Source organism: Salmo trutta, chromosome 33 (genome assembly GCF_901001165.1).
Source record: "Salmo trutta chromosome 33, fSalTru1.1, whole genome shotgun sequence".
Lineage (NCBI taxonomy): Eukaryota > Metazoa > Chordata > Actinopteri > Salmoniformes > Salmonidae > Salmo > Salmo trutta.
In genome coordinates, this window is record NC_042989.1 from 16,622,518 (window position 1) to 16,752,924 (window position 130,407).

Consider the following 130,407-nt stretch of genomic DNA (forward strand, 5'->3'; position numbering starts at 1 on the left):
TTTGAACTTGAGGTACTTTGCCAGGTTGGGTTTTTTTTTTCACCTTTATTTAACCAGGTAGGCAAGTTGAGAACAAGTTCTCATTTACAATTGCGACCTGGCCAAGATATGGCAAAGCAGGACGACAACATACAACAACACAGAGTTACACATGGAGTAAAACAAATATACAGTCAATAATACAGTAGAAAAATAAGTCTATGTACAATGTGAGCAAATGAGGTGAGATAAGGGAGGTAAAGGCAAAGTAAATACAATATAGCAAGTAAAACACTGGTATGGTAGATTTGTAGTAGAAGAAAGTGCAAAGTAGAAAAAGAGTTAATGGGGTGCAAAGGAGCAAAATAAAACAAATAAATACAGTAGGGGATAGATGGGCTATGTACAGGTGCAGTGATCTGTGAGCTGATCTGACAGCTGGTGCTTAAAGCTAGTGAGGGAGATAAGTGTTTCCAGTTTCAGAGATTTTTGTAGTTCGTTCCAGTCATTGGCAGCAGAGAACTGGAAAGAGAGACGGCCAAAGGAGGAATTGGCTTTGGGGGTGACCAGAGAGATATACCTGCTGGAGCGCGTGCTACAGTTGGGTGCTGCTATGGTGACCAGTGAGCGGAGATAAGGGGGGACTTTACCTAGCAGGGTCTTGTAGATGACCTGGAGCCAGTGGGTTTGGCGATGATTATGAAGCGAAGGCCAGCCAACAAGAGCGTACAGGTCGCAGTGGTGGGTAGTATATGGGGCTTTGGTGACAAAACGGATGGCACTGTGATAGACTGCATCCAGTTTGTTGAGTAGGGTATTGGAGGCTATTTTGTAAATGACATCGCCAAAGTCGAGGATTGGTAGGATGGTCAGTTTTACGAGGGTATGTTTGGCAGCATGAGTGAAGGATGCTTTGTTGCGAAATAGGAAGCTAATTCTTGATTTAACTTTGGATTGGAGATGTTTGATGTGAGTTTGGAAGGAGAGTTTACAGTCTAACCAGACACCTAGGTATTTGTAGTTGTCCACATATTCTAAGTCAGAACCGTCCAGAGTAGTGATGCAGGTGCAGGCAGCGATCGGTTGAAGAGCATGCATTTAGTTTTACTTGTATTTAGGAGCAGTTGAAGGCCACGGAAGGAGAGTTGTATGGCATTGAAGCTCGTCTGGAGGGTTGTTAACACAGTGTCCAAAGAAGGGCCAGAAGTATACAGAATGGTGTCGTCTGCGTAGAGGTGGATCAGAGACTCACCAGCAGCAAGAGCGACATCATTGATGTATACAGAGAAAAGAGTTGGCCCAAGAATTGAACCCTGTGGCACCCCCATAGAGACTGCCAGAGGTCCGGACAACAGGCCCTCCGATTTGACACACTGAACTCTATCAGAGAAGTAGTTGGTGAACCAGGCGATGCAATCATTAGAGAAACCAAGGCTAATGAGTCTGCCGATGAGGATGTGGTGATTGACAGAGTCGAAAGCTTTGGCCAGGTCAATGAAAACGGCAGCACAGTATTGTTTCTTATCGATGGCGGTTACGATATTGTTTAGGACCTTGAGCGTGGCTGAGGTGCACCCATGACCAGCTCTGAAACCAGATTGCATAGCGGAGAAGGTGCGGTGGGATTCGAAATGGTCAGTAATCTGTTTGTTGACTTGGCTTTCGAAGACCTTAGAAAGGCAGGGTAGGATGGATATAGGTCTATAGCAATTTGGGTCAAGAGTGTCCCCTCCTTTGAAGAGGGGGATAACAGCAGCTGCTTTCCAATCTATGGGAATCTCAGACAACACGAAAAAGAGGTTGAACAGGCTAGTAATAGGGGTTGCAATAATTTCGGCAGATAATTTTAGAAAGAAAGGGTCCAGATTGTCTAGCCCGGCTGATTTGTAGGGGTCCAGATTTTGCAGCTCTTTCAGAACATCAGCTGAATGGATTTGGGAGAAGGAGAAATGGGGAAGGCTTGGGCAAGTAGCTGTGAGGGGTGCAGTGCTGTTGACTGCAGTAGGGATAGCCAGGTGGAAAGCATGGCCAGCCGTAGAAAAATGCTTATTGAAATTCTCAATTATAGTGGGTTTATCGGTGGTGACAGAGTTTCCTATCCTCAGTGCAGTGGGCAGTTGGGAGGAGGTGTCCTTATTCTCCATGGACTTTACAATGTCCCAGAACTTTTTTGAATTTGTGTTGCAGGAAGCAAATTTCTGCTTGAAAAAGCTAGCCTTAGCTTATCTAACTGCCTGTGTATAATGGTTTCTAACTTCCCTGAAAAGTTGCATATCACGGGGGCTGTTTGATGCTAATGCAGAACGCCATAGGATGTTTTTGTGTTGGTTAAGGGCAGTCAGGTCTGGGGAGAACCAAGGGCTATATCTGTTCCTGGTTCTAAATTTCTTGAATGGTGCATGCTTATTTAAGATGGTGAGGAAGGCATTTAAAAAAAATAACCAGGCATCCTCTACTGACGGGATGAGGTCAATATCCTTCCAGGATACCAGGGCCAGGTTGATTAGAAAGGCTTGCTCGCTGAAATGTTTCAGGGAGCGTTTGACAGTGATGAGTGGAAGTCGTTTGACTGCGGACCCATTACGGATGCAGGCAATGAGGCAGTGATCGCTGAGATCTTGGTTGAAAACAGCAGAGGTGTATTTAGAGGGCAAATTGGTTAGGATGATATCTATGAGGATGCCAGTGTTTAAGGCTTTGGGGTGGTACCTGGTGGGTTCATTAATAATTTGTGTGAGATTGAGGGCGTCAAGCTTAGATTGTAGGACGGCTGGGGTGTTAAGCATGTCCCAGTTTAGGTCACCTAGTAGCACGAGCTCTGAAGATAGATGGGGGGCAATCAGTTCACATATGGTGTCCAGAGCACAGCTGGGGGCCGAGGGTGGTCTATAGCAGGCGGCAACGGTGAGAGACTTGTTTTTAGAGAGATGGATTTTTAAAAGTAGAAGTTCAAATTGTTTGGGTACAGACCTGGATAGTAGGACAGAACTCTGCAGGCTATCTCTGCAGTAGATTGCAACACCGCCCCCTTTGGCCGTTCTATCTTGTCTGAAAATGTTGTAGTTAGGGATGAAGATTTCAGAGTTTTTGGTGGACTTCCTAAGCCAGGATTCAGACACGGCTAGGACATCCGGGTTGGCAGAGTGTGCTAAAGCAGTGAATAAAACAAATTTAGGGAGGAGGCTTCTAATGTTAACATGCATGAAACCAAGGCTATTACGGTTACAGAAGTCATCAAAAGAGAGCGCCTGGGGAGTAGGAGTGGAGCTAGGCACTGCAGGGCCTGGATTCACCTCTACATCACCAGAGGAGCAGAGAAGTATGAGGATAAGGGTACGGCTAAAAGCTATAAGAATTGGTCGTCTGTGATGTCCGGAATAGAGAGAAAAAGGAGCAGGTTTCTGGGGGCGATAAAATAGCTTCATGGTATAATGTACAGACAAAGGTATGGTAGGATGTGAGTACAGTGGAGGTAAACCTAGGCATTTAGTGATGATGAGAGAGATATTGTCTCTAGAAACATCATTGAAACCAGAAGATGTCATAGCATGTGTGGGTGGAGGAACTGAGAGGCTGGATTAGGTATAATGAGCAGGGCTAGAGGCTCTACAGTGAAATAAGCCAATAAACACTAGCCAGAACAGCAATGGACAAGGCATATTGACATTAAGGAGAGACATGCTTAGCCGAGTGATCAAAGGGTCCTGGGAGAGTTAGATAGCTAGCCGAGCCATAGGTAGCAAGCTGGTAGAAGATGGAGGAGGTCTGTTTTTAGCCACCTCGTGCAATTCTGTCTGTAGATTAGTGGGGTTCCGTGTCGTAGGGGGGACCAGTCCAATTGGCAAAATAGTTAGTTATAGTGGCCCAAGAAAATTGTCCGATAGACCTATTCAGATAGCAGCCGATAAGACAGCAAACGATTAGCGGGCCGCAGATGGGCATTCAGGTTACGTCGCGACGGAGGGGCCAGTTGGATAACTCCCTCGGGCAGGCAACGCCGGTGGTCCAGTCGTGAAGGCCCGATGGGGCTCCGCATTGGCCGTAAAACGGGTCCGGATAGGTGATTGTAGCCCAGGAGAGGCTGATGGAACTCTTCAGCTGGCTAGCTCCGGAATAATTATGTTAACTCCGGGACCAACGTTGCCAATAGTCACTCAGGTAGCAGCTAGCTAGCTGCAAGATCCAGGTGTAAACGTCCAGAGCCTGCGGTAGAAATCCTGGGATATGGAGAGAGAATAGGTCCGGTAAGCTCTGGTCTGAGTCGTGCTGTACAAAAATTGCCGATAGCTTTTCGAGCTAATGGATAGCTGAGGACCGCTAACCGTGGCTAGCTGAACTCCAACGTTAGCCAGGCTAACCTTTGGCTAGCTTCTGTTGTGGTTTTCTGATTTGAGGTAAATAATACTTTTATTTTTTAAATTGGTGAGGTGGGTTGCAGGAGAGTGTTTTGAGGTTGAGTTTTTAGAAAAAAAAATATGTAAAAAGATATGCGAAGAAAATATGTAAATATATATATATATACACGACAAGAGGAAGACAAAGGACGTCTGAACTGCTACGCCATCTTGGGACGATGGGTTGATTACCATGATGGCACATCCTGTCTGTCACGTATACTCCCTCTCCGGCGCTTGTGGTCATCAGGCTGCTCATTATTACGCACACCTGTCACCATCGTTACGCGCATCAGCGCCTCGTCAGACTCACATGGACTCAATCACCTGCCTGATTACCTTCCCTATATACACTACCGTTCAAAAGTTTGGGGTCACTTAGAAATGTTCTTGTTTTTGAAAGAAAAGCAATTTTTTGTCCCTTTAAAATAACATAAAATTGATCAGAAATACAGTGTAGACATTGTTAATGTTGTAAATGACTATTGTAGCTGGAAACGGCTGATGGAAAGAGTGGGAGGCCCCGGTGCACAACTGAGCAAGAGGACAAGTACATTAGAGTGTCTAGTTTGAGAAACAGGCGCCTCACAAGGCCAGCATCCCGGAGTCACCTCTTCACTGTTGACGTTGAGACTGGTGTTTTGCGGATACTATTTAATGAAGCTGCCAGTTGAGGACTTGTGAGGCATCTGTCGTTAGGCTGCTCATTATTACGCAGACCTGTCACCATCATTACGCACATCAGCGCCTCATCAGACTCACCTGGACTCACTCACCTGCCTGATTATCTTCCCTATTCATGTCACTCCCTTTGGTTCTTTCCCAAGGTGTTATTGTTTCTGTTCCTGTGACTCTGTTTGTGTTCCATGTCTGTACGCTGCTCAGGTTTCTTGTTTTGTTCCATGTTCATTTATTTATTAAATTATTATCTCCCTGTACATGCTTCCCGACTCCCAGTGTACACGTTATACTGTCCCTGTCCCTCTTACCTTCAAGAGAAAATAGCATGTTGTCTGTAAACAGAAGTTGTTCCTGCTGACTGCTGAGACAGGCACCAAAAGCTACAGGCACTTTTAACAACACATTCCACAGACACTGCCTTACCTGACACAGATGTATTTTTTAGAGACATTTTTCATCTTTCCCCTACCATTTTATTTTAGTAACCAGGGACATTCGATGGCAAGCGGTGATCAGATGGCAGAGATTGGGGAACCTGGGGACATGGAGGAGGTGAATGAAGCTCAGGGTCTAGAGGACGGATCCTCCCTCATATCCACCATGGAGAGGAACGGGAAGACCCAACCCGACAGCCCGGTGAAGGAGAAGAAACTGGGGATGATGAAGCAATTCAGGGAGAGGATGAAGCAGGTTGGAGAGAGGAGTCCTCTGGCCTCAAACAGCAACGAGTCAAAGGACAGACCCTATTCAGACCAGGGGGGGGACAGTATTGACCCTGAAGTGACATCTCTGACCCATCCGCTGCCGCCCACTCACTCGCCAAGTAAGTTTTACTCGGGTTTGTCCCTCTGTCAAATTAAGTGAGTTATGAAATATCCTCTTTAGTCAAGAAAGGGCTTCCCAAGGTCATAGGAAGAGGAAGTCTCAGGAGACACAGAATGACAGTATAAATTACAGGAAGGACTCTCCTATGCACTGTATTGGGGACTTGTATTTATTTGTTTTCAGCCTGACATAGGCCAGACTGAGCAGGAGGTTTTCCTCATTACTCAAAAATGTACATTCCTATCTTAATCAGAAAACATCTCCCAACCAAGCAGGATATACACTAACATAACTAACCTTTGTACAATAACAAATCTGATAGAAGCTGCTTAACCAGTTGTACACACACACACACACACACACACACACACACACACACACACAAACAGTCAGCACACCCAGTATTACACTGAAAAGGTAGTTACATTTCTACCGGTATTCATTGTCAAAGAGATCAGCAACTCTCTCTCTCGCTCAGGTTTGAGTGCTGGGTCTCCTGTGGCCTCTCCCCTGAAGAGTCCAGGTGAGTTTTTCCAAAGGAAGGAGGGAGAAGAGAGTGCAGAAATTTCACCACCATCCCAGAAAAAACACTCCAGAACACACTCAGGTACACTGCTGTTAACCCAACCAACCAGAACTTGTTCTTGTCAATGGTTGTTTTTAAAGGCTGTTTGCAGTAGGTGTAGATGCTGTTCAAAGACAAACACAAATACATCTCTTTCACTGAGAGAATTCTAGAGAGCTTTGTTGGGATACCCTTCTGTAATACAGGCGTTCCTAAACTTTTACTGCACATGACCCCAAATTGACACTAGAAAATGCAGAGGACCCCATTTGGGAAAATGATATTCCCCTAGTTAACGCTGTGTGTTCATATTTACAACATTTTAGGTCCCGCAGGCTGTTCCAAGACATAATAATGACATGAAAGTGCGTTCCAATAGTGTAAGAGGTCCTTAGTTGACATTAAAAGGTCCTTAGTTGACATTAAAAGGTCGTATATCTATTTGAAGATAAATGTTATTAATTTGTTTGATGAGATTAAGTTTGGGAACCACTGTCGTAATCTGTTTTCTGTATTGGCCATCTATAGACTCATCAACCATTGGGGACTCTCTTCTGAAGAAGGGGGCTTCCATTCGACGGAGTTTGCGATTTGTGAGGAATAAAAAGGACAAGACCCTCAAACAGGAGCCGCTCCAGTCTGTCACTGAGATCACAGTGGAGGAGAAGAGAGAGAGGGAGCGAGAGAAGAAGAAAGAAGAGGTCAATGAGTCATACATACTCCCAGAGATACCCCTCATACCCCCCTCAGGTAAGGCTCTGTCTGTCTGTCTCTCTCTCTTTCAATATCAAAGTCAAAGAGGTCACCCAGCTAGAACATTTGGTTCCTTGGAAGTTGTGGGAATGTATGTTTTTTCAGCTTCCCATTGATTCTTCAAAAAAAGCCAGAAGTTTCCTAACCGGTAAAACTTAACTTTTTTTTTAACGTTCTGAGAACGGTAGTGAAAATTGACTGTTCTTGGAATGTACATTTTTAGGCTGCTGGAAGGTTATTAGAACATTTTACAATGGTTCCCTGAAAGTTTTCCTGGGAGGTTTTTATTAACGTTCCGAGAACATAAATTATAGGTTATTTGAAGGTAATTAAAACGACAATATGTAACTTTTTGGGCGACACAACCAAATTCACATAGAAACGTGAGTTATAGATCTGTCATTCTCATTGAAAGCAAGTCTAAGAAGCGGTAGATCTGTTCTATGTGCACTATTTCTATGCTTCCCTTTCTTAAATTTAGTTTTTGTCTTTTCCTTTTGGTTTTGTACACCAGCTGAAAATTTAAATGCAAGATTTTCTAGGGATTTAGATGGTATAATGATTCTCTACACTATACTTGCTTGTTTTGTCACATTAACTGAAAGTAGGCAAACTATTATAATTTTACCAGGAAATGGCAGTGAAATCTGCATAGTGCACCCTTTAAATGTTGTTCTGAGAACATGTTTCAGTAAGACTGTTAATAGTACTGCTAGCTTAGTTTGGGTTAACTGTTTTGAACTCCAAGCACAGATGGGACACACAGAAATTCATTTGCTTAGGCATTAATCATGCAAAAACATTTCTTATTTATTGTGGCATGGCGTCAGTGAGATTCTAACCTATGATCTTCTGTTTTCTATCCAAGGAATTAGTCCTCTGCGACACCAGGATGGAGATAGTGTGTCATTTTTTTAAACTCATACGAAGCTGTTCATTTTACTCTATTCAAACAGACCCCATTTCAAAGGAAACAAGCACTCATTAAGATCCGGTGTGGCCAATTAGCGGAACACTTAAACACACTTAACAAGATAGAGGATAGAGAGAGTTTTGTTGAAGCTGAGAGTGGAATGTATATGTTTTTAAATAGCATTCTTGGAACGTTACTAATGTTTTCTTGCAGTTTTATGGAAAGTTTTGTTAATGTTCTGAGAACATGATTTTAAATAGAACCATGTAGGAACCTGTAGGAAACGTTATGCTGAAATTCCCACCTAAGAAACATATGGTTCTCAGAACGTTATGTTTTTCCTGGCTATCCTGCACCCTTCCCAGAACATTGTGGGAAGGTTGTATGTAAAGTAACCATAGGACAACCACGCTTTCACCAAGCTCTAAGAAACATGGTTCTCCTGGCATTAGGTGCTAGCTGGGCAGCAACTCTCTCTCTCTCACTCAGGTTTGAGTGCTGGGTCTCCTGTGGGCTCTCCCCTGAAGAGTCCGGTTGGGTTCTTCCAAAGAAAGGAGGGAGGAGAGATTGCAGAAGATTCACCACCATCCCAGAAAAAACACTCCAGAACACACTCAGGTACACTGCTGTTAACCCAACCAACCAGAACTTGTTTTTGTCAATGGATGTTTTAAGAGGCTGTTTGCAGTAGGCATAAATACTGTTCAAAGATGAGCACAAATACATACACTGCTCAAAAAAATAAAGGGAACACTAAAATAACACATCCTAGATCTGAATGAATGAAATAATCTTATTAAATACTTTTTTCTTTACATAGTTGAATGTGCTGACAACAAAATCACACAAAAATAATCAATGTAAATCCAATTTATCAACCCATGGAGGTCTGGATTTGGAGTCACACTCAAAATTAAAGTGGAAAACCACACTACAGGCTGATCCAACTTTGATGTAATGTCCTTAAAACAAGTCAAAATGAGGCTCAGTAGTGTGTGTGTGGCCTCCACGTGCCTGTATGACCTCCCTACAACGCCTGGGCATGCTCCTGATGAGGTGGCGGAAGGTCTCCTGAGGGATCTCCTCCCAGACCTGGACTAAAGCATCCGCCAACTCCTGGACAGTCTGTGGTGCAACGTGGCGTTGGTGGATGGAGCGAGACATGATGTCCCAGATGTGCTCAATTGGATTCAGGTCTGGGGAACGGGCAGGCCAGTCCATAGCATCAATGCCTTCCTCTTGCAGGAACTGCTGACACACTCCAGCCACATGAGGTCTAGCATTGTCTTGCATTAGGAGGAACCCAGGGCCAACCGCACCAGCATATGGTCTCACAAGGGGTCTGAGGATCTCATCTCGGTACCTAATGGCAGTCAGGCTACCTCTGGCGAGCACATGGAGGGCTGTGCGGCCCCCCAAAGAAATGCCACCCCACCCCACACCATGACTGACCCACCGCCAAACTGGTCATGCTGGAGGATGTTGCAGGCAGCAGAACGTTCTCCACGGCGTCTCCAAACTCTGTCACATGTGCTCAGTGTGAACCTGCTTTCATCTGTGAAGAGCACAGGGCGCCAGTGGCGAATTTGCCAATCTTGGTGTTCTCTGGTAAATGCCAAACGTCCTGCACGGTGTTGGGCTGTAAGCACAACCCCCACCTGTGGACGTCGGGCCCTCATACCACCCTCATGGAGTCTGTTTCTGACCGTTTGAGCAGACACATGCACATTTGTGGCCTGCTGGAGGTCATTTTGCAGGGCTCTGGCAGTGCTTCTCCTGCTCCTCCTTGCACAAAGGCGGAGGTAGCGGTCCTGCTGCTGGGTTGTTGCCCTCCTACGGCCTCCTCCACGTCTCCTGATGTACTGGCCTGTCTCCTGGTAGCGCCTCCATGCTCTGGACACTACGCTGACAGACACAGCAAACCTTCTTGCCACAGCTCGCATTGATGTGCCATACTGGATGAGCTGCACTACCTGAGCCACTTGTGTGGGTTGTAGACTCCGTCTCATTCTACCACTAGAGTGAAAGCACCGCCAGCATTCAAAAGTGACAAAAACATCAGCCAGGAAGCATAGGAACTGAGAAGTGGTCTGTGGTTCCCACCTGTAGAACCACTCCTTTATTGGGGGTGTCTTGCTAATTGCCTATAATTTCCACCTGTTGTCTATTCCATTTGCACAACAGCATGTGAAATGTATTGTCAATCAGTGTTGCTTCCTAAGTGGACAGTTTGATTTCACAGAAGTGTGATTGACTTGGAGTTACATTGTGTTGTTTAAGTGCTCCCTTTATTTTTCACTGACAAGATTCTAGAGAGCTCCGTTGGGATATCCTGAGTCTTTTTAAGGTCTTCATAATCTGATCTCTGTATTGGCCATCTATAGACTCATCAACCATTGGGGACTCTCTTCTGAAGAAGGGGGCTTCCATTCGACGGAGTTTGCGACTTGTGGGGAATAAGAAGGACAAGACCCTCAAACAGGAGCCGCTCCAGTCTGTCACTGAGATCAGAGTGGAGGAGAAACGAGAGCGGGAGGAAAAGCGGGAGAGGGAGGAGAGTGTGGAGATCAAAGAGTCATACATACTCCCAGAGATACCCCTCACACCCCTCTCAGGTGAGGCTCACCGCCCCTCTCTCTCTCTCTCTCGCTCCCCCTCTTTCTCACTCACACTTTCTCTCTCACTTTGATTTGTCTCATCCATCTTTCTTTGTTTTAGCAACAGAGATCACAAGAGATCTTATCTGTGATGTAAATCACTACGCTTGTGTGTGCAGTATGTGTGTATTAGGTAAAACAGCCTGAACATCCACAGACGGATAACAAAGTTGTCTCTATATGCACTAAGGCCTTCACTCTGTCTGCTCTTGCTCTCCAGTGATGCAGATCAACGAGCTGATTAAGACTGAGGTGCTGGAGGAGGCCCACCTGAACCTCCTCTCTCTACGCCAGGAGTTCCAGCGGGAGAGGGAGGAGTGCATGGAGGAGGCCTCCCCCATGGAGCTGGCCAAGAAGGAGAAGGACCTGAGCATCCTTTATAGAGCCATGCAGGAAAAGGTGAAGGAGATAGTGCGCAACTCCAACAGCCTTCCCTCCTGCAACAAGGAGCTCCTGATGCATGTGGCCCGCGTCATCCAGGAGGAGGAGACGAGGGAGGCAGAGCCCGGGGGCGTCGTTGGGCTAGGGGACTGGCGGGGTGCCTGGAGGGAGGCTGTGAGCAAGGGGGTCGAGGCAACGTTGAAGAGAGTTCATCTGGACAGGCCCGAGCAGAATGCCTCCTGGCTGGCTATCCACCTGGGCCTGCTGGGCAAGGCCATCGTAGAAGACTTGGAGAAGGTGAAGGGAGAGCTGCAGGGCTCTTACCCACCCAGCTTCAACGTGTTCAGCACCTACATGAGCTGTTACCATGGTGCTGTCAGCCAGCACCTGAACACGCTTCAGCAGCAGGTGACAGATCTGAAGGACTACTACGCCCTGCTGGACTGGATCATCAATTGCTATGAGAGGTGAGGAAGACTAAAAGTCATTGTCTTGACTAAGAAGTACAGTGCATATAAACAAAATGTTTTCTATGACTCAAAATGGTGAGTATTATTGTATCTGAGAGACACCATCCCTGTTGGACAGTGAGAAGATAATGAGCAGTCCTTCATTGAGACCAGAGATGGAGGCTGAGAAAATAGGCCTCTCACTGGAGGAGGGCTTCCTGGACCAGCTCAAGGGGAAATACTGCATGCGGGCTAAGGTAAGGGATCGAACACTCCTAAGAGACAGATGGAAAGATGTTTAGGAGGAATTCAGATTGAAAGAAGGTACACTAGAAGAGTTTACAAACATTTTTGTTATATTTTGCTCGTCAGTCCTTTAGCCTTTATTATTCTTTTGCTTTCCCTGTCTTTTCCAGGAGGACATGAGAGCTTCGCTGGATAAAATATTAGAGCTTGAAAACGAGGACATTTGGATAAAGAAACAGGCACCAGAGACCGATGATGAACACTTCTTGAACTCTGACATACACATGGATATTTGGACGGTATTGTTTTGTCATGATTTCATATATTGCAATACTGTCATATCTCCATTAGAGGGCAACATTGCCTACTTAGATACATTTTCATTGTAGTGACAGGCTACTATTACTTTGTAAGAGTTGAAACTGATGTTGCTTTCTTTGTAGAAAGTTAAGAGCAATGCTGTTAACTCCAAGAGGATTGACGTGAACCTGGAGATGAGAGTAGTCTGTTCCTGCCTGGAAGAGTTACAGCAGTTTCCCAAACGGTATGCTCTGCAACTGTCCTGTAACAGCATTTCGCTACACTCACAATAACATCTGATAATCATGTGTATGTGACCAATAAAATGTTATTTGATTTGAGTCTGCTTTTTCTATCTCTATCCTAACCATTATTCACTGGAAAAACAAAACCGGGCCTTCTGCTTTGCGTGTTAATAACCCCATGGCTTATATATGTTTTATCTCTCCTTTCTCTCTCCATAGATTTGAGACTAAATTAACGTACTGCTGTAACAGTGTGGAAAACCCTTCACTTTGGGCTGACTATCAGATAACCTACATCAACACCTTTACAGCTCTTAAGTAAGTCTGAATCCTCTTCACTACATCCGGTAAACAACACTCCCCACGAATGCGGAAGACACATTTCAGTTGAATACATTCAGTTGGACAACTGACTAGGTATCCCCCTTTCCCTTTCCTCCCCCCACAATGTAGACTAGAATGTCCTGGACAACAGTTGCTAGGCAGTCAGTTCAGCTTGCCAGACACTTTGGGGTACATTCAGCAAAGGAAGGTGTGAATAAATGAAACATTTGACTGCTGCCTAAAAGATTGACCTAAGAACAGAAGTCTTGGATCAGAAGAACAGTGTCAGTAACAATTAGTTTAATTAATACTATCTCAGTGATTTGATGCACATTTTTTGTTTGCAACCATATTTTAGTGGTATAGTGTCATGCATTTAGGTACAAGTTTAACTTCACTATGTCTGATTTGAAGTTGCCACTTATGCAACAGAAGTGTGATGGAAAACTGGGACGATGAAACAACTATAAGAGAGTATTTATTTAATGTGCATTTTCTGTGGAACCCAAATAAGGTAATTTAGCCTGCCTGCAAGATGCTGTTCAAGATAAACATAAAAAATACACAAGTCATGTTGAATTATGGATAGATATGTACAGTATCTTACAAACCAACTCAAACATACTCAAACACACTACCATGCAGGCACAGTGGCACACTATATCATATTATTGTATAAGTGAAAGTGTATTGAAGAGCAACGCTGTTTCCAGCCAACAGGCATTTCTGGAGTATATCACTGCCAGTCTGAAGAGAGAAACACCACGTGGTTTCAGGGAAACGGAGCTGCGCAAAATAACTGCCTAGGGGTTTAAGCTGTAGAAAGACCTCTCTCCATGCTCAAAGAGCTGGTAATACCACTGAAACAATCCACAGCATGCCTATGTCAGTCAAAAAAGAGGAACATAGTGTTAGAGATGGGCAGAAAAAGTCAGAATTCTCTCCTGCAGATTTAGTTATTCATGTTCAAGGAGACAGGACACTCAGAGGGCCAGATATAACTTTATACTGTTTAGCCGTATTTCCTACTATTACCATAATGTTTGTTTGGATAATCTCATCACGCAGCTCTATCAAGACAACATAGCCCTTCTTCCCCAAATTACCAAATCCATCTGTCACAAATGTTTCCAAACAGAATCCGAAAACCCCAGTTTCACAAGAAACATCACATAGTTACACAAACAAAACATAATTCTGACGACCCTTGTTGAAACCCTCATGCCATTCCCCCTTCACCCCCCCCCCCTTCCCCAACGTAGTGTTCTGATGAATTGAACATAGGTGTGTATGAATGACAACCTGACCTGACCTCTTTCATTTCCCTCTTTCTCTTCCTCCAGGGAGCATATGGAGGGCTACAGGGAGAGCTGCCCAACACAGGTGGACCATCTCAGCAGAGAGGTGGATGGCCTGGTCCATAGACTGGCCCAGGGCCTGGAGGGCCAGTTTAAAAATGATGTCAGGGTAGGTTAGGAAGGGAAGTTTGATTGACCTTATCCTCGTTCTACAAATGCCCTGATAGCCTGAGTTGATCAGAGTGTGTTGAGGTGATTGAGATCTGTCTTTGCTACTTGTCTCGGGTGACCTGGAAGTTACTTAGTTTGGTAGCCTACTGATTTCATCCTTGCACATGTTTTTGTAAAGGCTTTTAAGCTAAGCTCTCAATTGCTCCTGCTGTCAATGTTATGGATGGGTGATCAAACAAAAAAGATTGTGAGGGAATGGGTGGGTTAATATGTGTGTTTCTTCCAGCCCTACCTCAGGAGAATGATGACGAGGAAGTGGCTCTCCACAGATGAGGACTTTCAACAGCTGTATAGCAGGACAGAGAAGCTGACCCATCGCTGTTCACAAATGAGACCTCCAAATGTACAGGTAAGGAATCAGGAAGTGCTGTTCATATTGTTTTAAATTAAGGATATAACACTCAATTAAGAAAATACTCAGAATTGTATTTGGTGATATGGTGCTGCTAGTGATAGACAACATTTAGAGACAGAATACAGACACCGGAGTTTAAACAAAGTTTACATACATTATATAATACAACTAGGTAGAGTGAGCATAGAGCTATAACATAATGAGCAGTTTTTTCAGCTGCCACAAGTAGTACATCCGCTGGTGTTCCTTCTTGGTGACCGTTGTGATGTCCTTCCACTTGAGCTTGTGGGAGTTGATGGTCCCCAGGAATTTGAATGATTCAGCAGTGCTAACAGCTGAGCCATCAATCACAAGGGGGAGAGATGGTGGAGGGAGGTTTCTGAAGTCAACCACCATTTCTCGCGGTTTTGCCTTTGTTGAGTTCCAGGTTATTACGACTGCACCAGGCCACTAGCCAATCGACCTCTCCACAGTACATGGACTCATCGCCATCGGTGATGAGACCGACCATAGTGGTGTTATCTGCAAACTTGAGTTTGACAGATGCGTTGTTGAAGGTGCAGTCATTGCTGTAGAGTGAGAAGAGGTGAGAGCATGCAGCCTTGCAGCGTTCCGGTGTTGAGAGATAAAGAGTTCCAAAAGGTGTTTTCCCAGTTTTTCCTGTTGGGCAGGAATTCAGTGATCCAATGACAGATGGAGCTGGACACATTCAGCTGGGAGAGTTTGTCTTGTAGCAGTTCTGGGATGATGGTATTGAACGCAGAGCTAAAGTTCACAAACAGTATCCTTGCATATGTCTTTGGGTTCTCCAGGTGTTTGAGGATGTAATGTAGGCCCATGTTGACAGCCTCATCCACAGACCAGTTAGCTCTGTAGGCAAACTGCAGTGCGTCAAGGAAAGCTTCATTGATGGTTGTGAGATGGAACAGTACCAGACGCTCAAAGGTTTTCATGATGACCAAGGTGAGTACAGGTCTGTAGTCATTCAGACAGGAACCGTGCATTGCTCTAGTGACTGGTTGAAGATGTCCGTGAAAACGGGAGAGCTGGTCAGCGCAGTGCTTAAGTATGGCTGGAGGGACCGTGTCCGGGCCAGCAGCCTCCCTGCTATTCTCTTTCCTAAAGAGTCTGTTGCTGGAAGGTGACCATGCATAGAATGGAAAATGGATTAAAGTAGCTTCTTGAGTTGATGTGGAAATGGGGGTGAACTGCCAGGAAAAGCAGTAAAAGGGAGAGGAGGATGGATGTCACTTAGTTGATTAGGATGATGTCAGTCATGTGAAAGAGAGAATGTAAACCGTGAAAACAGCAGACTTTCATTTCTCTTTTTAATTATTTTCTCTTGCCCCACTCTTCCCTGTGTTCCTCTGCATCAGACCTTTTTGAGCCGCTTGCACTACTACGTGGTGAAAGAGTATGTCTCCCAGCTGATGAAAAACAACTACTCCTGTAAGAACAGGAAGCATGACAAAGCCGCCACCAAGATGAGGGCGCAGTGGGATAAACTCAAGGATCTGTTTGTGGAAATGGTAGCTAACACTTCTTAACCGTGAACCACAATCTGACCGTTCTAAGATTGTTTTATCAATTTACATCCACACACATTCCACTTTTCATGTTCATTCAACATTGTTTAAAATGTAGAATACTACAGTACATTGATTTGTTTCATCGTTATGGCTTTGTGTTTTGAGGAATGTTACTTTGTATATTCAGAAAGGGCCCTCGGTGCTGTCATAAACAAATTACTTGTTATAACCATTCAAGACTACAAGACACACACATATTTTCCTCTTCTATAAGACAGCCCATGACTGGCTCCACCCAGTAGGAGACCACCTGAGTAACATCATTGGGGAAACAAACAAGAGGGACATAAAGAACCACCTGAAACTTTTCGTTGCTGACTACCCAGACATCAGGTAATACCATGCATCTTCCTGTGGTCACATCTTGTATCTGTTGATTTTGGTAATCAACAGAGTATACCGGTGTAATATGCACAGTATAAATTACAATGACAAAAAAACAAGTTAAAAAAACATCATATGAATTCTACTCTGACTCTGTTATGGCCCTGTTGCTGTGAAGAGAGAAGAACAGCAGTGGAAGACAAAGTAGGTCAGTGGTTAGCAGTGTTCATCAGACAGGGGAAGCATGCTGACAGTAGCAGATTGCGAGGGAGCAGAAAGCAATTGTTGATTCCTGAGAGAAGTAAATGCAGGATGTACATAGGAGGGGCCAGACCCACCTGAGCCTGGTGAGAGATACTTACCCTCAGGTTACACAGACCCACAAAGATTTTGAAAACAAATCACATTTTTAACAACTTCCATATCCATTGGGTGAAATACCAGTGTGCCATCACAGCAGCAAGATTTGTGACAAGTTGCCACAAGAAAAGGGCAACCAGTGAAGAACAAGCACCATTGTAAATGCAACCCATATTTATGTTTATTTTCCCTTTTGTAACACTGTCCATAATATGACATTTGAAATGTCTTTATTGCTTCGAAACATTTGTGAGTGTAATGTTTACTGTTTATTTCATTTTTGTTTATTATCTATTTCACTTACTTTGGCAATGTTTCCCATGTGAAAAAAGCCCATTGAATTGACTACAAAGCAGGGCTGACAGTGGGGGGTGTTCCCCCGATGAGGCATGAACACTTGTATGTTGTGCTGTACTTTCCCAGAACATTGTCCTGGTCTGGGTCTTTGTGAATCTCTCTGTGACATGTGATTTGTTGATTGAACTTTAGTAAACTACAAATCAAGATTCACTTAATTTTTGGTCTCTGTCTGCAGTAAGAAGCACCTGTCGGCTGTGCTGTACTTCAGGGGCTTGATGCGAGGCAGGGAGAGACAGGTGATCCTGCAGCGTCTCACTGAGCTGAAGAGGGAACTGGGAACCGCAGGGAACATTGGAGATAATAGAAGAGCCCTCTTTAGTGACATGCAGGTCACCGTCACCAATACAGACTGTCTGGCTGACATGCCGTTCTTCTGCCTCCTCCTCCCAGACAGCTAATAAACAGACCTAGATGCAGGAGCCCACCACAGAGATGGTAACCTAACCAAACTGTCTGAGAAAAATAACATACTGTATCACAAGTAGGATCACCTCGCACAAATGAAACTTAAAATAATGATTAATGTAATCAAAGGGATGCTTTAAGACACCACATTTGTTTCCTATCATCTATTGTTACTACAGCCCACTGTTGTGGGGGTGCAGCAAAGCACCCCCACAACATGATGCTGCCACCCCCGTGCTTCACGGTTGGGATGGTGTTCTTCGGCTTGCAAGCATCCCCCTTTTTCCTCCAAACATAACGATGGTCATTATGGCCAAACAGTTATATTTTTGTTTCATCAGACCAGAGGACATTGCTCCAAAAAACAAGGTCTTTGTCCCCATGTGAAGTAGCAAACTGTAGTCTGGCTTTTTTATGGCGGTTTTGGAGCAGTGGCTTCTACCTTGCTGAGCGGCCTTTCAGGTTATGTTGATATAAGACTAGTTTTACTGTGGATATAGATACTTTTGTACCCGTTTCCTCCAGCATCTTCACAAGGCCCTTTGCTGTTGTTCTGGGATCGATTTGCACTTTTCGCACCAAAGTACGTTCATCTCTAGGAGACAGACCACGGCTGCGTGGTCCCATAGTGTTTATACTTGCATACTATTATTTGTACAGATGAACGTGGTACCTTCAGGCATTTGGAAATTGCTCCCAAGGATGAACCAGACTTGTGGAGGTCTCTAAAAAAATGGCTGATTTTCTTTTGATTTTCCCATGATGTCAAGCAAAGAGGCACTGAGTTTGAAGATAGGCCTTGAAATACATCCACAGGTGCACCTCCAATTGACTCGAATGATGTCAATTAGCCTATCAGAAGCTTATAAAGCAATCACATAATTTTCTGGAATGTTCCAAGCTGTTTAAAGGCACAGTCAACTTAGTGTGTGAACTTCTGACCCACTGGAATTGTGATAGTGAATTATAAGTGAAATAATCTGTCTGTAAACAATTGTTGGAAAAATTACTTGTGTCATGCACAAAGTAGATGCCCTAACCGACTTGCCAAAACTATAGTTTGTTAACAAGAAATGTGTGGAGTGGTTGAAAAACGAGTTTTAATGACTCCAACCTAAGTGTATGTAAACTTCCGACTTCAACTGTACATGTACATAGAGTTAAAGTGACTATGCATAGATTATAAACGGAGTAGCAGGAGTGTAAAGCGTGGTCTGGGTAGCCCTTTGATTAGCTGTTCAGAAGACTTATGGCTTGGGGGTAGAAGCTGTTAAGAAGCCTTTTGGACTTCGACTTGGCGCTCCTGTTACCGCTTGCCGTGCGGTAGCAGAGACAACAGTCTATGACTAGGGTGGCTGGAGTCTTTGACAATTTTTAGGGCCTTCCTCTGACAGCGCCTGGTATAGAGGTCCTGGATGGCAGGAAGCTTGGCCCCAGTGATGTACTGGGCCGTACGCACTACCCTCTGTAGTGCCTTGCGGTCATAGGCCGAGCAGTTGCCATACTAGGCATTGATGCAACCAGTCAGGATGCTCTCGATGGTGCAGCTGTAGAATGTGTTGTTATCTACCCTTACCATCTGGGGGTGTTGCACAGTATACCCTTAATCTTAGTGATACTGTACATAACTTGACATTTCTTCCATACATTGTGGGAGGATAACCAACCTTCCAATGAATGGCAAAGCATTTATTAACCACTATAAATTCTAGGTTACACAGTTTCTTCTGATAAGTCTCCAGTATCAACATTTCCAAGCAAACAAAAACAGGGAAAAGGGAGAATCTGTACACATGCTGAGATTAAAGAACATACTCTTTGGCAGAATTCAGCCAGCCTTCACAAGACCACACCATATGCAAATATGTCCCCTTTTGTGCTTTACACCTCCAGCAGAATAATGCAATGTCTGAGTGCATGGCATTCAGTTTCACTGGCATATAGTATGTTCTATTGGATGGTCTTAAACTAAATGAATTTATGTCTGCGATTATATGGACATGACTGGCCATTCTAACATAACTGTATTCAGGGATGCGGGTCCCGACAGAGATAATTGCGGTGTGGTCTGCATTTTTTATGCTGCAGGCGGGAGCGGGCATTCAGACAGACGATTTTGGAATGAAAATATTTTTGTCGCACAGATTGTTTTTTAACTGTCCTCTTTCTGCTTTGTATGCGTTAGACTACCTATTATGTTAAAAGCAAATTTTTCACATTATTCACACCAGTGGCGACCTGTCATTAAGGGCAAGCGTGGCAGAGCCCCACCTGTTTAGCTAAAAAAAGAAATACTTAGATTTTTGGGGTTGCCTGTTTTGCATGTTATTTTGGCATTAATACATGTCACATAGTAACCGAAAGGTTGCAAGATCGAATCCCCGAGCTGATAAGGTAAAAATCGATCATTCTGCCCCTGAACAAGGCAGTTAACCCACTGTTCCTAGGCCATCATTGAAAATAAGAATTTGTTCTTAACTGACTTGCCTAGTTAAATAAAGGTAAAACATTTTTTTATCAGTTTGCAAACTATCAAATAGTAAGAATCATTGAGTTAATAAAGCCACATACAAACTTGGTTTCTTTTTTGCTTTCTTGAGTAAGGCAGCTCCAAAATGCAGGTGTGTCAGCCTAGCTCAGCGCTTTCTGTGGTGGTGGGGCAGCCAAAGGAAAATATGGAGCTTAAGGGTTGGTAATGTTCTCTAGTTGCGCCGTGATTGGCTCAGTGTTCTGTCACTCATGGGGACATATCATCATCGCAAAATCTACGGGTAGAGCTTGAAAATTTAAGCCCCTTGGGTGCTGCCATAGAGTTACATAGAAGTGCCCATCCAAGAAGGCTCAAGGTCATTGGCCACAGATATGACATCCAATCATGTTATATCTACCGTAGCTTTGATTGGACTGATTATGTCAACATCATACTTTCAAAATCTTAGCTAGCAGTTATCATCATGAATCAAGTAGACAATCTACTGGCAAATCCTTTTCAATTCTTGTCATGTGAAGAGAAATAATGAAGAGAAATTAAAGATAAAATGTATCGGTGATCATTGGACATAAACATTACACAAGTTGGAAATTGCAAATTCAACAATGAGTGGTTTTGAAGGAATCAGTGGCTAACTGCAAGCATTGCAAAGCAATCACTAGTCTGCTATTCAGTGGAGTGGGTGTGTGGTCCAAGTCTGGGTTTAAGGGTCTCTTTTCCAAGCTTGAAAGGATAAACATTCAACATTGGCCTTGCTGTCAATCCAGAATGACTTCTGCCGCTCTCAAAACAACTGGAAACTCGGAACTGGGACACCTCAGACTTCAGTGAGTTCAAGACAACTGGGAAGTCGGGAAAAAATCTAGCTCTGATTGGGAAAATAAGTTTTGAACGTTCATCCAACTCGGAATTGCAAGTCGGGAACTCAGGCCTCTTTCTAGAGCTCCGACCTGAAGTTTACTGAGTTCCCAGTTGTCTTGGAAGCACCATGAATCCAGAGAATGGCAAAATTTACCCACGAAGGACCGTCACGCCACCTTCCTGTTGAAGTGAGCACAGCACAACAAGGTGAGTCCAAAAATGTACTGTATGCTGCTGCATAAATTATGTAAAATGCCAGGAAGATATGTATTCTGTAGCTAAGAAAGTAATACTAAGTGTATGTTGTGTAGTAAGTTGTTAGTAGCCCACGTGCCTCATCCTAATCATTTGGTCCCTTTTCCCCTCATATATTAGCCTACTGTTCTGACTTGGTGGTGCACATGTAGCCTATAGCCTGTTTTAGAGAAATGTAATCATTGAATATTGAAAGAGCTTTCATTGTCTGCTTTTATGCTCCCTTTATTTATCCTACAGTTCTGACTTGGTGCACAGGGAGAATAGTGTATGAACGGCCCATGTTCTGAATTCTGATGCTGTACATTTCAAAAGTGCTGAACAATTAGTTATATTGACAACGACCGTCCTAGCTTGCTCATTAATGTCTTAATCTAAATTATGGATTGCCTCTTATCCGCTCGTCGTCACCTTATGCCATAATGTAGTTTGTACATCTCAATTGTCAGTAGAAACCACATTTGTTTAAGCAAGTCAGCCATATCAGCTATGTTTTTTAAAAAGGCAATAAATGAGGCTGAATGAACTGTTTCACTGCCAGAAAAGGCTCCGCTGATAGCCAGGTGTAGCAGTGATAAGGTGTTGGGACTGCTGTTGGGACTCTTCTGTTGGGACAGCTTTATGTAGGCCCTAACAGTTTGTGGGCACCGTTTGTCACCATTATAGTGCAATTAATTTATTGTTTAGTGTTGTGTAGTGGCTTTGCTGGTATGCATTTAAGAGAATGGGCGGAGAAGCACGGGACAGTTATCTTTCCAAGGAAATGTACTTTCAAAATAGGCCTATGATTAGGCTATAGTTCACTACATTGCCTAAATATTAATATTTTCCAAACTACATCTAGCACATTGGCTGATATAGCCCAGTAATACAATGTAAGGGCCATGTGAGAATCTCTGGTTATTTAACCTATTTCTTAAGTTATTTTTGCGCATTTGAAATTGCCTATAGGGCGCAAAATTGCTGGGACCATGGCTGGCAAGTGAACTGCATCACATATGCCTAAAATAACATTGCAGGACAGAGGTTGGGTTTGGGACCAGTTCTTGCGGTAGCGGGTGGGAGTCAGACAGAAAGCCAGCTGGTGCAGGCGAGAGCTGGAGGAAGAAATCGGTCTGGTGCAGACCTCTACTATGCACCATGATGGTAAAGCCTGTAACGTTAGAGCTGTTTATTACTGTGTTAGTGTGGAAATTAGGGGATCAGCTAGGGAAACTGACAGATCAATAACGTTACTGTCACGGGTGTCGTAGGGTTTAGACCAAGACGCAGCAGGAAAATGTATACTCATCTTTTATTAAAGGACAAAGAAGGAAAACCAAAATAAACACGTATACAAAAAACACGACGACAAAGAACAGGCCGGTAAGGCACAAAGCTATACACAGCAAAAATCTCCCACAAAATCCCATGACAAAACACATACCTATTTATAGGACCTTCAATCAGAGGCAACAATAGACAGCTGCCGCCAACTGAAGGCCCCAACACCAATTAACTAAACATAGAAATACAAACGACTAGACTGAACATAGAACTAAACTAACATAGAACAATAACCAAAACCCTGGACTAATAAATCAAATACCCCTCTACATAAACAACCACCCCGAACCATATAAACCAAATACCCCCTCTACATGAACACATACACAAACACACCCTGAACCACATAAAACAAATACCCCCTGCCACGTCCTGACCAAACTAAAATAACAAATAACCCCTATTACTGGTCAGGACATGACAGTTACATTGACATAGACTAATACAACCCACATTGCACTGAAAAAACATCAGAATATCAATCTTCAATCGTTTGGCCGATGGTTTCATTGTTTGAGTCGGGTCTAGTTTGATTGAGGCAAAATAATAGCTAATGTAAGCCAACTTTTGGCCAGCTATCTCTCTATCAACTGGCAAAAGCTTGCCAAGTTAATTTACTTCTGAAACGTGACAAAACAAAGGCTACAAAACATGTCCATACAAACAACTGCTGTTACTATAGTAATAATAGCCACCTCATATTACTATCTGACAGATAACTAAAGGCTAGAGCTGACCTGGCTGTGGTAGCTACTCACTAGCGTAGCTTATTTATTCACCTCAGTCGAGAGGGGATGAAACATTACCTAACGTTACATGTCAGTTACAATACTAGCTCAGCACTGTGAATAAACACAAGTTTCGTTTTTTTCCTGTTAAGTTAAACAGCAGTTACCTTGCCAGCTACATCAGTCAACTAAAAAGTAGCCAGTTTCTGTTCCTCTCACAACTCAGGGAAAGAGCGTAACACGTAAACTATGCTCAAATCTCCCGTGCTGGTCCAGCCAACCTTCCAGAAGCTTTGCCTTCACACAGCCTGTCAGCCCGCTCTGTGGTGTCCGAGTGGTCCTAAATCCAGTCGGATAAACACTCCAAACAGCCTACCAGACCGCTTGGAGGCATCCGTATGGTCCTAAAGCACACCGTTACCTCTTTCATGATAAAACGGGGGGGGGGGGGGGACAAACTTTACCATTGACGAAAGTGAAAGTACAGCTATTTCCGGGCTACTTAGATGCATTTCGTTGCAGGTATTAGCCTATTGGGTTTTTTTTTAGGGGGGGCCACACAGTCCACAGTTCTGTTTTTGTGTAGTGAGGTTTTGAAATATAACATTTAGAGAATTAAACCACAAAACAAATGCAGTCTTCTCCATTTGTTAGTTAAGTGAAAGCTTTAGTTGCTTCCTTTGTACTCATGTGTCTAGTATGACTATAGATGTCAAGTCCATCCCAAAGAAATCCATCCAACATCTACTGTATACTGTTCTCATAGTTCACTGATCATTTGTGTCAGCTCATTAATTATATTGTAGCTATAATGATAAGCAAATCTATAGCTGTGTAGCTATAAAGGTAATCATTATCTTGTACATTAAGTTTAAGTCAATACATATTTGCCTGTTTATCATGTGAGATGCATGCAGGCCAACCCAGCACATGATAGGATTGGGAAATATGTTTGAGACTGTTGAGACATGCTCTATGAAAATAAACTCCAAAGCATCAGATCACAGAAGCCAGCTACACCTACAGGAAACCCCATATTGTCATATGAGGAAGGAAGCAATGTTGCTACAGAGCAGCTCAACCGTCTTATAAAAGACTGTTCAGTATTCTCCTGAGGTGTCTATTTCTAAGCAACATTCAGTTCACCAGGACCACATGCAGGGGAGGTAGAACACTTGACCCATCATTAATATCAGCGCACACTGTGGAAGAATGAAGTTATTTCGAGGGTTGAGGAATGAAGCAGGTAAGGTATGATCATTTCTCAAGTCTAGAACTCAATGACATTGCATAACGGAAAATAAATCTAACAATTAAGCTTTCACTGCTTCAGTAGACTATTGCTTAGCTACTTCAATAATAACTATCTGTTTAAAACAGGTGATAAATTCCATAGCCTCAAAGTGTTTTATGGCCGATTCAATCAAATCCGCTTTAGCCAACATCCGCATAACTGATGTTTTGACGGTGTTGGAGGTGAAACTGCGTTAATGCAGTCAAATCCACAAGCTCTCCCTGCATTATCCCTAAAGTGGAAATTGCCTTGGCTTCACGGAATTGTATTAAAATAAATCCCATGCAGCCTTGTTTACAAGTTCGAACACTGAAATGTGAGATGTCATCTCACCTCGATTAGGCTGATAGAAATCCTCATTATTTAGTTTAATAATTTTTCATTTGAGCATAATTACTGTATTTCTATATAACCTACACTTTCTCGTTCTGAACTTCTACAAAAGTGGGATAGGTGTGGTTTTGTGAGAAATTTTTAGGTGGTTTGACACTTTATTCAGACAGTAATGAAATAAGGATACAGGCAAACGCTAGAAACAGTGGGAAGGTTGGAAGCAGGCAATGATCCCTGTTCTCAAGTGGAAAGTTGCATGCAACACGTGCCTGGGAGTGTTGCCACTACACCAAGGCTCTACACAGGAAATATTAATAATGGTTGATGGCAGTGGTTAACCAAATCATAGTTTGCAGATTGCAAATATTCTGTATTTGTAATTTGGGTGAACTCTTTAAAATAGGGCTGAAAGAAAATCCTGCTTGCTCTCCAGGAGGGTTGGGAAATGCTGATCTACGTTTCCCTTAGAGTTGAGTGTTTGAAAATGTTCTTGTTATAATAATACATTTCTCAAAATCACCAAACCTTCAAGAAGAATGTAATGAATATCAATATTCAGGTGGTTTAGGCCTACTAGTTGAAGATCCTTGCCATCCTTTTACTCTACATAGACAAAATATGTGTTTATGAGTTTATGAGTCCCCCTACCATCTCTGCCTAGCATGTGAACAATACTAAAATGTCAAAAAATTATATTTGATTCCTGGAGAAATGCTTATTTGTATGACTTATTCAAAACTGTCCATGAATGGCTGCAAAAATACATAGCCTCATATTATTCATTTTCAAAGACAAGTAGAAATATGAGATTTGAAATATGTGTTTACAGTGGCATAATTAGGAAGAAGTGGAATAACAAAGTAAGTGTGGGGAATAACCGTAGGGTTCTTTCTGACAAGCACAGTAATTACCCTATATTTTAGCCCATCGTTGAGAATGAGAATTGTTCCACTGATCAGACTAATTAAAGTAAATAGATAATAAAATCTCCTGAAAACAAGTTGTCATCTAAAACAGGCTATAGGCTAAATGTGCACCACCAAGTCAGAACAGTAGGCTAAATTAAGAGGGGAAAAAGGACTAAATTGATTAGGGTGAGGTGTAACAGTGTAGGTTCCGTCCCTCACTTCGCCCCTACCTGGGCTCGAACCAGGGACCCTTGCACACATCAACAACTGACACCCCACGAAGCATCGTTACCCATCGCGCCACAAAAGCCTCGGCCCTTGGAACAACCACTTCAGGTCTCAGAGCGAGTGACGTCACTGATTGAAACGCTATTAGCGCGCACCACCGCTAACTAACTAGCCATTTCACATCGGTTACAGAGGTATATGGACTGCTAACAGCTTACTACACAACATACGCTTAGTATTACTTTCTTAGCTACAGTATACACATCTCCCTGGCATGTTACATCATTTACGCAGCAGCATACAATACGTTTTTGGACTCACCTTGTTGTGCTGTGCTCACTTGAACAGAAAGGTGGCGCTACGGTCCTTCATAGGCAAATTTTGTCATAAAAAATTGTCATCAAATTCTGGCATTCTCTGGATTTATGGTGTTTTCAAGACAGCTGGGAACTCGGAAAAAAAAACAAAGTTGAATCATGGTAACGTCACATATCAATGCAAAAATAACATGCAAAACAGGTGGGGCTCAAAACCCCCACCTGCCCTGAATGACGGGTTGCTACAGCGTCTTTTTACAGTTTTATAAACTCAGCAGAGAACGTTCTCTGGCTACGTTTCGAACTCATAAAAGACACACTTACACCCTCGTTCCCTTGGGGGAATCCCCGCGGCCATATTTGTCGTCGGTTCAAATGATTACCCAAGCAAGGGAAGTTTGCAACGTAAGTCCCTCAGCCCTCGTTTTTAATTGTACATCCACTAAGAGTCAGCTAAAACTTAAAACCTCAACGTCAATATGGAGGAGTCAGTAAGTAAAAACGAATGTAAATAAGTTAGACATTGTGCTACTAATGCACGTAAAAGTCATTATGTTTTTGTTTGGTTAGCTTTTGAAAAATGTAGAAATTAAACATTTTCCTTCTTCAGAAGTTCCAGCTAGGCAGGCTAATGTTAGTTAGCTAACTTAATAATTTGTTAGCTATCGTACTGTAGGCGTATATTAATACTTATATAACGTTAGTTAATATAATATAAGTAGACATGCAATCATAATTGACAGTTTTTTGTTTAGTTTTTTCATATTTTTTTGTAAATTGTATATTTTTAAAATTAATATTATTGTTTTTTATTGCAAAAAAAACAGTATACATAAAATAAGTATACAAACAGACAATGATTACAGATTATAGAAAGACCTGAAAAGATACACATATTGTTTTAACAGCTTTCTTGTTAGAAGAATGTACATTTTGGTCATTTAGCAGACACTCTTATCCAGAGCGATTTACAGTAGCGAATGCATACATTTCATTCTCCGTACTGGTCCCCCGTGGGAATCGATCCCACAATCTTGATGTTGCAAACACCATGCTCTACCAACTGAGCCACACGGGACCGTAGATGTAGAATGGTCTTAATGTACTGCTCAAATTCCTTATAGACAACACGGAATAATGTTTTTTTATTCGTGATTTTACATTTGGGAATATGACATTTTACCATTAGCACAATTAGATTCATGAGGTAAAAATGTTTCTTTATCCTTATTATAGTTAAGGAAATCGAGCAGCACATTCTCCCATAAAAAACAAAAGTCATCAAGAATATTAACAATTATAAAACTATGAATATCTTTCCATCATTTCTTTACATGTAGACAATGCCAAAATGAATGCAAAACTGTTTCTGGATGCTCAACACAAAAAGTACAGTTAATGTTAATGTATTTTTTGTTTCTTCAGGTAATGATTCACAGGGTAATACTTATAGATCATTCTGAAAGAGACCTCTTTGACCTTGTTAACAAGCAGGTATTTGTGTGGTAATAACCAGACTTGTTTCCAACAGATATTATTGACAAATGTATTCCAGTAAGTTGTGACATAAGGAATGGATACAATATCCCTTTGAAATAAAGCACGTATAGATCTGTTGTTCTGAGGGAGCAAGGAGAAACACATTTTTCCTATTGGAGAGTCAACTGGATTAAGCAAGGGTAGGTCAAGAAGGTGAAGTCTGGTTACATCTCTAAACAACATTAGAGTTCCAGATAGAATAGCATCAAAGTTTATGGCAAACTCTCTAGGTGTAACAGGGATATTGTAAGGAGATAAAAATTCCTCATAATTGAGTAACAATCCTTCTGCATTGAAAAGTTGACTCACCAGCAGGATATGATTATTAAACCAGTTCTTAAAAAATAATGACTTGTTTCTATACAAAATATCCTTATTGTTCAAAATGAAATACCTATGCGGTGGAAAAGTATGTTTATATATTAACGACCACGCTAAGGATACTTCTCTATGAAAAGCAGATCATTTTGTAGGAATCTTATCAATGTTATAGTTACAAAGTTACATAAAATTGAAGCCACCAAAATGGGAGAAGATATAATGAGGGATGAATTGATATAATGTTGATTTGTATTATTATTTTATTTGTTCTGTTCCTTATTTCTTTGTGGAATCCCTCTGGCTGTTCTGCTTTTTGTGTTTCACATGTTACTGTTTAATAAATAAAAAAGTGTAAACTCGTCAGACGTCAGGATCAGAAGTGTCCACTTCATTTGACGGCTGAGGGGAGAGGGTGTGTCTTTTAAGTTTTTGGAATGCCGCCTTTCTCTCCATTCAGCGCCACTCTAACCTAGAGGGGCGTTTCTTTAAAACATGCATCCAATTATCTTGAGCCCTTACAGATTTAGACCAATCATATTCTTCAATATGTGGCGGTTGACTGTGTGTGGCAGGGCAGGACGGTTATAGAGGTTCCGCTCGTGATGTTAAATTGCAGGCGCATATGCTCCGATTTCAGAATGAGTTGGAGCACAGTTGAAAAGTTAAGGCGCTGACTTTATAATCGACTAATTACAAAAATAAATTCAGTACTTTTCAATGCGTGAGATATAAGACGTGTGCCGTGCGCGCGTGAGAAGAGGGTCAAACGCGTGTATTTCATGACCAATGCGTGAGAGTTGGCAACTCTGGTTCTACGCTATACAAGTAAAGTCGTCAGTCCTGTCGGGAGAGTAGAGCTATTCCTTTCGGTTCACACTTATTTTTCTATCTGGCTTAAGGTATGTCTATACTGAATGCTTTCTTTTACACATACTGAACGTTTGCTTATGATCTCAGAATTCTAATTAACAAAATATACATAGCAATGATATCTGCAGAATATATATCTTATCTTTTACACACTTTTTTTTAGGGTAACGTTAGATAAAGATATTGCCAGATAAAAGGCCTTACATTTTTAAATATTGTAGCGAATTTGGGGGAGCCATGACCAGGACCCAACCCAGTTCAGCGACTGTCAAGCTAACACTAATCCAATCAAATATTATTGGTCACATACACATTTTTAACAGATGTTATTGCGGGTGTAGCGAAATGCTTAACCTTTACACTAAACTGTCCGAACCTCTTGATGAGGTCGCTATCGCTATGTGTTGTGTTAAAGTCGCTGCAATATTTAACAGCGCAGCAGATTGAATACCAACAGTTTATTACACATTGTGTCTGTAAAACACCCCCACCGGCATGCCACCTCCGATGCTAATGCAGTAAGTGTCCATCTGTCTCTGACTGTCTCTATATAGTGATGAGGACTAGAAACATAGTCTCAGGAACAGCATCCACTGAGCCAAACTCAGTGGAATACAGCGGAAAGACAGCAGCACCAGCTGGAAGAAAGTTTAAACCTTTAACATTGCCCCAGATCCTAAGACGGAATTCCAAGAGTAACACCAACATCACTGCTCCAGATGTCCCCAACACATCCAGTGTTATTACTGCCCCTCTCGAGGGTGAGTAAACACTGCAATGAGTTCTACCTTTATCTGTCATTGCATCGCATTTTCAAATGATTCCTTTCTTGTCAAAGGTTATTATCAAAATCCCTATGGAATTTACATTTCCCTTATGACTGATTCATTTGTTTATATAATATCTGTAGATGGTTAATATAACAGATATCATACAGTACATTCATATGCAAATGTTCTATGGCATATAGTTTAGGCACTGTAAACACTACACAGTCTTTGTGGTCTTTCCCCTCAGAGTTGTTGACTTTTGAGCAGAACCTTGAGAGAAATCACCTGTCTGCTGCTGGCCAACAGCTGATTGAGAGAGAGGAGCGTCTATATGGACAGATCTCAGAAGAGGTGGTTCAGTCGACCACAGAGAGGGAGGAGGAGAAAGAGCAGCTCACCAGAGATCACAAAGCCCTCCTCAGCCAAATAGACCTGGCTGTAAAGAGTTCTCTCAGTCCGGATGAAGACAGTCTTGAGGCTCTGAAGTCTGCAGTGAAAGCTATCCAACAGGAGGAGGAGCAGGATAGGCAATGGCTGAAGCAGGAGGGTAAACGGCCTGACTGGAGGCCCAGTGAGTGTAGACGTCACCACAACACTGTCCTCCAGAGCCTGGTGGAGGAGCGTATGGACAATGCCGAATTGCCTCCTGAAGAGAGCAACAAGCTACGCTCCTCCCTGCAGAGGGATGTCTGTGGGAAGGGCAGGCGGCTGCAGGAGGACCTGCTGAGGGTGGTGAAGGATGTGAAGGGCTGCTACCCAGAGGACATGGATATCTGCAACTTCTTTGGAAAGATGTATCACCAAGCCTTCAGCGCAGGAATGAGGAAGATTGAAGAGTATGGGCTGGGCATGGATGACTGCTCTTACCTCCTGTATTGGGTGAATGTTGCCTACCCAGAGTGAGTGATGTCTTGTTTGTGTTTGGTTATTAAAAGACTATATAATGAGGTTAGGAAATGTGACTGACTAGTAACTCCTGGTTTTTGTCTTAGAATTCTACAAAATCCGGAACTGACCAAGGTGATTAACCCTGAAATGTTTGGAAAGCTGTTGACTGAGGAGTTGACAACACCACTGGAGAATCAATGTCTTACTCACAAAGAGGTAAATAGGATTTAAATTAAAATGTGTCCTGCAAACTGGACCACAGCTTTCTGACCCATGTGTTTATGTTTTTGTACAGAAAAAGATTAGAGGCTATATTCAGTCTGTATTGCTGAAGCATTACAGATTGTGCAATATAAATGTAAAGGTAATATCTGTTTGAGCCGATATATGCAGCGTTTATTGTGAATAAAGTCTTCACTAATGCAGGAACATTGCCTTTAAATGTCAATCATGCTGTAATGCTGAACTTCCGCAATACGGTTTGAATAGAGCCCTAGATTTGCCCATCTACAGATGTAGGATCTTGCAACAACAAAAAACTATTAAAGGTTTAAAAAGGCTTCTAAAGTTAGTAATTACCACTTAAAATGTTCAGACTTGATTTACCCTTACTAAAAATGTATCAACCTCTCCAAAAATGTAAATTTCCTGTTGCTGCAGGATTATTTTCCTGCTGTTAGATGCAGGGTCAAATTAAGATCCTACATCTGAAGATGTAAATGATGGCTTGTGGATCATTAAAAAAAGTTTATGGTAATAAGCCGACACACTTTTTTGGTTCCAGGTAGGACTATTTTGGGTTCTGTGTAGAATCCTCTGGGGAAAGGGTTCTACATGAAACCCAATAGGGTTCTACCTGGAACCAAAAAACAGTTATTCTATGGGAACAGCCAAAGAACCCTTTTGGAACCCTTTTTTCTAAGTGTGTGGGCTTAGTACCATTTACTTTTTTTAGGTTATATTTTAGGTTATAGATAGCACCGTTTTTTCTAAGAGTGCAGAGATAAATGTTTCCCTTGTTAGATGCATTGTTTTGTTGATGCCCTGTTTTCAGGCAGAGGTGCAAACATTGATCAACAAAGTGCTGATGGTGGAGGAACAAGCCTGGATGGAGGGGTCTGTGCCTGAGCTCAGAGACGACTGTTACTTTAGCCCCTTGGCCATCGACGTAATTCAGGTAGACATCATATAGGAAATATTTGGCATCCTCATGCCTTTATTGCTCTAACTATTCAGTTAGTCACAAATTAGGTTGTTTATTTTAACAGGGATTAATTTAATACATTTTTTATTTCACTGTCCCTTTAGTTTATTAATGCTGCAGTGAAATCGATAGAGACAGTTTGGGGAGACACGTCCAAAGTCCAGATAATTGTGTGCCTGTTGAAGGACTTCTTAAATAGGTACTACAGTATACACTTTTTGCAGGAAAGAATTGCATGTCCTGAAGTTACAATGCATTGTATTGTATTCTACTCCAAATACTATCAAATTATGATTATCTATTACTAATATACCAAATTACACACTTGCAGCTATAAGAAATTCCAGGAGAAAGTTCTCAAGGGAAGCAACAATGGAAACAGCAGAACTGTGATAATGGCCATTCTTGCCTGTGTTGAACAATTTAGGTATGTTTTACTTTCTTTTCTGTTTTTTTTATGTCCAAATTGATAGGACCACCATGACATTAGTCATCTAATTTGATGTCTATGATTCCACACAGGGACTATATTGTGAACAAAGCAGATATCTTCCCAGTGGATGTAAAGGAATGCTGTCTGTCCATAGTAGCTGAAATGAAAAACATTGGCTACACATCTTTAACAAGCCCTATACACAAGGATCTCAAGGTATAGCTGACTTATACAACTCATCTCTCTTTGATTTTGCGTCTGAGTCAAGTAATATAAAGTGCAATGTACCTACTAGCCTGTCCTTGCTCTTAATTCAGTACTGATCTATTGTCTGTCTGCCCTCCACACACACACACACACACACAGTCTCAGTACAGCGGTCTGGGAACGCCTGTCTGGTTGGAGAAGAAGAAAGAGGTGTTTGAGAAGCTGTTTGAAGGAATTAACAAACACACCCAGGATCTTAAGGGCTTGACTGACTCCTGTCATCAGGTAAATTGATTAACAGATTGATTGAGAGATGGAATGGCTGATTTCCTGGTTGGTTGGTAGGTTGGTTATAGATTGAGAAATTGATTGGTTGGTTGGTTGGTTGATTAATTGGTCGAATGACTATGCAGGAGCTGCTGAGCCAGCTGCACTTGGAGGTGACAGTGGAGTACGTGAGGAGGCTACTGAAGAGGAAGATCAAGCTGAGAGACAAAGAGATGCAGGAGCAGGCGGCCAGGTTGCTGTGTGAGGATGGCCAGAGACTACACAAACTGTTCACTGAAGCGGTGAGAATACACTCACTCACTCACTCACACACACACACACACACACACACACACACACACACACACACACACACACACACACACACACACACACACACACTGGAGATCATATTGTGTTTGTTGTCACAGGGTTCCAGGGAGGAGTGGCTAAGTGACATCCTGCCCAAGATTGCTGAAGTGCTGAAACTCCAAGACATTTCCTCCATACAGCTGGAGATAGTGACTCTGAGTCAAGCTTACCCTGATCTCAGGTTAAACTTTCATACTTGTTATTCACATAACTGTTGTTAGACAATACTGTAGCTATGTGATTTTGTATTTCCATTGCATATTCTAATGCAGTGATTGTTTATATTGAAACAGCTGAAACAGTTCCTTTTATAATACTAAATTCAGTTGCAGTGCCTTGCACAAGGCCAATAACACACTGCAGATGATGCTGTGTTTGCGTTGAACACCCAGTGAGCTCAACCTTTTCCACTTTGACCCACAGTGAATTCCAGGTGTCCGCCCTGCTTAGCCTCAAATCCAACCTTTCTGCCTCTGCCGTGAAGAGGGTAAAGAAGACCCTCCTGGACAACCAGGACACCACCAGCTCCCAGGATGCCCCATCTTTTTTCTCCAAGGTACAGGTCAGATGAGTGCTGAATACTCTTAATGAGTCAAGTCTGCAATGCTCTTGTAAGGAAAGTACCTTAAAGAGGGGACTAGCGTGGTTCTGGTTCCGGTTCTGACCGAAATGTTTGCTTATAAATTGTTCTGTGGACACCATAGATTGAAATAGCATGCATTCAGCGATAGCCCTAGATCTCACGGACTTGGGAGTATATATCTTCCACCTGTATACCTCAGGCTGTGAAATCTGACATCACTTGAAGCTGGGATGCCCTGCTTACCATTTCATTCACTCTTCAAATTCTCCATCAACTCCTGGCTGAATGCTACGTCACAGCCACTGACAAAGCACATGCCTGCAATCCTTAGATCCTAGCATAGCAGGAGAGAATGGTTTCATCACATCCAGAACTTTATCAAAGTCATCAAAAATAATTCACAGATTTTAAATGTTTTTTCTGTTTGTAATAGACGGACAAGATTAATATGAGAAGAATGGCCAGTTCATAATGAGTTCAGGAAGCCAAGCTAGAGTCCTGTCTGATATTCAGAAGGGTGGGGGCAGAAGTTTTGTTCAAGAGAAACCTTTAGAGAATATGTACATTTTCTCTAATGTGAAACATGTATTTTACAGTTATAAGGAAGTTTACATTTTATAGTTAGTTGTTTTAGAATTTGATTGTACTATATTTAGAAAGCAAGCCTTATTCATACAGTTTTGTTGAATAGGAAATGCATCATAAAATATTTCATATGTGTATCATATTTGTACTGTGCACTTGAACGTGTGTCCTCGAAAGTGACTACACCTCAGCAATATATTTTTTTTTAAATACCAGAAAGGTGGGATTTTAATCTTTCTTGGAGTATTCTGCATCACAAGTTATTGTTGATGGCCATCTCATGATAAATAATTACTTGTGGGTACATAGATTATAATTTAAATTACATTTTCCCTTGAATTGGTTAGTCAATGACTCCAAGTCATTGTTACCATTATGTCAATGAAAATGCAAAGTATACACTCCAACCAATTGTCTAGCCGACCATGATTTATTTTGTGTATCAGTTCCAGGTAAACGCTCACTTTACCAGTAAGCTACTTATGACTTTGGAAGGAGGAAGGAAACCACATTAACAGCCTTGTTGTTGACAGGATAGGCATTTCAAGTGAGTCAGGCTGCCAATTCTTCCAGGTTAATGTCTCAATCTCCCCTGGAAGACTGTCAGTGTTTTGATAATAGCTTGTGATAAGGATTTAAGGGAAACACCATTCTTTGATGATAATGGCCCCTGGGATACCATTGAGGAAGCATGGAGTGGATGGGACTGTCCATTGAAAAAGATAAGATAAATACCATCCTACGTCTCTAATGGGGCCATCCAGAACGCATTCAAATTGACTTACTAATTACTGTATGTGTTGTGAATTACTGTACATTTTGGAATTTCCAATATTTGACTACTACTCTCACAAGCCAAAAAGACTGTTAGGGGATTTCCCTTCTCAGCTGACGCAGTCACGGATAGCCTTACTGCCGTTGTCTCCATCTACAGGGCACTATTGGTTCTACACTCACTGCAAATGAAGTCTTTCCATTAGGCATTTTTGATGAGGATTAAAACTACTTGACCTCAAAATGAAAAACTTTAGGCAGTTTTAATTCCAATTTCTCTTTAAGACAGTAAATAATAACTTGCCATATAGTACCTATAAAAAGTTGACAAAACATGTGAACAGAGCTCCAAATATTGTGCAGTAGGGTGCGAATTTGAGGGTCATGTTGTTTAGAGTGGGGTCATTTTTGTCCTCTACCTGAGACTTCCTAGTTCCCACACTCAGCAGCAAAAAAGGCAGCCATACCAGATTGCAAACCTGGTTTGGGACAGGAAAATGGAGTACACTTCCTGGCTTGCCTCCAGAACCTCCCAGGTCTGTCTCTGTGACAGTCCTCCCTTCCAATGCAGCAGAGTAGGCAGGTGCTCCATAGTACTACAACAGAGGTAAACATGTATCAATACATAATATTGGAGATATCAAGCCTGTACTCAAGCTATTCCCTATGGAATAAAATTAGTCAGTGCTGTGGATCATGCAGACTTTGGAAACCCTGTGGCATACTCATCCGTGTGAAGTGGGGCTGTTTAACTTTGTACAATAGCTTCTTAAAGATTTTATGTTGTATTTTGCATGTTGAATTATTTTGTAATAAAAAGAGCTATTCATTACATGTATGTGAGGCACCTCTGTGTAGTTGACATTTCTCAATTTCTCCTTCATGGATTCAAGAATTATGTGGTTATTTAGTATTTTCTGCCTTACTCAAGGATTTCCCTTCAATTGGTTAGTCAATGATTCCAAGTCATTGTTACCATTCTGTCAATGAAAATGGAAAGTATACACTCTAAGCACTTGTCTAGCCGACCATCATTTATTTTGTGTATCAGTTCCAGGTAAACACTCACTTTACCCGTAAGCTACACTACCGGTCCAAAGTTTTAGAACACCTACTCATTCAAGGGTTTTTCTTTATTTTTGCTATTTTCTACATTGTAAACTAATAGTGAAGACATCAAAACTATGAAATAACACATATGGAAACATGTAGTAAACAAAAAAGTGTTAAACAAATCGAAATATATTTTATATTTGAGATTCTTCAAATAGCCACCCTTTGCCTTGATGACAGCTTTGCACACTCTTGGCATTCTCTCAACCAGCTTCACCTGGAATGCTTTTCCAACTGTCTTGAAGGAGTTCCCACATATGCTGAGCACTTGTTGGCTGCTTTTCCTTCACTCTAAGGTCAGACTCATCCCAAACCATCTCAATTTGGTTGAGGTCAGGGGATTGTGGAGGCCAGTTCATCTGATGCAGCACTCCAGCACTCTCCTTCTTGGTAAAATAGCCCTTATACAGCCTGGAGGTGTGTTGGATCATTGTCCTGTTGAAAAACAAATGATAGTCCCACTAAGCCCAAACCAGATGGGATGGTGTATCGCTGCAGCATGCTGTGGTAGCCATGCTGGTTAAGTGTGCCTTGAATTCTAAATACATCACAGACAGTGTCACCAGCAAAGCACCAACACACCATAACACCTCCTCCATGCTTTACGGTGGGAAATACACATGCGAAGATCATCTGTTCACCCACACCGCATCTCACAAGGACACGGCAGTTGGAACCAAAAATCTCCAATTTGGACTCCAGACCAAAGCACACATTTCCACCGGTCTAATGTCCATTGCTCATGTTTCTTGGCCCAAGCAAGTCTCTTCTTCTTATTGTTATCCTTTAGTAGTGGTTTCTTTGCAGCAATTTGACCATGAAGTCCTGATTCACACAGTCTCCTCTGAACAGTTGATGTTGAGATGTGTCTGTTACTTGAACTCTGTGAAGCATTTATTTGTCCTGCAATTTCTAAGGCTGATAACTCTAATGAACTTATCCTCTGCAGCATCCATCCTTCCTTTCCTGTGGCGGTCTTTATGAGAGCCAGTTTCATCATAGCGCTTTATTGTTTTTGCGACTGCACTTGAAGAAACTTTCAAAGTTCTTGAAATGTTCCATATTGACTGACCTTCATGTCTTAAAGTAATGATGGACTGTTGTTTGTCTTTGCTTATTTGAGCTGTTCTTGCCATAATATGGACTTGGTCTTTTACCAAATAGGGCTATCTTCTGTATACCACCCTTACCTTGTCACAACACAACTGATTGTCTCAAATGCGTTAAGGAAAGAAATTTCACAAATTAACTTTTAAGAAGGCACACCTGTTAATTGAAATGCATTCCAGGTGACTACCTCATGAAGCTGGTTGGGAGAATGCCAAGAGTGTGCAAAGCTGTCATCAAGAAAAAGGATGGCTATTTGAAGAATATCAAATATAAAATAAATTATTTGTTCAACACTTCTTTTTGTTTACTACATGTTTCCATATGTGTTATTTCATAGTTTTGACATCTTCACCATTATTCTACAATGTAGAAAATGGTAAAAAGAAAGAAAAACCCTTGAATGACAAGATGTTCTAAAACCTTTGACCGGTAGTGTACCTATGACTTTGGAAGGAGGAAGGAAACCACATTAACAGCCTTGTTGTTAACAGGATAGATGTTTCAAGTGAATCAGGCTGCCAGTTCTTCCAGGTTAATGTCTTTATCGCCACTGGAAGACTGTCAGTGATTTGATAATAGTTTGTGATAATGATATAAAGGGAAACACAATACTGTCCATTGAAAAAGATAAGCTAAATACCATCCTACCTCCCCAATGGAGCCATCCAAAATGCATTCAAATTGACTTACTGATTAATGTATGTGTTGTGAATTACTGTACATTTTGGAATTTCCAATATTGGAGTACTACTCTCACAAGCCCAGAAGACTTTCAGGGGATTTCCTTTCTCAGGGGAAGCACAATCACTGATAGCCTTACTGCCTTTGTCTCCATCTACAGGGCACTACTCACTACACATTAAGTCTTTCAATGAGGCATTTTTGATGAGGAATAAAAATCACTTGACCTCAAAATGAAAAACATTAGGCAGTTTTAATTCCAATTTCAGATATGTATTATTATTTTTTTTTTTAAGACATTAAATAATAACTTGCCATAGAATACCTTTAAAAAGTTGACAAAGACATGTAAACATAGTTCCAAATATTGTGTTGTTGGTTGAGAACTTGAGGGTCAGGTTGTTAGAGTGGGGTCGTTATTGTCCTTTGCCTGAGACGTCCCAGTTCCCACACTCAGCAGCAAAAAAGGCAGCCAAACCAGGGTGCAGACCTGGTTTGGGAGAGGTCAATGGGGTACACTTCCTGGCTTGCCTCCAGAACCTCCCGGGTCAGTCTCCATGACAGGCCTCCCTTCCAGCGCAGCAGGGCTGGAAGGTGCTCAGCAGCACTACAACAGAGATAAACATTTATCAATACATAATATTGGAGATATCAAGCCTGTACTCAAGCTAATCCTTATGTAATAAAATTACATTCAATGCTGTGGACCATGCAGACTTTGGAAACCCTGTGGTATACTCTGTTTTACCTTGTACTGCCGTAGTCCCTCAGTATCTCACTGACTGTTATCTTGAGACGTTCAATGTCGCTGCACTCCAGCACTTCTCTCACTTTAATCAGTATGATGTGCCACTGTTTAACATCAGGATTCTGATAAAAATAACTAATGTCAGTAGAAGAATGTTGACCTTTTAAAGTAATTACACATTCTGAGAAGAACCAGCTGCATCTTATCAGGTAGAAAGGAGGCATTTATAGTAATTGGTGTACAACAGGACTAGCTTTTTCACCAGGCCTGAGAAGATGGAGTGAAGGAGCTCGGCATCATGCATCACTCTTTTGTTCACATAATCCCATCTCTTCACCAGCTTCCCATGGTTACTCTGCACCAGGTGTTGAAGGTACAGAAGGGTGATGGACTGATAGGCTTTGTTAATCACAGTCTGCAGAGAGAAGGGACAGAGATGTATAAAATAATATACTGGAAAGAACAAGAGAGAGGTGTTGAGTATTTCACATTACAGTTTCGTTATAAGAATGTAATAGGAGGGGCCTCCCGGGTGGCGCAGTGGTCTGTGCCACCAGAGATTCTGGGTTTGTGTCCAGGCTCTGTCGCAGCCGACCACGACTGGGAGGCCCATGGGGCGGCGCACAATTGGCCCAGCGTCATCCGGGTTAGGGAGGGTTTGGCCGGCAGGGATATCCTTGTCTCATCGCGCACTAGCGACTCCTGTGGTGGGCTGGGCGCAGTGCACACTGACCAGGTCGCCAGGTGTCCGGTGTTTCCTCCGACACATTGGTGCGGCTGGCTTCCGGGTTGGATGGGCATTGTGTCAAGAAGCAGTGCGGCTTGGTTGGGTTGTGTTTCGGAGGACGCATGGCTCTCGACCTTCACCTCTCCCGAGTCCGTACGGGAGTTGCAGCGATGAGACAAGACTGTAACTACTACAAATTGGATACCACGAAATTGGGGAGAAAAAAGGGGGTAAAAAAAAGAATGTAATAGGAATGCTCTCAGATGTGAACAGTGAACACACCTTTTGTGTGTCCTTGTCTTTGGGAAGGTCTTGGAAAATAAATGTAATCTCTTTCATTAGATTTTCCATTTGTTCATCCTCTCTTTTGAAATACTTCTTCAAGGAAATCTGGGGACCACAAAACATTGTAACACCGTCCAGTTTCCCTTAATGGTTTCAAGATAATTAAGATTACAAAATGAATGTGTTTCTAGGATGAAGTTCATATTGGAAGTGGGAACTTGTGGATTTTGAACAGATAGGCTTGTCTTGCTATAGTATTTCTATTCAGCTGGCGGGGAAATTAACCTGTGCAAGTTGAAATGGTTTTTCCAGGAGAAGCTTCCAAGAAAGAGCTTCCAACCCCTTAAGTGTTGAAATGGTTTTAACACAGTCTAAGCTTGTGTCATCTTTGGCAATCCTTGAAATATACAACCTGCAACAGATACATAATCATTTATAATCATAATGATTATCATGATTCAACAACAATACATGAGATTGATTTCATAGCATAAGAAGAAAATATAAAACTTACTTGAGTTCATTGCAGGTGTTGAAAGTCTTAAAGAAGTGCATTGTACTTGACGTGCTCATTCCTGCTTGTTTCTGAAGGTGCTTCTTTTCAACATTGACATACCTGCACAGTTCAGCACAATAAGCACATTCATTCAACATTTTGCCTGGTCTCGGTGCATTACCAGACAAACAGCAAGACAATGAAACAGTAGTGTGGTACTAAGAAAAGGTGACAACTACCTTTCCACGAAGTCCTGTAGCTCTTGCCAACAGACTATTTGGACCTTGCGCATCAGAGTTTGGCTCATCATCTTTGCTTTCTGGAGAACAGCATTGATGCACTATGTAGAGGAGGAAGAGTCACATTGAGAGAAATGGCTTATTATAGATTTACAGTGATACACTTTATTATCTCTTTACACATCACTGCTGGTTGAAGTACCTGAATGACATCCAGATGCAGTTTGATAAAGGCCTCCTCTCCAGAGACACACACCTCTCTACCTGACTCCTCGTTCTGAAGGATCCTCCTCAGTGATGTGGAGGTGTCCTCCTACAATGGGTCAGAAAGAGAGACTGAAATACGTAAAATCTTCACAGGAACTTCATGGGTTATTATCAAATAAAATATGTTTAAAAATCAATACATGATAGAAATCTAGCCCTCAAGAAGTGTGCTTGTTTTGAGATGACATCACATCACCTATAGGTGATTCACCTGCACAGTGGCCAGGAGTTTCTTCTCAGCTTGTGGGATCCAGTCTGTCAGAAGGAGAAGGTCAACTGCATGTAGAGCCTCATCCCAGATGTCGGGGTGTCCTAGCAGCTCCTCACTAGAAAAACAACCCAGAAAATGTATGCCATTACTGCTTTAGTATCAGAATCAGTACTACACCATCACAGCGAGAGTGAATGAGAGAGAGAGAGAGAGAGTGTGCAGGTGGGACAGAGTACCTCAAGTATGTGTGTAGTACCCAGTCAAGAACTGTGAAGGCCTCTTTTTTTGTGTTGACATGCTGAAGGATCTGCTGTAGACAGTCAAACATACGCTGATGATAGCAAGCAATCAAATGCTTCAGCAACTGAGCCTCTTTGAGCAGGGGTGCCAACCTCAGAAGCTCCCCTTGCACAGTTATTTGCACCTTTATCAGGTAGCCCTCCAGCTGATTCACAGTGATCCTTGCTGGCAGTTTGGGGAAGTGTTTGTCCACAGATGCTTCAATAAGATGAAAGTACATCTGGTGCAAGACTTCTGGGTGTGTATCGTCCTTCTTCTGAGCCTCATGGCACATAATCTCTTCCGGTGGCCCCTCCAAATTAGCTTCAAGTCTCTCTTGAGGGACAACATGGCTGACCCTCAAAGCTTCTGCAAGTACACTGAGCAACGACTGTCCCTTCTCCTGACCCCCCTGATTGTCCAACTCCTGATGGTTGTTAAAAACATTCTCCATGTAGGGATTCTCATACCCCAAATTCCCGGTTTGGTCCTCTTCTGTGAATAATACCAATAATGCAATGCATTTGAATGAATACAGTGCTCCAAAAAAATATGCAAAAGACCATTATAACACCATTCATGTATTCTTAGTTTATTCATTATAAATTGAATACTGTTTGTTTTGGTCATGCTATTAAAATAACACATTTATCCCAACAAATGTAGACATATCTTCTTGCTTATGGAACAAACATGATGAATGACAAAAACTCAGACAAACAATAGATAGACCATAATAATAATAATAATCTGGATCTCACCATCTGTAGGCAGTGTACTGTTCTTAATCAGAGGACTCACGTCCTCTCTCCCCAATGGCTTACTCTTTCTGCTCATGAAGATGAATTTCTTCATGGTTTTCTTCTGGTTTGATTGCCTGACAAACTGATTGCCACAAAAGTGACCACTGCTGAACTCAACTGGTCCTTAGTCAGAATCCAAGTAGGTGGATATGATGATGGAATATCTTGAGAGGATGTAGCAAGTACATGTACAGTAGTCCAAATGAGGAATACTGTAAGTCACAGTTTGTCAACCAACCACCAATATCCATACAATTGGCCGTTTACGAAACTATATAGAGTGGTGCTGGAGCAGGGAATTCCCCATTTTCTGATTAGAGACACCACAGTGTTGCTTTCAGTTTCTGTGGCTGCATTGTATTGTCCTGTACACCATATACCATTACATGTTGAACAATACACTCATTGTGAAGACTTTTTTAGGAGAATCCTGTTAATAGACCAACTGATCTGTTAAATGGACTAAGGTAGACATGCTGGAGGTTATAGTCTGAACAAATTTGCATTATGCAGCACTTGCCTAACTGGGTGATGGTATGAATCAACTGTTTTGAATTCCCCAAAACTTTCCCAGGTCGGGAACATTTTCAAAGTGTGGGGGAATATTTGGTATATTCCTTAATAACAACTGCTCTACCTGGTTGTTTCATTCAACATTTACATAATCAAATTCCCCAACCATTCCTCCTGGAAGGGGCTCTGGATAAATGTCATTGCTAATCCACTCATAGCACGCCTTAACAAGCTGTTGGTCTGGTTTCATAGAAGAAAATATGAAAAAGTACTGTAGGTGTCACAGGGGTGGTTGAATGGAGACCAAGGCACAGCGTGTATAGTGCTCACTCTTTGATTTTTAATGAAAACACTTCAACAACAAAACGACCAACAACAGTCCCGTCAGGTACTCTAGACTAAATGGAAACAGTAAACCCAAAACACATAGACAAAACACCCCCTGTCACGCCCTGACCAAACTACTAAGGAAAAATGACCTCATACCAGGGTCAGGACGTGACAGTAGGCCTATTTGTGTCTGCCACAGTAGATATATTTATGATTGACTGAGAAATATAATTTATTGAAGTATGAAACCAAAGGCTGTTTGTTTTACAACAGCTAACCAGAGATGTGGGTGGGGCAGTGGGTATGGTAGTGCTTGTGTATCAGGATAAAGGGAATTTTCCCAGGTGAACGCTAAACTTTCCCTTATTGTTGACATGACAATCATGATTATTCAAAGCTGAGCTAATGATGATGCAATAATTTTATCAGTACCAAAGAGGAAGAGGTAAAGCCATAGACCACCTTTGTCACTACTAATCACAAGGGGACATGCTGTTGGGGGCACTGAGCTATACATGTACAGTGACTTCAGAAAGTAATCACACCCCTTGACTTTTTCCACATTTTGTTGTGTTACAGCTTGCATTTAAAATGGATTCAATTGATATTTGTGTAACTGGCCTACACACAATACTCCATAATGTCAAAGTGGATTAATAATAAATAATAATACAAAAAAATTGAAATGTCTTGAGTCAATAAGTATTCAACCCCTTTGTTATGGCAAGCCTAAATAAGTCAAATAATGTGCTCATTAAGTCACATAATACGTTTCATGGACTACTCTGTGTGCAATAATAGTGTTTAACATGTTTTAAGAATGACTACCTCATATCTGTACCCAACACATACAATTATCTGTAAGGTCCCTCAGTCGAGCAGTGAATTTCAAGCACAGATTCAACTAAAAAGACCAGGCTGGTTTTTCAATGCCTCGCAACGAAGGGCACCTGTTGGTAGATGGGTAAAAATAAAAAAGCAGACATTGAATATCCCTTTGAGCATGGTGAAGTTATTTATTACACTTTGGACGGTGTATCAATACACCCAGTCACTTCAAAGATACAGGCGTCCTTCCTAGCTTTTCTGGGGGGGGGGGCACACGGGTAGTTTGGCTAGGCCAAGGAAGAGCCATAAGCCAGCTACCCGTGAGTATATGGAGGAGCGTATGGAGTGGAGGGCGCCGTGTTTCGCTGAGGTGCGCACTATCTCGCCGATACGCACGCACAGTCTGGTGCGCGCTATTCCAGCCCCTCGCAGATGCCGTGCTAGAGTGGGTATCCAGCCTGGGAGGAGGATGCCTGCGCAGCGCGTCTGGTCGCCGGTACGCCTCCTAGGACCAGGCTACCCTACGCCCGCTCTATGCACGGTAACCAGCAAGCCCCTGCACAGCCCAGTTCGCCCTGTACTAGCACCCCGCTCGTACAGGGCTGCTAGTTCCACCCAGCCAGGACGGGTTGTGCAGGAGGTGCGGTCAAGGCCACCTGTGCGCCTCCATGGCCCAGTCTTTCCGGTTCCCGCCTCTCGTGCTAACCCGGAAGTGAGTACCTCCAGTCTGGCATGACCAGTACCAGCACCACGGATCAAGCTTCCCATAAGTCAGCCTAGTCCTACTCAGCCTGTTCCCGCTCCTCGCACTAGCCCTGAGGTGCGTGTCCCCAGGCTGGTACCTCCACTACCAGCCCCACGCATCAGGCTTCCAGTGCGTCAGACCAGGCCAGAGTGTCCGGCAACAGTGCCTCGTCCAGAGTATCCGGCAACAGTGCCTCGTCCAGAGTATCCGGCAACAGTGCCTCGTCCAGAGTATCCGGCAACAGTGCCTCGTCCAGAGTGTCCGGAACCAGGTGAGACGGCCCATTGTCCGGAACCAAGGGAGACGGCCCACTGTTCGGAACCAGGGGAGACGGCCCACTGTCCGGAACCAGGGGAGACGGCCCACTGTCCGGAACCGGTTGAGTCTGCCTGCGACCCGGAACCGGTTGAGTCTGCCTGCGACCCGGAACCGGTTGAGTCTGCCTGCGACCCGGAACCAAGTGAGTCTGTCAGCAATCCGGAACCAAGTGAGTCTGTCTACGACCCGGAACCCAATGAGTCTGCCTACAGTCTGGAGGGCAGTAGGCCGGAACCAGAGCCACCTCCAGGATAGGTGGGTTGGGGGGGGGTGTAGCACAAGTGCCGTCGTTGACGGCAGCCACCCTCCCTTCCCTCCCTTTTTGTTTAGGGGGTATTATTTTTGTTTTTTGTTGTGGTATTGGGGATTTTTGTGGTTTCTTTTTAGGTGCATTCGGGGTATGCACCTTTAGGGGGGGTACTGTCACGTCCTGACCAGCAGAGGGAGGAGTTGTGTAGTATTTTGGTCAGGACGTGGCAGAAGAAGTCTGTGTATGTGTGTTCTGGGATGTCTGTTTCTATGTTGGTCTGTGTGGCTCCCGATCAGGGACAGCTGGTTATCGTTGTTCCTGATTGGGAGTCATATATTAGGAGTGTGTTTGTCATCTGGGTTTGTGGGTTGTTTTCGTTAGCACTGCTATTATTGTAAGTATAGCCTGTTAACCTGTCTTTCGTCGTTCTTGTTTATTGTTTTCCGTGTTTGCTTTATTCATTATCATTAAAAGATGAGTATTCACATCCCGCCTGCGATTTGGTCACTTCAACACGGCTACACCTGTGACACCAATGATGACTAAAACAGTTACAGAGTTTAATGGCAGTGATAGGAGAAAACTGAGGATGGATCAACAACATTGTGGTTACTCCACAATACTAACCCAATTGACAGAGTGAAAAGAAGGAAGCCTGTACAGAATAAATATACAGTTGAAGTCAGAAGTTTACATACACTTAGGTTGGAGTCATTAAAACTTGTTTTTCAACCTCTCCACAAATTTCTTGTTAACAAACTATAGTTTTGGCAAGTCGGTTAGGACATCTACTTTGTGCATGACACAAGTAATTTTTCCAACAATTGTTTACAGATTGTTTCACTTATAATTCACTGTATCACAATTCCAGTGGGTCAGAAGTTTAAGTACACTAAATTGACTGTGCCTTTAAACAGCTTGGAAAATTCCAGAAAATGATGTCATGGCTTTAGAAGCTTCTGATAGGCTAATTGACATCATTTGAGTCAATTGGAGGTGCACCTGTGGATGTATTTCAAGGCCTACCTTCAAACTCAGTGCCTCTTTGCTTGACATCATGGGAAAATCAAAAGAAATCAGCCAAGACCTCAAACAAATTGTAGACCTCCACAAGTCTGGTTCATCCTTGGGAGCAATTTCCAAATGCCTGAAGGTACCACGTTCATCTGTTCAAACAATAGTACGCAAGTATAAACACCTTTGGACCATGCAGCCGTCATACCGCTCAGGAAGGAGACTAATTCTGTCTCCTAGAGATGAACGTACTTTGGTGTGAAAAGTGCAAATCAATCCCAGAACAACAGCAAAGGACCTTGTGAAGATGCTGGAGGAAACAGGTACAAAAGTATCTATATCCACAGTAAAACAAGTCCTATATTTCGACATAACCTGAAAGGCCGCTCAGCAAGGTAGAAGCCACTGCTCCAAAACTGCCATAAAAAAGCCAGACTACGGTTTGCTACTGCACATGCTGACAAAGATTATACTCTTTGGAGAAATATCCTCTGGTCTGATGAAACAAAAATATAACTGTTTGGCCATAATGACCATCGTTACGTTTGGAGGAAAAAGGGGAATGCTTGCAAGCCGAAGAACACCATCCCAACCGTGAAGCACGGGGGTGGCAGCATCATGTTTTGGGGGTGCTTTGCTGCAGGAGGGACTGGTGCACTTCACAAATCATCATGAGGAAGGAAAATGATGTGACTATATTGAAGCAACATCTCAAGACATCAGTCAGGAAATTAAAGCTTGGTCGCAAATGGGTCTTCCAAATGGACAATGACCCCAAGCATACTTCCAAAGTTGTTGCAAAATGGCTTAAGGACAACAAAGTTAAGGTATTGGAGTGACCATTGTGACGACCCTCCCACTCTGTCTGCCGTATTCTCTCTCTTTATTCTTGTTTCCTTATTAGGATGCCGGTGGGCGGAGTTGGAAGGGTCGTCAGCTACATGGGAAACACCTGTGCCTGGGTGTGTCCCAGGATAAATAGACCTCTTCCACAGTCAATGGGGAGACTCTCTCCATGCAGACACCTTGTTGTTTTTGGTTGTGCTAGTTGTGGCTTTTTGGTTGTTTGCTTTGGCACTCTTCAACACCCTGCATTATTACATTTATGCATGCAAACACTCACTTACACTACTGATTACACACACCATTGTTAATTACTTAGTTTACTTTATTTAATAAATATATATTTTGATATTCCTTGTCTCCACGTTGTCTCCCTTTTGTTGCGAATTCTGAGCCGGTTCGTAACACCATCACAAAGCCCTGACCTCAATCCTATAGAAAATTTGTGGGCAGAACAGAAAAAGTGTGTGCGAGCAAGGAGGCCTGACTCAGTTACACCAGCTCTGTCAGGAGAAATGGGCCAAAAGTCACCCAACTTATTGTGGGAAGCTTGTGGAAGGCTACCCGAAATGTTTGACCCAAGTTAAACAATTTAAAGGAAATGCTACCAAATACTAATTGAGTGTATATAAACTTTTGACCCACTGGGAATGTGATGAAAGAAATAAAAGCTGAAATAAACAATTCTCTACTTTTATTCTGACATTTCACATTCTTAAAATAAAGTGGTGATCCTAACTGACCTAAGACAGGGAATTTTTACTAGGATTAAATGTCAGGAATTGTGAAAAACTGAGTTTAAATGTATTTGGTTAAGGTGTATATAAACTTCCGACTTCAACTGTATTCCAGAACATGCACATGTTTGCAATAAGGCACTAAAGGAAAACTGCAACAAATATGACAAAGAAATTAGCTTTATGTCCTGAATACAAAGCTTTGTTTGGGGCAATTCCAACAACACATCACTGACTACCACTCTTCGTATTTTCAAGCATGGTGGTGGCTGTATCATGTTATGGGTATGCTTGTCATCGGTAAGCACTAGGGAGTTTCTTGGGATAAAAATAAACGTAATAGAGCTAAGCACAGGTAAAATCCTAGAGGAAAACCTGTTTCAGTCTGCTTTCCAACAGACACTGGGAGACAAATTCACTTTTCAGCAAGACAATAACCTAAAACACAAAGCCAAATATACACTGGAATTGCTTACCAAGATGACACTGAATGTTCCTGAGTGGCCTAGTTACAGTTTGAAAAGCTATGGCAAGACCTGAACATTTTTGTCTAGCAATGATCAACTACCAATTTCACAGACCTTGAAGAATTTTGAAACGAATAATGGGCAAATGTTGCACAATCCAGGTGTGGAAAACTCTTAGAGACTCACAGCTGTAATCACTACCAAAGGTGATTCTGACATGTATTGACTCAGGGGGTTGAATACTTATCTAATCAAGATATATTAGTGTTATTTTTCATGATTATTTGTTTTTACAAATGTTCAAATTTTTCTTCCACTTGGATATTGAGTATTTTATGTAGATCTTTGACAAGAAATGACAATTAAATCCATTTAAATTTCACTTTGTAACACAACAAAATGTAGAATAATTCAGGGGGTTTGAATACCTTCTGAAGGCACTATATTTTGGGGTTGGGGGACTGCAGGGGAGTGATATGAGGGAGGGTCCTTCACCAAATACATTTTAATTGAAACTGCAATGAGAAAGTTTTTGTTTGTGTAAACTCATTTCCAGTATTCTCAACATCAGTACTATTCCATTGAATAGTTTAACATGTGTGTTGTGTTTTATTTGCTTGATATGGTAATTGTGTGTAAATAGAGAGAATTCTAGTGAAGGATTAGACAGGGAGGATTAATTACTTCCTCCCTGTCTCTGACGCACACTCCACTACATCAACCCCATCAAAGAAGAAGAAGGATTTGTCCAATGGATGAAAGGGGAGGGCGGGGATAACCAGTTGTGCAAACAGTTCACATTTTGGCTACAGAGGAATTTATCCCGTCAGACATAGGTCTAGCATTGAAAGAGAAGAATGAGGAGGCATTTGCAACATTTCCATGGAAACTTACCCCTACACCAGTGTGTTGCCAGTATTTTACGTTAATGTAAATTCAAGTGTAATTGTGTTTCCAATAGGAGTGTGAAACTAAAAACTTGGGGAGAGCAGAATCAACAACCACTGCATCATCAAAATGAAATCACATTTTATTTGTCACATAGACATGTTTAGCAGATGTTATTGCGGGTGTAGCAAAATGCTTGTGTTTCTAGCTCCAACAGTGCAGTGATATCTAACAAGTAATATCTAACAATTTCACAACAATACACACATTACACACAAATCTAAAGTAAAGGAATGGAATTAAGAATATATAAATATTTGGACGAGCAATGTCAGAGCGGCATAGACCAAGATGGTTGCTTTGTGTAAAGGTGTTAAAATTCACAGTGAGCCATTGTTATGTAAATGAGGGCTGAAAAGTACCAGTGGCCTGGCTTTGGCCCCAGGTGAAAGTAGATCCACCGGAGACATGGCCCAGTGAGACACGGGTGCTGGCCCGCGTAGATGGAAACAGAAAAGTCTGAACCTTTTGGGTAAAACACTGGGGTAAATCCTGTATGGAAATGAGCCATCTGGGAGACTCTCAATAGCATACTCCTCGAGTCCTCTCTCCTTGCCTTCTTCTCAAATCCCATTGGATGAGAAAGCCAGAAGTCCATCCCCTCTGACCTTTTCCAATGGGTTTTGAGAAGGAGGCGAGTAGAAAGAATGCAAGAGCCTTTTGTCATTTGGGCAAAAGCTCGTCCTCCAGCCTCTTTCTTCAGTGACATAGAAACCAATAAGTGGTCGGTGGTTGAGGAGAAGTCAATTCGTTAGTAGGTGAACGGAAGAGTGTCCTCCCCTCCTTGATAGCCACCTTTCATCGAGGATGGTCATGTGTATCCTACTGGAGTCCTTCGCGGAAGAGTTTTGATATCTGCCACACCCCCTTTGAAGCAGTTGTTGTTTTCTGGAAGGAGAAATATGCTATTTATCTTTTTATCTATAAAATGTCTTGCACCACTAGCTACATTTCTTTTATCAATATACACATTTATTTGGGGATTTCACCCCTGTAAATGTAATTTCATACAAGTGGATTTTCATCAACGTTCCTTCTACTCGCCGCCTATCCTCGATTAGGCCTACCTTTGACCTTTTTCAAAAGTAGAGAGAGGAAGGAGGAGAGAGGACGCAGGAGTTTAGCAAATCCAATTGAGAAGGAGTATGGAGTTGAAATTCTCCCTCTGAGTGGGACCAATGGCGTTGAGGTACAGGCAACTCAGAAAGATGGTGGAAACTGGAGACGGTGATGAACTTCAAACTTATGGTGGTAAAAGCAAGGAAGAGTGGACAATGGTCCAGAAGAATAGAAAACGGACCAAAGTAGTGCTGGGAAACAAAACAGGTAGTTCTGCGAATGCCCTTTCTTATCTTGTAGAAGTGCGGTTTGTTGAGGGGAGGATTGAGTTGCCAAACCTAAGGAATCATTTGAAATATCCAAGCTGGTGGAAAGAGTGATGGGTGAATGCAGTGAGGATTACGATAAGTGGACTTGTTTTGATTTCGTGTACTTGATTCGAGAAGGTTACCGTGTCGTGCGTAGCTCTTCGGTGCAGTGCACCCCTCAAGGGGGTAATATCTGGCGTTCATAGGAAGTCAAGATGGAAGAAATAACAAATATCCCTGGAGTGATTGATGCACATTGGATGAATCAAGTAGTTAATGGAGAGAAAGTGAAGAGTCTATCTGTAATTTGTTTTTTAAAGCGGAGACCCTACCTACCGAGGTGAAGAGTCCCTACCTACCGAGGTGAAGATTGCTGCAGTGTAATCACTATAGTGCCTTTGGACATGTGGAAAGTGTCTGTAGATGAAAGAAGCAAAGGTGGGAAAGTTGTGGAGATCACATTGAGTGTGGTTTGAGTTTTGATCGTGTGAAATATTTCAATTGTGGTGGGAACCATGTTGCTTCATGTTTGGAATGCCCGACGAGGGTGAAAGAAAACGAGGTGGCTAAAGTCAGGGCCAACCAGAACATATCATATGCAGCGGCTGCCGAGAGGGTTGAGGGGGCGAATGGTCCTGAAGGGCCAACGGTGGTGGATTCACTGCAGGCAGCAGGGGTTGGCTCTCATCAGCAGGACCCATATATTCTACAGGTTAAGAAGGTGGACTTTGTACTTATGGCTATGGTGATCAACGGCAATGCCAAAGTGGAGAAAAAGTCTCGAAAGATGGACATCATTGTGGATGCGGCCAAGCGGTTTCTGGGATTGGAGGACTTCTCGGCGATGGAGTTACATGAAAGGCTGTCACGAGCTGTACTACCCCGAGTGAGGAGATATGGAACTTTGAAGGATGTAAGAAGTGGGAGTCTGTTCCCTTTCAGTCGGTCACTCTGTATAACATGCTATGGGGAGTCAACAACCAATCACATTCACCTGAAGAAAACTAAAAACACGCCCAACGGGCAGAGCCCATCCTCGGAAGTCCCGCCTTCCTGGCTATAACACAATGGCTCGCATTCATTTCCTCAATTCTTCACTCTTCAGCTCACACAATTTACAAGCATCTTAGGTGTCTGTTAGTGGGGAGAGATTATTCGTCCACCTAGATGTTGCGAGTTTTGGGTCTTGTTATTGGTTTTTGTGTTTGCTAAAAGCAAACTACTTTCTGCTCGTGTAGCTAATGCTTCCTTGCTTGGGTAGGATTTGTGTTTTCTAAAAGCCTAGCACTTCTGCTCTGCTTGTGTAGTTTGTGCTTCCTTGCTTGAGTAAGATGGCCAGTGGTAAGAGTAAGCCTAGGGCATGATACTCACAAGTGCTGTCCTGTTTGCCTAGTGTCACCGGAAGAGTTCAGACTCAGTTGTCCACTGACTTCTTAGGAAAATTGGGATTACTGGAGAAGGGCCTCTCTTTTTTTTATCAGTGTTAAGGTGGCCTCAGGGCTGAGGAGACAGGGAGAGAGTGTGTGGGCTACTCGGAAAGGGGGGTTTGATCGACAGAACTAAGAGCACTGCATATCAATTACCTGGAGCTACTTGCTGTTTTCCTGGTGGTGAGGAGTTTTCTTACAATATTGGAGGGACAACATTTGTTGGTAAGGTCCGACAACAGGACGTCAGTGGCGTACATCAACAGGCAGGGGGAGATGCGGTTTCTCTCTCTCCTGAACCTGGCCTGTTATCTGCTAAAAGGGAGCAGTGCTCATTTCTTGTCGCTCAGGGCGACATACCTCCAGATCTACTTTCCAGGGGGTCCTCTCTCAGTAGAATGTACGGGAACTGCCATGTGCAGTAGTGCACTAGGCCAATGCATGATTTGACCTCGTAAGTGTCCGAGTTCCCAGTTATTTTGAACCCGCCATAACTACTAGTTGGCACCGCAGAGTGCGTCATCAGATGGCACGCGTGATGGGAGACGCCATTTTGATATTCTTAGTTAAGACATACGCAAATGTGTGTGTCCGTGTATGATACCGCCTTAATCTTTCTACATGGAAACCATGTATTTGATACGATTCCGCTCCAGCTCTTACCATAAGCCCGTCCTCCCCAATTAAGGTGCCACCACATCCTGTGATACAGGCCTATATTTTCATAAGCGCAAGGTAACTGCAAGAGACAGGTCGGAATGTCTTACTGAAATACGGGACAGATCAACCTTTTTGTTCTACATTAGTGGTGTTTGGTTGCGGGAGACGGGACAAAGGCCAAAATTGCAGACTGTTGCGGTGTTCACATGCTAGTCGGAACTAGGAAACTCTGAAATTTCTGACTCGCTAACTGGTTGCAGTTATACACGTGTTGCGATTAATGAATCAGCAAGCTGGACATTTCCTAGTTTCCTAGTTCCGACTACATGTGAATGTGGCATGCCCCGTACAATAAAATCATAGAGATCCTATTAAATTACTAGTTCCTAATTATATGCATAAAACCATAGAGATCATATTAAAGATACACTATGCAAATAATTTCAATTTTTTTTATTTTAAGCAAACCAGACAAGTTTTCTTGTTTCTTTCATTTACAGATATCCAGGGTCACACTCCAACATTATTTACAAACAAAGCATGTGTGTTTAGTGAGTCCACCAGATCAGAGGTAGTAGGAATGACCAGGGATTTTGTCTTTAAGTGCATGAATTAGACAATTTTCCTGCCCGGCTAAGCATTGAAAATGTACAAAGTAATTTTGTGTGTCAGGGAAAATGTATGGAGTAGAAAGTACATAATTTTCTTTAGGAATGTAGTGGAGTAAAAGTAAAAGCTGTCAAAAGTATAAATATTAAAGTACAGATGCACAAAAAACAACTTAAGTAGTACTTTAAAGTATTTTTACTCTACACCACTGGAAAAAGTGCAAATAGAAACAATATACAGCTTCGCTTCTTAGACTTGCTTTCAATGAGAATCTGTAACACACATTTATATGTGAATTTGGTTGGGTCACCCCCCAAAAAATGTAGCTTTAAATCCTTAATTCTATGAGTAAGACCATGCACCATAATAGGATGTATGGTGCTGCGTTCAACATAACTGGGAACTCGGACTTCTCTGACTTCAGTGCGTTCAAGAACACCGGGAACTCTGAAAATAACGAGCAACGACTGGGAAAAATAACTTTTTATTCGGTCATCCAATTCCGAAATCTAAGTTGTCTTGAAAGCACCATAGGAATTCGTTCAAATTATAAAATCACTGATCTTTAGGTCGGAGAAGTCGAAGCTCTAAGATGATCCCTGAGTTTCCGACTTGGAATTCAGAGTTGGATGACTGTTAAACTATTTTTCACAGTCGGAACGCGTTCCCAGTTGTCTTGAACGCACGGTAAATCTGATGTCGGAGATTCCCGAGTTCCATGTTCCCAGTTGTCTTGAACGCGGCAATAGTCTGCAGTAAAACCCCACAGAAGAAACAGAAGCATTGAAAAATAACCTTCGAGAGGTAAGCAATTTTACTGTCGACCATCTGACTTGTCTAGCTAGCAATTGTTTTATCAATATGTTATATTTAGCTAGTTAGGCAACATACAAAAAAAACTTGCTAAAGTTAGCGTGAGAGTATCAACGTGCTAGCTGTCCGCATTATCTAGTTAGAAAGTTTCTACTGACTGACTTTCGCGTTTCCTTAGGTATCCCCACTCTGAGGGCGTCCAGAATATTTTCACAATAGGGGCAAGAATCTGCTGGATCGTGTCACCTCCGACGTTCACGACACTTTTATTTTGCCACCACAAGCCTAGCAACACATCACAACTATTGGCATCCATTCACTGCGCCTCTTGGACGACCAGCGGTGTGTTTATGTCTTTGTTTTACGAAATTGGTGAGTGCATTATGACTATATAACGATTAAGGTGCTATCGTAAATGCATGTATATTTTAAAATTAAATTATTTGCGTCTTAACTAAGAACATCAAAATGGCGTCTCCCATCACTCGTGCCATCTGATGACGCACTCATCAGTGCCAACTAGTAGTTTTGGCGCGTTCAAAATAACTGGGAACTCGGACACTTACGAGGTCAAATCATGACGTCGGAGCTCTAGAAAGAGGCCCGAGGTGGAATTCAAATCGACCTTTCCCAGTCGGAGCGCGCTTTTTTTCCCCTCCCGATTTCCAGTTGTTTTGAACGCGGCATGAATGACGCTTTCAAGATAACTGGGAACTCGGAAACGAGGTCGAATCATGACGTCAATGCTCTTCAGTGGGAACACTAGAAAGATGCCCGAGATTCCGAGTTGGATGACCCTTAATGATATTTACCAGTCGGAACTCGGTTTTTCTGAGTTGTCGGGTGTTCTGGACGGCCTGACGGCGGATATTTCCGAGTTCCCAGTTGTTTTGAACTCTGCTTACGCTAGCTTCATCAGTCAGGCTTTCTGGTTGCTAATCCACCCAACCTCGTTTGTAAGTGGTTTGGATATCGAAGTGAAAGAATGTGTCGTTAAATGTATTAGCTTGTTAACGGTAAAGCAAAATCAATTGGCTGGCTAGTGTAGCTAGTTAACAAACACAATGACCTGTGAGATTAACTACTCTAGTCGTGAAGATGGCTAGCTCCGTAGGTTAGAGTAATTTTTGATGCCGAATTTGATGTCTTCAACTCGTGACTTGACCACCTCGATATGGTAATGCATGGTCGGAATTGGAGGGCAATGAGCTAAATGTCAGACTGCCTTTTCGTCTGGTCTGTAATTGTCAACGGTGATATTTCATAAGAGCCACACTATGGACACATTGGGTTGCTAACAGTATACCTATCTATACAGATTATAATTATATGATTTGACCTTTTAGTAACACGGGCTACTTGGGTATTCAATAAAAGCCATTGCCATCTAGGAAGTTATCAGAATCTGTGGCACTAGAGCTGATGTCCGTGCCTTTCTCCCTTTATTTCAGAGCTGTTGTGCAGCAGTTGGAACCTGTGTTGGGGAAACCTAGTCTACAAGCAAGGAGCTTGCGGCCACTTTGGCAAAATATTTTTCATGTCAGAGACGGAGCACGCTTGCAGTCGTTTATGTCATCCCTTATTTTCCAGACAGAAGATCCCGAAACATCTCCAATATCTTTTTATCTTACTGATAGTGCTAGTAGCCAGCAAAAATGTCTGTTAATGTCAACCGCAGTGTGGCAGACCAGTTCTATCGCTACAAGATGCCCCGTCTGATTGCTAAGGTGACTATCTGGTAGAGTATGATCCTGTAAGAGAAATGACTTACAAATATCAAGAATGTTGAATGACTATCTTTGGCTGTGTTTGCTCTAGTTCTTTTCCAGTGCGATGTGCAGGCCTCAATGGTGATCATCTGCAAAATGATTCGACGAATTTATTTGTTTTTTTGTGGCCAGGTTGAGGGCAAAGGAAATGGAATCAAGACCGTCATTGTCAACATGACTGATGTTGCAAAGGCACTGAGTAGGCCTCCAACATGTAAGTTAACCTCCCCACCACAAGTGTTTTCTGAAGTGCTAACATTGACTCGCACCATACATTGATACCTTGACGTGACTAAATGTTAGTGTGCGTAACCATTCGTTGGCTTAGGGGATGTTGATTTTGACTCTTATGCTCCTTGCAGATCCGACCAAGTTTTTTGGTTGTGAGCTTGGTGCTCAGACCCAGTTTGACGCAAAGAATGACCGCTTCATCGTCAACGGATCCCATGAGGCGAACAAGTTGCAGGACATGCTAGATGTATTTATCCGGAAATTTGTGCTGTGTCCTGAGTGTGATAACCCTGAAACTGATCTGGTAACTATTTGAGGAACATATTTGTGGTGTACGTTTGGGTAGTAGTGGGGGACAGGAATGAAATGTGTCGAGTGCATTGATCTGTGGGACTTTGCAATTGTAATTTGACCATTATACCAAAGCCACAGATGGTCAGTTTTCCCGGTAATGTTTTGTTAATCATGTATTTTTTTATTTTACTCCGTGTAGTGTTGTATCAAGGTCCCTCCTGAGGCCTGTAGATATGACACAGCCCTGGTCAGGTTTTTGTATATAGATATATTTGATGTCCTGCCAACGTTGTGCTATATCTGTAATTTTGGGTTCTGCTTGTTCATGCCGCAGCCATTTGGATCTAATTTTGTATGCTACATACCCTGCAGTGAGTGATCAATTGTCTTTTTGTCTTGCAATACAGTTATGGTCTGTTGGGTAAATTATTACTTGTCTGTTATTGGTGGTATAGTCACTGTCATTAGTGAATATGCTCATTTGTTTGCCCTCTTTATTGCAGCATATCAATCCTAAGAAACAAACAATCGGTAACTCCTGTAAGGCCTGTGGGTACCGCGGCATGCTAGACACACGACACAAGCTCTGCACATTCATCCTCAAAAACCCACCAGGTAAGCACACAAGAATTTGCCCATGATCGATTTGTTTCCTTACTAATCTAAAAGTCAAGTCAGATATGTGGCCTATTGAGTCAACGTGCCGGTTTTTCATCAGAAAATGAACCTGGGTCTGTGGAGAAGAAGAAAGAGAAGAAGAACCGTAAGAAGGACAAGGAGAATGGCTCTGGCAGCGTTGAGGCTGGGAACCATAACGACATGGATGCCCCTGATGCCATGGTGAGTATCCTCATTAATGTACACAAACCATGCCAGTTCTTAATGTTAGCGGTTGAATAGGGGGAACAAACCTCCATCACCCGCCTCCAAGCTATTATTGGTCTGAGGGACTAGTTTGTCAGTATCTCAAGCCTGCCTTCTAGCAGCATTGACCCAGTGATAATATGTTGTGTATCAGAACGGTGAAGATGATGAGGATTGGGCAGAGGAGACCACGGAGGAGGCACAGAGACGAAGGATGGAGGAGATCAGCTCCCATGCAAAGAACCTGACCCTCAGTGAGGACCTGGAGAAGACCCTGGAGGAGCGGGTCAACATATTCTATAACTTTGTCAAAGTAAGTTGTGCCTGAAACTAATTACAAGGATAATGAAAGTTGGTGATTGATTGTGAAATTCCCTTTGATATGGTGTAGGTAACTTTGGTCCTAGAGTGCTATAAGCACTTCATGTTTTTGATTTAACCAGACCAGGTGTGTTGCATTTAGTCAGTCACTGAACTAATCAATTAGCTCAGTTGGTCTGGTATGGGGCGTAGTTGGGACAAGCTCCCGCAGTACCTGCGGTAAGGGTGTGAATGTTTTAACGAAGTTGGGATCCTTAATGTTTAGAACAATCCCTAACTTAAAAACAATGTTTTTGTATCCCCCCCCCCCCCCACTTAATTGAAATCGCAGTGCAGTTATTTTCTGTTATAGGCTATAAAGGCCTAGGAAAGTTGTGTAAAACAAGAGGAACTTTTTAGGCTACTTTGGTGAATTTACAAGACATTGCGAGATGCACATTACCAAAACATATGAGCATGTTTCTGCTGCCCCTCACCCACGTTGGCCTGTCTACTCTCTTTTTCACTAATGATGCAAATGTGTGGTCAGTCTTCTGTTTGTGTGTAGAATATTTTAGCCTATTCATGGTACAGGGCTCCTGAGTGGCCACGGGTCTAAGGCACTGCATCTCAGGGCTAGAGGCATCACTACAGACCCTGGTTCAATCATGGGCTGTATCACTACTGGCTGTGATTGGGAGTCCCATAGGGCGGTGCACAATTGGCCGATTCTGCCAGGATACAGCAGCCTCTTCGGGACAGTTTTGCGAGCACAGGGTAGCCTATTCTTCAACTCTGCCTCATCTGAAATGGCAGTAGGCTACCGGGAGCCTTTATCGATTTACCCTTTTCAGACATAATTGAATGTGGCCCCATTTAACGCACTGCAGCTACGGCATGTTTGTCTGCTAGGGTAGGGTGCACTACGGCTTTTAAATGCCGACACAAAACTTCTGGAGATATGAATGGGCATTGTACTTGTCTGTGAAGGAATGAGGCTTCTGAAGCGGAACTAATGTCTATCACTAGGCGACCAGAACTGTCAATCAAATCTTGAGTTGCTGTGCGCAGCCTGCTGCCTTGCCTGCGGGCAGACAATCTCTCCTAAAAAAGTACTTTTAAAGTTAGTTAAATACCGGGACATTTAGTAGACATAAAACCTCTAGCTACCATGCCATTTAAAAAAAAAAACACAGCAGCACATCATCACGATTATTGTTGGGGAGAAAATGCAGAACATTTTATGCCAGAGCAGAATTCTGTCACTTATTTATTTTCTTGGTCTGCGACGTTCACAATTGTCGCTATCGACATGTTACTGTAGCTGTGTTCTATGTCTGTAAAGGTTTGCAGTAGGTGACTTCATTGCCCAGTCCAAGCGGTCATACATGGGTAATAGAACCATTATACTGCATTGTAAATTGACGTGGATTTTATTTTTTCTTAGCGTTTTTACTGGAAAACAAAGAGGAATGACAGTTTAAACATTAAGCTAAATTGTCCATTTGTCACGTCCCTAACCTGCGGCACTCCAGGATCAGGGTCTCCTATAGGGTAACAATGAAAAATAACATTTTATGACGGGGACCAAGAAGTGTTGCCTAGCAGTCCTGTTCCACACTCAAATCTTTGTGTTGCTAGGCTTCTTGGTCTATTTTGAAGACCATGGTGTTAAAAGCGTTCTTGGTGTGGTTACTTTCCCCGTCTCCAGCAAAAAAGGGAGGACTGCGCTGTTGATGCAGCAGATAAGGAGATCTTGGTGGAGGCAGAGCGTCTGGATGTGACGGCCATGGGACCGCTGATTCTGAGCGAACTACTGTTTGACGAAAACATCCGTGACCAGATCAAGAAATACAAACGCCATTTCCTTCGTGTGAGTCTTCACTCGTGTTGTTACGTTTGACCTCTGTCATAACCTCATAACTCGGTGGTAATGCATTCAAGAGGGGACAGTTGACCAAAAACCTTCTCAAATTGATCATGGTTTTGTTACTGTTCCTTATGACTTCAGTTCTGTGTGAATAACAAGAAGGCCCAGAAGTACCTCCTGGGAGGCTTTGAGTGCTTGGTGAAGCTGCACCAAGCCCAGCTGCTGCCCCGTGTGCCTGTCGTGCTCAAAGACCTGTATGATGCTGACCTAGTGGAGGAGGATGTCATACTGTCCTGGGCAGAGAAGGTGTGTGGTTAAATGTGTACATTGCTCGCACACCAATACATTTGAATGTCCCCACTTAGCTTAATACGTAGCGTCTTGTAAAATAAGTGACGTTTAATTGTCTGTTTGCTCGGTTCTCTAAGTCTCGTTGCTCATGACTCTCTTTCAGGTGTCCAAGAAGTATGTCTCTAAGGAACTTGCCAAAGAGATTCATGCGAGGGCGTCTCCTTTCATCAGGTGGCTGAAGGAGGCGGAGGAAGAGAGTGAGGAAGACAGTGAGGTAGAGGAGGAAGAGGATGATGAAAATGTGGAGGTACTGGTTAGACTATCCCCTGACTTCACAGCTTTCCCAGTTATATACTGTTTGAGGTGGGCTACTAGGATCTGTTTAGTCAAAACTGCAGCTAATGCAAGACCTACTGTAATGTAAGAATTGTTTTCTCATACTCTCTCAGGTTGTATATGATTCTTCTGCTCGGGAACTGAAAGTGGAGACAGTAAAACCGAACAAGCCTGATGAGGAAGAGGACGACTTCGATATTGATGCAATTTAAACAAGGATGCCATTTTTGAGAAGTTGTAGCTTTGAATCACATTTTCTCATCTTGTCAAATCACCAGCCCTCCTTTCCTTTTCTCACACCCTCACTGCTTCCTGGCATGATTAACATGGCGCTATGCACATTTCCTCTGTAATTTTGAGATGTATCCGATCTGAGATATGGGTGGGTTTTGGGGGAATTACTTGACTGGCATGAATTTCTTCCCTTTTTTTGTCATTAAATGTTTTACTGTCCACAACTGTATTTTGTTCCAATTGAATAATTAGATGGTATTCTTGATATTGTCAGATCTGTGGTATGTGTAAACTGTGCATAACCTCTATGGATGTCACTCAGTACTCAACACACTTGTGGTATTCCCCCTCTTGACAAGTCAGCAGTGCCATCGCAGCATATTTTTGAATTGATACAACTTTATGGAATAATGAGAGCACAGAAAAAAACCACTGAAATATATGAAGCTCATCAGGGTGACTCCTTAACCCCACCTGATTTGTATTCAGTATATTGCATCAGTATCTATATAGGCCTAATTCACTTGGATGAGGTAAATATACACTGAACAATAATATAAACGCAACATGTAAAGCATTGGTCCCATGTTTCATGAGCTGAAATAAAATATCCCATACATTTTCATACTCCCAGAAAGGCCACACTAAAATGTGCAGTTTTGTCACAACACAATGCCACAGATGTCTCAGGTTTTGAGGGAGTGTGCAGTTGGCATTCTGACTGCAGGAATGTCCACCAGAGCTGTTGCCAGAGAATGTAATGTTAATTTCTCTACCATAAACTGCCTCCAATTTAGTTTTAGAGAATCTGGCAGTACATCCAACCTGCTTCAACCGCAGACATTGTGTATGGCGTTGTGTGGACGAGCGGTTTGCTGACGTCAATGTGAAAAGAGTGCCCCATTGTGGGGTTATGGTATGGGCAGGCAGGCATAAGCTACGAACACAATTGCATTTTATCGATGGCAATCTGAATGCACAAAAATACCGTGACGAGATCCTGAGGCCCACTTTTTTAAAAGGTATCTGACCAACAGCTGCAGATCTGTATTCCCAGTCATGTTAATTTCATAGATTGGGGCCTAATGAATTGACTGATTTCCTCATATGAACCGTAACTCGGTAAAATCAATGAAATTGTTGCATGTTGCGTTTTATTTTTGTTCAGTATATTTTCTTTATGGGAGGACCTGCCATCCAGCCATAACCCAGCTACCTTTGGAAGCACAACCACTGACTGACTCATGGTTTCTGTAGGTAAGGCATGAACTTGTACAGAGAAAGACCTGTTATTTCCTATCTGTCATTAATGTGAATCACTGAGCGGTGACCGCGCTATCACCGGCTGTATCGCGCTCCAATGAGCGCCGAGGGACGCCTGTTTCCTCACTTCCTCTGCTGTTCTGACAGGATTTGGCCCGATCCAACCCGTGAGTAGCCATTTTGGTCCCACCTAAAACACTAGCCTCATTCGGCATCGGAGATGGAAGAAATTGAGCCGACAGCGAGTCAGAAAGATAAACGCTATTGAAACTCAGGAATACAAACGGACAGGACATCAAGGCATACAAGGATTGCGTTACAAAAAGGAGCGATTTTGGGACCGGTGACAACAACCATCTGCCGTCCCCTCTGTCCGAGTGCTATTCTATCCTAGATTGGAGCCAGTCTCTGATAATTACTTAAATTTAAGAGGCCATGTATGGCATTTTGCAAATAAAAATATAGCTTATCAGCCTTCATTCTCAATATAAATGACTATAGGCCGAGTGAGCGTTATAGGGAAATAGATGTCATCATTGCACTTTTTCTGCGTGCTCGGGACACCTTGAGACACATTTGGATTGGATGGACCGATGTTGAGACAGTATCCCGAATCCATGGTTTTGGTCCAGAAGCAAGAGTACAATCGCCACCCCTTGTATTGCCAAAGAAGGTGCAGAATTTAATCATCCGGGAAATCGAGGCAACATTCGTCGAGAATAAAATGTCAACAAAAACTCCACTACCTACGGTCAATGAGAAAGAGGCGGAAAGCGTAAGTAAACGTATTATTAAGTAGTTAGAGGTAACCACTCTCCCTGTTCCATTGTATCATACCCTTTTACTTTGGCTACTGGCTACACTGTATCTGAGTGTTCGATACATTGTGTCACACGGGAGATGGGAGTATGTTCCTCTACTGTACATGCCCTGGCTGTAATCTCCTATGTTGCCTGATAACTCGACATATGCTGTGTTTGGTCTGTGGACAGTGATAAATACTCGTGTGTATCTCCATCCAAACCTTACCTGTTAGAGGACTGGTTTTTAAAAGTGTCGACCAATAGAGGTGCCAATTGCTCGCCTACCAATGGGCTTACACAGTTCCCACCCCTTTCAGTTCAATGGCAATCGTCTGTCAGTATTCATTCTCGTTGAGAGTATCGGGCAAGCGCCAGGGGATCTATGAGTTACCCCCACAAAAACGAGAGAGTTATCTGGTTAAATGGCATTCAAATTGCCAGCACAAAAATGACAGGGTCTCCGTCGACGAAGAGACCCCCCATCACCATAGTAAGTAACGATTTATTAATAAGAGAAATCTCTGCAACTCTAGGCTACCTGGAATTTTCATTTGGCTAATTGAGGACGAAACTCTCTTGGAATGTCTGTTAGTGAATTTGATCGTTTTATACTGTTGTATGAAGTTGCCTTCATCCTCAGTATCTGGTTAATCTGGAATTGACATTATAGTGAAGGAACATACACTGAGTATACAAAATATGTATTACTTTTCCCATGACAGACTGTCCAGGTGAATCCAGGTGAGAGCTATGATCCCTTATTGATGTCATTTGTTAAATCCACTTCAATCAGTGTGTAGATGAAGGGGAGGAGACAGGTTAAAGAAGGATTTTGAAGCCTTGAGACAACTGAGACATGGATTGTGTATGTGTGCCATTCAGAGGGTGAATGAGCAAGAAAAAATATTGAAGTGCCTTTGAACAGGGTATGGTAGTAGGTGCCAGGCGCACCACTTTGTGTCAAGAACTGCAACGCTGCTGGGATTTTCATGCTCAACAGTTTCTCACATGTATCAAGAATGGTCCACCACCCAAAGGACATCCAGCCAACTTGACACAACTGTGGGAAGCATTGGAGTCAACATGGGCCAGCATCCCTGTGGAACGCTTTCGATACCTTGTAGAGTCCATGCCCCGAGGAATTGAAGCTGTTCTGAGGGTAAAAGGTGGGGTGCAACTCAATATTAGGAAGGTGTTCCAAATGTTTGGTATACTCAGTATATTGCCAGGTAATAATACTTTGTGTGATCTACTTAGAGAAGGTTTATGAGAGAGTTGAATTGCTCTCACATTCAGAGGTGTTGTGTTTAGGTTGTTGTCTAGGCTGGTAGTGGATCACAACAGAAATTAAAACATGTTGCAGTGATGGGACAAGGCTGTAACTACCAATTGGATGTCACGAAATTTGTTTTAATTTTTTTTATTATAGCATCCCTGCAAGTGATAACAGCACTGCAACCCAGTGTTATGGTTGGCTTTACAGGAAGTCTAGCCTGATCCAACAGACTGACCAGCACAGCGATCTGTCTGGTTTACAAGGCTATTGGACGTCTGCTGAATCTAGTGCATTCTTACTGGTAACATCCTGATCAATGCAAACATCAGAATCTTATTAGCCTATGCTTTTCCTTTTGTTCCAGTTCAGCACTGTATATCTTCTCCCGCAACTGAAGCTGTCTGTGTGGCCAGGGAACCACTGATGCCCAGGTTAGGGGTGGGATTGTTAGGGCGGAGTGAGAGCACAGAGCAGGCCCTGTTGAGGGAGCTGAATGGGGGTGGAGAGTCGATACTGACCATCAGAAAAGTCTATCTGATTTTGGGATGGGGTGTTGTGGGCTTTTAACCATGGTCAGAGGATCAATACGCTGGACATACACTGGATCGTCAGACTGCACTACAGTGAGTCACCTACACTAGGGTTGCAAAATTCCCTGGTTTTCCAGAAATCCTGGTAGGAGGATTCCGGATTTCCTGCTTATTCCCTCTTGATTCCGAGGGAATTTATTGAAAGTTCCCGAAATTTTGCAACCCTAACCTACACTAATCTTTCTTTACCCTCTTGGTTTGCTTGATCATAATCTGTTCAATAAACATGTAATAAACAGGAGAGTTGTTTTGGATCCTGACAGGGGATGGAATGCCCCAGCATGAGCCACTGCTAGTGCAGAGATGTTCCACTCCTGTCTGTCCGTCCGCTTGTCAGTCTGTCTGTCCACAGCACAGTGTTTCACTCATGTCTGTCCGTCTGTCTGTCCACAGCATACGTCTCACAGCAATGGGCGCCAGGAGGTCACCACACGCTCCGTTCGCTCGGGTGTCCGCACCCGAAACTCTGGTGCCGACGAGCAGCCTCATGTGGGGAACTATCGGCTCCTGAAGACCATTGGGAAGGGCAACTTCGCCAAGGTCAAGCTGGCCCGCCATATTCTCACTGGCAGAGAGGTGAGAGGAGAGACCAGGCCTGCAGCAGGACAGGCTGCTGTAGCCCTTTTCTGGTTTACCTAGCTTCACAGACAGGTAGCCTAGTGGTTAGAGAGTTAGACTAGTAACCGAAAGGTTGCAAGAACGAATCCCTGTACTGACGAGGTAAAAATTGTTTGTTCTGCCCCTGAACAAGGCAATTAACCCACTGTTCCTAGGCTGTCATTGAAAATAAGAATTTGTTCTTAACTGACTTGCCTAGTTAAATAAAGGTATAAAAAATACTCTTCTTTCCCCTCTCAATAGCATTGTTCTTGTTGTGCAAGTATGAATTGTATCTTTTTCATCAGTAGGTGACATAAAAAAAAAGAAGCAGCTAGTTTATTAGGTACACCCAGCTAGTACTGGGTCGGACCCCCCCTTTCCTCTAGAACAGCCTGAATTCTTCATGGCATGGATTCTGCAAGGTGTCAGAAACGTTCCACAGGTATGTTGGTCCATGCTGACGCAATGGCATAACACAGTTGCTGCAGATTGGACGGCGGGACATTCATGCTGCGCACATCTATCTCATCCCGTTCTCTCTCATCCCGTTCTCTCTCATCCCGTTCTCTCTCATCCCGTTCTCTCTCATCCCGTTCTCTCCCATCCCGTTCTCTCTCATCCCGTTCTCTCTCATCCCGTTCTCTCACATCCCGTTCTCTCTCATCCCGTTCTCTCACATCCCGTTCTCCTCATCCCGTTCTCTCCCATCCCGTTCTCTCACATCCCGTTCTCTCTCATCCCGTTCTCTCTCATCCCGTTCTCTCACATCCCGTTCTATCTTATCCCGTTCTCTCACATCCCGTTCTCTCCCATCCCGTTCTCTCTCATCCCGTTCTCTCTTATCCCGTTCTATCTCATCCCGTTCTCTCCCATCCCGTTCTCTCCCATCCCGTTCTCCATCATCCCGTTCTCTCTCATCACGTTCTCTCCCATCCCGTTCTCTCTCATCCCGTTCTCTCTCATCCCGTTCTCTCTCATCCGTTCTCTCCCATCCCGTTCTCTCTCATCCGTTCTCTCTCATCACGTTCTCTCCCATCCCGTTCTCTCCCATCCCGTTCTCTAACATCCCGTTCTCTCTCATCCGTTCTCTCTCATCACGTTCTCTCCCATCCCGTTCTCTCTCATCCCGTTCTCTCCCATCCCGTTCTCTCTCATCCCGTTCTCTCTCATCCCGTTCTCTCCCATCCCATAGATGTTCTATTGAGTTTGGTCAGCAACAATGTTGAGATACGCTGTAGCGTTCAATCGTTGCTCGTTTATATCAAGGGACCTAATGTGTGCCAGGAAAACATTCCCCACACCAGTACACCACTGTCACCACCGCTTTACCGTTGACACCAGGCAGGATGGGTGCATGGACTCATGCTGCTTACGCCAAATCCTGACTCTGCCATCAGCATGACAGGAACAGGAACTGGTATTTGTCGGACTAGGCAATTTTTTTCCCACTCTTCAGTTGTCCAGTGTTGGTGATCGTGTGCCCATTGAAGCCACTTCTTCTTGTTTTTATCTGGTATGAGTGGAACCTGGTGTGGTCGTCTGCTGCAATAGCCCATCCGTGACATGGATCGACGAGTTGTGCGTTCCGAGATGCTGTTCTGCACACCACTGTTGTACAGTGCTCTTATTTGTCTGTTTTTAACCCGCCTGTTAGCTTGCACGATGAGCTGCTTTCACCCACAGGACTTCCGCTGGATGTTTTTTGTTTGTCGCACCATTTCCGGTAAACCCTAGACACTGTCATGCGTGAAAAGCCTGGGAGGCCGGCTATTTCTGAGATACTGGAACTTGCGCGCCTGGCACCGACGATCATACCATGCTCAAAGTTGCTTAGGTCACCCGTTTTGCCCATTCTAACGTTCAATTGAAAAGTAACTGAATGCATCGATGCCTGTCTGCCTGCTTTATATAGCAAGCCATGGCCACTTGACTCCCTGTCTGTAGGAGCGATCTATTTTCGTGAACGGGGGGTTACCTAATAAACTGTCCGGTAAGTGTATGTACAGTTGAAGTCGGAAGTTTACATACACCTTAGCCAAATACATTTAAACTTAGTTTTTCACAATTCCTGACATTTAATCCAAGAAAAATGTTCCTGTCTTAGGTCAGATAGGATCACCACTTTATTTTAAGAATGTGAAATGTCAGAATAATAGTAGAGAGAATTATTTCTTTCAGCTTTTATTTCTTTCATCACATTCCCAGTGGGTCAGAAGTTTACATACACTTAATTGGTATTTGGTAGCATTGCCTTAAACAATTTAAACTTGGGTCAAACGTTTCAGGTAGCCTTCCACAAGCTTCCCACAATACGTTGGATGAATTTTGGCCCATTCCTTCTGACAGAGCTGGTGTAATTGAGTCAGGTTTGTAGGCCTCCTTGCTCGCACACGCTTTTTCAGTTCTGCCCACAAATTTTCTATAGGATTGAGGTCAGGGCTTTGTAATGGCCACTCCAATACCTTGACTTTTTGTCCTTAAGCCATTTTGCCACAACTTTGGAAGTATGCTTGGGGTCATTGTCCATTTGGAAGACCCATTTGCGGCCAAGCTTTAACTTCCTGACTGATGTCTTGAGATGTTGCTTCAATATATCCACATAATTTTGCTGCCTCATGATGCCATCTATTTTGTGAAGTGCACCAGTCCCTCCTGCAGCAAAGCACTCACACAACATGATGCTGCCACCCCCGTGCTTCACGGTTGGGATGTTGTTCTTCAGCTTGCAAGCATCCCTCTTTTTCCTCCAAAAATAACAATGGTCATTATGGCCAAACAGTTCTATTTTTGTGTCATCAGACCAGAGGACATTTCTCCAAAAAGTACGATTTTTGTCCCCATGTGCAGTTGTAAACCGTGGTCTGGATTTTTTATGGTTGTTTTGTAGCAGTGGCTTCTTCCTTGCTGAGCGGCCTTTCAGATTAGGTCGATATAGGATTAATTTTACTGTGGCTATAGATACTTTTCTACCTGTTTCCTCCAGCATCTTCACGAGGTCCTTTGCTGTTGTTCTGGGATTGATTTGCACTTTTCGCACCAAAGTACGTTCATCTCTAGGAGACAGAACGCGTCTCCTTCCTGAACGGTATGACGGCTGCGTGGTCCCATGGTGTTTATACTTGTGTACTATTGTTTGTACAGATGAACGTGGTACCTTCAGGCGTTTGGAAATTGCTCCCAAGGATGAACCAGACTTGTGGAGTTTACTATTTTTTTCCCGAGGTCTTGGCTGATTTCTTTAGATTTTCCCATGATGTCAAGCAAAGAGGCACTGAGTTTGAAGGTAGGCCTTGAAATACATCCACAGGTACTCCTCCAATTGACTCAAATTATGTCAATTAACTTGGAAGATTGGAAGCAAGAAGCTTGGCTTGTGTCATGTACAAAGTAGATGTCCTAACTGAGTTGCCAAAACTATCGTTTGTTAACAAGAAATGTGTGGAGTGGTTGAAACACTTAACCTAGTTTTAATGACTCCAATTTATGTAAACTTCTGACTTCAACTGTATGTGCTTGATCCCAGTCAAGCGTCCTCAAAGGATAATTGTTTATACTGGTATTTCATCTTTTACACACCTTGTTTTTGCTCTCTCCTTAGGTGGCAATAAAGATCATCGACAAGACACAACTAAACCCAAACAGCCTTCAAAAGGTAAGGATCCTCCCCGTGTGGCTGCGATTCACAGTTCACTTATTGAGGTGGTGTGACAAAATTGATCATTTGTGAGTGTGGCTGTGCAACCCCTGACCTTTGTAGTTTTGGCCCTGCTTGTGGTTGTTGCCAGTCAGAGGGCATTATTGATCTGATTGATGTGCTGTAGCAGGCAGGGTTTTGGTAGACAGAAAGCAGAGCGTGACTCGGGCATACCCGGGAAGCTTGTGTGACCGTTGGTATTCTGCCTGCCCAACTCTGAGACTTAGGGTAAGCATCTCTCTCACTCACTGCTTAGCTGCAGTTTCCATCTTTTTTTCCACCATTGATTCTGTGCTTTGTATTTAAGGCCTGGCCCTTCAGCATAGACTGTGCTAAACCAACAGAAACAATCAGAGCCATGAGGGGCTCTTCATGAGGTGGCTTGTTGGAAACACACAAAGCATGACTCTTCTGTTGACAACCTTCTTGTAGGTCCTTAGAAATAAACCCTAGGAGGAGCCATGTTGATTTAACTCATTTATAGCAATGCAAAGCTACAAATATCATGCTTAAATGTCCCCTTTGCCAGTTGAAATCCCCTTGTCTGACAATGCTATCAGAGACTTTGATTTGTGAACAATAGAACCTCTACCTCTCTCTGACACGGTCCTTGTTTTGATTTATTGACCCAATAACCGAAGCCACCCGCATTTGTAGTCTCCTCTTCTCAGTGTACCTTGGCCCTTGACCTTTGTGTTATGTAATTAGAGGTGTTGGATGTGAAGTTTTGTTTTCATCCTAGTTTGGAAGAGAGGAGGCCCAGCTCACATCTGTCACAAGCTTATTGTGAGTTTATTTCGCCTCCCTCGATCCATCCCTAGCCACCCTCCCTACTTCACTGGAGGTCACATGACCAGACCAGGCTGTTGTTGCCTAGGTTAGAGGGCAATGGTTATGGAAGCCCTTGATTTAAAGGTAAACCGTTTGTTCTCAAATGTTGGTGTGGCATCTGCTTCTACTGCTCTCCTGCTCTGTTCTCCTCAAGTCACCACAGAGCAGCACTAGTCTCAGTATAGGCTAATGAGTGCAGAAGCAGTGCTCACCAGTAAATGTGGAACTGCCTGTTAGAAAGTGACCCGCTGTGACAATTAGCATTGCGCAAGTAAAGATTAATGATCCATGTATTAGTGCTCTGGTATAGCTGCACTGATTGCAACAACATCTAGAAGTGTTGTGTCTTGTGATGTTTTGGCAGACTTCTTAAATGCCCTGGCCTGATAGGTCTGTGTCTATGCCTCTACGCACACTCTGGAGGTTTCTTGATGTAGACTGAAGTCTAACGTGCGTGTGTGTGCGTACGTCTGCATGCGTGAGTGAGAGAACTGACCAGTTCCGCTCTTTGTCACCCCATAAGCCTGTCATTAACTGCTGTAATATAGTGTTATCTGTCCCCCATAGTTTTTTCATTGGAAACAATGATCTGCCTGCCTTTCCATGACATGGAAAATGGCCTTTTGATTTTTTTCTCTATATTTATGCAGAACTATGACAATATTTTGGATGTAATAATGGGTAGAGAGATGTAATGGGAAAAGTGAGTTTAAATTTGAACCACTCCGGTCTTCATCCTCCTCCAGGCTGGCTGGCTTTGCCAGTACGGAGTGTGGCCTGTGTCTGTCTGTCTTTCTGTCTGTGTTTGTTGATGACTTAACAGTTAGTTTTGTATGTTTTTAACAGGCAGATCAGCTTTAATATTGCAGATAGATTGTGGGTTCCATCTATGTAATTGTTTACATAATTTCCTATCCCCCATATACAGTGCATTCGGAAAGTATTCAGACCCCTTGACTTATCCGCATTTTGTTACGTTACAGCCTTATTCTAAAATGCATTACATTTGTTTTTTTTCCTCATCAATCTACACAATATACCCCATAATGACAAAACAAAAACAAGTTTTTAGAAATTTTCACAAATAAAAAAACAACAACAACAACTGAAATATAAATGTACATAAGTATTCAGACCCTTTACGCCTCCCTAACCCCGATTGCTCAGTTTGGCCGGGCGGCCAGATCAAGGAAGAGTCTTGGTGTTTCCAAACTTCTTCCATTTAAGAATGATGGAGGCCACTGTGTTCTTGGTTACCTTCAATGCTGCAGTCATTTTTTGGTACCCAGATCAATGACACCCTTGTTTTTAAGCCCTAGATTTCTAGCCCCTTGATATTACTGTTGGATCTGATTTGAATAGCTAACATTTCTATGGCCATAATAAATAGCTATGCCGATAATGGACAACCTTGTTTTACTCCTCTTGCCCATTTTTAATACTTTCTGAGAAGTAGCCATTATTTACTATTTTATCACATGGGGTTACTATACAAAACTTTTAACCCGTTGTACAACACTAAAATAGTCAAATTATATATAAATTCTAGTCATACTTTATCCAAGGCCTTTTCAAAATCAGCTATTAATGCCAGGCCTGGTTTCCCAGATTTTTTTTGTAGTGTTCTATTGTGTCAAGTACTTGTCTTATATTCTACAATGTATCACCCATGTAAAAAGAACAGTTTGATTAGGATTAATATTATCTGACAATACCTTTTTAATTCTAAGTGCTGTACATTTTTCTAGAATTTGATGTGAAATGAAAGGGCCCTCCAGTTTTTTTTTGGTGGACTTGATCATTATATTTGCCACCTGGGTCCTGTTTCAGTTACAGTGAAATTAGACATTCTTGCTGAGTATCTGATAGTTTACCATGTGTACAGGAGTGGTTCAATTTTTTTAATAACGGACCTTTGGGTGAACAGTTAGGATATGTTATTGAGCTGCAACTTTCAGACATGGTGATATACTGTATCTCCTCTAATGCATTGTTTATGTCTACTGCAGCACTATTATGTCTTGGATAATGCCAGCCGCACAGTAGTATGGCACAACATCAGGCATGTGTCCTGTTCCATTAAAGATGGAGAGTTTTATTATTTTATGGATGGAAGGGGGATGGGAGCACAGCTAGCTATAGTTAAAGGGAGATCAATCAAAAACAGCACATGGCTCTGACACAACTCTGCAATGGTTATGGAGCATTTGTCTAGTGTGTGCGTGCACAACCTGCTCAAATTAAGTTCAAAATGGTCAAGTCTAAGGTTCCCTACTGTCTCTCTTCTCTGACACATCCAGTCCAACACTGAAATATGAATTCATTTCTTTTCTCTCCTTCCAGCTCTTCAGAGAAGTAAGAATAATGAAGCTTTTAAACCACCCAAATATAGGTAAGCAGAACACACACAGACACACAATTGCAGCTGGGGAAGGAGACGGGATTCTCTGCTAATTTAGTTTGATTTTGTACCCCACGCATGTCATGATTTCTCAAACCTGATTATAATGACATGCACAATGATAACCATCTAAAGGAGAGAAAGAACCGCTTCTACATCCCACCTCTGCTATATATAGCCCTGGAGCTCAGCCAATCTTCATCCAGAGACTGTTAGATCAGCTCACCGAAAACACTGCAGGGAAGACGACTTTACAGTATATACCCAGTAAGCATGTGTGAGTGCCCTACAGTATATGCACACATGAGATATGGTAAGCGTTAGTGTATGACTGGGTCCCACACACAGGCACGCACGCACAAAAGGAAATTAGAAATGTCTTCAGTTTTCTCAGCTTCCTCAAGGCTTTCAGCAGTGGAAAATGTAAGTTATTGGATTCCTTGCTTTAAGTTACGACAGCTTGCTATTGATACTGAGGAACAGAAACTCCCTAGAACCATCTTGAATGCCCTGTGCGCTATCCAGGACAAGCATTTTACAAAGTTGAGCCAGAAAGATGCAATGTATTAGTTGTTATTGCGTGTGGGCCAAAGACATCGTTTTCTTTGTCTTTCCCCCTCAGTCAAGTTGTTTGAGGTGATCGAGACAGAGAGGACACTGTACCTGGTGATGGAGTATGCCAGTGGAGGTGAGCAGTATTACGCCTTGGCTTCTCAGCCCTCATAACTGCTGTGATGGTAAAGGGCTTGGTGAAGAGTCATACATATCAAGTGCTGGTGAAGTGTTACTTATTTTTAGAATTTGTGTGTGTGTGTGTGGGGGGGGGGGAGGGGGTTCGAGGTGAGGAGGAGGAGGATTATTTATTTAAGATGTTTGAAGAGGTAGGATTTCAGATGGGCAGGGACTCTGCTGTGCTAGCTTCAGGAAGAAGCTGGTTCTTCCATTGGGGTGCCAGGACAGAGAGAGCTTGGTCTGGGTGGGAGAGCCAAGAGAGACACACACACTTACTCCCTGCCTCCGGTCAACACTGAGTGTGTGTGGGAGGGTTTTGAGGATGCAGAACTAGAGGTTTTATGGAGAGAGTTGTGTTGATGCTGGTCCCCTCCCCCCACACACAAACACACAGGTGCGTGGGCGGAGGAAAGCCTCTGATGTTGTAGCCATACTCAGAAGCTTGTGCCTTCAGGACAGAACTACAGTATATTAATTAGAGTTCTGTGTCTCTCTGTAAGCATGAGGAACAGTTAGGCTCGCATACCGTTTTTCAAAGTAGTTATTGACTTTTTAATTTTTTTTAAACATACCTCATTTGATGTACTGTCTGAAAGTTTACATTTTTAAACTTTTTTCCCCTTTGAAATATTCAACCTTTAATTTCAGCTCCTTACTTTTGTGTTTCTCTTGCAGGAGAGGTCTTTGACTACCTTGTTGCACACGGAAGGATGAAAGAAAAAGAGGCCAGGGCTAAATTTAGACAGGTAAGTACAGGACTTTTCCCGCAGTGTGCTGGATTCACACCCTGCCTGCCTTGCCATACATCACAAGTCAGTGTCCTGACCCACCCAGGGTAGACTGCTGTCGCTGTGGAGTTATGAGAACTGACAAAACACAGAGCTCCCCTCATCTCTTATCTCTCTGTCACTGAGGGTGAAACACTGGGGGTGTGCTGCCTACACACAGTGCTCTGCAGTGGAAGGACATGCACACTCAGAAATGTCTAGGCTATAGCTTCCTACTTCCTTGGTCTCACTGCAGGTTCATCTTACTGCAGAGTTTCACTGGGGGCACTGATACACTGAGACATGTAGAACAGGTGCAGACAGGAAGAGAGGAGACACAGTTTTCTCCCAGCTAGAGATGTCATGTCTACACCTTGTGTCTGAGATACTCTGTGTCTCTAGCTGTATCTTCTCACTCTACACCACATCTCCTCACCACATCCTTCACCGGGGGGGGGGGGGGGGGGGGGGTGAAAACATTGTCAGGTGGAAGACTAACTGTCTGTCTGTTTCTATGTAGATCGTATCTGCTGTGCAGTACTGCCACCAGAAGCACATTGTCCATAGAGACCTGAAGGTAAGGAACCAGTGAGGGCCTACATGCTACCACATGTAGAATAAATATTGATGCTCCTGTATTTTAATCTCGGTTAGCGTGAGTGGGTCGACCTCGGTGGGAGTGACTCTGTTCAGAGTTCTCCTCTCCTCTGGCGGCAGCCGCGTGTCCGCACTCTGCTTCCTCTGTAGAGCTCCTCTGTAGAGCTTCATGAATGATCCATGAGGACAGAGATGTGAGAGCAGCCATCTCCACCCTGTGTGTTTGTGTCACTGGGGAGAGGAGGAAACGCAGTTAAACTTTAAACACGACACTAACTTTGACTTGCAGAGCACTTTGTTTTTGTGGGGGGGGTGTTCTGGCCCTCTTCAGGCATCAGTTGATCTTTTTGTGCCTCTGACATCTCTATATCTTATTGGAACTCTACTGTTATCATGAGTCTTTAAGTTATTCAAGTATTTGCTTTTACCTGTGACCCAGGTGGTCTGTTACCTATATCTAGTCGATTTCACTGCTATCTCTCACCTCATCCTACTTCCGTCTTCTCTCCCTTCCCTCCCGTGTCTCTAGGCAGAGAACCTGCTGCTGGATGCAGACATGAACATTAAGATAGCAGACTTTGGTTTCAGTAACGAGTTCACCATGGGGAACAAGCTGGACACGTTCTGTGGCTCCCCACCCTACGCCGCCCCGGAGCTGTTTCAGGGGAAGAAGTACGACGGGCCCGAGGTGGACGTCTGGAGCCTAGGGGTCATCCTTTACACACTGGTCAGCGGCTCGCTGCCCTTCGATGGGCAGAACCTCAAGGTCTGCAAAAATACTATCGCAAAAATATTTCCATCCTCAGTTCCTTTGTCATTGGGAGATTCATAGTCAATGAAACATATGGGTAAAATTTTAGATGAACAAGAACTCACAATTTCAAAGATGTCCTCACTGCCTGCCTCATTCACTCTTTCGCCCTGTCTGTCTCTCTGTAGGAGCTTAGGGAGCGGGTTCTGAGGGGGAAATATCGTATTCCCTTCTACATGTCCACAGACTGCGAGAACCTCCTCAAGCGCTTCCTGGTGCTCAACCCGGCCAAGCGGGGGACTTTCGAGGTGAGGGACGACAGCGAAAATGTAAATATTCTACGCTTCTTTATTCACTCCGCCATGGCACTCCAGAGCATTTCTTTCCACCCGCCATCTCTCCATCCATCCACCACTCCATCCATCCATCCACCACTCCATCCATCCACCACTCCTCGGCCTGGCATCTGCTCGACACTCCTCCCACCACTCTCTTTTTGTGCTGATTACATATTCTCCCTTCTCTTTATCTCTCTCCACTGTTGGCACAATACATAATTCATGATCACTCTTATTTTTATCCTTTTTGTTTCTGAGAACAACACAGACGTTGTCGTAGTTTCTGTGTTCACATTGTGTGTGCTAGAATCCATCCTTATCCCTCTTGTCACCAGATGTCCAGATTAGCTATAACCTTGTATTGAAAGATATAATTTAGAGTAGGTGTCGGCCTCGTGGTTGTCGGTTTCCTATTATCTTGTAAACCCATCGTACACGACGGTCCTGTTGATTGGCGAGTTTGTTTGAAAATGACATTATACAGACTTTAAATGGCGATTCTGCTTTCAAACAGCGCAGCGTTGCTTCGAATCGAAATCTCTATCCAATCTTTTTCAAGGAAACCACAATTCACTTTATTTGAGTTCAATGATGTGAAAGTGAATTTAAGAGGGTTCCTTATGTTACACACATCCCCTGTATCCGTGTATACGTATGACTGATCATGATGTTAAAACGCTGTACTAAGAGGGCCCTGGCCTGTATTACAAGGGCGCTGTATTATGAGGACTATTTATTTTTCTTTCAGCAAATCATGAAGGACCGCTGGATCAACGTGGGATCGGAGGAGGACGAGCTTAAGCCTTTTGTAGAACCAGAACAGGACATCACGGATCAGAAGAGAATAGGTACTAAACAGGAGAAAAACTGCTCTTGTTATTGCGCTTCAGAAACTCAAGTGTGTAGGCAGCAGCAGCAACACTGCAACAGAATCACTCTCACTATTTAAACACTTTGAAAAGAAAAAGAAGAGATGCAGCATAAAAGCAGCCCTGTTTCTGCGAGAGCCCCTGAGAGAGGGTGAGACACATGAGACAGAGAGAGCCTCCACATCCTGCCCTGGATAAAAGCACTACGGCGGGAGAGGGAGGGGTAGAGAGGGCGTATGCTCTGAAAGATGTCCTCTGGAGTGTGGGGGTATTGCATAATAGCAGCTGGGATCTCTGTCAGAGCACATGTGTTAGAGGGAGATGCCAGTCACCTAGCGCACAGAGAGAAAGAGAGGGGGAGAGAGATTAGATGGAGCACATGTTTCACTGAGGGGTCTGTAGTCTAGTGGAGAGAGATCACATGTTTCACTGAGGGCTCAGTAGTCTAGTGGAGAGAGATCACATGTTTCACTGAGGGGTCTGTAGTCTAGTGGAGAGAGATCACATGTTTCACTGAGGGCTCAGTAGTCTAGTGGAGAGAGATCACATGTTTCACTGAGGGGTCTGTAGTCTAGTGGAGAGAGATCACATGTTTCACTGAGGGCTCTGTAGTCTAGTGGAGAGAGATCACACGTTTCACTGAGGGGTCTGTAGTCTAGTGGAGAGAGATCACACGTTTCACTGAGGGCTCTATAGTCTAGTGGAGAGAGATCACATGTTTCACTGAGGGCTCTATAGTCTAGTGGAGAGAGATCACATGTTTCACTGAGGGCTCTGTAGTCTAGTGGAGAGAGATCAGATGTTTCACTGAGGGCTCTGTAGTCTAGTAGAGCGAGATCACATGTTTCACTGAGGGCTCTATAGTCTAGTGGAGAGAGATCACATGTTTCACTGAGGGCTCTGTAGTCTAGTGGAGAGATCACATGTTTCACTGAGGGGTCTGTAGTCTAGTGGAGAGAGATCACATGTTTCACTGAGGGCTCTGTAGTCTACTGGAGAGAGATCACATGTTTCACTGAGGGCTCTGTAGTCTAGTGGAGAGAGATCACATGTTTCACTGAGGGGTCTGTAGTCTAGTGGAGAGAGATCACATGTTTCACTGAGGGCTCTGTAGTCTAGTGGAGAGAGATCACATGTTTCACTGAGGGCTCTGTAGTCTAGTGGAGAGAGATCACATGTTTCACTGAGGGCTCTGTAGTCTAGTGGAGAGAGATTACATGTTTCACTGAGGGCTCTGTAGTCTAGTGGAGAGAGATCACATGTTTCACTGAGGGCTCTGTAGTCTAGTGGAGAGAGATCATGTTTCAGGGGACTTCCGATCTCTTTCACCCAGTGGAACAAATAACTCCTCAGTGGGCTTAGTGAAGCCTTATCTTGAAAAAAACAAATTGGATGGATAGATAGAGAGAAGGATGGATAGATGGAGAGAAGGATGGATAGATGGAGAGAAGGATGGATAGATGGAGAGAAGGATGGATAGAAGGAGAGAAGGATGGATAGGAGAGAAGGATGGATAGAAGGAGAGAAGGATGGATAGAAAGAGAGAAGGATGGATAGAAGGAGAGAAGGATGGATAGAAAGAGAAGGATGGATAGAAAGAGAGAAGGATGGATAGAAGGAGAGAAGGATGGATAGAAAGAGAAGGATGGATAGAAAGAGAAGGATGGATAGAAAGAGAAGGATGGATAGAAAGAGAAGGATGGATAGAAAGAGAGAAGGATGGATAGAAGGAGAGAAGGATGGATAGAAAGAGAAGGATGGATAGAAAGAGAGAAGGATGGATAGAAGGATGGATAGAAAGAGAATGGATAGAAAGAGAGAAGGATGGATAGAAGGAGAGAAGGATGGATAGAAAGAGAAGGATGGATAGAAAGAGAGAAGGATGGATAGAAGGAGAGAAGGATGGATAGAAGGAGAGAAGGATGGATAGAAAGAGAAGAATGGATAGAAAGAGAGAAGGATGCAGAGATAGATAGAGGGAACTGATCTATTAAAGGAGCTGATGTATGATGGAACTACAGCTCTGGGATCTTCCCCACCTGGCATGCTCCTCTCAACGTGATGCGAGCAGCACAGCGGGGGTGGAAGTGATTGGTCGGGAGGCAGTGGAAGATGGGGAGTGATTGGTTGGAAGGCAGCGGGGTTGGCAGTGATTGGTTGGGAGGCCTGTGTGTTCCCCACTCCTCCCCTCCCCCTGGCACTTTTCCTCCTCTGCTGATGGATGGGGCGAGAGGGAGGAGGGGTGATAACACCTGAGCTGGAATGCAATGCTGACTCACTCATGATGAGGTTTCTGCTGCATTTAATAAGTGGTGGATTCGCTCTTGTCGTTATGGTGGAATAGGAAGATATAAATACACCATTGCTTTAAATGAGTCAGAGGACAAAGTGTGCATAATTGCTTATGAATTTTGTATTAACTATGTAGAACACACTAAGGATGTGGGCTGTTTTTGGCTGCTGACACTTGCGAATAAAGATCTCTCTGGTATTATGTTTGGTAACATTTTGGGTTGCAGGATTGGGGTCAATTCCATTCAATGAATAGTCCCTGAAAATGAGAAAGTTGTTGACAATGGTTGTAGAGGTGAGGGCTGTGTATGTGAACCCATGTCTCTGTACTGTTCCAGATGTAATGGTGGGGATGGGCTTCTCTCCAGAGGAGATCCAGGAGTCTCTGGCCAAGATGAAGTATGATGAGATCACTGCCACCTACCTGCTGCTGGGGAGGAAGTCTTCTGAGGTCAGAGCAAGACGATGGATAGTTGTTGATATCTTCGTTCTAGTACACAGTATATCCAGAGTCCAGTCTTTTTAACGTGTGTTCTTGTGACCTTTGACCCCTAGCTGGAGCCCAGTGAGTCAACCTCAAGCAGCAACCTGTCCCTGGCTAAGCCCCGGCCCACCAGCGAGCTCAATGGCCAGTCTCCCTCACACCTCAAAGTCCAGCGGAGCGTCTCCTCCAACCAGAAACAGAGACGCTACAGTGACCAGGGTGAGACACTATCACAAACATTTAGAGGCAATTCTCCTCTTTGACTCATGCTTTTCAGCTCAAGTGTGAGACTAAAGATATTCAGTTCTATGTAGGCCAGTAATGTTTCTATATCCTTTTACTATTTCTTCCTCCTTTTCTCTCTTCTCCAGTGGGTCAGAATGTTCCCCAAGGGTCCGGATACCCCAAGAGGAGCCAGACCAGCACAGCCGAAAACAACATCAAAGAGGAGGGAGGGGTGCAGCTCCGCAAACCCAACACCCCCGGGGGGCGCAGTGTCCCCCCTTCCAGCCCCCTGCTGGGGAACGCCAACAACCCCAACAAGGCTGATATTCCCAATGGCAAGAAGGGTGCTACCCCCATCCCCAACGTGAGTGTCTGCTATTCCATGAAATGATTGATTCTATAACATATTGTGACACTTGAAGTGGGGATGAATCCCTCATTCTGATTTGATGATGTGTGCTGAATCAGCGTTTCTGTACCACCCTGCAGAATAACACTGGCTCTGGCGGGATGACGAGGAGAAACACGTACGTGTGCAGCGACAAGAACGCTACGGACCGGCTCTCTGTCATTCCCAATGGGAAGGAGAAAAGGTAAGGAACAGGCCGGAATGTTACTGTGTTCACTGGCTGCCTGAACTAAACCCCTAGTGGCCCCTTTCACAGGAACCCTCCACATGGCATCAGCATTCAACACAGCACCTTCACTGTCCATCTCCCCAAGGGCACAGAGGAGAGAACTATGTGTAGTAATACTGTTATTATTGAGAGAAGTTATTAAAGAAAAACACAAGGCCTTTAGGGGAGAAATATCATCAATTTCTTGTTCTTCATTTACTTGTCTTTCTTGGCTCCCTTTTTCTTCTCTTCTATCTTTCTGGTTACCTCTTGGTCTGGTTGTGTCCCAGTATAACTGAGATGTCTGCTTGTGTTACGGGTAGTCCGTTCTCTGGATTTGCCCCCGTGTTGTCTGGCTCGTCCACCTCGGTCCAGCTGAGGGACCAGGCCTCTGGCCCTCTCTCTGCCTGCCCCTCAGACTGGGCCACGCTGCCCCACTCCCACTGCACTCTGGACTTCTACAGGCCCAAGTAAGACGGCAGGCAGGGCCTCCAACTGTCTGTTTGACCTCTCCCACACCACGTGTAGACCACCTATTTCACTGTCTCAGGCCCTCTCTAACCCACGCAACGGCCCCACATCGACATCCATCCCTTTTATGGACTATCTCTAACCGTTGTGATGACGACATCTCTCCCTCTCTGTAACCTCTTGTAGGAGACAGCCCCACCCTTTATTATACACACAACTCTGTTCCCTAATCTCTCCATCCTCTGCTTGGACCTTGGAGCTTTGGTCTGACCCTGGTATGGCACTGGGCCCGGTTTCCCAAAAGCATCTTCATTAACGTTGCACTTGAAAACGCTCGTAATGTAACGCCTGCCTATGACCACTTGTAGGACAGCTAAGTGCGTCGTTAGATGTTTTTTTTGCCCTCCTGTGTCACTTTATACACAAAAGATCTCCGCTAAACATAGAATCACATGGTTTATCTTTCTCGCTGTGACCACAGATAACTTAGAACAAAGTTGCCAATGTCTTTGCAATTGATACAAACAAGCGATGTATGAAAAGATGCTTCAAATGAATACCGAGACGACTGCATCAAATTATAAATACAGTAAGTTAAAGGCCTATTTCAATCACATTGAAATACATTTAATGTTCAATAAATTGTGGTTTATTTTGCTACTGTCTAAAGGCTACTGTCTTTAATTTGTCTCAATATACTGTATTTCATGGTGTGTAACCTAACGTGTGCAATGATGTGCCAAATCAGTGATTTAGTGCATTTTTATTGGGTAAGCATTAGAATAAGCCGCCTGTCACGGATTCCCCCGGTACTGCTGCTCATTCAGTGCACCAGCTCTGGAGATCTACGTCACAATGGCCTTCAGCATCACTGAACTGTTTCATTACGCACACCTGGTCCCCATTCCCCCTGATTAGTAATTGTATATATGTGCCCTCTGTTCACCATTGTTTTGTCGGTTATTGTTCCCATGTCCGTTGGTCTGTATTTTGGCTTGCGTGTATTGTGCACTTGTTATTATGGGTCTCGCCCCGTGTAGTGTATTGCGGGTCTCATCCCGTGTATTTATTAGAGGTTTAACCTCGCTCTTTTGTTTGGGTTACATCCCTGTGTTTTTGTACGTGTTTGTTTTGGGCTTCGTCCCCGTGCCTTTTCATGGCATGTTGTATATTTTGGGTATTAAACCTCCCTATTATGAATTCCTGCGCCTGTCTCCCATCATTTATACAATGTGACACCGCCTCAATATTTGCAGCCGTAGGTGGTAATATCTCTCTAGTAGCATATCCGTCGTCAGTATTGTGAAATAATTCTAATGTTAAGGTAAGATTTGAATGGAGAAAGCTGACCCGAGAGCAGCGCTCCCTTTCTTTCGATCCTATCGGTATCGACACATGCTCCAACGATGCACTTAGCGACCGTTCATTCTGCACGGTGTTTTGGGAAACACATGTTACGTCTTCGGCCGTTGTAGGAAAGATGCATCGTTAAAACACTCGTAAGCCTAAATTCCATCGCTATCAGGAAACCGGGTCCTGTCTGGCACTGGCAGCTCCACCACCCACCTCTACCTCGACTATCCAAAACTGTGCCGGTCACTCCATTTTTCCCCACTAGCCAGTTTCCCAAACTGTTCATGTTACCTCTCTTTGTTTAGTTCTAACTGGATATTAGGACTTCAACTCACTTTAATAATAGAACACTTTAGGAAACTACTAGGATTATTCTAAATTAACATAACAGATTAGATTTAATTTTAGAGTTTAGGACTTGAAGGTAAGGTTCTGGTGATATGATAATGGCCCACCTGGTGATACTATGTATAGAACTGGTATGTACTGCCAGGTGTTTGTCTGTCTTCTCTGTATCATCTCTTCCCTCCGTCCTCCCTGTAGTGTGGCCGTGTCTCCTGGCCAGCGGAACCCTGTGGTGTCCACCCACAGCATCACCAGCGCCACCACGCCCGACAGACTACGTTTCCCACGAGGCACGGCAAGCCGCAGCACCTTCCACGGCGGCCAGCTGAGGGAGCACCGCACGGCCACCTACAATGGGCCCCCAGCCTCACCCACGCTGTCCGACGACGCCGCGCGCCTTACCCAGACTCGTAGCCGCGGCTCCAGCAACCTCTTCTCCAAACTCACCTCCAAACTCACACGCAGGTAGGTGTCAGGGACTACAGCTCCATGCCACTCAACTCAACTGAGTCCAAGCCCCTAAAATATACTCTGACTATATCGAGCTACTGTATATCAAATCAAAACAACAGGTGTGGACTAACAGTGAAACTCTTACTTATATGGTTTGTTTTTAATCCTTCTGAATGGCCTTTGAACACTATTCCTTTTAGCATCCTGAATCACATTGTGTGGAACGTTCAGTCCTACTAACAATAGATTGTTCCAAAAGCACTGATAACGTAGCCTGGGTGCCAGCCTAAGAAATACATATAATTAAATTTACCTCAAGTGTAAACCAGCAGGGAAAACCCAATTGAGTTTTTGTCCAGACTGACTAACACATCTCAGGCGGGCAGCCAGGCTACTGACAACAATTTAGGGACGTCCCAAGACTAACCTGACATTAGGAATAGAAATCAACATCTGTATTTTGAACCTTCTCCTTCTCACCATTGATGATTCCAACCACCCTGCACTCTTAGAAAAAAGGTTCCAAAAGGGTTCTTCGGCTGTCCCTATAGGAAAACCCTTTTTGGTTCCAGGTAGAATTCTATTGGGTTCCATATAGAATCCTCTGTGTAAAGGGTTCTACATTGAACTCAAAAGGGTTCTACCTGGAACCAAAAGGGTTCTACCAGGAACTAAAAAGGGTTCTTCAAAGGGTTCTGCTATGGGGACAGCCGAGTGTGCTTTTGTTCACTAATTTCAACCAATCAGTCATATTCCTTCAGTTGTCCTTCCTCATGTTCATGTTTCTTTGTGTTTCCTGATTCTGTTGTAGAAACATGTCATTCAGGTTTACCAAAAGGTAGGACCCCTTATTCCCTTCAGTGTGTGCAATTAATCAACTAAAACTTTCTTTAACCAATAATAAGCTGGAAGTGACAAACTAACACACTGCTTTGAACCTTTTGTGATTGGTCTCAGGCTTCTAGAGTTAAAGATGGGGTATATTCTAAGGGCAGTGTTGCCCTCTTGATCGGTCAGTAAAAAAATCCATCAACAGCCAACAGAAAGCTTGCCACTAATCAATCTACAATGCATGCGGTGGGGACGGGGCTGCTTACGTAGTTGCTATTGACTGGTTTGTTTTTCACAAAGCAATGATTGGTTAGTATTGAACTGTTGTTCCAGGTAAGTTTGTGTTTTATGTTGACTGATATGTGTTTGAAAGGTAGACAGATTCTGGTGCTCTGTCCAGTATTGGATTTTGTTGTACGTTTATGGGTTATGATCGACAGTCCCTGTGATAACTTGGCTGGCTTGTAGCAATGTGATCGACTTTGTGATGTGGTGACGCATGATATAGATCCCTCAAATTCAACTGTGGACCTGGAAGCCAGTTCCAGGTCCGGACCTCCAACTAAGAGTTGAATACCCTGATATAAATGATTCTGATAATTATTGTTTATAAGGCTTTGGGAACTGAAGTTTGTGGAATATTGGTTTGTGGAGTCATATGTACACTGTTAGGGAACCAAGAGGGTTGTGAAATAAATTATTGGGTTGCTTTTTGTGAACAAGTTGTACTGATGGCAAGATCAGATGCAATTCACAAATTCAAAGGGAGACATCAATTTCTGAACATCTACAAGCGGATGGTCTGGCAGCTCAGGAGCAGTTTTTTTTAGAAGTGAAGACAAAGACAAAGCTCTCCCACCATACCTCCTCTTCAGAGAAAACCTTCTGTTTCTCAGTCTGATTCAAGGCTTGTTTACACTGCTCCTTAGCCCAGGGCTAAGAGCCTGCTTAGCCCTGGGCTAAGCGAGTGTTCATACTTGCACATTCTAAAGTGGACTAGCACCAACCTTAGCCCAGGGCTAGCTGGCCCTGCTCCGGAGCAGGTTAGAAATGACTTTTCGGGGCTAGCCCAAGAAACACGGTGCCAAAATAGCCAGTGTGAAACAGGGTCATTGCATTTTGGTACACCAGAAGTACATTAATTTCCAATGGAACGCTGCGTTTGCCTGGTGTTGCAGAGGCAGTTGCAGTGCGTTCTGTGTGGTGCATATGTTGGATTTACCGTAGACGGCTTGACAGAAATGGTATCAGAAGGTGAATGTTGAACTTTTGTTGCACACGTATCCAGATGATGCTGTGTACCATTTTACGCAATGACGCTATTGCTGTGATTGAGGCATTAAGCTCAGGGCCCTGGGTCTGAACCCCACCCTGTGCAACTGGTTCCTGGACTTCCTGACAGGCCGCCCCAGGTGGTGAAAGTAGAAAACAACACTTCCACTACGCTGAACCTCAACACAGGGGCCCCACAAGGTTGCGTGCTCAACCCCCTCCTGTACTGCCTGTTTACCCATGACTGTGTGGCCATGCACACCTCCACCTCGATCATCAAGTTTGCAGACGACACAACAGTAGTAGGCCTGATTACCAACAATGACAAGACAGCCAACAGGGAGGAGGTGAGGGCCCTGGCAGAGTGGTGCCAGAAATGATGTCAACAAAATGAAGGAGCTTCAGGAGACAGCAAAGGGAGCACTCCCACATCCACATCGATGGGGCCGCAAGTTCGTCGACGTACACATCACTAACAGTCTGAAATGGTCCACCCACACAGACAGTGTGGTGAAGAGCGCCTCTTCAACCTCAGGAGGCTGAAGAAATTCTGTTTGGCCCCTAAAACCCTCAAACTTTTACACATGCACCATTGAGAGCATCCTGTCGGGCTGTATTACCGCTTGGTGCGGCAACTGCACCACCCGCAACCGCAGGGCTCTCCAGATGGTGGTGCAGTCTGCTCAACGCATCGCTAGGGGCACACTGCTTGCCCTCCAGGACACCTACAGCACCCACTGTCACAGGAAGGCCAAAATAATCATCAAGGCCATCAACCCCCCGAGCCACGGCCTGTTCACCCCGCTATCATCCAGAAGGCGAGGTAAGTACGTTAAAGCTGGGGCAGAGAGACTGAAAAACGGCTTCTATCTCAAGTCCATCAGACTGTCCACCCAGTACCTTGCCCTGAACTTAGTCACTATCACTAGCCGGCTACCACCCGGTTACTCAACCTTGCACCTTAGTAGCTGCTGCCCTATTTACATAGACATTGAATCACTGGTCACTTTAATAATGGAACACTGGTCACTTTAATAATGTTTACATACTGTGTTATCATTTCATACGTACAGTGCCTTGCAAAAGTATTCACCCACCTGTGTGCAATCAGTGTCACGTGATCTGTCACATGATCTCAGTATATATACACCTGATCTGAAAGGCCCCAGAGTCTGCAACACCAATAAGCAAGGGGCGCCACCAAGCAAGCAGCACTATGAAGACCAAGGACCTCTCCAAACAGGTCAGGGACAAAGTTGTGGAGAAGTACATATCAGGTTGGGTTATAAAACAAATATCCAAAACTTCGAACATCCCACTGAGCACCATTAAATCCATTATAAAAAAAATGAAAGAATATGGCACCACAACAAACCTGCCAAGAGAGGGCCACCCACCAAAATTCACAGACCATGCAAGGATGGCATTAATCAGAGAGGCAACAAAGAGACCAAAGATAACCCTGAAGGAGCTGCAAAGCTCCACAGCGGAGATTGGCGTATCTGTCCATAGGACCACTTTAAGCCATACACTCCACAGAGCAGGGCTTTATGGAAGAGTGGCCAGAAAAAAAGCCATTGCTTAAAGAAAAAAATAAGCAAACCCGTTTGGTGCTCGTCAAAAGGCATGTGGGAGACTCCCCAAACATATGGAAAAAGGTACCTTGGTCAGATGAGACTAAAATTGAGCTTTTTGGCCATCAAGGAAAATGTCTGGCGCAAACCCAACACCTCTCATCACCCTGAGAATACCATCCCCACAGTGAAGCATGGTGGTGGCAGCATCCTGCTGTGGGGGTTTTCATTGTCAGGGACTGGGAAACTGGTCAGAATTGAAGGAATGATGGATGCCGCTAAATTCAGGGATGTTCTTGAGGGAAACCTGTTTCAGTCTTCCAGAGATTTGAGACTGGGACGGAAATTCACCTTCCAAAAGGACAATGACCCTAAGCATACTGCTAAAGCAACACTCGAGTAGTTTAAGGGGAAACATTTAAATGTCTTGGATTGGCCTAGTCAATCCAATTGAATCTGTGGTATGACTTAAAGATTGATGTACACCAACGGAACCCATCGAACTTGAAGGAGCTGGAGCAGTTTTACCTTGAAGAATGGGCAATAATTCCAGTGGCTAGATGTGCCAAGCTTATAGAGACATACCCCAAGGGACTTGCAGCAAAAGGTGCCTCTACAAAGTATTGACTTTGGGGGGGTGAATAGTTATGCACGCTCAAGTTTTCCGTTTTTTTTGTCTTATTTCTTGTTTGTATCACAATGAAAAATAGTTTGCATCTTCAAAGTGGTAGGCATGTTGTGTAAATAAAATGATACAAACCCCCCAAAAATCCATTTAATTTCAGGTTGTAAGGCAACAAAATAGGAAAAACGCCAAGGGGGTGAATACTTTCGCAAGCCGCTGTATATACTGTATTCTAGTCAATGCCATCCTATTCAACCATTGCTGAATACAGTATATACCATTCTATCCTACGTATTCTACAGATATACTAAATATTCTATCCACATACTGTCCATAATGTCAATGCATTCCATCATATACTGTATATATGCAGTACTTGTCAAAGGTTTGGACACACCTACTCGTTCCAGGGTTTTTCTTTATTTTTACTATTTTCTACATTGTAGACTAACAGTGAAGACATCAAAACTATGAAACAACACATATGGAATTATGTTATAACTAAAAAAGTGTTAAATCAAAATATATTTGATGTAGAAAATAGTAAAAATAAAGAAAAACCCTTGAATGAGTAGGTGTGTCCTAACTTTCGACTGTTTTCATAGCTTTTCTGTTGACATTTAATTAGATCAATGATAATAATATTGTTGCATTATTTTTGCCTGGAGCAGAAAAATGTGTCTCGTCTATGCATTCTCTGTACAGGGCAAGATCACATTTCAATAGTGAAACCATAGAATTTGTATTTAGAATACTAGAATGAACCTTCTTATGATGGTCCAAAGGTCAGCCATGTTAGTCAGGGAGTTGGTCAACCATGGTTTGCCAGTGCTGTGATAAGATATTGTGTAAAACAATGAATGTGAAGAATTGATCTGCACTGTATTTGTGTTAGCTAGCTAGGCAGACAGTTTTAGAATAATTATTCCATAATTAGAAACATTTAACTGCCAATATGCAAACATTCCATTCAATCCGCAGCCATACACTGGTGCAAACAGTTGATGATAGGACTTGGACAAGTTGTAAATGCAACAAGTACTGATATTTTGTCATATTATAGCACTCACAGCTTTCCAAGAAAATAAAATCTGAGACATTTATGGTCTGTTTACATATGCTTTAGAGGCTGTTTATACAGAAAATGTCTCAGATTATAATTATATGACAATATTTTCCATTGACTATAATTATTCCATTACATTAATTTCTGATACATCACATGCCTTACTTATATTTTCCTCCCTGACCAAGATGGCTGCCATTTTGGTGCCATTATTTAACTTTGAGGGTTTATGGTATAGCCCCTCTAGTAATTTAATAGGATCTGTATGAGTGAAACATTGTTTTTGAGGTCAGACAGGTCAGACAGCAAGGTTTACAAAGGCTGAAAGCAAGAAGACATAATGTGTTAATACATGTCTTAGCAGAGAGGTTGTTGTTCGCATGTTGTGTTTGTCTGTTAAGGTTACCACAAGTCCCACTCCGTTGATCTACATGCTTGCATGTGGGTGGAGTGGGATTTTTGGAGTAGCGGACACCTTTTGGTAGCACAATATCCTCGCCGGTCCCACTCATATTCACAAGGGGGCGATAACAATGTATTATCTTTTTAATTTTTGTATTTAGTGAAAACAAGGAAGAGTCTCCTTCCCTTGCTAGTTTAGCTTCCCTAATAATCAGATTTATAATTAAAATATCGGGCAAATATTCTTATACTTGCCCGTGGGGCCTAGAACATTATCCCAGTTTGATATGTTGCTTGAATGTATTCACTCCCATATCAGATAAAATAGAATGTCATGTTTTGGTGGTGGAGAAAAAACATATATCTCGCAGCTGTTTTTACCAGTGTTGGAAAAAGTACCCAATTGTAATACTTGAGTAAAAGTACAGATACCTTAATAGAAAATGACTCAAGTAAAAGTGAAAGTCACCCAGTAAAATACTACTTGAGTAAAAGTCTAAAAGTATTTGGTTTTAAATATACTTAATAAGTATCAAAAGTAAATGTAATTGCTAAAATATACTTAAGTATCAAAAATAAAAGTCTAAATAATTTCAAATTCCTTATATTAAGCAAACCAGACAGCACCATTTTCTTGTTTTTTTAAATTTACGGATAGACAGGGGCACACTCCAACACTCAGACATAATTTACAAACGAAGCATGTGTGAATTTAACACATTTCCTGTCCTGCTAAGCATTCAAAATGTAAGTACTTTTGGGTGTCAGGGAAAATGTATGGAGTAAAAAGTACATTGTTTTCTTTAGGAATGTAGTCAAAAATATAAATAGTAAAGTACAGATACCCCAAAACACTACTTAAGTAAAAAAGACTTTAAAGTACTACTTAAGTACTTTACACCCCTGGTTTTTACCAGTAGCCTGGAGTCCCTAGTTATTGCATCTAAACAAAATACATTTTGGGGAGATTCTAAAAAGGCTACAATGTTTTTTTAGTTCGTTTTTTTACATTCACTGAGATTATTATTTTCTTATCAATGTAAAATAGGCTACTTTGATGCATAGCCTATAGCAAGGTACTCAACTCTTACCCTACGAGGTGCGGAGCGTGCTGGTTTTCTGTTCTACCTGATAATTAATTGCACACACCTGGTTTAACAGGTCTAAATCAGTCCCTGATTAGAGGGGAACAATAAAAAAATGCAGTGGAACTGTCTTCGAGGTCGAGTTGAGTTTGAGGGGCCTATAGGCTATAGATCAAGGAACCAAGCAAGCTTCATTGCCTACACAAACTGTGCAGGAGCTCACTGGAGCTGAGTACCAACACCTAAAATGTTCTACTGCTTGAGCTCCTGTTCCTCTTATAAAATATTAGCTCGAAAGTATTGTGGAGCTCCTGCACCTAAATATAAACAGCACTGGTACCCAAAATGACTACCGGCACCTATTTCATTTCAAGTCAAGCACTTCACACAACACTGCCCCCACGGCTACGGAAGGAACGATACAGCATGTTACAATTTCATGTGGCACAGGAGTACATCGAATGTCAGAGCGCACAACAAGGAGCCATCCCCTTTTGTGATGCAAAACAACAGTGCAACACTGCGCTACGCTCCGTCGGCTCCGTTTGCATATTCTGTGTAGACCCCTTTATCCCAGGGCTTTGGAATACAAGTGTGAATCCTTAGCCCAGGGCTGAAGCTTAGCCCAATAGCCCTGGGTGAACAAATGATTGTGTGAACACAGGATAAGATAGCACAGGGCCAGTCTTAGTCTGGGGCTAAGATAGCCCCGGGCTAAGAACAATGCAGTGTGAAAAGGCCTTTAGTGGCGACCAGGAGTTCTACATCTCAGGAAGTTCCGGCACATTTGCAACCCTCCCATCTTTCTTCCTTCACCATGTCCTTGTCACTCATTTCATTTCTCTGTCGAGTGATTCTTATTTCTGCACAGAGTAACAGCATCTTATAAACGATTGGTTGAACTATAAGGAAGGAAGTCTTAGCAGGGAGTCTCTTGTCTCAGTAGTAGGCAATGCGCTTTGCCCTCCCTTCACACTTCTCCTCACTTTTGTATTGCTGTGTGCCAATGTCTCCCTGACCTTTCTGTGCCCTTTAACCTTGGACCTTTCACTGCTCTTCCTCCCCTCAGGGTCAGTATTGACCCGGCCAAACGGCAGACGGCCAAATCAGGGCCTGCCATCCCTTCTTCCCAGGGAGCAAAGACTCTTAGTAAGTCTTCTGTCCACTCATCTCTCCTCTTCTCTTCTTCCTCTTCCTCCTTGTCATCCTGGCATTATCGGCCTGTGATCATGTCATTTTTTTCTTACTCTCTTTTCATGTATCCGTAAAAAATACACGCTTTCAAGAGCGGAAGATATAGAAAGTTGTAGGAAGTCGCAGATGGAGACCTAAAGTAAGGGATCATTTCAACCCTTATGTCCCCACAAGAGTTAGGCTCAACTCTGTATGTCAGAGTTCTGTGTGGAGAGAACACACTCGTATACAACATGGTCACATTACCTTCTCTCTAGAATGTGTATGTGACACTCCCAGCCCCAGATACAGTCTCAGTACTTCTCTTGTCCCTCATCCCCCTGGCTAGAGGCTGCTATCCTGCCCACTAACTAAACCCTCCAGGAATCAAACTTTCTCTACCCTCCTGTAGACTCATTTCAAAGCTTGTCTGCAGCACAAAACTCATTAGGGTCTGTGGACATGGTATGCAGTCCTACAATGGCCCTGTAACTGCTTGCCTAATTGTCTTTCAAGCCAACCCCCTCTCCTCTAAACATAACCAGTGTCACATAGAGGGAAGAAACATGGGACATGTTAGAGGACGTCTAGAGGACCTCTGTCCTGCTGTCTGTCAACCTCGAGAATAGACTGCATGAGAGCTCACACAACAGCCCCAGTCTGCATGCACTGACCCTAATACACAATGTGTGTATTAGAGGTGTGGGTGTGTGGACTGTAGTTCCACTGTATGGTTTTGTTTTTGTCTTGTTTGGGTGAATCTCTTCATGTCAACAAATGTATCCAAACTGTCATACCGTCACTCAACACATTTCCATTCCTGTATCCCCTTGCTCTATGTGGTCTGTTGAAGCACTTTTGTTAGTTTGAACACCAGCGAGACTGATCAGTGTGACCAGTTCAAAGTCTCTTTTTCCATTGATTCTGCACAGGTTTCATGTCAACACTTCCATAATGAGGTTATAGTTATTTGGTGGTGGCTTTCTTGTTTCTAAACACTTCTACATTAATGTGGATGCTACTATGATTACGGATAATCCTAAATTAATCGTGAATAATGAGAGCCGAAAGTTAGACACACAAATATCACCCCCCCCCCCCCCCCCCCCCCCCAAATGCTTGGAAGTATGATATTTTTGAGTCTATAACTTTCTCACTCATTATTCATGCAGGATTATCCGTATTCATGGTAGCATCCACATTAATGTAGAAGTGTTTAAAAACATATATTCTTATTTACAATAATAAAAGTGACTCCAAAATGACACACAATACATTTACAATTAATTTCTATTGGTTACAAAATCATCTGAAACACAACCACAGCAAATGCATCCAACAAATGTATAGAGTCAAGCTTTGCGTGTTATGAATTTGGGAACAATTACTTAACTAATTTACTACTTTAATATACATATAAGTGAATTGTTCCAATACGTTTAGTCCCCTATAATAGGGTGGGGAGGACTATGTACAAAACGTGCTGTAATTTCTAAACGGTTCACCCGATATGGATGAAAATACCTTAAAATTAAAGTAGTCATTGTGTCATTTCAAATCCAAAGTGCTGGAGTACAGAGCTAAAACAATGTGTCACTGTCCCAATACTTTTGGAGCTCACTGTATGTTATATATCTCTCAATGTATATTCACAGTACAGTGTTCTCTGTCATCCTTGAAATGACAAAACACTGTCTTTGGAAGTCCACATTTTGTTTTTTCTCTTTTTCCTAATCTTGCTCTGCTCCCTCTACAACTGTCAGAGTCTCAACCGAGTTTGAGAGAAACGGGAGATTTGAGGGCTCAAGGTGAGGTGTATGTTGCTTTCTCAACCTGATATTCCTGTGACGACAGGCTTGATATCACTTCACTCCCAGCTGTTCTCCATTCTGTCAGTCAACCAGTATTCCCATCTGTCTATCCATAGGGTCCTTCTCCCTCACCTTTTCCCCATGGAAGTGGTCTCTGTATGTGACGGAGGGTGTGGTTATTTTTAGTTAATTGTGGTTTCCTCATTGAGTGTTGTGCTCCTCCTAGTGTGCTGCATGACCATCCGTTTACTGTATGCTTTGCTAAATGACCCTTTGATCAACACCTTGCATTATTTTGTCTATTCACGATACCGAGCCATAAACAGATATGAAAATGACTAAACCTAGGGGAAAATGCAGAGCTTTAGTTAATTCAACTTCTCTTTATCTCCCTCTTATCAGTCGCAATGTACCTGGGGATCAGAAAGGGGAAAATAAAGACAGTAAACCCCGCTCCCTCAGATTCACTTGGAGTATGAGGACCACCAGCTCCATGGAGCCTTGCGACATCATGGAAGAGATACGCAAGGTGCTCAACGCCAACAACTGCGATTATGAACAGCAAGAGTGTTTCCTGCTGCTCTGTGTCCATGGTGATGGACATGCTGAGAACCTTGTCCAATGGGAGATGGAGGTGTGCAAGCTGCCCCGCCTCTCCCTCAATGGCGTGAGATTCAAGAGGATATCAGGCTCATCCATCACTTTTAAAAACATTGCATCCAAAGTCGCCAACGAGTTAAAGCTATGAACGAAAGGGCAAAACTATGTCTAGAAAGTATTTAAACTGTACAATCATTAAAGTAGCAGTTTCCATTTTTTGTCGACACAAAATACAGTATGTATTGAATGATAAAATGCCAAAAGCATTCCTCTATACAATAATCACTGAATTACTAATAGCTACAGTATATACTCTGGTCATGTTAGACCATCATAACAAATTGAATATAGTTGGTCATGCTGTGAAAATGGACAAGGCTTTGTCTTTATTTATTTCATTATTTACACTGAAAACAAGGTTCTTACTTTCAAGACAGCTACACATTGTTATACTCCGTTTGTTTTATATATTGTTTGAATTTAGGTGGAATTTATGTAAATGCTCATTAGGTAAGAACACCAGTGTCAATAAAAATGTCTACTTGACTCGGTATATTTTAGTTCTAAATGAGGATGGGGAAAGAAATAGAATCAAACATGGAAGAAACAGTTTTTATTTTCATATCCACTCGCATTGAAAGAGGACCTTGTATGAGAGAGTAAGTGCTGTTTATTACAGAGTGCATTCCAGGATAATGTCACATTCATTCAGATGACAAGGGGGAGGCAATCATGAGTTTCACTTCTGGGCAGGCATGAGGTCATCAATAGACTGGCCCTTCTCCAGCTTCTTCTCCATCTCAACCAGCAGCTTAACACCATCCACAACCATTTGCACAAGCTCCACCTCAGAGAAGCCCAGGCGGTCTGCGTTGGAGATGTCGAAGGTGCCACCCACAGCTGCGGTGTCCACCCCACCTGGAATGGAGACAATGTCAGAAGATGGAATTAACAGCTACAAAACTCCTTTCAGAGAAATTCCAGCTTTAATGCTAGAACTATTGCCAGTGTTAGTCATTCTACCACCTTAATGTGCTTGTAAGTTACCCTGAGCAAACAGCAAACAAAAGTAGATATCTGGTTCTGTGACGGATAAATGTTTTACCGGTTCCACGTTTCTGGAGCCTTAGCCTCTTGAGCACTTCCTCAAATTTGGCATGCTTGCTCATGTTGGGGATCTTGACGTGGACTCCAGCACGTAGCCCTGTGCCCAGGTTGGATGGGCAGGTGAGAACGTAGCCCAAGTGCTCATTCCACATGAATGAAGTGCCCTTATCTTTGAACAGGGTTTCAATCTGAGGAAAAGAATACAAACGCCATCGATTGATCATTGCCCGCATGTTTATACAACGAGCAATTTTTATATGGCAACAGAAAATTATCCTTATTTAAATTCTCAAAACCTTGAAAGTATTCCTTAAATATTCACTCACCTTTGTGAGGCCAGTGCAGAAACGGTTGAACACCTCCTTCATGTTGCCACCCTTTTGCATAGAGATGACACGCAGGTGGTCCTCCTCATTGACCCAGACCAGAAAGGTCTTGGTATCATTGTGCCTTGACAGATTAGAATAAATAGATGTTATATGGTCCTCTTACAAGGTCATGGACAATGGCTTATGCCACCACTAGCGTATAAACTATTATGAATATTTACCCTCTGACTTAGCAGAGATTAAGGTGCATCTAGTTAGAGGGCATCTGAGAATTTCCCATCCCTTCCCGCAGTCATTTACTTAAATAAAGTAAGGTTGGAGAAGTGAGAAAGTAAGAATGACAGGTGAGTTAGAACAAAACCAAATTCTAATACCTTTCAGGAAACCTAGAAGTGTGAGAATGAAAAACCCTGTCCTCACCAGATACCCCTGCCATCAGGCCAGTCCCGGGCCATGCCAGAGGCCAGCAGCAGAGGAGACACAGGCTTGTCAAACAGGAAGTGGTCATCAATTAGCTGCTGCTGCTCAGCATCTGACATGTTCTTCAGGGCATAGTACTTCCCCTTCAGGTCACCGGACAGGGAGTCCAGAGCTGCAGAGGAACAAAATCAGATGTGCCAGATCCAGTAAGCTCGTACAGAGCCAATGTATGAGTGAATGTGCAGTCTTCATTACATGGCTATCAATCTGGTTGTGTTACAACCAGAAATTACCTCAAGAAAGGATCAATTCAATGTACATAAATATGTCCAGACAGTGATCTCCAGTCTAAAGCAGGGATCTTGAACATTTCCTTGCCCAGGGACCCAGATCATGTTAGCAAAATGTGTTTCTTCCCCCCACACCTTGTCATCCGGTGAATAATAATGGAAAGGACAAGTATAATCAACATTTTAAAATGAATAGGTTTGGTAGATAGTGTTTCATTATTTTGACATCCCCACATTATAATTGGAAGTAGTGTCAACTAACATTAGCTAGAAAGGTAACTCCAACTAGGGCTGTGACAATTCTGAAATTTTGGGTAACGATTGTTGTGCAAATGACCATAGATATTGTAATAATTGTCATTTTTGTTGAAGTGTTTTGAGCTTGTATGCATCATTAAGACATTTCAGTTGTACAACTGACTAGGTATCCCCCTTTCAAATACAACATAGACCTACCCAATTCATACAACACAGCTTTGGTGACACTCCTTTCTCAAAAACAAATGTTTGACAAATTGCAACTTTTGGAAATGAATTAGGGAAACTATCTACACTTGAATATACATTTTAACACCCCCCCCCCCCCCCCCAAAATGTATATATTACATCTAAGTCATTTAGCAGACGCTCTTATCCAGAGCGACTTAAATTAATTTTAAGACTATACGATAATTGTGCCAGCTCTATGCCAAACACGGTCGCTATTAGCAGCTGTTTAAACAAAGGTTTGCCATGTGCAAAAATGTCCAAGTCAAGAAAGCTTACCAGCAGCCAGCGTCACTTGCCATGAAAAAAAGCACCTGTGATTATCAGTCAAAGCCTGTCAGATACTCCATTGAATGCAATTTGCTCAATATTAGGAGTTGAGAAATAAAGTTGACATCATTAGAAAGATGATTATTCACCTCTTTTCCATTGTAGGTATGTAATTCAAAATGTGTCTAGTCTTGTTGCTAGTAAAATTCATAAAAAATATTAACCTAAAACATTCACTTTTTTTTTTAATACATTTTAATATTTTTTTCACAGATCCCCTGCACTACCTCCGTGGAAAAAAATATATACATGTACAAATATGTTTTTTAAAATAAATACCCCTGGTCTATGAATACCCTTGGGTCTGAAACGATCCTTTGTCAGTAACAGAAATAAATTCACATAGTTCACCACTAGAGGGGACCCTCTACACAGTAATGTTGCAAGAGGGAACTGGCATCATTCTAGGCTGGCAGAATGATGCCCCAGACCCTACTGCAGTACTGGATTGCCAATCTCTGCACCGCTCCACCACACAGTTCAAACACCATTCTAGTTAATCTGTCTACAATTCTACCATGCATTAAACACACCATCCCAACCCCTCAAGATATTGTTTCTACACTTCCCATCTTTGCAATTTATTGGGTAAAAACATTTAGAAAATACATTCTGTCCATCTTGATCATTTTTTGGGGTGGGTTGAAGTAATTACCTTCGACTGACATTTTCTCAACACCCCTTCGCTCTCCACGGCTGCAGTGTGGGGGCAGGCAGAACCCACGGATGCTCCTGCCTGTTCGGACACGGGAGCTAATGACATAGTTGGGGTCCAGGTCATCTCCACCCTGTACATTTTTTTATAAATTAAAAAAATAATTAAAATTAGCCTAGAGTTAGCTGTAACTTGACAACACTGGTCTTCTTTCTTGCAGGGTACATTGTTGAACATTTGCCTTAGACCACAGTCAACCAGGTACCTATTTAGAGGGCAGTACCTTCAGGTTGTCTGGGTTGAGGTCAGTCTTGTGCTTGTCTGTAGGCTTGTATCCCCCATGTCTGTCCTCAATGATGGGATCCAGCAGCTCCTTGAAGACCTCGTATGTCTCCTCATCTCCAGCCACACATCCCACAGTCATGATGAAGGGATGGCCTGGGGTAAAAGAAAACAGAGTCAATTAGGAGACAAATTGTAGAGCATGACAAACATTAACAACCTCAATAAATAATAGTTAGCATTTCATCAGAATCCAAAGGTGGAGTCGACAGACTCAGGATGGGTTCGTTTTACCAGGATTATCAATCCCCGTCTGAATGACACCATCTATGGTGAAGCCGTTGGGGGTGGCACGGTCTCGGAGTTTGGTGTACATGTCCTGGGTTAAGACCTTGGCCATGTGGTTGTTGTGCTGGCTTAGGTCAGGGAACTCCTCCTCAGGTGACAGCCTCTTGATGGTCAGTTTAGCCATTTGATCATTGCTGAACAATAAACACATTCTACAGGGTAAGCCACCTGCTATGCTTAAAAATGCATTTGGACTATCTACTCAGTGTCTCAGTTCCCCTCAAAAAGGGTTGGGCTATACTATTTTAGTTCATATGGAGTCACCAGATTGTCACTTATTGCAGTGACAATCTATGATGGTTTCCGTATTGATACATTCTTATGGTATGCTAGACCAACAAGCATTATTCCCAGCAGAATTTGAAAGGTTATCTGAAACGAATCATTGAACCATTGTGCTTTGGGCATTTGGTATGGATGCAGGCCAATGGAATACACACATCCTTCTTCCTATTGATTACACTCGTATAGAGTTATATAACCCATCAACAAGGTCACTGTGCAGAACAAAAGGGTATGAGCGCCTCCCTAGATGTGATACTGGATCAGAGATGGAAACTCGAGTCTGAGACTCAGACTCGAGTCGCAAAGAAAATGACTTGCGACTTGACTTAAACTCATGATCAATTGACCTGGACTCTAGATGAGCGACTCGTGATCAATGGAAGTCAGTACTGGGATAAGTTTGTTGTGCATTCTGTCAGATAACATGGAACAGGCTGCATTAACAGAGAAAGTAGTTTGAGACAGAGGGCTGAAAAGTGTTCTAGAACGTCTGCGTTCCGCAAAAAAAATATGCAGACAAGGACGTATCTATTTCAATGGGAGGATAGTAGTTACTCATATTTTCACTTTGTCCTTTTGATTGATCGGACATTGTGTATGCTATTGCCATGTAGATAGGAACAAGCAAAAGTTAAGCTATTGTTTGTCTTAAGTAAAGCTTGTTAAAACAAGCAAAAGTGAACTATTGTGTATCAGTATGTGAAATCATGTCATTTAAATAATATGCTGTAAATTACATAATTTTGACAGTGTTTGGCAACTAACTAAATGTATGAAATTGTCCCAAAAAAATAATGTAGGAAATAATTTACTTCAAATAATTTACAAGGTTAATAGACCTAACCCACAGCAGGCAGAAAGCCATTGCCAAAAGGGACTTGAGACTTGACCTCTACCTCAAAGACTTGTGAACATCTCTGTACTGGACGCCCTCACTAAACGCACTTTTTAAGAGGCAGAACACATGGCTTGATGGTTGAACGCTGCAAGGATCTTTACCTGGGTTATCAATCCCGGTTTGAATGACATCATCCAATGTAAATCCACTGGGCGTTTGTTTGCTCCTTAGACGCTCGTAGATGGCAGGAGTCAAGATCTTAGCCATATGATTATTGTGCTGGCTGAGATCTGGGTACTCCTCACTAGAAGCGTACTTCAGTTTTAGCACGTTGTGGGTGTTTCCGAAAGGCATGGCTGATCCCTGGACGCAACACGGAGTGGAGGAAAAAAAATGGTGAATGTGAGTTTAAATAGTACAACATAACTGTCAAATACTAGGTTTTTATTATGCAACTGCATGGCTCAATATGCGCATTGTGCAGTAAGCAAACGACAGTCAGACGATTATATAGGCTCGAGGAAAATGTCGACAGAAAGTTAATAAAATAAAAAGAGCCCTTTACTCTAGAGGCGGAGTGATGGAATGCAAGTCAAATGCTAAAGATTGCGCAGCAGTGTCATTCCAATCCAAGTAACTATTTTATAGAGCTCTAGTCTAGAGTGGTATTTTGCTTGTGAAATCCAAGTCGCTCAGAACAATAAGGTAGGGTAGGTTATGCGAGACAGTAACAGGTGCGGCACACTAGACTAGAGCAAAATTATCAACATAATGAGGTCTCCTGCTCGATCACGGCTACAGATATTACTTTTTTGCGTTGTCTATTGTTATCGATATTTCGCCGAAATATGTAAAATATATGAATGGATATCCTTTTAAATATATCCTCTGCTAAAAATGTTTTTTTTTAAAAAGTATTTGCTAATGAGTCACTAATGTGTTGATTTCGGGTTAAAACGACTGATGCCATTCTCATCCTCGAGTGAGTAGAAATAGGGGTCCTACCTGCTGCCGAAGCTGGTCACTACTACTGGGGGAAGACACAAAGATCCCTATTTTTCCGACCGTGACGCGCAATCACCAACGTTATTTGGTTCTCCAGTAGAAGAAAATGGTCTTAGAGATGGTTCTTTATAGTAGGCGAACTCGGCTCCCATTGGTCAGTGTTTGTATTCCATTCATTCTATTGGTCGAGTTGATATTCACGTAAAAATAAGGAATTCCCCTCGACTGCGGCCACAAATACAAACATTCTTTCCAATTGACCCCCAATTTAAAAGAGGCAACTTCGTAGTCTATTTATAGTTATACATAAATAACAAAACATGCCGAAATGCTGCTGTGTTATTCAATGTACATGTAACCAGGTAAAAAAATGCTCTCACCTAGGGATGTGACTTCAGGCTATTCTGTGTGGAAGACTGGGAAATGTTGGGACCAGGTGTCCAAGTAGGCTACACATAGCTTGCTGTACATGTTGAAAACGTTTAATCACAGGTAAGACATTTAACTTGTTTAGTCAGGTTGGTAAGTAGCTAGTACTCACTCACATGGCTGCTAGCACTGTCAAGAAAAGGGCATGAGAGAAGCAGTGGCGGTTCTAGACCATTTCAACTGGGGGGGCCAAGCTGTGGCCAGTTGTACTGTTAGAGGGGCCAGTTATATTAGACGTTATTGTTGTCATATCGTTTTGCATGTGGTACGATCCGCCCCTCTAGAAAATGTTGGGTTAAATTAGTGTTCCGCGTTGCCACTGTCTAATAACGGATGTAAAAAAAGAACGATAGCAAAAATTACTTACTTAAAAATGATTTCATACTCCACATTTAGGGGGGCCACAAGGGGGTCCAAAATTGTTGTCACAGGGGTACTGGCCCCCCCTGGCCCTCCCCCAGAACCGCTAGTGGAGAGAAGCCCTACAATATTACGTTTTTCTAAGTAGTGAGAATTTTAGGGAGCAAGCAATGTTGAAAAGTCATATTTAGACATGTACTTTTCTTGAATGCACTTTGTAATTGATTAAAACAAGCCAATTTAGTAACCTAGGTAACCACAGGTTGTTTTACCCACAGGTGGGTGGGGCCAGGAAGCTCCATCTAATACCTACTGGTACTATACCAGATTGCAGTTTTTAGATGTTCCCTTACCTTGGCCTTCACACTTTTCTCTTGAAACCTTTTATATGTAACTACATGTAATCGAAAATGTAATCTACTTAATCCCAAAAGGTAATTTGCATACTACAAGAAAGGTTTTTAAAGTGTAGTCACTTTTGAGGACACAACTCAGGTACACAGTACAAATATGATAAAAATATGAAATATGATGTATTTCCTATTCAACAAAACTGTATGAATAATAATTTCAATTAATTATATTTTGTCTAAATATAGTATAATTTCTAAAATGACTAACTATAAGATTTAATCTTCCTTATAACTGTAAAATACATTTGTCTATTTACTGTTAGAGAAAATGTGCATATCTTCTGAAGGTCTCTCTAGATCAAAACGTCTGCTCCCATCGCTGTGAACATCTCGTTACGATGTAAGGATTCCAGACATATGCATTGTTAGTGGCTGTGACCTAGGGTTCAGCCAGGAGTTGATAGACAGTTGGAAAAGTGAATTAAATTGTAGGAGGGACAACCCAGCTTCAAGTGGTGTCAGATTTCACATCTTGCTTCATACAGGCAGAAGAGACATGTGTCCATGAGAATCAGGGCTGCTGCTCAATCTATGGTGTCCACATAATGATTTATAAGCGAAAAATGTCCGTCGGAACCGGTAGCAGAACCACGCAGGTCCCCAAAACAGGGGACTTTACATCTAAGAGGTTTAAAGGCCCAGTGCAGTCAAAAGTGTGATTTTCCTCTGTTTAAATATGTATTTCCATACTATGAGGTTGGGATAATGTGAAAGTGTGAAAATGATAATGCCCTTTTAGTGTAAGAGCTGTTTGAAAAGACCACCTGAAATTTCAGCCTGTTTTTGGGGGGATGACATCACCAGGTGGTAAATGAGTTAAGGGACCAATAAAAAAAAAAGAGAGTTCCAAACCTCTCTGCCAATAACAGCTAGCCCCTCCCCACTCAGACCACTCCCAGACAGTCCTAGTGAAATTCTTGCTTGAGAAATTGATCTTTGCTAAGAAGCAATTTTTTTCTTCTTCTTTTTGACCATTTTAGTTGAAAACAATCACAGTAAAATACTTAATTGTTATCCAGAAATGATTTAATATTGAGATAAAAATGGCTGCATTGGACCTTTAACGGTTATACATATGATATAACAATGTAAAAATGTGATTTTTAACCATAAAGAAAAATAGGACTTATCTGTATATCTATGCCATTGTAGCGTCTGTGACAGCATGGGCAGTGCCATTGTGTCACGGTTGTCGTAGGATGAAGCGGACCAAAGTGCAGCATGTGTGTCGTTCCACATTTTATTTTCACTGTGAAACTATGCAATACATACACATAAACTAAAGAACAAAAAACAAACTGTGACGCAGAGGGGAAACATACACTAACTCAAAAAACAATTTCCCACAAACCCAGGTGGGAAAACACCTACTTAAGTATGATCTCCAATTAGAGACAACGATGACCAGCTGCCTCTAATTGGAGATCATCCCAAACAAAACCCAACATAGAAATACAAAACTAGAACATAACATAGAAAAACTAAACTAGAAAACCCTTCTGTCACACCCTGACCTACTCTACCATAGAAAATAACAGCTTTCTATGGTCAGGACGTGACAGTACCCCCCCCCCCACCCCCCAAAGGTGCGGACTCTGAACGCACCTAAACAACAACAAAAAAACAAAACAAAAAAAGGGAGGGTTAGGTAGGGTGACTGTCTATGGCGGCTCTGGTGCGGTACGCAGAACCCTCTCATCCCGTGGATCCTCCAGCAGAGGAGGCGGCTTCAGTTTGGGGCGTAACCCCCGCTCCGCCCTCCGCTTTTGTGTCACCGGACCCTGGATCGTCGCCGAAGGACCCGGACCATGGATCATCACCAGAGGTTCTGGACTGCGGACCGTCTCAGGAGGTTCCGGGCTGCGGGCCGTCTCAGGAGGTCCCGGGCTGCGGGCCGTCTCAGGTGGTCCCGGGCTGCGGGCCGTCTCAGGTGGTCCCGGGCTGCGGGCCGTCTCAGGTGGTCCCGGGCTGCGGGCCGTCTCAGGTGGTTCCGGGCTGCGGGCCGTCTCAGGTGGTTCCGGGCTGCGGGCCGTCTCAGGAGGTTCCGGGCTGTAAACCGTCGCCGGAAGCTCTGGACTGGGAGCCGGAAGCTCTGGACTGGGAATGCGCACTGGAGGCCTGATGCGTGGGGCTGGCACAGGTGGCGCCAGACTGGTAACACGCACCTCAGGGCGAGTGCGGGAAGCAGGAACAGGACACCCCGGACTGGGCAAGTGCACTGGAGGCCAGATGCGTGGGGCTGGCACAGGTGGCGCTAGACTGGTGACACGCACCTCAGGGCAAGTGCGAGGAGCAGGCACAGGGCGTACCAGGCTGGATAGACTCACTGGAGGCCGGGTACGTGGGGCAGGCACAGGATATACTGGCCCATGGAGGCGCACTGGAGGTCCCGAGCATAGAGCTGGCACAACCCGTCCTGGCTGGATGCTTACGTTCGCCCGGCAAACGCGGGGTGCTGGCACAGGACGCACTGGGCTGTGAATACGAACTGGTGACACAGTGCGCAGAGCCGGTGCAGGATATCCTGGACCGGGAAGGCGAACTGGAGACCAGGAGCGCTGAGCTGGCACCACCCTTCCTGGCTGAGTGCTCAACCTAGCTCAACAAATGCGGGGCGCGGGCACAGATCGCACCGGGCTGTGAATGCGCACTGGCGACACAGTGCGCATCACCGCATAACACGGTGCTTGCTTCGTCACTCGCTCCCCACGGTAAGCACGGGGAGTTGGCTCAGGTCTCCACCCTGACTCTGCCAATCTCCCTGTGTGCCCCCCCCAAAAAAATGTTTTGGGGCTGCCTCTCGCACTTGCCTCATGGTTGGTATAGTGCCTCGTAATTTCGCCGCTCCGCTTTCGCTGCCTCAATCTCCTCTTTAGGACGGCGATACTCCCTAGCCTGACTCCAGGGTCCTTTCCCATCCAGAATTTCCTCCCAGGTCCATTCCTGTTTCTCCTGGGCACGCTGCTTGGTCCTTTGGTGGCAGGAGATTCTGTCACGGTTGTCGTAGGATGAAGCGGACCAAAGTGCAGCGTGTGTGTCATTCCACATTTTATTTTCACTGTGAAACTATGCAATACATACACATAAACTAAAGAACAAAAAACAACAAACCGTGACGCAGAGGTGAAACATACACTAACTCAAAAAACAATCTCCCACAAACCCAGGTGGGAAAACACCTACTTAAGTATGATCTCCAATTAGAGACAACGATGACCAGCTGCCTCTAATTGGAGATCATCCCAAACAAAACCCAACATAGAAATACAAAACTAGAACATCATAACAACATAGAAAAACTAAACTAGAAAACCCCCCTGTCACACCCTGACCTACTCTACCATAGAAAATAACAGCTTTCTATGGTCAGGACGTGACACATTGAGGTTACAACCCATATGAATCCCCACCCAGTTGACTACTTTGAAATGAATAAGCATGGTGGAAGCTCTCAATGGCACTGCCCAAGGCCAGGTTAATGCAGGGGCTTACTGGGGCTGAAGGGCGCAAGAGGCAGCTAAAATAAAGGAAATGTATACAGTAATATATATATATATATATATACACACACACACACAGTATATATTATATGTTATAAATATATGTATGTATATGTGTATCTTTTTTTACTGCAACCGCCAACCACAGGAAGATTCAGGAGCCCGCTCACAATGAGTTTAGACAGCCTGCTGCTGCCGCTCTGCTAATCTTCAGATGGGGGAGGCCTGCCATGATTGAGTAACTGGCCCTGCCTTTGATTGGGTAACTGATTATACAAATAAAAAAAAGAAGAAGTTTTTACAGCATAATAATATACAGTGCCTTCGGAAAGTATTTAGACCCCTTGACTTTTCCCACATTTTGTTACAGTCTTAATCTAAAATGGATTTTAGATGGGCCTTGGTCAGGGAGGTGATCAAGAACCTGATGGTCACTATGACAGAGCTCCAGAGTTCATCTGTGGAGATGTGAGAACCTTCCAGAAGAACAACCATCTCTGTAGCACTCCACCAATCAGGCTTTTATGGTAGAGTGGCCAGACGGAAGCCACTCCACAGTAAAAGGCACATGACAGCCTGCTTGGAGTTTGCCAAAAGCTACCTAAAGACTCTCAGACCATGAGAAACAAGATTCTCTGGTCTGATGAAACCAAGATTGAACTCTTTGGTCTGAATACCAAGCGTCACGTCTGGAGGAAACCTGGCACCATCCCTACGGTGAAGCATGATGGTAGCAGCATCATGCTGTGGGGCTGTTTTTCAGAGGCAGGAATTGGGAGACTAGTTAGGATTGAGGAAATGATTAACAGAGCAAAGTACAGAGAGATCCTTAATGAAAACCTGCTCCAGAGCGCTCAGGACCTCAGACTGGGGCGAAGGTTCGCCTTCCAGCAGGATAAGCACACTGCCAAGACAACGCAGGAGTGGCTTCAGGACAAGTCTCTGAATGTCCTTGAGTGGCCCAGCCTGAGCCCGGACTTGAACCCGATCGAACATCTCTGGAGAGACCTGAAAATAGCTGTGCAGTGACGCTCCCCATCCAACCTGACAGAGCTTGAGAGGATCTGCAGAGAAGAATGGGAGAAACTCCCCAAATACAGGTGTGCCAAGCTTGTAGCATCATACCCATGAAGACTCGCTGCTGTAATCGCTGCCAAAGGTGCTTCAACAAAGTACTGAGTAAAGGGTCTGAATACTTATGTAAATGTAATATCTGTTTAATTTTTTTTATTTGCTTTGTCATTTAAAAAAAGACAAAGCCCTGGGCCGATGCTTCCTTAATCTGGCGCTGCCCCTGCTAAAACTGCCTTTTTTCCCCCAGTGGCCTCTATGATTCTCTGTTTTTACCCAATGTAAAATTATATGAACTGACTAGCTTTGGGACACAACATCGAGTCAGTGTATTGGTTGGACTCCCTGAGTGGTTCCAAGAGTCCACTCAATACACAGATGTTGTCCCAAAAGCCATGAACTGACCTTCTTTGGCCCATGTACATAGGCCTAACTAACTGTTATTTTCTCAAACTGTTTGCAATTCCTAGGGATTCAATAACAAATATAGGACTGTCATGTGAAAAATGCTGAAAGTCAATTATGATTCACTTAATAGCTTGTTCTGCCTTTTTCAACTTGAGGCTGCACAGCTCAGCTGTTGAAGAGCATTTAAAAAGCACAGTGTTTGCGCCTTTTCGCAGATTTATATACCATCTGAATTGCCTCATTCATTGCACGATTCAGTGGATTACTGCGAATGAACCGAAGTCTCGTCTGGTCAGTGGTATCTAACAAATCCACATGTGAGATCTGCAAGAGCATGTGAACAGCAAGTAAGTTAGCTAACAAGGCTGAATCATTAACCTTTCGACATATAAATCACTTCGAATATAATCTTTACTTCGCTTTTATACAGTAACGTTACTAGAGTTAGTTCCAAGTAGCTACGTTTATGGCGGGTCAAACGTTCGTTGCCTAACTTTAGCTAATGTTATCTAGCTAACTAATGAATGGCGTTAGATTGCAGCCCCCTCATAACATTGAAGTTTTGCACAGTGAAGTTGCCGAATAGTGTACTTGGAAAAGCAATATTACATTTGTTGTCGAACCAAGCTAGCTAACGATGAAAAATGCAATTTAGCAACCTAACTAGATTTGTTCATTTCCTATTTTAAAATGAACATAAACTGTTTTTCACTTACATTTTCTCCATGGTTGTGGCTGTTTTTAGGTGGAGGCACTCAAATAACTGAAGTAAAGTTTCTCCACTGTTCTAATTCGAAAATAAACAGCGGCCGTTTAAGATTTAAATGATACTTGTATTTAAAACAAAATATACAACTCGCACGCGCAAGTATTCCAATGAGTATGAAAATAAACAAACTCATTTTGGAGGGATTTTGATGTTCAGACCACCTAACTACAGGAGGCAGAACCGATTTTAGCTAAACACAGCTATGTCGCCCAATACATTTCGCAAACTTGTATTTTTATGCATTTGTGAAAAGTGTTATGTTTGTCATGGGGGAACTGTTCACTAGTTTCCGCTCTTTTTGATGGTCTTTTGTGGTGATAACATCTGGAACTCTTTACCTTGGTTCCCCCTTGTAGACCCTGTAATAGAAGATATGAGTTTTGTAGAGTATTCAGTTTATCCAGGAGGGTGATGTTGCCATTATCTTCCTTGGTCATGACTCAGTGATGCCAGTCAAGGTGCAGCAGGGTTCCCAAACAGACATGCATGGAGTCATTTGCCACTCCAAGGACCTTATAGGCCAGTGCTTTGGCACAATGGTCACCTGGTCTATGTGCTGCACCCCACCCCTGAGCTGTGGACCCTCAACCTGCCCCACCGCACCCAGATACTCTACACAACAGACATTGCTAACATTACCATGATGCTGGAGCTCAAGCCTGGCTCTGTCTGTGAATCCGGTGAGAGGGACAAAACCAGCTGATTTCCAACTTTGTGTGAGCTACTTTATCTGAGGACATGAATAATTTGAAACTTTCCCAAACGTCACCGTTTTTACAGAATAACTGCTTAGCATACGACACACGCATACAGTATGGATTGCATGTTTCGTGTCCCTGTAGGAGAGGGGCACCGAGAGAAGACCTGGAGGAGGAATGTGTCATAGACTAGTGGGAAACACGCACTCAACAACAAAAGGCTAAATGTGACACCAATGATTCTTGTAACAGAGGGGCCAGTTAGTGAAAGCTCTCACTCAAGAGCTAAGTGGAGGGGACAAGATCACACTTGGCTTTTACATTTTAGTCATTTAGCAGACGCTCTTATCCAGAGCGACTTACAGTAGTGAATGCATACATTTCATACATTTCTTTTTTGTTTGTTTTTTTGTACTGGCCCCCCGTGGGAATCGAACCCACAACCCTGGTGTTGCGCACACCATGCTCTACCAACTGAGCCACAGGGAAGACCTGTGATGTCAAGTTGTCATGATTATCTACCTTTGAAGAAAGCCGTTGATGCTGTTTTCACTGGGACACACCGTGTGGAGTTTTACATCTCATTTCTTAGACTTAGAGTGCCCACAGGTGTCAAATTGTACTTCAACTTTCTCTCTTGACAAATTCAGTTAAGCGGTCAGTTATGTGAATGACCTGAACTAGACGTGAGATGGAACACCACAGTAGTACCATCTAGAAATCTCCCCCTGTAAGGAGTGTCCACCGGTTGAATTCATTTCAGAAGTAAAGTGATTGTGTGTGGGTGGTTAGTGGATGGCTGATGCAGCCTTGGCCATGTGTACGTGCCTGGCTAGGAGTGTCTGGAGGCAGACGGCTGCAGTGCTTTATCATGCTTTACTGCTGTTCTGTTCCTTCCCAGTCGGGCGGGATATTGATGGAACATCGGTAAACGTGTGGGCCTACTCAAGACGGCGTATCGATGAACAAACGGTTTGATCCGCTCCCACTCGCCCTCCCTGGCATAATGGAGAGCCGCAACATGTCCTGCAGTGTTGCAGTGAGCCATCTGCCGATAAGCACTTACTAATTTCAGGGGTGACTTATTTTGTCTTGAGTGACTTTGGGAGTGACCAATATAAACAGGCAGTGATAGGTGATTATCAGTTGGCTGTTCTGAGTGCACCATGTGTTGTAGGGAGAATTCAGTCACTAGAGTCACCTTGTGGCTAGATTGCACTGAAGTTCAGTAGGCTAGCGCAAGCACAAGGTCTCCTGTTATGTTCTGCTTTTTCTCTTGTTTAATTTCTTCCCTCTTTGCTGCCTGCTGACCAGGCTCCATCCTGCTGCCAGGATTACATGCTGACTAGACTGGGAGCGCGGTCGAAAAGCATTAAACATTCATGGCAATTTAGCTAGCTAACTCATTTGTCCTGGGATATAAAAAGAAAGTAACTCTTGAATGATTAGGTGTCCTAAAACTTTTGACCGGTGTGTGTTTGATATATGCTACTTTATTTTTATTTTTTTACAGTGGAATATGTAAGTAATGTGTCCTCCGTGCACTCCATGCTTAGGCCTTCACGTGTACCCTGAGGGAATGTTCCTGCTTGATATTACCATGGAATGTGACTGGATGTTTTGGATACTTGCGGTTTGAAGCTATCCCCATATTGCTTAAGGATTGTCATAGTAGAACATCACACACACTTGAGCAGAGTTGTGAATGAAATTGGGGAGTAAACTACAAAGCCTGGGAAATGGTTTACCATGCAGTAACACTACCCACACACAGCATCAGATTACATGCAGTAAGTAGTTACCAGGCACTTGTCTGTGCCCCTGCGTTTAGCAAGTCAATGTCCCGCTCTGGGGTAAACATTGCACCCATTGTTGCCATGAGAACAAAAGCAGCAGTGATGCAATGTGAGGAGGGGGAGGAGAAAGGGTCACTGTAGCCCATCACCATGTCCCCCTGCACTAACCACGTGTCACAAGATCGCTTCAGACGCAATCAGACAACAAAGTATTGTTGTGGTCATATAGTATGATGTACAGTCCAATATTTGATTACTATTTTTATGTTTGCACAACTACACAAACTCTCTAACATGTACTGTACATCAGACACGTTGATGGAATATGACATGAAAATGGTATTGATCTGTTTTTGACATTTTTCCCGTTGTGAAAACGCCAGCCATCTATGACACTACCATTGCCACCAATCGCATACCCTCTCTTAACCCATTCCCTGTTTGTTTTGTTGTGGTTGTAGGTACGGGCAGGCGGTCTCTGTCCCACGCCATCCTGCGCCCACGGGCCACCTGCACACGGGTTCCACCAGCAGCATGCTGAGAAGGTGGCCGAGGAGTTCAGGGAGCGCCGCGTAGGCTACCGTCCATAACCAGGACATCTGCATGGAGGGTGACATCCCCTCTCCCTGGGAGGCTGTCCAACATGACAAGATTGCCATGAAGAGGCAGGGTAAGACACGAGGGTGTGTGTGGCGAAAGCCAAAAACTTGGTCCCAATAACATGACTTTGGCCTGTCCACTCTGAAATCCCAGCAAGCATTTGTTCCCTGGCAGTGCAGTGCACTCTTCCATATTGGGTATTGATCTGGATCAGCAGAGCGATTATTAAATGTGTCCTTGGCTCGCATGTGTTCCTCCCTGTTTGTTTCTTCCTTGTCACACTGACGCAGAATAAAGTGACCTGATTAAAGAGCATGCAGTGTTCTCCGTGGAGACCAGGGCCCATGGTGCAGTGGGGGCAAGCCTGGACAAGTTGGTGGCTTAGTTGGGTGGTCAGTCTCTGTGCGAGCGTGTGTTCGTGGGCTAAAGGTGGGACATGGGTAGAATACATCAGGGCTATTATTCACATAACCCTAGCCTAGTACAGTTACTTACTTTGGATCACTGGTTTATAAACTGCTTTGTAAAAGATTGAGGTTATTTTTATAATCCTGAGGCCCATAAACTGATAATCTTATTAAACGGAAGCCTCCATAAGAAATGGAATGTGGCACATGGACTAGCAGCAATGCAAAGACTCCAGCACCCTTTCCTACATTTTCTCCCGCAGTAGATGTTTCACTCCTCCCTTTTATGGTTTCACTTCTGCATATTCCTCTTTAGCTATCCGACTCCCCCTTACACACACACACACACACACACACACACACACACGCGCACACAGCCAGATATCTGGATATAGAATCGGTCCCATGACCATACAGGGTTATGTGCTGTAGGGAGAGGTTGCATGAGTCTCCTTTAGGCAAGGCACAATTTATTTCCCTCTGTTCCAGTCTTATAGACTTGAGTCCCGCCAGTAGCCTGACGGGTAGGAGTGTTGAGCCTGTAACCGAAAGGTTGCTGGATCGAATCCCCGCGCTGACAAGGTAAGAATATGTAATTCTGCCGATGAGCAAAGGCAGTTAACCCATTGTTCCCCGGGTGCCGTTGATGTCGATTAAGGCAGCCCCCCGCACCTCTTTCATTCAAAAGGGTTGGGTTAAATGCGGAAGACACATTTCAGTTGAATGCATTCAGTTGTATAACTGACTAGGTATCCCCCTTTTCCCATCTCGCTCTCGTTCACTCCTCTAGAGGACTGAACACTATGGAGCTGTGTCTCTGTGCTTCAGCCGAGGGTATCCAGTAGTTGACCAGTCAATTATACTGCCCCTGTGAGCTTCACATGCTCCTGCACAGAGCTTGTATAACCATTAATAAGTGTGTTTTCCTTTCCCTGCTTTACATTTGGTCATGCTATCTGAGAACCAGGGTAAGGGGCAGAATGTGGAGAATTTCTTTTTTTTTCTCACTGTAATTCTTTTTAAAAAATTGGCCAGTGGCCTGCCCCTTTTTATTTAGAGAAGCTGTGCTCCGAAGACTGTATCCTGGCACAGACCAACCCCCCCCCCCCCCCATTTCCAAGATTAGACATTGTTTTTTTGTGAGTGCTTATCTAGTATTTTACTTTTATTCTACTTTGGTGTGTGTTTGGCACTTACCAGTACATGTCTGCTTGTGTTGCTTGTTGGACTTGTAAGGCTAAAAAGCCACCACTGTTCCTACACTGTTAAATCTACAATCAAGTCTCCTCACAGTGAGACCTGGGCTTCTGTAATAGGTGTGTGATTTAGGCTGCATGCTTTACTCAGTCTCTCCGGGTTAATGAAGATATCTTGGCAAGCTGCTCTCATCCCCTGCTGTGCGGCTTGTATTTAGTAGAGGGAGATTCTTTGCAGTTTGCACACATTCTTGGATGTTAGTTAATGATGTGCGTAAGATTTCTCTGGATGCATTATCTCAGTGGAAACGCATGCATAGTCTTGTGCGTTTGATTCTAATCATGTATTTGTACACACGTTCTGCCTCGGCTCTTTCAGTTCTGTGAAGTTCAATACTGGTCCTGTCACTGATTCTTTGTCACCATAGAAACACACACACATTCTTCTCCCTGGAGCCTGAGTGTTGCACGTCCAGGTTTTGGCCAGAGGAGGAGGTGATCCTGGGTTAAGTGGATCTGCTGTGATCCTGGTAAACTAAACTCATGAGCAGTGGTGGAAAAAGTACCCAACTGTCATACTTGAGTAAAAGTAAAGATACCTTAGTAGAAAATGACTCAAGTAAAAGTCACCCAGTAAAATTCTACTTGAATAAAAGTATCAAAAGTAAATAGAATTGCTAAAATGTACTTAAGTATAAAACATTTCAAATTCCTTATTAAGCAAACCAGGTAGTACCATTTTCTTGTTTTTTACATTTACTGAAAGATGTGTTCACACTTCAACACTGAAACATCATTTACAAACAAAGCATGTCGGTTTAGTGAGTCTGCCAGATCAGAGGCAGGAGGGATGACCAGGTGTGTGAATTGGACTATTTTTCCTGTCCTGCTAAGCATTCAAATTGTAACAAGTTATTTTTGGTGTCAATGAAAATGTAGAGTTAAAAAGTACAATATGTAGTGAAGTAAAAGTAGTCCAAAATAAATTGTAAAGTACAGATTACCCCCCAAAAACGTTTTTTTTTACTTAAGTACTTTACACTACTGCTCATGAGTGGCAGACCTGTCCCTCTCTCTCTCCCCCACTTGTTCTGCTCCAACCCCTTTTACTCCATCTGTCCCTACACAACCCTCTTAACCTGATTTTAGACCTGGCCACACAACACACACACACACACACACACACAATGTCCCTACTTGAAGATGAGACAATTGGCCCAACCGTGTTTGTTACTGACCTCTCTCTGCATTGACAGTATGCATGGCTGCCTGGCCCCAGATATATTTTGACTAGTTAGTTGTCAAATACCTTGAACAATAGCTTTCACACACTCCCTGGATCAGTGTTGTTGACAGCCTGATCTTCACTAGCTCCACCTCTTCTGCTTCTCTCAATCAACCACTGGTCAACAAGGGTCATCATCATAGCAATTACAATGCTTCTTGAGCAACCAGTGAAAAATTGCAATGTGTTCTTCTGTTACTAAACACTGATGTTATATCATTAGCATTTTAAAATGATTGACTTGCTGTTGTGTTCAACATAACACACAAGAACAATGAAATGTTTATGATTGGGTCAATATCTTGTTAAACTCTTGTGTGCAGACTATGTAAACATAAATGGGTCGTTACATCAGTTTGGTGACTTAAAAAATATTAATTTATTTCACCTAATTTTAACATTATTTCATAGGAGCACATGTTCAATTCCATAAACACGCTTTCCCATCTCGAGGTTAAATTAAAAATAAATATTAAGTGCCTATTAAAGATGCACTTTTCAGAAATCGCGCCGCCATTTCCTGGTTGCTAAAATTCTAATAGTTCACTTAATTTGAGTATGTGACAACCAGCAAGTATAGTGTAGAGAATCATTGTACCGTCTAAACTGCTGTGAAATATATTTTCCATAACCAAAATGTTTGTACTTTCATCTGTTTTGAAGATGGAACTTTTTTTTCTTTTTTTTACACTATCACTTCTTAGACCTGCTTTCAATGAGAATTATAGAAACACTACCGTTCAAAAGTTTGGGGATACTTAGAAATGTCCGTGTTTTTGAAAGGAAAAGCCAAAGAAATTGTCCATTTTAAAATTGATAAGAAATACAGTGTAGACATTGTTAATGTTGTAAATGACTATTGTAGCTGGGAACAGCTTTTTTTTAATGGAATATCTACATAGGCATTCAGAGGCCCATTATCAGCAACCATCACTCCTATGTTCCAGTGGCACATTGTGTTAGCTAATCCAAGTTTATCATTTTAAAAGGCAAATTGATCATTAGAAAACCCTTTTGCAATAATGTTAGCACAGCTGAAAACGGTTGTGCTGATTTTAAAGAAGCAATAAAACTGGCCTTCTTTAGACTAGTTGAGTATCTGGAGCATCAGCATTTGTGGGTTTGATTACAGGCTCAAAAGGGCCAGAAACAAAGGAACTGTCTTCTGAAACTCGTCAGTCTATTCTTGTTCTGAGAAATGAAGTCTATTCCATGTGAGGAATTGCCATGTACTACTCCCTTTACAGAACACTTCAAACTGGCTTTAACCAAAATTAGAAAGAGCCCCGGTGCACAACTGAGCAAGAGGACAAGTACATTAGAGTGTCTAATTTGAGAAACAGACGCATCAAGTCTAATTGGCAGCTTCATTAAATAGTACCCGCAAAACACCAGTCTCAACGTCAACAGTGAAGAGGCGACTCCGGGATGCTGGCCTTCTAGGCAGAGTTGCAAAGAAAAAGCCATATCTCAGACTGGCCAATACAAAGAAAAGATTTAGATGGGCCTACACTGCCTTTCCAGGCCAAACTGTTATACTTGACCTGCTCAGTTTTCTACCACAAAACACTAGAAAATGGCCAAAAAGAGTAGAACTGTTTTCACCTGCTTTTACTCTATTTGACTGATAGATGTTCAATGTTTCTTCTGGGGAAAAAAACTAGTTTCACCATATTAAAATGAGTTCAGTTGAGGGAAAGATGTAAATAAGTCACTAATCACATGAAATAAAAAATCTTCAGAAATGACTGTCAAAACAACAAAATAACTAGGGCTTTACAATAATGGAGAAACTTGGAGAAATGTTGGGTTTAAGTCGGTTAATCTTCCTAGAGGTGACACAAGATTGACAGAGGGACATGTCAAAATGCTGAATTGTAGCACTTTAGCAAGCCTATATAAAAAAAAATCTGATTTATTGAATTCTCCATGTGGTCTATATTAAAGAGCACTTAATTTAATATAACAGGCTTTTAATAATTAAAATCCAATATTGGTGCACAATATTGAACTTGAAATATCAAAGATGGAACTCTTTTCTTCGTGGAATGACCCAAATGGTACCGTAGATCAAATAAATTCAAATTTTATTGGTAACATACACATTGTTAGCAGATGTTAATGCGAGTGTAGCGAAGTGCTTGTGCTTCTAGTTCCGTCCGTGCAGTAATATCTAACAATTTCACAACTACCTTATACACACAAGTGTAAAGGAATGAATACGTACATATAAATATATGGATGAGCGATGGCCGAACGGCATAGGCAAGATGCCGTAGATGGTATAGAGTCCCGTATATACAGTCGTGGCCAAAAGTTTTGAGAATGAGACAAATATTAATTTTCACAAAGTCTGCTGCCTCAGTTTGTATGATGGCAATTTGCATATACACAAGAATGTTATGAAGAGTGAGCAGATGAATTGCAATTAATTGCAAAGTCCCTCTGCCATGCAAATGAACTGAATCCCCAAAAAACATTTCCATTGCATTTCAGCCCTGCCACAAAAGGACCAGCTGACATGTCAGTGATTCTCTCGTTAACACAGGTGTGAGTGTTGACGAGGACAAGGCTGGAGATCACTCGGTCATGCTGATTGAGTTCGAATAACAGACTGGAAGCTTCAAAAGGAGGGTGGCGCTTGGAATCATTGTTATTCCTCTGTCAACCATGGTTACCTGCAAGGAAACACGTGCCGTCATCATTGCTTTGCACAAAAAGGGCTTCACAGGCAAGGATATTGCTGCCAGTAAGATTGCACCTAAATCAACCATTTATCGGATCATCAAGAACTTCAAGGAGAGCGGTTCAATTGTTGTGAAGATGGCTTCAGGGCGCCCCAGGAAGTCCAGCAAGCGCCAGGACCGTCTCCTAAAGTTGATTCAGCTGCGGGATCGGGGCACCACCAGTACAGAGCTTGCTCAGGAATGGCAGCAGGCAGGTGTGAGTGCATCTGCATGCACTCCACAAAAGCCGTGGCATAGCTACACTGTTGCGCCTTCTTCAATACGCTGTCTGTGTGGGTGGACCATTTCAGTTTGTCCGTGATGTGTACGCTGAGGAACTTAACTTTCCACCTTCTCTACTACTGTCCCGTGGATAGTGGGGTGCTGCCTCTGCTGTTTCCTGAAGTCCACGATCATCTCCTTTGTTTTGTTGATGTTGAGTGGGAGGTTATTTTCCTGACACCACACTCCGAGGGCCCTCACCTCCTCCCTGTAGGCCGTCTCATCGTTGTTGGTAATCAAGCCTACCACTGTAGTGTCGTCTGCAAACTTCATGAATGAGTTGGAGGCGTGCATGGCCACACAGTCATGGGTGAACAGGGAGTACAGGAGAGGGCTGAGAACGCACCCTTGTGAGGCCCCAGTGTTGAGGGTCAGTGGGGTGGAGATGCTGCCATCAATCCATGGTTTCTGGTTGGGGAAGATTTTAATAGTCGCTGTTGGTACAACATCACCGATGCACTTGCTAATAAACTCTCCCACCGAATCAGTGTATACATCAATGTTGTCTGAGGGTATCCGGAACATATCCCAGTCCACGTGATTGACGCAATCTTGAAGTGTGGAATCAGATTGTTCAGACCAGCGTTGAACATGCCTGAGCACGGGCGTTTCCTGTTTTGGTTTCTGTCTATAGGCTGGGAGCAACAAAATGGAGTCGTGGTCAGATTTGCCGAAAGGAGGGCGAGGGAGGGCTTTGTATGCGTCGCAGAAGTTAGAGTAGCAATGATCCAGAATACTTCCAGCCTGGGTCGTGCATTCGATATGCTGATAAAATTTAGGGAGCCTTGTTTTCAGATTAACCTTGTTAAAATCCCCAGCTACAATCAATGCAGCCTCAGGATATGTGGTTTCCAGTTTACATAGTCTGTATGTTGTTATGATCACACCATGACTCATTAATCATAAGGCATACACCCCCACCCTTCTTCTTACCAGAGAGGTGTTTGTTTCTGTCGGCGCGATGCGTGAAGAAACCTGGTCGCTGTACCGACTCTAACGTATCACGAGTGAGCCATGTTTCCGTGAAACGGAGACTGTTACAATCTCTAATGTCTCTCTGGAAGGCAAACCTGGCTCGAATTTCGTCTACCTTGTTGTCAAGAGACTGGATATTAGCGAGTAGTATACTCGTGAGCGATGTGCCCGTCTATGGAGCCTGACCAGAAGACCGCTCCTTCTGCGGCGCCATTGTTTTGGGTCGCCTACTGGGATCCGATCCATTGTCCTGGGTGGTGGTCCAAACAGAGGATCCGCTTCAGGAAAGTTGTATTCCTGGTCGTAATGTTGGTAAGTTGACGTTGCTCTTATATCCAATAGTTCTTCCCGGCTGTATGTAATAAGACTTAACCTCTCTGGGGTAGGTGGGATGCTGCGGGACACACTCGCCAACAGCCAGTGAAATAGCAGGGCGCCAAATTCAAAACAACAAAAATCTCATAATTCAAATTTCTCAAACATACAACTGTTATATCCCATTTTAAAGATACACTTCTCGTTAATCCAACCACACTGTCCGATTTTCAAAAAGGCTTTACGGCAAAAACATAACATTAGATTATGTTAGGACAGCGCCTAGACAAGAAAAACCACACAACCATTTTCCAAGCAAGGAGAGGCGTCACAAAAACCAGAAATACAGCTAAAATTAATCACTAACCTTTTGATGATCTTCATCAGATGGCAATCATAGGACTTCATGTTACACAATACATGCATGTTTTGCTCGATAAAGTTTATATTTATATCCCAAAAAAAAACATTTTTACATTGGTGTGTAATGTTCAGAAATGTTTTGCCTCCCAAAACTTCCGGTGAATGAGCACATCAATTTACAGAAATACTCATCATAAACGTTGATAAAATATACAACGGTTATTCAAAGAATTATAGATAGACACTTCTCCTTAATGCAACCGCTGTGTCAGATTTCAAAAAAGCTTTACGGCGAAAGCAAACTTTGCAATAATCTGAGTACAGCGCTCAGATATCAAAACAAGCCATACAGATACCTGTCATTTTGGAGTCAACAGAAGTCACAAATAACATTATAAATATTCACTTACCTTTGTTCTTCATTGGAATGCACTCCTTTGTCTTCAGAAATGAAAAGGAACACACCTCTCACTCTCATTTCCACACTTCTTGGTTGGATTCTTTTCTCAGGCTTTTGCCTGCCATATGAGTTCTGTTATACTCAGACATCATTCAAACAGTTTTAGAAACTTCAGTGTTTTCTATCCAAATCTACTAATAATATGCATATCCTACCTTCTGGGCCTGAGTAGCAGGCAGTTTACTACGGGCACGCTTTTCATCCGGACGTCAAAATACTGCCCCCTACCCCGATGAAGTTTTAAGATTTCCTGGGGTAACAGTGTAAGAAATAATACATAAAAAAAACGAAATACTGCATAGTTTCCTAAAAACGCGAAGTGCCCATCTCTGTCGGCGCCATCATAAGATCTGTCTTTATACTATGGGCACCGATAGGTAACAAGCAGCAATAGTTCCGGTGCTTGGGTATTTCGTCACTGGTTATTTGGACAAGGCCCTTTTTTTCGCAGGTGTATCTCGTCTTTAGAATTTTGGGAGGGGACATTCGGCCCATAGGCTGGCCCATAACTTGCAAAGAGCGAGGGTGGAGCTCCTCGTTACGGTTCCGCTCCTCATTATAGCATCTTTATTTCTTCTCTTAATACGTGTGGACCCAGAACTTAATCGAACAGCTGACCAATTATGCAAGACTTAACTGAGATTACATTGTTGTGGAAGGATGTAAAATATATATATATATATATATATATATATATTTTTTTTTTTTTTTTGATTCCAACATTGGAATCCAGGTCAGGAGCTGAGTGTTTCTGGTCTCTAAACCTGTTTTCTGAATCTCTTAAACATAGCTAGAAGATTCTCCATTAGGGATGAATATACCAAACTCAGGACGTTTACATAGAAATTGCCTAGAAGCAAGTGTGTGTTTTCGTTTTTAACAATTATTTACCCTTTGTCTCCATCCTGTAATCCCCCTGTCTCATTCTCTCCCTCTGCAGGGGGACGTGTGTGTGCTCCTTCTCCCCATGTATTGAGCAGGTGCAGAAGACGTGTGAGGCGCTGGCTGATGACGGTTTCGAGGCGATCAGCACTCTGGAGGTTCTGCTGAAGGTACATGCGTGCGCACCATCATGCTCCCCCTACCAGACTTTGGTACTGACCGGCCCCTGGAGATCCCCACCGACGCCCCAGTCCCTAGCAACACCTCTGTTTTCTAAGGCAACTATGCCCCCCGTGGAGATGGCAGTGCACACAGGCTACCTCACCTTTGCCACCAAACCCCGGGTGTAGAGGACTGACTGTTGGAGGTTGTAGATACTGTTAGTCTAGGAGGCTATGTCAGGGGAACTCCAAGATTTAATGCAGTGCTGGTGACTTGGGTCCTAACTTGACCTGGGTGGAAAACCTCTGCTCACAGACTGATTTACTGTATTTCCCTTCCGCTCCCCTGCTGAGCTAAAACTCTACATTTCACAGTCGACATCCTCTTCGGGAGAGACGTGATTGAGAAATTGCTGCTGTTTTAGTCTTCCGTGGACTTTGATGAATGCGTGCATACACACGTACCCACACATACTCAAGCACTCTCACAGAGGGAGGGAAGAGAAAGCTAAGTGGGATTTTATTAATAGGCAGCTGATTGCTGAGGGTCTCCACACAGGGCTGTGGAGAGCTGTCTGAGAGATTTGCTCTTAGTCTGTCATGTACAATCACTCTTATCATGCCACCGATATCTTGCATCATTCAGGATTGAAATAATACTACCTTATTTCCAATTGATGGTTACAATCTCCCATTACTACTCAGTTTCTCTCTTCAGTTTGTTTCTAAACATATTTTTATATTTGTTTTGCACTTTGTGTTTGGGAGATGGTGTTTTGTCTCAGCCTCGTTACAGCATCACCCTCTGCAAAATAAACACCTTACTATCTTTCCTACTGCCTTGCTTGTACTGTGATATGTTTTCTTTAACTTACGGTGTGCTATTATCTTCATTACTGGACAGAGCTGTGGCTCCAGACCAAAAAAGGCAGAGGAATGGCAGCTGTTCAGGCTGGGAGGAGGTGCAGATGTGCTCTACTGCCCTCTCTTCCTCTGTGTGAGGGACTGTTAACATTTTACTGTAGAAGAATTACATTACACAATGGAACACAACCTCTGCCCAATTATTTTGTACATTGTCTGTACTCATCACACATGACCAATGAGTTTGTGTACAGGTCTGCAAATGTAAAAAAATATATCAGTGGGAGAACCTAGGGTTTAACACTTTTATTAATTATTATTTTTCCCCTAATCCTACCACCCCTATCCTAATTGGAGTAAACTAATGAACAACAACACTTAGGCTTCTATTTCCAGCTTATACATACTATATACATTTTACAGACACAGTATATTTTACATTAGTTATCTTTTGTTTTTAGTCCCGTCCTTCAGCTACCCTCAACCCCTCCCATCTATCGCTGAACACCATCCAGTTTTGATTTGTATTTGCCATATGTTTCAACTGTGCTGTGATGTTTCACAACTTCTGAACCTTTCTGTTTTCATAGTTTCTACAGATTGTATATTAAAGATGAACATTTTTGCTAAGAGTATTATTGATCGATTGACTAGGACTTTTCAAATCACCCAGCAGTGCTATTTGCAGAGTTAGCTCCAGGTAAATGTTTCAATTCTTCAGCCATTCCAGAACCTGTAACTAAAAACAACCTACATATGGACAGCACCAAAACAAATGATCGAATGATTCTGTCTCTTTGCAGCAACATCTGCAGAGCTGGGACGGTTTTGAATCCAGTGTCATTGTGTATCAGTTCATAAACCATGTGCCATGGAATCGGTACATCAAATCTCTTCAACTATTTTGCAAGCTGTATGGCACAGCTGTATATGTGTTTGTCCTTAAATGAAACTGGTATACTTTTTTATTTATCACAATTCTCTTGAACCAATTTAGGTCTTTAATGCAGGGCCGACAGACAAGTTCCTTACTTTCTCCCTCTTCCACTTGCCTCTTCCATTTTTGCGGTAATGCTCCAATTAATTGGTTGTAGTTTTGGATAGAGCAGACATTTCCAGTCGTATTTATGACACAATTTTCAAAAATTATATATTTTGTATTTTTTTTAATCAATTAGTATATTTGAGTTTAACCATAATATTTGTGGCTTTTAGTGAGAGGTCTAATGCTTTAATATTTAATCATTTCTGCCCTTCAAATTCATATTATATAAATCGGCCTGTTTTTATTTTGTCTGGCTTGCATTTCCAAATAAAATTGAATAATTAACAAGTTGTTAGGTGTAGGCAAGGTCATAAGCAAATGTGTAAACTGGGATATAACTAAAGAATTAATCAGGCTGATTTTTTTCCATAAATAGACAGGTATTTTCCTTTCCATGGTAGCAAGGTCTTATTTTTGGTAACTTTCTCTTAAAATGTATTGCAGTGATATCATTTCTTTAGGGATATGAATACTGAGTATGTCCACTGTCAGACCATTTTATAGGTAAATTTCACAGTAAGGTAAAAGTTTTATTTTTGAGTGAACAATAATATAGTACACTTATCATAGTTTTGTAATCTGTGGAGAGATCCAAATTGTGTGTTTAAAATAAATATGACTCATCAGCATACAATGACACATTTTGTTTTTAAGCCCTGGATTTCTTGCACCTTGATATTATTGTTATTGGATCTCATTTCAATGGCTAACGTTTCAATGGCCATAATAAATAGACAGTTTAATACTTTCTGAGAAGTAGCCATTATTTACGATTTTACACCTAGAGTTACTATACATCATTTTAACCCATTGTATAAGAGACTCTCCAAAATTGAAATATTTATATAAATTCCAGTCGTACTTTATCATAAGCCTTTTCAAAGTTAGCTATGATTACCTTATCTCCTAAACTGATTTGAATGAATAATATCGACAATACCTTTTTTAATTCTTTGCGCTATGCATTTTGCATCATAACACTGAAGTGTAAGGGAACTCAAATGTTTATTTTACTTTTATTTAACTAGGCAAGTCAGTTAAGAACAAATTCTTATTTACAGTGACGGCCAAACCCTAACGACTGTGCGTCGTCATATGGGACTCCCAATCACAGCCAGTTGTGTTCCAGCCTGGAATCAATTCAGGGTCTGTAGTGACGCCTCTAGCACTGAGATGCAGTGCCTTAGACCGCTGCGCCATTCGGGAGCCCAATGGACTGGACCTCCAGTGGACTGGATCTTTATATTTACTTGTTTCAATAATGGTGAAATCAGAGCTTTTTGTTGAGTATCTGATCAACCATTTTCATAGGAGTGGTTAAAACATGCTAGTAACAGTCCTCTGGGTACATCAGAAAATTTTTGATATACACTACCGTTCAAAAGTTTGGCGTCACTTAGAAATGTTTTTGAAAGAAAATAACATTTTTTGTCCATTTAAAATAATATCAAATTGATCAGAAATACAGTGTAGACATTGTTAATGTTGTAAATGACTATTGTAGCTGGAAACAGCCAATTGTTTATTTTTTTTTGTAATTTTTATGGAATATCTACAAAGGTGTACAGAGGCCAATTATCAGCAACCATCACTCCTGTGTTCCAATTGCACGTTGTGTTAGCTAATCCAAGTTTGATCATTAGAAAACCCTTTTGCAATTATGTTAGCACAGCTGAAAACTGTTTATCTGATTTAAAGAAGCAATAAAACTGGCCTTCTTTAGACTAGTTGAGTATCTGGAGCATCAGCATTTGTGGGTTCGATTACAGGCTCAAACTGGCAAGAAACAAAGGCCTTTCTTCTGAAATTCGTCAGTCTATTATTGTTCTGAGAAATGAAGGCTATTCCATGTGACAAATTGCCATGAAACTGAAGATCTCGTACAACGCTGTGTACTACTTCCACATAACAGCGCAAACTGGCTCTAACCAGAATAATGAGACCCTTTAATTTTTTTATTTCACCTTTATTTAGCCAGGTAGGCAAGTTGAGGACAAGTTCTCATTTACAACTGCGACATGGCCAAGAATAAAGCAAAGCAGTTCGACACATACAACAACAGAGTTACACATGGAATAAACAAAACATAGTCAATAATACAGTTGAAGAAAATCTATATACATTGTGTGCAAATGAGGTAAGAAAAGGGAGGTAAGGCAATAAATAGGCCATGGTGGCGAAGTAATTACAATATACCAATTAGACACTAGAGTGATTGATGTGCAGAAGATGAATGTGCAAGTAGTGATACAGGGGTGCAAAGGAGCAAGATAATAATAATAATACAGTATGGGGATGAGGTAGCTGGATGGGCTATTTACAGATGGGCTATGTACAGGTGCAGTGATCTGTGAGCTGCTCAGACAGCTGCTGCTTAAAGCTAGTGATGGAGGTAAGAGTCTCCAGCTTCAGTGATTTTTGCAATTCATTCCAGTTATTGGCAGCAGAGAACTGGAAGGAAAGGCAGCCAAAGGAGGAATTGGCTTTGGGGGTGACTAGAGAGATATACCTGCTGGAGCGCGTGCTACGGGTGGGTGCTGCTATGGTGACCAGTGAACTGAGATAAGACGGGGCCTTACCTATCAGAGATTTGTAGATGACCTGAGGCCAGTGGGTTTGGCGACGAGTGTGAAGCGAGGGCCAGCCAACGAGAGTGTACAGGTCGCAGTGGTGGGTAGTATACATCCAACTGCATCCAATTTGTTGAGTCATTTTGTAAATGACATCGCCGAAGTCGAGGATCGGTAGGATGGTCAATTTTACGAGGGTATGTTTAGCAGCATGAGTGAAGTATTCTTTGTTGCGAAATAGGAAGCCGATTCTAGATGTAATTTTGGATTGGAGATGCTTAATGTAAGTCTGGAAGGAGAGTTTACAGTCTAACCAGACACCTAGGTATTTGTAGTTGTCCACATATTCTAAGTCAGAACAGTCCAGAGTAGTGATGCTGGGCGGGCGGGCAGGTGTGGGCAGCGATCGGTTGAAGAGCATGCATTTAGTTTTTCTTGCATTTAAGAGCAGTTGGAGGCCACGGAAGGAGAGTTGTATGGCATTGAAGCTCGTCTGGAGGTTAGTTAACACAGTGTCCAACGAAGGTCCAGAAGTATACAGAATGGTGTCGTCTGCGTAGAGGTGGATCAGAGACTCACCAGCAGCAAGAGCGACATCATTGATGTATACAGAGAAAAGAGTCGGCCCGAGAATTGAACCCTGTGGCACCCCCATGGAGACTCCCAGAGGTCCGGACAACAGTCCCTCCGATTTGACACACTGAACTCTGTCAGAGAAGTAGTTGGTGAACCAGGCGAAGCAGTCATTTGAGAAACCAAGGCTGTTGAGTCTGCGGATAAGAATGTGGTGATTGACAGAGTCGAAAGCCTTGGCCAGGTCTATGAATACGGCTAAGATTTTCTAAAAACCTGTTTTTGATTTGTCCTTATGGGGTATTTTGTGTAGATTTGATGAGGGAAAAACAAAACAATGTAATACATTTTAGAATAAGGCTGTAACGTAACAAAATATGGAAAAAGTCAAGGGGTCTGAATACTTTCCAAATGCACCGTATATGCCGATTATTTGATCGTCTGACTGCATTCTGTCCCCTATCAACACTTTTTTTTTTACTTGGAAGTTTTATGTTCTTTAAATAAAGCCCCCTACCATGTTTAGAATAAAGCCCCCAACCATGTTTAGAATTAAGCCCCCAACCATGTTTAGAAAGTGTATTTGTGTGTATATGGGTTGGGGAGTTAATGATGTAATCCTGGCATTTGTGTGGGTTATAAACAGCCCTGTGTGGTCAGGTTGTGTCGAAGCTGACCCTGTTGTTATGAGATATAACAGTCTCACCTGTAGCCCAGGTGTCATCAGCCTGTCCCCAGCTAGAAAGGGTCTAATCTAGAGGATGGAGGCTGGGAATAGCAACTCTGAGCCCCTGGAAATTCCACTCCTAATCAGCTTGTCATCTGCCCTCCTGAGCTGAGATATGGCACAGGCACAAATCACAGAGCACTGACAGGCAGGCTTGCGAAAGCAGTCATTAGGAAGGGACCTAGGACGGACCTCGGATGGAAGAGAGGGTGCGTCCAGCGTCCACTAATGGTTAAAAAGAGGGTTTACCCACTGTGAAGACCAGGGATGAGTGTTTGTGGGGTCCAAGCACAGAAAATAGTGTTTTGGCCACTGTTCTTTTCTTTGATGTTGAGCTAGTGTTGGAATGTGTATGTGATGGAATCTATGATTTATATTTATCCTCTGATCTTCAAGGACATCCCAAATGTGTTTCTGAGTCCATCCAGCTGTCCGGACAAAGACTACGAATGATCCAACCACTTTGAACTGATGATTGTTGAGTGTAAACAGATCCCATCTCTCTCTTGCACCACATCTCTGTATCTCTTCTTTCTCCTCTGTCCCCTCTCCGCACTGGGAGTTTAAACCCCATGATCTGGTGCGGCTTGGTGCTTTAAAAAAATAAATGCAATTATGTAGCATTGGTGAGATTATAGAGGAAAATCGACTCAGGGTAAAGCTGTGTCTTCTTGTCGGTATTGTGGCTATTAACCCTCTTACTGAAGCTGCTCTGGGTTAGGACAACCATCCCATATCAGCGACACTAAGTGCCCCTACCTCTGTCACAGGGTTTGCTTCTTCAACTCAAGCAATGTCAGTAGAGACCAGTCATGTTTCTATGTGTCACACATAGCAAGCTATCTCCTGTAAACTGAGCTGCAAATTATACTGAACAAAAATGACCGCAACATGTTAAGTGTTGGTCCCAGCTTTCATGAGCTGAAATAAAATATCCCAGAAATGTTCCATATGCAGGTGTGGCTTATCAAGAAGCTGATTAAACAGCATGGTCATTACACAGGTGCACCTTGTACTGGGGACAAAAGGCAACTCTAAAATGTGCAGTTTTGTGTCACAACACAATGCCACAGATGTCTCAAGATTTGAGGGAGCGTGCAATTGGTATGCTGACTGCAGGAATGTCCAACAGAGCTGTTGCATGAGAATTGAATGTTCATTTCTCCGCCATAAGCGGTCTCCAGCGTCGTTTTAGAGAATTTGGCAGTACATCCAACCGGCCTCACGACCGCAGGACCTCCACATCCTGCTTCTTCACCTGCGGATCGTTAAAGGAGGGATGGGGGGGAGGGGTGCTGAGGAGTATTTCTGTCTTTAATTGTTTTATTTTATTTCACCTTTATTTAACCAGGTAGGCAAGTTGAGAAAAAGTTATCATTTACAATTGAGACCTGGCCAAGATAAAGCAAAGCAGTTCGACACACAACAACACAGAGTTACACATGAAGTAAAACAAACATATAGTCAATAATACATTAGAAAAATAAGTCTATATACAATGTGAGCAAATGAGGTGAGATAAGGGAGGTAAAGGCCATGGTGGCAAAGTAAATACAATATAGCAAGTAAAACACTGGAATGGTAGATTTGCAGTGGAAGAAAGTGCAAAGTAGAAATAGAAATAATGGGGTGCAAAGGAGCAAAATAAATAAATACAGTAGGGGAAGAGGTAGTTGTATGGGTTAAATTATAGATGGGCTATGTACAGGTGCAGTGATCTGTGAGCTACTCTGACAGCTGGTGCTTAAAGCTAGTGAGGGAGATAAGTGTTTCCAGTTTCAGAGATTTTTATAGTTCGTTCCAGTCATTGGCAGCAGAGAACTGGAAGGAGAGACGGCCAAAGGAGGAATTGGCTTTGGGGGTGACCAGAGAGCTATACCTGCTGGAGCGCGTGCTACAGGTGGGTGCTGCTATGGTGACCAGTGAGCGGAGATAAGGGGGGACTTTACCTAGCAGGGTCTTGTAGATGACCTGGAGCCAGTGGGTTTGGCGACGAGTATGAAGCGAGGGCCAGCCAACGAGAGCGTACAGGTCGCAGTGGTGGGTAGTATATGGGGCTTTGGTGACAAAATGGATGGCACTGTGATAGACTGCATCCAGTTTATTGAGTAGGGTATTGGAGGCTATTTTGTAAATGACATCGCCGAAGTCGAGGATCGGTAGTATGGTCAGTTTTACGAGGGTATGTTTGGCAGCATGAGTGAAGGATGCTTTGTTGCGAAATAGGAAGCCAATTCTAGATTTAACTTGGGATTGGAGATGTTTGATGTGAGTCTGGAAGGAGAATTTACAGTCTAACCAGACACCTAGGTATTTGTAGTTGTCCACATATTCTAAGTCAGAACCGTCCAGAGTAGTGATGCTGGACGGGTGGGCAGGTGCAGGCAGCGATCGGTTGAAGAGCATGCATTTAGTTTTACTTGTATTTAAGAGCAGTTGGAGGCCACGGAAGGAGAGTTGTATGGCATTGAAGCTCGTCTGGAGGGTTGTTAACACAGTGTCCAAAGAAAGGCCAGAAGTATACAGAATGATGTCGTCTGCGTAGAGGTGGATCAGAGACTCACCAGCAGCAAGAGCGACATCATTGATGTATACAGAGAAAAGAGTTGGCCCAAGAATTGAACCCTGTGACACCCCCATGGAGACTACCAGAGGCCCGGACAACAGTCCCTCCGATTTGACACATTGAACTCTGTCAGAGAAGTAGTTGGTGAACCAGGCGAGGCAATCATTTGAGAAACCAAGGCTATTGAGTCTGCCGATGAGGATGTGGTGATTGACAGAGTCGAAAGCCTTGGCCAGGTCAATGAATACGGCAGCACAGTATTGTTTCTTATCGATGGCGGTTAGCCAGTGAAATGGCCAGCCTCCATACATCTTTTTTTTTTATTGGTGAGGCAGGTTGCAGGAGAGTGTTTTGAGGTTGAGTTTTTAGAAAAAAAATATATATAAAAAGATATGCGAAGAAAATATGTAAATATATATATACACGGGACACGACAAGAAAAAATTATAAAATAATAAAGCCCTTTTGTGGGGAAAAACTCATTCTGATTGTCTGGGCCTGGCTCCCATGTGGGTGGGCCCCTGCCCTGTCATGTGAAATCCATAGATTAGGGCCTAATGAATTTATTTGAATTGACTGATTTCCTTCAGTGAACTGTAACTCAGTAAAATCTTTGAAATTGTTGCATGTTATGTTAATATTTTTGTTCAGCATAGTTCTATGGTCATAATACACAGTCTGATAATCATATCTGAGAAGTAGTTCAGCAAATTAAGACGGTGGACACCTCTCCATAAAAAGCTGAATCTTTTGCATGACAATTCTGCACAAAATAACAAGATAATTATTGAGTTCTGAGCCCTTTGGTGCGGGAGAGATAGGAGGTTGCTTTAGGGTCTATTTTTGTAGGTACTGCCAGAGGGGAAATGGAACATGATTGTGGAGCAGCCTTTTCCCATAGATAATGGTCCACAGACATCAGGGTCATTGGTCATAGAGACGTTCCAAACAAAATAAAAAAGTAGGAACTGCTTGGTCACTGCCTCATCTCACAAGGCAATTAGTAAGTGTCCTACTCTTACTACTACTTACTTACAGTGGGTGCCTGTCAAATCCATAGATCATGAGCGACGTTATTTCTAAATGTGAAATATGATTTAAATTGTAAATCTCCCTCCCACACAATCCCATTTTGAACTGCATGTTTACATTGAACCGCACCACCAATCAGAGGTGATTAGTTTGTGGTCTGTCAGGTTGAGGTCAATACTCCTGGTCACTGGATTAGACACGCCTGATTATTCTACAGTGCTGCATTATTCTTTCTGCTGATTGGTTCTCCCAACAGGTAAACATTTGTCCTCTGTACATCCATATTTTGTATGTGAGGTCATTTTGGTTTTGGAAAGAGATTGATTTCCAAATTGATTGGTTTTGTGATGAAAAGCCCATGTCTGTTTACCCCTGCCCGAAGGCTAGGGCACACTTCACACAGGCTGTGATGAGATTATTCTAAACCAAGGATGAGAGCCAAACGGGTACAGTAGAAACTATTTCTGTATCTCTTGTAAAACATTCCCTGACATGCTTTCAAACCCTCTCCTTTTATACCTTTCAGCCCACCTCATTGCTATTTCTCTTTCCATCCCTATTATCTTAGTTTTAATCTTACCAGTAAGTGTAAACATAGTGCACTACTGCTTTCCCAGACTGAAGTTCCATCTTTATTGACACAAAGTCACCATGTTGAGTTCTGGCTGCCTACATAAGAGCTGTAATAGCAAATATTTTTTTGTAGCTACTACAAGTGTCCTGTACCGATTCCCTAACACAGCGTCAGTTCAGTAAAATCATCACACGTCCATTAAACATCTCAGCTCCTCCATGCATGTCAAGCACTGCTACACACAGCAGGGCATCAGGGTCGGATGCTGCTGTTGTCAGCATAGCTTAGTCAGCTGGTGACCTGCTGAGATAAAGAAAGCGAGAGAGACGCCATGGCAAGATTCAAGATACTTTACCCCAAATACTTTATTATTATACTTTGATCATGCAGCTGAATGCTGATAGTCCTCTCAGAGCTTAAATTCAAGGCAGTCTTCCATCTGATGGTTCTGAGGCCTCTAGGGCACACTTCCAAGCAGGGTTGCACAGGGTTAATGTGCTGGGTTAATACGCAGGGCTGCATTACATTGGCTCAATGATCAGGGATGGGCACCTGCTGGGCGAGCTGCGATAAGATCCTGGCTCTGCAGGAAGAGGGGTGAGGTGGGGGTGTGATCCATGACTCCTGTCCCAGGTGATCCCTGTGTTCTAGTGACAGTGAAGGCTACCAGTTCTCTGCAGTATCAGGAGCACCCCCTTGCCACTCCCTAACCCTCACTTTTGAAGCACCACACGCACACACAGATTTGAGAGGGGAAATTGCCATGTCTTTAGATGTGAATGGAGACAGAGATGTCTGTGTGTTTTATCATTAGTCACTTCTTTCGGGGTCAGCGTCGATGCTTTGTTCTCTCTGGCACAGACGTCATGGCTAGTCTGGTAGCTGAGCAGGAGGGTGCTGAGACTGTTATCTACTCTGAAAATGTCACATTTATTCTCCACAACTGCAACGTTGCCCAACTGTGCCCAGTGCAATATAGAGTACACGTTTACTGTGGATCTGAATAGCACCAAACCTTTCCTTTTTATTTAAACTATCCCTACGTTACTGTAATAACTGAAAACAGCTGACCAAGGCCCACCATTTTACTTAGGTTGTCCAAGAACACTCCACAAAATGCCCACACACTGCCTGGTTCCCTACCACTAAAATAGAACGCTGTATGACTTATTTTCACCATGAGTCATATGAAACATTTGTCCACCACAACCATTTTGGAACTAACGTGATAGATTTGAAGTATAAACAGGTCACACAGAGGAGCTCTTCTTCCGAGGACTTGTGGGCATTCACAATCTCAATGAGTGCTAATAAAAATAGCAAAACAATTCATTGAGTAGACCTATAAAGATTATGGTGACCTGTGTTGGACAACCATATCTGTTGTTATATGTACACTGGCTGCCTGGACGTACAGGCTACCCAGTCATGCAGTTTGTACAGATAAGATATTACCAGTGTATTTTTCCTTTGGTTCCTAGGTCAGTGTTTTACAAGACAGGTTTCACTATTACACATAAAAAGGGAAGATACGTTGTTATAAAGTCATTATGTCAGGCAAATTTGCTGCGAATGATGTAATAGGAATTATAGTTGAACATTGTACTTTTCAGGAGGAAAAGCCATAAAGTTTATATCAAACATGAGCCTTGTGTCACACATGCCTGCTCACTATCAGCCTAATCACAAGGTCTTAAAGGACTTGTTTGAATGTGACCAACCTTGTGACAACACCACTGTGCTCGCCACTGGCCCTTTATAAAAGGGCATTTAAGTTTGCCCTCATAACATGTGATGGGCTCACCTTTTTAGTTCTGTGGCTATGAGACTCATTACATGTGTATGGTCTATGATGATTATTTTTGTAAATATATTTTTTCATATATATTTTTATTGGACATATAAAGAAATACAAATTACATATTGAACAGATACATCCTTTTATCCGCTTATACATAATTAAGTACCTCCCCTTAACAACAAAAGCAGCATACACACAAAAATTAAATCAATTAAAACATACAATTGGAAATAATAATATATAAATATACATATATATGCACATATATACATGTATACATACATACATACATACACACACACATATACACACACACACACACACACACACACACACACACACACACACCACATACAAAGATATCACAACATACTATACATACCATACTATCCTCCCACACTCTCTCATATCCCCTGTTGGCCAAAAGTATTACTCCTGATCAATAGAAGGCAACTGTTCAGAAAAGGAAATTAAAGGCTGCCATCTCAAGAAAACGTTATCAGTGCAACCTCTCAAAGTGTATTTAATTTTTTCTAAGTGTAGAAAAGACATTAGATCTTTCAACCAGGCTGATACAGTGGGAGGTTTGGAGGATTTCCAATTAAACAAGATCTGCCGGCGGGCTATGAGGGAAGCAAACGCTGCAACGTCTGTTTTACTTTTAGTGAAACTAGGAAACAAAGATGGAACTCCAAATATAGCTATCAAAGGACAAGGCTGCAGGTCAATATTGAGAATGTTAGAGAGAGTATTAAAAAAGGAGGACCAATACTCAGACAGCTTAGAAC

The 130,407-nt window shown here is 42.9% G+C and overlaps 6 protein-coding genes and 1 pseudogene across 30 annotated transcripts in view; 5 read left to right on the top strand and 2 right to left on the bottom strand.

Moving 5' to 3' along the window:
* Positions 1-17,781, top strand: part of LOC115172497 (exocyst complex component 3-like protein 4) — a 22,022-nt gene extending 4,241 nt beyond the window's left edge. Inside the window, exons 2-16 of one of the 4 annotated variants that reach the window (XR_003871442.1) lie at positions 5,537-5,877; positions 6,358-6,486; positions 6,973-7,194; positions 8,600-8,728; positions 10,495-10,725; positions 10,988-11,615; positions 11,737-11,854; positions 12,014-12,142; positions 12,287-12,387; positions 12,608-12,706; positions 14,056-14,179; positions 14,468-14,590; positions 15,973-16,125; positions 16,404-16,518; positions 17,405-17,525. Coding sequence is in view for 3 of the 4 variants with exons in the window: in XM_029729986.1 (XP_029585846.1) it covers positions 5,553-5,877; positions 6,358-6,486; positions 6,973-7,194; positions 8,600-8,728; positions 10,495-10,725; positions 10,988-11,615; positions 11,737-11,854; positions 12,014-12,142; positions 12,287-12,387; positions 12,608-12,706; positions 14,056-14,179; positions 14,468-14,590; positions 15,973-16,125; positions 16,400-16,518; positions 17,405-17,627 (2,853 nt within the window). In the remaining variant the exon portion in view is untranslated. Of the gene's footprint in view, positions 1-5,536; positions 5,878-6,357; positions 6,487-6,972; positions 7,195-8,599; positions 8,729-10,494; positions 10,726-10,987; positions 11,616-11,736; positions 11,855-12,013; positions 12,143-12,286; positions 12,388-12,607; positions 12,707-14,055; positions 14,180-14,467; positions 14,591-15,972; positions 16,126-16,399; positions 16,519-17,404 lie in introns of all 4 variants that reach the window. The other 3 variants (XM_029729987.1, XM_029729986.1, XM_029729988.1) reach the window with 3 other exon arrangements.
* Positions 17,782-23,784: 6,003 nt separating this feature from the next.
* Positions 23,785-36,024, top strand: LOC115172498 (tumor necrosis factor alpha-induced protein 2). 5 transcript variants are annotated; one of them, XM_029729991.1, is made up of 12 exons: positions 23,785-24,546; positions 29,660-29,866; positions 30,123-30,774; positions 30,868-30,979; positions 31,818-31,940; positions 32,072-32,166; positions 32,299-32,394; positions 32,490-32,616; positions 32,767-32,892; positions 33,021-33,176; positions 33,306-33,427; positions 33,670-36,024. In XM_029729991.1, the coding sequence occupies exons 2-12, from the start codon at positions 29,662-29,664 to the stop codon at positions 33,815-33,817; spliced, it is 1,962 nt and encodes a 653-aa protein (XP_029585851.1). In that variant the 5' UTR covers positions 23,785-24,546; positions 29,660-29,661; the 3' UTR covers positions 33,818-36,024. The 5 variants fall into 5 exon arrangements, with proteins under 5 accessions (XP_029585851.1, XP_029585849.1, XP_029585853.1 ...); XM_029729989.1 differs by having other exon boundaries at positions 23,785-24,541; XM_029729993.1 differs by lacking the exon at positions 23,785-24,546 and adding an exon at positions 26,247-26,780.
* Positions 36,025-38,326: 2,302 nt separating this feature from the next.
* On the bottom strand, positions 38,327-42,460 carry LOC115172500 (exocyst complex component 3-like protein). 2 transcript variants are annotated; one of them, XM_029729995.1, is made up of 11 exons: positions 42,169-42,460; positions 41,302-41,839; positions 41,066-41,180; positions 40,790-40,900; positions 40,588-40,688; positions 40,367-40,468; positions 40,138-40,264; positions 39,850-39,957; positions 39,103-39,255; positions 38,841-38,962; positions 38,327-38,699 (listed from the first exon to the last, which is right to left on the bottom strand). In XM_029729995.1, the coding sequence occupies exons 1-11, from the start codon at positions 42,197-42,199 to the stop codon at positions 38,546-38,548; spliced, it is 1,662 nt and encodes a 553-aa protein (XP_029585855.1). In that variant the 5' UTR covers positions 42,200-42,460; the 3' UTR covers positions 38,327-38,545. The 2 variants fall into 2 exon arrangements, with proteins under 2 accessions (XP_029585855.1, XP_029585854.1); XM_029729994.1 differs by having other exon boundaries at positions 42,106-42,460.
* Positions 42,461-53,885: 11,425 nt separating this feature from the next.
* On the top strand, positions 53,886-60,432 carry LOC115172501 (eukaryotic translation initiation factor 5). 5 transcript variants are annotated; one of them, XM_029729998.1, is made up of 12 exons: positions 53,886-54,007; positions 54,195-54,388; positions 55,468-55,743; positions 55,918-55,999; positions 56,148-56,320; positions 56,814-56,925; positions 57,029-57,150; positions 57,329-57,487; positions 59,186-59,347; positions 59,486-59,650; positions 59,799-59,942; positions 60,085-60,432. In XM_029729998.1, the coding sequence occupies exons 3-12, from the start codon at positions 55,672-55,674 to the stop codon at positions 60,181-60,183; spliced, it is 1,290 nt and encodes a 429-aa protein (XP_029585858.1). In that variant the 5' UTR covers positions 53,886-54,007; positions 54,195-54,388; positions 55,468-55,671; the 3' UTR covers positions 60,184-60,432. The 5 variants fall into 5 exon arrangements, with proteins under 5 accessions (XP_029585858.1, XP_029585860.1, XP_029585859.1 ...); XM_029730000.1 differs by having other exon boundaries at positions 54,195-54,358; XM_029729999.1 differs by lacking the exon at positions 54,195-54,388 and having other exon boundaries at positions 53,893-54,007.
* A 1,159-nt stretch (positions 60,433-61,591) lies between these two features.
* Positions 61,592-92,942, top strand: mark3a (MAP/microtubule affinity-regulating kinase 3a). Of its 11 annotated transcripts, XM_029730012.1 has the most exons (19): positions 61,592-62,243; positions 64,531-64,713; positions 68,336-68,389; positions 71,606-71,654; positions 72,286-72,351; positions 73,071-73,141; positions 73,683-73,739; positions 74,289-74,525; positions 74,699-74,839; positions 75,597-75,696; positions 78,348-78,460; positions 78,565-78,712; positions 78,865-79,082; positions 79,208-79,311; positions 81,703-81,969; positions 82,769-82,795; positions 89,882-89,961; positions 91,749-91,793; positions 92,199-92,281. In XM_029730012.1, exons 1-19 carry the CDS (start codon positions 62,193-62,195, stop codon positions 92,273-92,275), a joined length of 2,088 nt encoding a protein of 695 aa, XP_029585872.1. In that variant the 5' UTR covers positions 61,592-62,192; the 3' UTR covers positions 92,276-92,281. The 11 variants fall into 11 exon arrangements, with proteins under 11 accessions (XP_029585872.1, XP_029585864.1, XP_029585874.1 ...); XM_029730004.1 differs by lacking the exon at positions 89,882-89,961 and having other exon boundaries at positions 74,699-74,818; positions 92,199-92,942; XM_029730014.1 differs by lacking the exon at positions 91,749-91,793.
* Positions 92,943-92,994: 52 nt separating this feature from the next.
* LOC115172503 (creatine kinase, testis isozyme) lies at positions 92,995-105,780 on the bottom strand. 3 transcript variants are annotated; one of them, XM_029730016.1, is made up of 8 exons: positions 105,669-105,780; positions 96,590-96,777; positions 96,297-96,451; positions 96,014-96,146; positions 94,253-94,424; positions 93,830-93,953; positions 93,502-93,691; positions 92,995-93,314 (listed from the first exon to the last, which is right to left on the bottom strand). In XM_029730016.1, the coding sequence occupies exons 1-8, from the start codon at positions 105,677-105,679 to the stop codon at positions 93,136-93,138; spliced, it is 1,152 nt and encodes a 383-aa protein (XP_029585876.1). In that variant the 5' UTR covers positions 105,680-105,780; the 3' UTR covers positions 92,995-93,135. The 3 variants fall into 3 exon arrangements, with proteins under 3 accessions (XP_029585876.1, XP_029585877.1, XP_029585875.1); XM_029730017.1 differs by lacking the exons at positions 96,590-96,777; positions 105,669-105,780 and adding exons at positions 97,928-98,129; positions 98,772-98,878; XM_029730015.1 differs by lacking the exon at positions 105,669-105,780 and having other exon boundaries at positions 96,590-97,647.
* A 314-nt stretch (positions 105,781-106,094) lies between these two features.
* LOC115172505 (tRNA (adenine(58)-N(1))-methyltransferase catalytic subunit TRMT61A-like) lies at positions 106,095-118,707 on the top strand (annotated as a pseudogene).
* Positions 118,708-130,407: the final 11,700 nt, after the last annotated feature.

Coding starts and splice junctions, on each gene's coding strand:
- LOC115172498 (XM_029729989.1), top strand. CDS start 24,508: ATGAAGTTATTTCGAGGGTTGAGGAATGAAGCAG. Junction 30,980..31,817: donor AATGTCTTACTCACAAAGAG/GTAAATAGGATT, acceptor CCCTGTTTTCAG/GCAGAGGTGCAAACATTGAT. Junction 32,617..32,766: donor CTATACACAAGGATCTCAAG/GTATAGCTGACT, acceptor ACACACACACAG/TCTCAGTACAGCGGTCTGGG.
- mark3a (XM_029730003.1), top strand. CDS start 62,193: ATGTCAACAAAAACTCCACTACCTACGGTCAATGAGAAAGAGGCGGAA. Junction 74,526..74,698: donor TCGATGGGCAGAACCTCAAG/GTCTGCAAAAAT, acceptor GTCTCTCTGTAG/GAGCTTAGGGAGCGGGTTCT. Junction 82,796..91,748: donor TCATTCAGGTTTACCAAAAG/GTAGGACCCCTT, acceptor TACAACTGTCAG/AGTCTCAACCGAGTTTGAGA.
- LOC115172503 (XM_029730015.1), bottom strand. CDS start 96,794: ATGTGTTTATTGTTCAGCAATGATCAAATGGCTAAACTGACCATCAAG. Junction 96,147..96,296: donor TCAACCCAGACAACCTGAAG/GTACTGCCCTCT, acceptor AAAAATGTACAG/GGTGGAGATGACCTGGACCC. Junction 93,692..93,829: donor TCTGCACTGGCCTCACAAAG/GTGAGTGAATAT, acceptor TCTTTTCCTCAG/ATTGAAACCCTGTTCAAAGA.
- LOC115172501 (XM_029729998.1), top strand. CDS start 55,672: ATGTCTGTTAATGTCAACCGCAGTGTGGCAGACCAGTTCTATCGCTAC. Junction 56,321..56,813: donor ATAACCCTGAAACTGATCTG/GTAACTATTTGA, acceptor TCTTTATTGCAG/CATATCAATCCTAAGAAACA. Junction 57,151..57,328: donor TGGATGCCCCTGATGCCATG/GTGAGTATCCTC, acceptor GTTGTGTATCAG/AACGGTGAAGATGATGAGGA.
- LOC115172500 (XM_029729994.1), bottom strand. CDS start 42,199: ATGAAGAAATTCATCTTCATGAGCAGAAAGAGTAAGCCATTGGGGAGA. Junction 40,901..41,065: donor AACTCCTGGCCACTGTGCAG/GTGAATCACCTA, acceptor GACCCATTGTAG/GAGGACACCTCCACATCACT. Junction 39,958..40,137: donor AACCATTTCAACTTGCACAG/GTTAATTTCCCC, acceptor TGTGGTCCCCAG/ATTTCCTTGAAGAAGTATTT.